The 144,179-nt window shown below is 46.3% G+C and overlaps 2 protein-coding genes across 3 annotated transcripts; one reads left to right on the forward strand and one right to left on the reverse strand.

Annotated features, from left to right (window-relative positions):
• Positions 1 to 737: 737 nt before the first annotated feature.
• SMIM45 (small integral membrane protein 45) lies at positions 738 to 12,667 on the reverse strand. Its single transcript, XM_078640559.1, has 2 exons — positions 11,860 to 12,667; positions 738 to 7,985 (listed from the first exon to the last, which is right to left on the reverse strand). The coding sequence occupies exon 2, from the start codon at positions 7,981 to 7,983 to the stop codon at positions 7,777 to 7,779; it is 207 nt and encodes a 68-aa protein (XP_078496685.1). The 5' UTR covers positions 7,984 to 7,985; positions 11,860 to 12,667; the 3' UTR covers positions 738 to 7,776.
• Positions 12,668 to 13,654: 987 nt separating this feature from the next.
• CENPM (centromere protein M) lies at positions 13,655 to 76,874 on the forward strand. 2 transcript variants are annotated; one of them, XM_078659190.1, is made up of 6 exons: positions 13,655 to 13,812; positions 60,111 to 60,190; positions 65,699 to 65,797; positions 71,360 to 71,439; positions 75,602 to 75,693; positions 76,086 to 76,874. In XM_078659190.1, exons 1-6 carry the CDS (start codon positions 13,756 to 13,758, stop codon positions 76,218 to 76,220), a joined length of 543 nt encoding a protein of 180 aa, XP_078515316.1. In that variant the 5' UTR covers positions 13,655 to 13,755; the 3' UTR covers positions 76,221 to 76,874. The 2 variants fall into 2 exon arrangements, with proteins under 2 accessions (XP_078515316.1, XP_078515317.1); XM_078659191.1 differs by having other exon boundaries at positions 13,720 to 13,812; positions 60,115 to 60,190.
• The last annotated feature ends 67,305 nt before the right edge of the window (positions 76,875 to 144,179 follow it).

Raw genomic sequence — 144,179 nt, forward strand, 5'->3', positions numbered from 1 at the left:
GAAAAGAAAGCCACCTTTTTACTACTGTTTCATCAATTTCTCACTTACTTTTGCATCCGTTTTAGTTCAGTAGGTGTGACATTTGTTTGGCGTATGAATGCATAATCCTCACACCATACAACAATCAAGGCTATTGGCTTTGCCAAGATCGTTAGGAAATTGTGACCCTTCCAGTTGTTTCTAGCTAGGAGACAAGCAGCATAAAACAGGCTTCTCTGTATGACCCGAAGTTAAAAAAAAGGTTAACATTCTTTTGGTCCTCTAAAGGTTAAATACTCACCTTACAAATTTACTCTGACAGCAGACAATTACAGTTATGTGTGCATCCTACTTAAGTAATTTGATGCATTAAAGAATGCGGTGGGTTTATCTGTTGAGTTAAAAAAACAAAAGGAGATGTCATGGGAAGTCCACAAAACTCCAAGAGTGCGAAACCTTTATGAAAGAAAAAGCCTGGTGATTAGAATAAACATACGTACGCCCACTATTAATATAAAGGTTATTCAGAAGTAACGTACCTACCATTCAAAGAAAATGTATTATTAAAAGGAGACAGATTTTTATTTAGGAAACAAAATGAAGGAGAATTACAGAAAATGTAATGCAAAAATGCAAGGCAAATGAAAGGAACATGCCAAAGCGATAGATATAGCTGTCATTGACAACACTAATGCAATAACAAATATTAGGTACACCATTAAAAAGCACAAAAATAGACAAAAGATTTTAATGCTCGTCTTTTATTGATTAAATTATGGTTTGCGCTTGACAAGTGATATATCTTTGGTGTGCAACATCACAGCAAATCAAAAGACATGCCTTCGTGAATACTTAATTAGGATCCACAATTGCTACCAACACTAATGGCTATTTCACAGAGTAGTTCTGATATGTTGCATGTTTGTTAGGTCTGATGTGCCATTCATGGCCAACATATTATATTCTACAAATACTGTAAGGGGCTTTGGTTCATCGCCATTCGGCCACTTGCTTCTTGGTCTCAAGAACCTTTAGTAATTGGCTTGTGGATCACATCTTGCTTCAGACCACAGTCTCATCTTCTTTCTATTGGCTGTTTGGGAGTGTTCTTCCGCCTTAATTGGAATGCACAGGGGGACCATTTATCCTCTGAAAAGTACGCTGGCATCTCACATTTGTTTATCTATGCATGCATTTTACACACAAAGCGGTCCTTTTTTGTTTTGCACTCCATCAGGAATTTTTACTGCTTATACCAGCTTTCAAAGACAAGTGTCAAACCTATTGGCTTTGTCCATAATTGTTTTTCATTTTCAGCCAAGGATGTCCACATTAGTTAACCTAATTAACCAAAACATCACTGAGCAATTAACGTGATTAGATGTTGCAAAAATACGTTTGATTTTACAAAGGTGGTATACCTACCTTAGTAATTTTCCCAGGCTCATAAAAGTTGCCTCTTATTGTTTAGCTAAGCACTAAAACCTAATATTGCTTTTAAAAGCTGTTTGGAAGTCACTGTAGCCTGTTTGTCCCTCTGAAATGTACAACGATATAAACTCATACTTTAACAAAAGCAGCAGTAATTAAGTCTCCCTTACCTGTTGTTTTTGGCCAAAGTGGATTGTGTTCAAGATGCATGTTCAAATTCTTTTTCCAAAAGTAAATTTGATGTATTTTATAAAAGGTATATTTATTATCCTGTTCTCTCTTGGTGCATTGCTCAATGTGGCACAAGTTAGCTTGCAATTTGCAATTTGAAGGAATCCGTCTTTTCTCTATATTAACTTGGATATTTTATATACTGTTGACCAATTAGTCTTGATTTTGTGTATAGAGAACTTTTAATCCCCTTTTTTTAAAGAAAATGTACTAGAAATTATTTTATCTCATTTTTATAAAATTAATTAAATTGAATAATTGTGCCATTTAAAGTGTATATTTGTTTTCTTTCTTTATTCATATTGCCGCCTTTCTTATTTTGCCTGGGCCTGTTACTTGTCACAAATTGTCTTACCCTGACCCAGGAATGTGATCCAATATCAGGGGGTCCCTGTTATTTACAAAGTCAGCTTGCAGCCAGATTCTGCTACAGTCCCAGTGCGGCCGAAGATGCTGAGTGTGGCTTTCATCTGTGTGCAGCCGGCTCTGGGCAAAGGTCCCTATGCCACTGAACGTCTGTGCTTCGCCTTTAGCCCTGCGTAGTGGTTCTGACTGCACTGGGTGGCTGCAGCGTTCTGACTGCACTGGGTGGCTGCAGCCAGTGCCGTCTTAACGCATGGGCTCACTGGGCATTTGCCCGGGGCCGCCACGAGCCTAGGGGCCACATGCAGATCAGAATTTAACACTAATTTTCCATTAAACATTTGTATTCCTGTAAGTGGTTGTGTAGGCAGGGCCCAGTACTCTGCTTTGCCCAGGAGGCTATAATGCTGTTAAGACAGCACCGGCTGCAGCTAAGCGCTGCAATAACCATGTGCCACCAAGATGGCAGTGTATGGCTTTTGGCTGTGCGCAGCAGGGTCTGTGGGCTGGGCAAGGCCTGCGGCCAGCCTTTGTCCCTGAAACATAGCCTCTGAGCTGCTTGTGCATGGTCTTAGGTTTAAAAGTGGGCGGCCCAGAATTTAACAGGGGTACCGAGCCTGGGCAGAGCCATGGGTCTTTCTGGGCTCCAAGAGCCCATGCACGATCTGAGCACTGAAAATATTTGGCACGCAAATAATGCAACAAATATCATGTCAAAATATGATGAAATGTCTTCAAAATGTAAACAACTACATTTCTTTAACATGTGGAAGAGTTTCACCTCAGTACATCAGATTATATCACTGTAGTGTGAGTGATAGTTTTTAAACATGAACGTAGAAACACTCATGTCCGTCACCTTGACGATAATGCCACTTGTGCACAGAGGGGAGGTAGGCATCGAAAATAATGCCAACTCAGGTTTACACACCTTTCAAATACCAACATTCTGAGCTCTAAACTTGGCAAGAAGAAAATCAAGTTACTTTTTAGCACCCAGAAAAAGCAAACTGGGGCATTTTGTGCTGTGATAAAAACAAAGTTATTAACGACTGAAAGCAGAGTAGAGCCTTAGAAAAATTAATTCCCTTTGCCTTCAAAGCCATTGAAGAGCACAGTTCACTGTAAATTATTTTAATTACAACAGTAATGGAGCTTTAACCAATTTAATTACAACAGTAATGGAGCTTTAACCTTAAACCTTGGTGATGCAGAGCTGAGTACCGGGCTAGTACAAATTACAGGGATTAAAAAAATATGCTTTTTTTCGAGTCCCCAGGGCACGATGTATACAAAAATAGAGCTTTGTAGATGACGACTCACCTAGGCCAAGGGTTTTTGTCTCAGAAGGGCACCCTGGGACTACTGCTTTTAATTATTTATTTATTTTTCAGGCTATGGGAAAGTGCTTTAGTACTCTTGATGATTGTAGTTCTTTTGTGTGAGACATGTTCTGTGTGTTTACATATTTTCAAATTGTGTATGACTAAATGTAGCACTGTTGATTTCATTGGACTGGAGATGATTTGTGTCCTGTTGAATTCATAGTCCACTGAAAAGGGTTCAAGCATTGGAAATGCTTCACTAGACGTGAGTTGTGAAGTTACACGGATGATACGTGGACAGTGGTCCGAACAAAGCCAGATAAGTGTGACCTTATCAGCCTACCTGCAGGACTACCTTGAGATTCGGAAACACCGCCTTTCAGTAATGCCATCAGCTGGCGTCTCTTTATAATTTTGGACTCCTGCACTTATGCTCTTGAAACATTTGGCACTGGCTGCCAAAATGAACAAATTCAGTTGGTCATAACACAAGGAGCTAAGACATAGCCAGACTTGAGGCACAAAGGTGCATGCAATATCTCATAGAACATCAATGGGGATCCTGATGTGTGCTTCCAGACACTGTCTTTGCAAAAGGAGGCCTCCCCATCCCTTCCTTGATATTTCTTTTAATGGTCTTGAATTGCCCCCTCTGGTTATATATTCCCTACCTACCCTTATTAATATGCATTGCATTCCTTTCCTCCTCAGCTACATTCATGTCGTAGAAATACCAAATTATGCAATTTGTGGACCGCAGGCAACCAATCCAATAGACAATTTTCACGTTGACAAAACATGTATATGATTGAATGATTTACAGTCACCTTCCCTTGTCTCCCGTGACCTCATTGCGAAGGCTGGAGTTAGAAAAGTAAACTATCCAGGATGAGATGCAGGTCATGGCAGGGTGCCTTCACAACAAAGTGGGACTAAAGGATTTTTCATTTTGAAGGTCGTTACTATAAAGATTTATGAAATTCTGCCATATATCCTATATATTCATATTCACATGGTCCTGACACAACTATACGACCTGATTACCAGTGTACCATCAATTCTCAGGCTCATTTACTGCAAGCGGGCACAGTACTAAAAGCTCTTTTGGAGGTCTGAGGACGCCCATCTATGGATCTTACTGACCCCACGTGATATATCCAATAATTTGAGGTTTATTGTTGCACACTTGACTGTGGTTCTAAATGAAAGCCTCAGATGGCACCCACAACACCATCAGACATCACTGAATGTTATTGCTATCAATGGTTGGGACATTCCTATGGATACAGAGGTCAAACTGGTGATTATGAGAGCCTTTAGGCCTCAGGTAGATCCACTCACCTGTTGGAAGTTAGACCAGCATGTGACTGGCTCTGTCAGCAGACCGTGAGGCCTGTCTAAGGTCAACCTGATATGAAACAGACTCTTCTCCCTAACCATCGACCCAATCAGTCTCTGAATTGGAGGTATAATAAAGACTACTTGCAATGCCACTCATTGATCAATACACTCCAACATCAGAAATTGTAGGCAAAAGTATGATGAAAAGATGGGCAGTTGGCTAGACCAAATCATCCAAGCAGAACATGGACTGATGGTTAAGAGTGTTTTATATGATGATGGAAGACATGACATGAGATGTCTACAAGTGTTGAATGGAGCAAAGAGGGCACTAAGGGTTCAGCATAACATCAGCTCATCAGACAATGACCAGAACCTACAGACAAGACTGGAGGTGACAAAAAGAAGACAACGATGGAACAGTCAGCTATGGGGAGAATGATATGCATGCTAAAGAAACTATAAATGTTATCCTGATAGGCTGGAACTCATTCTATAGATGGTTAAAAGAACAAGATATGGAGGTAGATTATTACAATTCTTTCCTTGGCTGGAGATGACAATAACGTACATATACTTCTGAAAACAATAATGCTTGGAAAAAATGAAAATATGAGAGATAGGTTTGGTGAAAGATGACCTAAAAGACAAGGCATATCTGAAAATGACCAGGAGGGTTGCACAAGACTGACAATCATAAATGCAAGACTCTGCTGCAGTAGAGCGGATAAGGCGGAAATGGTGCAGGATGACATCATGAATGGGATATGGCTGGAGATGATGTGAAGGATTGGACCAGAATGACAATGACCGAAAATACAATCCTTGGCTGAAGTAGATTGCAAAGGCTGAGCATGAAGCAAAATGACCACAAGAGCAATACTTCTCTGAAGATGACTTAAAGAGTTGGACATGACACATAATGATCACGAGACATGGCTGAAAATGTCTGGAAGGTGTGGACATGCTGGAAGAGAAACAGAAGGTCAAAACATGGCCGAATATCACCTGATGTATGATACATGGCAGAACACGACAAGATGGATTGGATGTGGTGAAGTGACTTCTTCAAGTTCTGCAAGGGACCCACCTCTTCAAATTGACCTTTAACTAAGCAGCATACCATCATGCTGTGTGAACCATCTTCCCTGCGTGCAATCACACCAAGACCATCTCATCATGATACACAGCTGCCTTGTCAGAAGACCAGGTGCCATTGTCATCTACCAAAACCCTGGCCTGCTCACTAAATTCCATGTCTCTCTCTCGTCAACCGTTTACCACATTGTTACAGTTTGTTAAACAGTTCTGTTCTAAACTTGTTGACCATACGATTTTCCTGTTACAATTGACCAGTTTTAACAGTAAATCAGGCAGGGCTGATCAAGTTCTAGAGCACATGCTCTTTCCAAATGCAGACTTGAAATCACGATATTGGGACATGTCTGTTGTGCCAGGTGAATTCTCCTTCACCTCTGAGAGGATGATGTGTGTGTGGTGCTGTACAACACTACATACGTAAATGAGTAGTAGAATATGATGGTAAGAGGCAGACATAGACAATGCTGATTGGCAGGGTTGGATAATGTGGAAGAGAGCCATGTGGCCATGTCAGGGCTTGGAGACGATGGGAAGGGTCAATAGGATGGATGATGACATTTAGGATGAGTCAAAGTTGAAAAAAACCAAAAGGACAATGCATAACAATAGATAACTGGAAGGGTGGGATATGGTGGAAGAGAGCCACAAAGTCCTGCCATCACAACAAGTGATAGGAATCGTTGGACGTTTCGGAAGAGATATGGCTGGACGCGACTGTATAGCAACCAGAACGGAGAATAGCTTGAAGCACGAGACACAGGTGAAGACTCCCAAAATGACATGGCATAACTGAAGGTGAGTGATTGGTTTGGGCTGGGATAATCAGCATGTTTAGAGAGGACTGAGGGGGTTAGGACTGAAGAATAATAAACATTAATAAACAGGTGTATAATCAACCTTCCACAAAGCCAATAGTTCTGATCGTGGCAAGCTGGAGCCATGGTTCATTTTTGTTTTATGTTTTAATGCAAGTACACGCCATAAAAATAGAATGATGACATAAAAAATATGTGTACGTGCCTAAATCTGGTAGCTATATGCTTGCAATACAAATGAAAAATGTTAAATAAATTGGTCATCATACATAATTTTAGGGGTACTTAGAACAGGTATAGAAATCCTTTTTAGCTTTAATGTACACCAAAGGAAAGTATGATTAGTATTGCTATGGTACTGTACCCCAGACAAATAGTTTAAAATACAAGGATGACTAATAAAAAAAGGATAAAGAGTGGAAAGAAAAGGGCATTAACTGGGTAAAGTATTGAGCCACAAGCCCAAAAAATTCACTTTTTTTAGTCGAGTGTCCGCATCAGATCAGCACAATTCTGCTACCCATGGTGCAAAAGAGACAATGGCTAAAGTCGGTTGCCCCATGCTAGATGCTGTGGTGGGCAAAAGAAACCGGATGAAGAGGGTTGACCTAAAGCCTCTTTGTGTATGTATGTGTTTTTTTATTTATGATTTTCTTTGCTGGTGAGACAGATAATGCCATCACTAAGCCAGAACAAAAAATGGCTGAAGATGGCTAATAGGTTTGATCACAGCAGAAGACAACCATAAAGGCGAGGAATGGCTGGAGATGACTGGAAGGGCTTGAACTGTAGAATGACCATAAATAAAAGACATGGTTGAACAAGACTGAAAGAGGTCACATGGCTGAAAATGATCACTAGGATGAGACACGTAAAGAGAGAGAGAGTTCAACAAGAGGAGAATCAACCAGAAGAATGAAACAAGAGAAGTCACAAGAAGATCTATTAGAGATGCTTGAGGATCAGATGTAGAAATGGATGATAAAACAAGACACCGATTAATGACCAGAAAATGTGGACATTGCTAAAGATGACAAAAGTTGGGCAAACTATTGGTACAAAATAGTTGGGCGAGGTCACCAAGGCACCGAGGGCGACCAGGATCTTCTGCTACCACCAAAGAAGTCTCTGTGCCACCGTCCATGAACATGAACCTCTGTACTACTTAGATGAGAGTGCCCATGTCCTCCTCAGGCATCGGGCACCCTAAAGGCCAAGTTGTCCCGCACCATCATAGTCTTGCGGAGATCTCGCCTCACGATGGGCCGCTGGTTGCGCCACTTGTGGGCTTCCTGAAGGCCGGGCTCAAAGTAGTAGATGCAAGCACCGAAGCCCATCAGGATAAGAATGGAGAAAATGAGGTAGAGCGGCACAAACCAGTCCAAGAAGTGAGGCATGGCTGCAGGGAGAAGACAGGCAGGGTTAGGGCCATGAAAAGAATTGGAGAGTCATAAGGTAAGTCTACCTCTATCCAGTCTGTGACACAGGGCATCGTTCGACTTCACTACAACCCTCTATAGCTAATATACCTCAGTTTAGTAATTAACTTAAGAAGGTGCTCTGCCTCACTCTATTCTTCAACCAAGTTGGCCACACTAGGTTTAACCAGACTATGTTCCACTGGTTAACCCTAACTACCCACAGTCTGTGAGCTTCGGGGTGTATCTACCTTTCACTAATTGGGAATTCATCCACAATAAAAACAAACTTTTTTAAACTAAACTAAGGGGCAACCTGAATACTTTCCTGTGTCATGTTGTATCTCCGCCATAGGCAGAGCTTTGTAAAACCCAATAAAGCTTGTTGGAAAATAATAATAATAATCTGCAATTCATGAGGTCAGTCTATATGTCATAAGGTCCCTTTACCTGTCCCCAATCTACACGCCATGGTGTCACTCGTCTTCACACCAATTTGCAATCCGAAGGGCCATTCTACCTCAATCAAGCCTACGAGCCAGGGGGGTAACTACTATAGATCAAATCACTCTTCGACCAATAGTTCCTTCTACCTGAATCCAGTCTACAACCCATGGCAGAATACACGTTTCACTTCTCTCTGCAAGACAATGGACTACTTTACCACTTTCCCATCTATGAGTCAAGGATGACTCTTCCACGTGACACTCAGTAATCCATGAGGTCACTCTACTTCAAACCAGTCCACCGACCAACAAGTAACTTAATTTACACCATCTCGTGGGGTGACCCTACCTCAATCTATAAGCCAGGTGCTTATATCCCTTCCTTTTGATCACTCTATTTCACTCCAGTCTACGAGACATGGGGTCTTCGGTCCTCACTCGTATCTACATGCCAAGAGGTCACTGAACCTCACTTGGTCTATGAGCCATGAGGTGACTCTACCTCCTGACAATCTATAATTCAAGGAGTCTCTCATCACTACAGTTTATGATTGGTCGCTATACATCATGCTAATGTACAACCTACAGCTCAGTCCTCTCCAGAAGACACTGGGTAAGTCTGTCTCAACCCAGTGTTTAAACCAAGGGGTCAATTGATTTAAACCATCCCATTGGATGACTACCTCATGCCAGTGTACAAGTCATAGGGTTAATCAAGGTAATCCAAGGATATCCTGCTACTGCACTCCCATCTACAAGAAATGGTGCCAGTCTACATCAGTCTGGATTATGAACCATGGGGTGAATCTACCTCATTATTATCAATATCCATAGGGTTACCCTACCTTGCTCTAATCCTGATGAGTTGCTCTATCTCATTCTGCTCTGTGAGCCACGCCGTTACTGTGCCTCACTGAAACATATATATCAGCATTAAATTCCCCCGGCTTCACTCTAACTCTTTGAGCCATAGTACGACTGTACCTCAATGAAGTTTATGAGCCAGATTTGGGAATTTACCCCGCATACAGCCAATTGATTCCTCAGACTTAAGAGCCGCGGTGGTCCAACGATATCACTACAACAGAGGAGGGATGTGTGATTCAACCTCAATCTAGCCTATGAGCCAAAGGGTTAGGGAAACTCACTCCAACCTGCGGTGAGGGAGGGGTCACTCAGCTTCACTGCCTACACCAAGCTAGAGAGTTACTGTACGTTAACCCATTCTAAAAGTCCTGGAGTAACTCCACCTTCCCCATACCCATAACTGCACACTGCCCCATACCCATGGACAGTACTTAATTTGTAAAAAAAAAATAAGTGCCAGGGCCCTTGTCAGGAGGCCACTGCAGCTTGCACCACCTACTGCTCCCACTAGCGCTACCGATGACAGCACTATCACTATTAACCATCACACTCATATAAAGTGTGAAAATTCAGACTTTAAATATACATTAAAATGACTAATACATATCGCTCAACTGGCAGGTATAAGTAATTTTTATGTATGTTTAATTATTAAACACCAGCTATTGTGCTCCTAAAAAAGAAAAACAAGACAAACAGTGCCACCATGTGGCAGACTGCCATAAGAGCCAGTGTTGACAATTAAGTCCTGGTGTCGAGCACCAGAAACCACTGGCTAAAATTAAGCACTGCCCATGGGATCACTCTAGCTCACTGCAAACGACATGCCATTGACTCATTTCACTCCACTCGATAAGCCAAGGGGGTCAGTGTATACCTCATTACAATTTACTGAGCATAAGGTCACTCCACAGCACCTCACCCCATTCATGGGCCCCCTCCACGTTTCCTTCAAATTGGTAGCTCTTCTGCCTCACTCTGTCTTCACTGCTACTGCAGTTTACTCTAAAAGTTTTTGTGCCTCACCCATGCGACTTGGCCAGTTCGTCACTCTAAGCTGTGATCCTTGAACTCCACTATTATGCCATTTAATTTACAAATGTTCTTGTAACACTCATCCTCACTCTAATCTCAATTGAGTCAGTATTTCACTGCAATACAGCTTTCTCAAATGTACACCTCAGACCTAACCTGCGGCAACCACATACTATTTAAGTCAATGACAGTTCTGTCTGTGAACCTCAGTCTTAACCTGCATCACCTCCTGCTATTCAAGTACCAGAAACCACAGAGTGCTCTGCAAATGCATCGAAAACAAGGCTTGCAGCATACCCTGCTGTTCAAGTGCTGAGATATTCGCGCAGGTGTAGTAATGCACCTCAGACCTTCACACCTGGCCAAAATCCCAGCATTCAGACCCACACGCAGCTGTGCCATGCACCTCAGTTTTCACCAACGGCACTCACTTGTGTTCAAGCCTAGGACTCAGGTGCAGGACTGCTAAAAAAACCTCCATCTTGTCTGCAGCGCCGCTGACTCTTCAGCAGTGAAACTGACACACAGCTCTGCATATGCACCTCAATCTGGAGATGCATTATCGTTTGCTATTCCAACACTGTTTTCCATTCACAGCATATCCAAAGCACCTCACTTCTGACAGATGGACACTCTGTTGCTCTAGCCCCTGGCACAACTCTATGAATACGCCCCAAAACTGACCTGCAGCACACCCTGCTTGTGCAGTACTGAAACACACAAACAGCTCTGTCACTGCACCTCAACCCTGACGTGGAAGACACCAGGCCTGACTTGCAGCACCCCCTGATTTGTCAGTACTCGCATCTGCACACAGCTCTGCCGATGTACCTCAGTTTTGATGTGAAGAACTTCTGCTCTTTCACTATTGGAACCCACGTGCAGATCTGTCAATGCACCTCATTTCTAACTTAAAGCATTCCAGCTGTGTCATCCTAAAACCCACACACCAAGATGTAACAAAGCACCGGGAAATTAACATGCCCCCCTACTGTACCAGTACTGACACCCACACAAGGCTCTGTCAGTGCACGGTATTCCGAACTCTCAGAACTCGCTGGCATTCGAGTGGTTGGACCCACAAACAGCTGTCCGAAGAGACCTCAAGCATGCTCTGCACCACATTCTTTACTCTGATAGTGTGAGTCACAAACAGCTCAGACAATTCAAGTCCATCATCTACAGCAGCCTCTGCTTTTCCAGTACCGAAGCTCACACACGCCTGCCCCAGTGCACCTCAGTCCTGCCCTGCAACTCCCCAACTATTTGAATACTGAAACCCACAGAAAACTCTGATGATGCACCTCAAACCTTCCCCGCAACACTCCTTGTTCTTGTTCTACCAGTTCCCCTCTACATGGACCTAAAACACTCCATGCTACAACAGCACTGGGTCTAAAAGACAAGTCTGCCAGTGCACACATCACATCCTGCTCTGGCAGTTCTGGGACACGAATGGTTATAGGTAGAAATATGCTCATGATAAGATGTTCTCAACCTGTCTTACCGCCTCAGCTGGGGGTACAACCCTGTGCCTAGCCCGCAGTAGCAAAGCGAAGAACATAGGACTTAGCAGGAGCGATTGATAGGACGTTCTGATTCCCAGAGGTGCATTGGCAGCTACAATGAATAATGAATGGATCGCCCAACAGGACCATTTGTTCGCTCTTTCATTGATTTTTGCAAAGCCGACTGAAGTGATATGCAGGCTCCGTCCAATGGTGACTTTTCCACAGGCTACGTATAATCTCTTTACAAAGATCCTTGTCTGATGGATAAGCACCTTCTGATGAAGACTGGGCCACTTGCAGAAGCGACTGATACCTTCTCTCTGATGATGACTGCGCTGTCGGCAGAAGTAATGGATTCGCTCTTTCCAATGACAATTAGATGGTGAACAGGCGCAGTGGAGACGCTCTTTCCAATAAGTGATGGACAAGCTATTGCTAAATCTTCAATATGTTTCCGTCCACCTCCTCACCTGAGCGTGACGCTGCGCCATCACCTTCAGTTGTCCTTTCTTCAGGATGCTCGAGCAGGATGGTGACCTCAAAGGGTGGCAATCAATGACCAGCCAATGTCATAGTCTGGGGCGCAGAGCCTCTTCTTCTGTGTCCCAGGTCAAGTCAAATGAAAGGCATTTATAAGACATCAAACCCCATACGTATTCAAGCACCGATACATAATACCAATTCCAGGCTACGGGACTTCCAAATGCAGTGGTGGATACTTGGTAGGTGCTAAGCCGTGCGAGATGGAAGCTCTCTCATCCAGCGGGGTCTTTCCTCGGTATGTGCTATCTCTCTGTGGTCCCACATCTCTCTTCTTCTGGCTGTGTCACACTGGAATCTGTATCCCCGTCTCTATCCTTTCTACATTCAGGACACTGAATCCCACATCTTCAGTTGCTAGGGCAACTACCGCAGCAGCAGGCTGCGCAGTCTCTATTCCCTCTCTCCCCCTCTCCCCCTCCCCCGCCTCCCAGCAGCGTTTTAGAAAGAATGTATCTTTCTGCGACAATTAGACTGCAGATGTCAACCACATGACTTCCTTCCAAAGGCTAGCGCGCACGTTTTACAAAACAAAGACGCCTGCCATTGACATGTATGCATTAGTAACTCCTTGCAGCCCTTGCACCAATCTAGAATTTTCTTTTCACATATCTGCCCATTCTGTAAATTGTGGTCTGTGTACACTTTAGCACCAATTGGTTTAATTCACTTGAAAATACTGCGGTGCCAAATGGCCCAATAGTATGTTTGACACATTTAGTCAGTCTTTGCGCTTTAGTCAATTGCATGTCGTTATTTTAGTAGACATATGTCCTTAAAAATAATGTGCATCCGATAATTTACTCTCATTGTGCCTAAAATATGTTTTCTAAGCTGCGGTTTCAGGTTCTTTTTTTACATTTACCCTACAACTTGGATGAGACCCAGGTCAACTGTCTGTCTAACCAACCAACAGGATATACTGTAAAGACTGGTCCGAGGAGACTGGGTGGTGTTCAGGAAGACTTGTACTGTTAGAACTACGACGCTTCAAAGCCTTCAGCTATGCCTGCATTTCCGTTGTTTCAAGTCCTCTGTCTGTTTCGCTGAAAATCGGCCATTTTATAGTCAGGCCCCATCACCCTCCCAGGCTTCACAATGTTCTTTAAAGAGGACAGCAGTCTTGTTTTGGCACAAGCAAACACGGATATAGATTGGGCGTTGTTGCCACAGCTGGTTTGTAAATGTCCGTGAAGGGACGAGGTACTTAACTTTCACAATTGTCACACAAGTGCCTGGAGCAGGTATGGATGCCGAATAGAGCTAACGTAAGCGCGCACCGCTATTAAAATAGAGAAGAGCGTAGAGACGTGTGGAGAAGTTCGAAAATTCAGCGGGAGCGAGTTAGAGATATGTCGACTTTGCGGCCTTTCGACAAATTACCTGCGCTGAAGGAGGCAGTGCTGCTGGTGAGGGTGCCGAGCTTGAAGTGTGATAGGGGGGGGTGGCGTTTAGTGTTAATGAGAACAGGTTCCTCGGTTATCAGGGAGGGCTAGATTCGCGACCCTATCCTTCAGTCTTTTCAGTCATATCTGAGGATTACGGGGGCAATTTTGCATTACTGCTTCGTCCTCGTCGTAGTAATTGCGTTAAAGGTGTATCCCACCATATGGTATGCGGACTCACCACTTTTTCCGGAAAATATTACCAAATTCTAGGTATATAGGCCCACATGCATCAAGCATTTTTGTAGTCGCAAACGGTGCGATTCCTTAAAATCGGCCGTTTGCGAATGCAAAAGTGCTGGTGGGGATGCATCATGCCATTTTAGAAGTCGCATCTTTTTTACGATTTCTAAAATTGCGTTAGCATATAAGAAATCGCAATTGTGCGATTTCTTAAATGCTATGCATCATTACAGAAAAATGTGTGATTTTTAAAATTGGAAGTGCAAATTACCACGAAGTTCAACTTCGTGGTAAATTGCGAAATTGTTTAAAAATGCATTTTTTAAACTGTTAAGCTACAGACACACATGTATGTAACTTATGCTGAAAAGTACATTTCATGGGTGCAGGGGGGGGTCATTTTGACCCCCCTCTCCACCCTTGAAATGCATTGATGAATTGCAATTGCACATTGTGAATTCGCAATTCCCATTCAATCCTATGGGCATTTTGGCCCATAGGAATGAATGGGAATTGTGAATTCGCATTAGAAAATTTACATTTTTTTTGCAAATCGGTAAAAATAGCGATTTTTACCAAATTGCAAAAAAACCCCAAAAATATTCATGCATAGGCTTTTGCGAATTCTAAATTGCGAATCGTTATTTTTCGCAATTTAGAACTCGCAAAAGCCGATATTGATGCATGTGGGCCACAATCCCATACCTTACCGGTAAATGAAATGGCAATGTAAACAGAGGCGTAGCTAGAGCTTGTGGTGCCCGGGGCTATCCCTCGGATTGCCGCCCCTGGCGAGGGGGGTGGGGGGTGAGGGGTGCTGGGGGAAAAAGGACCGAGAGACCTAGTAACGCCACTAATAGTTACCTCGATCATGCAAGTTACATGCACATACATTAACCTAATTCTTTATAACACTAATATTAATTGTCACTCTAACTCAAACACTAATACCAAATCAAATCAAATAAGCTTTATTCGGTTCTTTTGTTTAAAACCATAAAAGCAGGAAGTAAAAATACATACATGTATAAATGACTCAACATATCATACACATGGTAAGAAGGAACCAACTATTAAAAACCGACTAAAATCAATTTGACAATTCAGCTGAAAGAAAAGGTACGTGCAAAATAGAAAAAGAGTAGAGGGTTAGTGGTACAAGGTTCATAGAATCCCTTTTCACCAAGAATTGTTGTTCAATGGCATTTGCCTTAGGGACGGATGGGGTCGGGGGCCGGGATAGAAATCATACAAGTCCCAGATGCAAATGGGGCCATCTCCCTCTTTGGGCTGGGAAGATCGCAGATAGGGGACAATGTTCATACTCTTGAATTTAATTAAAATCAGGTCGCCCGGGATGTGTTTGGGCGACGTACCTAGCCACCCCACCCTCCTGACACTCAGGATTCCACCATCTAAAACAGATGGCAATGGTCTGTTTTGTTTTAGCCAGGAAATGGTTTTGTTTAACAGGTCTTGGTGAGTTTCAAATTTGCTCTGACTAGGTACAGGGACCCCATAGAGAACAGCCACGTAAGGGGCGGCTTCTGGAGGTAAGTTAATCCGAAGTGCGGTCCTGGGAACTCTGTGGGGTGCAGGTACGGAGTTAAAAGTAATGTTCCGACTTCTTGGACTAGGTATAGGCATAAGGGGTTCAAGAGTTTGAGCTTTCGTACTTGTCGTGGGCTTGAGCTTTTCATCGTTGCTGGGGAGAATGGGGTGAGTGGGTATAGCAGTTTTTTCGATCGAAGTATAGTTCCTTAGTATTGTATTTTCAATACTGGTCAACCTGTCTCCCAGATCGTTGATTTTTGTGACCAGGGGTGATAAAGCAGATATTAACAGTTGCTCGATCTGGGCCAGTAAGGTCAGTTGAAGTGGTGATACGGAGTCAAGTATTCTGTTCACGGCCTCAATCGGCAATAATATAGGTGGGTTGGAGGGAGATAATGAGGGGCTAGTGCATATTTTGTCGGCATTAGATGAATTCTCAGTGTCATTGTCTTTTTCCTCAACAGCATCTCTACCCACTATAGGGGGGGTAGATACGTCCTGGACGTAGTTCGTAACACACAAGGCATTCAGCTCCTCCCAAATGGACATGTTGAGAGGAAATCGGAGAAACAGTACAATGTGGGATCAATAAGAAGGATAAATAAAACAACTTGGTACCTCCTCCTTCGTTGAAGCCAAGTGGGGTGGCCCGTCCCGGCCTCCTCGTGCCTCTGAGGGCCACAGAGGGCCCGCCCTTTGCCTGGGCTTAGCCCGGCGTCCCGCTCGTGTCCCGCGGAGCAGAGCGCAGCTTTGAGGTGCCTCCTGGCGCACTTGTGTCGTCGCGATGCAGCGCCGCCGCTGAGGCTGCCGGGAAATGTAGTCCCGGGGCGGCGGCGCTGTGGGCAGGAAAGAATGACTCCTGGCGGTGGCGGCTGCAGTGGGGGCCTCCTCGCCTCCCCCCTTCAAGCAGGTATGTGTCCCCCCCCCCGCTCCGCCGAGCAGAGCGCAGCTTTGAGGTGCCTCCTGGCGCACTTGTGGCGTCGCGATGCAGCGCCGCCGCTGAGGCTGCCGGGAAATGTAGTCCCAGGGCGGCGGCGCTGTGGGCAGGAAAGAATGACTCCTGGCGGTGGCGGCTGCAGTGGGGGCCTCCTCGCCTCCCCCCTTCAAGCAGGTATGTGTCGCTCCGCCGAGCAGAGCGCAGCTTTGAGGTGCCTCCTGGCGCACTTGTGTCGTCGCGATGCAGCGCCGCCGCTGAGGCTGCCGGGAAATGTAGTCCCGGGGCGGCGGCGCTGTGGGCAGGAAAGAATGACTCGTGGCGGCTGCAGTGGGGGCCTCCTCGCCTCCCCCCTTCAAGCAGGTATGTGTCGCTCCGCCGAGCAGAGCGCAGCTTTGAGGTGCCTCCTGGCGCACTTGTGTCGTCGCGATGCAGCGCCGCCGCTGAGGCTGCCGGGAAATTTAGTCCCGGGGCGGCGGCGCTGTGGGCAGGAAAGAATGACTCGTGGCGGCTGCAGTGGGGGCCTCCTCGCCTCCCCCCTTCAAGCAGGTATGTGTCCCCCCGCTCCGCCGAGCAGAGCGCCACACACTATTACCAGCTTTGAGGCAACCCCCATCTTGTGCCTTAACTCGAGAATAGCAGATCTTGTTTCAGTGCAAGATTTGTGCATGCTGTGGTGCCTTATGTTAAAAACAAGATCTTCAAACCTTAGTTCAGTCTCTAGATGTCACCAGGTAGGTATGTGAAACTGCCCTAGTCACTGGCCTATCGAGCCTGGCTTCCCCAACATTATTATTAATCTCCGCATCAAGGCTTACGGCAAACATGGAAAGGGCAGACCACAGCTCATCAGTTAGAGAATGTCTGAGCTCGCTCACAGTAGAAAAACACTGCATACTTGGGACGGTGTGCATAACCTTCAAAGTCCTTCACCAGCCTACCTAGCATCAGCAATTACATGTCACTGGGGAAAACAGAAGCCCAGAAACAAAGAAGCACTGATGCTTGTAGCTCTGAAATTCAACATACAAAAATCGTATGGCCTTATTTAGAGATTGGTGAATGGAATACTCTGCCACACAGTGGCACATATCCTGTGCTCTGTATACAAAGGCTATAGGCAACAATGCACCTGTAATACATTTGTTTCGGAGTGTTCCATTGGCCAAACTCCAAAGTAGGCCCTTACTCCATCTCAATAACAGCACCCAGAATATGGATTTTTTTTATTTATCAACTCCATATTCATGCATCTTAACACCTACGTTTGTGACATTTAATTGCAGCTCTCTCCAGCACCTGCACCACCACATATGCAGTGTCATTTTTAAATCCAATATTGTAGCGTGAAGAACAAACTGACAACCTAACGTTCACTATAAGACAACACGTCTTTGCTAACATGGATTTATATGACTTGGATGCATTTCTCAAAATATGTATCTACAAACTGCAAAATGCTCTGACGTCATCCTGAATATTTCTTTGTAAATATGTATGTTTATTATTTGGAATCATTTCTTACATTTTTGTGTAAAAAAAAACAAACACTGTAGAGTACTTTAACGTCGTCTGCGTGTGGTATAACATTTCAAACAAAGAAATAAAAACATAGAAATTACCAGCATTCGCAGGGTTCTATACTTTATGGAATGTTCTCCGACACCACACTGTACAACCGGTGGCCATGTTTACTTTTCTGCAGTTGCAGGACAATGCCTACAATGTTCAGCTCATGGTTTGTGCACGTGGAGGGGCGCAGCTGGCACCGGCAGTACAGCTAACAGCAGGCCGGAGATACAGAGTTAGTCACATCTGAACTAGGGAATGGCAGAGTGAAAAAAGTGGGAGGGGCGCACCCCAGCTCCCACCTCCCCGCCAATCTTCCACCGCGGTTGGAAAGGCTTTGACTGCGTGATCTGCCATCTGTCCCTCTTCTCTCTCTGCTGTTCTCACCCAGGATGAAGAGCCCACTAGTTTCCCTTATGCTGCAGATCCGCACCCAGCAGCCGGCTTGCTCAGGCCTGGTTCAAGAATACTACTCCCTCACCATTCGCCTACCTTGTTTGTGAAGGAGAGGAACTTGACAGAAAAGTTGGTTGGTCTCCGATTCACTTGAACGACTTGCAGGACTGGGGTAGAGGAGAAACCAACACCTCCTCTTTCTCTGTCAGCAGAACCTCATTCCTGTCCATATACCGAGGCGTCAGACCGCCCCCCGCTCCTATCGCGCACGAGGGGCAGGGCGCCAGAAGAGGCCATGTGCCGCCGGCAGTGCGCAGGATGCATGTTCTGACCTCGGTGACCCGGTTGCGACTCGCGCATGCACCACACGCCCACCACTCTATGCTAGGTGGTGGTGCGTGCTCTGCAGGTTGCAATTGCAAGCTGGTGAGCTTGCTTGCACTTCAAACACGGCCGCTCTGTGGCCCGTTGCAGCGGCCTTAATAATTTATTTGGGGACTTGGGACACTCACTGACAAAGTGTCAGGCAGTGAGTGTCCCCAAAGAAATTATAAAGGCCGCCGCTATGGGCCACCAGTGCCGCGCGGCCACCGCCCACAAAACTGTGCCGCCTGGGGCGGTCCCCCCCCCCACCCCCCAGCTACGCCGCTGAATGTAAACTGCATTTGGGAATGCACGTAGACACCTGTAGGCTTCAGCAAAGTGAAACCAGGTTAATATAAAAAAAAACTGCAACTGCTCTTGCAGCCTGATAATGTTCATCCAGTAAAGGAATGCACCCAGCTGTCCTGTAAAAAAAAAAAACAGTAAGCTCTTCCTATTCCATCCGTTTAGATAAAACATCGAGATGCTTCAGCATCATCACTCGTCCGCCCCTACTTCCGGTCGTCCAAGGAAACTGTTCAAGAAGAAAATGAGCTTCAGGACTGTTCATCTAGATGTTTATTTTCGTTAATGGAAATGGTTTAAAGTCATCCTATGGCTAAATAGAGTGGATAGTGCAAACTATGACTGACACTTGTTTTTGAAAACTGTTGCTGCTTTATGTAGCATAGTAATAGGCACATGACCACCTAGCTTGCCACTTGCCTGTTGCCTTCAGTTCCTGCTTGTTCCAGACAGATTCAGTGACACTTCAGCTTCCTGGGTTTTCCCACTCCCTGTTCTTCCCTCCAACAGAAGTCTCACCCACTCCAGACCTACTTAATGTAGGCTGCAGTGGGACCGCGTGCATTGGGCGAGCCACTGGCGCGCTGAAGGCACGCCAAAGGTGAGCTCTTTTGCACCCGCCTGCACCTGGACTGTGCCCAGCACCACGACCCCTGGCCCTCCGGCCCCCGAAGTTACACCATCGTCAAGCTCTATACTCTTGGCCCCAGACGCCGCTACAAACACAGCCACTGTGCCGTTCTACGCTCCACAGTAGAACCTTTTACCTACACCCACTGCCACTGCACAGACATCAGCCCACCGATTAGCCCCACCCAGTACACACCACAGACACCACCTGAACAAAAACACCAACTTGAGTGCGCCCTCCTCAACTCATGCTCACTATGCGAACATTCCACTGAATTATGGGACCTAATTTCCACCCTCGCACCCTACGTTGTCTTCCTCACTGAGACCTGGATCAACCCCTCATCCACCCCAGACATTGCCACAGGGATCCCAGACGGATATAAAATCACTCACCAGGACTGCACCAACAAGGCGGGAGAAGTAACAGCCATCAGACTGCACCACCAAGGCGGGAGGAGGAACAGCCATCATCCACAAAGAGAACATGTAATGTACGAGCACCCCATGGAACATCTCAACTTCAAGCTCCACACTGACAACATGACAACCATCAGAGGCACCCTCCAAGGATTACATCCTCCTCAGTGACCTAAATTTCCAGATCGACAATCCCAATGACAAAAACTGCATACCACCTCAACAGTATGAGCAGCCTCGGATTGACCCAGATCGTCCACGACCTACACACACTGCAGAACACCCTGGACCCAATTTTCACCTCCAGCAACTGCGTCAAATACAGTCATGACACAAGACTCACGTGAACAGATCACTCCATCGTCCACTTCAGCATCTCCTGCCACCGCACAGCCCCCCTCAAGATGACCAACGCCCCCTCACTGCATGTGGAGCAAAATCTGAGACGAGCAAGGCAAACGCCCTCATTACCTCCAACCCTGCTATCGCCGACAACCTTGAACAGGGAGTGAAAAACTTAAACGCCTAAATCAGCAATTGCGCAGACATCATTGTCCACATCGAGCAACCTCCAGAAAAAATCCCCCCCAAAAGACCAGCTGGGACACCGAAGAACTCAGAACAGTGAAATAAGACAGCAAACAGTTCGAGAGGAGATGGCGCACCAGCAAGGACACCTGACGGGGTAGCCTTCAAGACCTCCCTCGACCTCTATCACCCCCTGCTGAGGGCAACAAAGAAGACATCCCTTGCCGCACACATTGAGCCAATGCCATCAACCCCAAGGAACTTTTCAACATCATTAAGGAATTCTCCAACCTGGCTGCCAGCGAAAACAGCGCACCCTCAGGGGTGGGGAATTTATTAAAATATCTACTTGTCCATGGGACAAGTTGCTTCATAAATCTACTCCTCCTGTAACAAAATCCACTTTCCCTTTGGTGCCATGTTGTTTGGCGAAAAATTATGGCAGCAATCTCATTATATAAGAGCTCCTATATAGCCTCTCTGATTATGCCAGGGCACCTACCATAGTAGTGTTTGAATACTAACAATCCCTTTATGTTGCTACGTTTCCGCAGGTCTAAATACTGGGACTGAAGGTAGTGGTAAACCATAGTTCCAGGGTTGGAATGTCCTTTTGAGTCTATGCAAACCTACTAACTTGCATGTTTTTTAAGGGTTTTCAAAAACTCGTCTCTAATCTTGTCCAATACTGACAAATGTTGGAAATTTACTCCTGACAATGGCAGACGTAAACCTTCTTCCGGAGTTGGGAATAAAGTGGTTGGAGGAAAAATAAACTTGCAAACTCTCAGGTTATCGCAAGAGCAAATCTACACATGCATATTTGCTCATGCTAAAATGCAGTTCTCAAATATTTTCTAGGAGTACTATTTCTTGCACGACTGCTGTAAATTCTCGAGAATTCACGAAAGCTATACAGCTGCCCTTACTGCAAGGATATATACCAAGGGTGCACTTTTGAGACTTTCTTTAAAAAGTGGGCCCCTAATTTGGTCTGGCGTTAACCATGACCTTTTGTGTTTATTAAAATTCTCTCTATGTATCGGCTGGCTTCACGGTGAGGGACCGCATTCCGCTCTTTCACAAGGAGCATATCGGCACACAAAGTAGTTTTGTTCAGTGCCAGTAACTAATGTGGCAGTGCATGCTTTTTTGAGACCAAAAACAATTTTTGCTTTTGCCAATGTTTGTTATAATGGTGAGGATCCGGCAGCTCTCACATCAATAGGGTTTTACAAAAACAATGCCAAAACTAGTCACACATTGCCAAAACTAAAAAGCTGACCACCATTTGAGACAGAAGAACCCAGAGCCTCTACCTTTCACCTCTGAACCCAAGGAGATCTCCGGTAATGTCCCCCTAGGCTCATCTCTCAGCCCCCACGCTCTTCAACGCATATATGACACAGCTGGCCAACATCGGCAGATCCCACAGTCTCAACATAACTTCCTAAGCGGATGATACACAACTCATCCTCTCACTCAACGACGACCCGACCACCACCAGAACTAACTTCCACAGATGCATGACGAACGTCTTGACTGGATGAAGAACTGCCTGCAGCTGAACACAGCGATACAAAAGGGGATGATGGACGGAGCGTTTGAACAAATCAAACACTCACCCCCAGTCAACTGATCTGGGTTTAATCCATCACCATTCTTTAGTTCACTCAGCCACCCCAGTTCAGACATGGCTATATGCAAATCAGTCTGACCCTGTGCCTTGTGGGAACAGTCCAGCCCGAACTGCCAAGCCATGTCTTCCCTGGACCGGACACAAGCATCCTGGGACCGGTTTCGGATTCATAATCCTCATCAGCCAGGCTATCTTGAATCCAGTGGCCAAGTGAACAAGGGACTCACGTCCGAGCATACCCTGCCACACTTAGGGCGAACAAAGCGATACACCACCCCCTTTTGTACTGCAGCTGAACACAGACGCAATGGAAGTACTGATCTTTGGCAACAGCAGCAGCACATTGAATGACTCCTGGTGGCCATGAGACCTAGGGCCCGCACCCACTCCTTCCAGTCACGCTAAAAACCTCGGATTCATCATTGACAACAAGTTCATCATGAAATTACAGATCAACACTATCTCCTCCGCCTGCTTCCATACTCTGCGCATGCTACGTTGGATCTTTAGGTGGCTACCCCAACACATGAGACGCACTGTGACACAAGCCCTCAACACCAGCTGACTAGACTACAGCAACGCCCTTAACGTAGGAATCGCTGCACACCTCCTACAGAGACTGCAGACCATACAGAATGCCGCAGTCAGACTCCTCGACTTTTCCTGCCGAACCCACGTCACACCCCATCTCAAGCAACTCTACTGGCTCCCTTGACAGACGAGATGCCAATTCAAGCTGCTGACCGATGCACACAAGACTCTACACAACCAAGGGACCCGCATACATTAATCACTACCTAAACTTCAACCGTCGAAGACTACGCTCCGCCTCACTTTCACTTGTCGATACTCCACGCATCTACTGAAGTGGAGGACTCTCCTTCTCTTACATTGCAGCAAAGACCTGGATCAGCCTCCCTACGCACCTCCAGACAATCACCTCACTTCAGGAATTCCAAAGGCCCTGAAGACCTGGCTCTTCGATTAAGCCCCTGAGACCTGCAAGCCCCTAGATACCCTATCGAGTGATTGGCCACCCTTTATAAATCTTGATTGATTCAATATTGTTGAGTTGCTCAGCTGCAGGCTTAGAACCTGTGTACTTGATTTTGAGTACCTACATGGTGTTTTAATGATATTGTGATCGCTTTGATAAATATGACCTTCACTGAAAAGTAAATGATGTGAAATGCATTTGTAATGTGTTGAACTAACTTCCTCAGCTGTATCCCTCCCAATACTGTCCAGCGGTCCATTGTTAATCAATACAAACCTGTTGCAAGCAGTGCCGGCAAAGTGCGATAACTCCCTCTTACCTAATGTACGTTCTACATCAGTAATCACCTCGCTCCTAAATTGCTTAATCCCAGGGCATTCCCATACCTAATGTAAGAAACCAGTGTCTCAAGGCACATTTAGGGCATTGCATGTGGTCCTTCTGCTCCAAGACATTTAGTCTGTGGGGACGGGGTTTAGATAGATGATATGAATGTAATAAATTGCTTATATTTAAAGCGAGTATTACACAAGATCTTGAACTTGTTCCATAGCCAGCCTCCGTTCCTTGTCCTGGAGCCTTCTACCCTAGTGCTGATTCTATAACCACAATACCGACTTCTGCCTATCTCAAAGCTTAGAATGCCCTGCAGTAATTCATGTGTCCCTAGCCATGTCTGACCCCAAGACAATAAATTCCGAATGGCCTCACCCACAACCCCATATGTGAGGAACTGGGAGCCAGGGAAAAGTTCACCATCAATGAATCTGGTGTATGCAAAGCCCTCCACGTAGCAGGCCCTTGCAGTCTCTATGCCCACCTGAAGCAGTCCCACCTGTGGAATCGCCAGGGCACTGAACACTGGATGTTGTAATCTAGCACCCAGGGCTTTCCAACACTTCATCACGAAATTTAATAGCCGTGATGGCGGATTGCCTCGCGTGATCTGTCCCAGCATCCAGGTGACACAGGTAACCCTGCGTTGTTACCTGCGTTCTTCTTCATTTGCTCCTGGACACCCAGCAGCAATCAATTGTGGTGTCCTTTTTTTAATCAATCATGCTATAGTGTATTGTTTGTTATTATGTACAACAATTGTATATAATATTTTTAATTTTGTATTGTCACATAAATTGAATTATCTTAGTTTCTTTTATATATGAATTTTATTATGTTTATTAAAAACATGTTTGCCTTTTACGTATGATTATGTATTTCTTGCACGCCTGTTCCTAGTCATTAGTAGGTACCATAACTTTTATTTGGATGGTGGCATGACTAAGTAAGTTTGTCTTCGCGGATCAACCAGGCCAACAGCCTACCCGCCCTACCTCACTCTGCATGCAAGCTTTCTAGGTATTTCCTCCAATTGAGGGACCGTAATTGCTCTGTGACTATTGCAATCTCATCCCTTTGTTTTTATAATTTAGAGTGCGCCGCTGGCTGTTAGTCTCCATTGGGGTATCGCATAGATATGTCCTTGATTTTAGTTGGAGTGTGCAAGAAGTGTTCTACCCTGGTGACAGCCCTATGGACAACTGGGCTGCACAGCCAGCCATCCAGGCAGACATGCAGATCATAGACTGGGGATTAATGTGTATTCTTTCAGGCATGCATGTCTTGCAAACACAATATCTACTAAACCCCATTGTAAGCACCATCTCTGGAACTCAACTGCTAGTTTTACTGTCTTGAGAGTCTGGGAGGGGTGGGATAGATCTATCCAGGGCTGGGTCTGCAAAGATGTTATAACTCATCCCGCCACCCCCACATGAGCATTGGCATGTCTGGTTCAAGCGCCATCACAGTGGAGCCAGTGATTCTTAAAATTGTTTGGTTAGGGTTTGCTGTGAATATACTGCCCAACATTAACTCAACTCCATTTAGACGTCCCCAGATATAGCCATACCTCACTCTCTCTATCGCTATGTTCAGACGGAAGGTCCATGAGAGTCCCTTGTCTAATCTATATCAGTGTGTCAGAGGAATATGATGAGAAGGTTGAGGTGTATTCCCATCTCCTTCTCAAAGGATCTACCTCCCCACTGATAAGGTGCGTCTCTTGTAAGAGAGCCACATGTATTTTTCTATGCTGCAGATATGAAAGGATTTATACCTTTTTGAAGCCGAACCCATGCCTTGTACGTTCCAACTAAGAAAGGTGTAAGATGCTCTTTGTGACATGATACATTCTAACCTCTCCCACTCCCCTCCTGTACAGCAGAATTGCCACTCATCACAGGCAACATAGGACCCCTCCAATGAACCTACTGCCAAGCAGCGCGGTAATGTCTAAGGAGGTAGAACACTTGCTTCGCAGGCATGGCGTGAGACTCGCAAGTGAAGAGGGCGCCATGGCAGGAACAATAGGCCAGACTCTTAGGTCAGGTGAGTGGCCCCACCAGGGGGCAGAAAACGGTAGTTGTGCTGCTTGAGTCGACCACCTTGTAAGGCTTCGTTCTGGTTATAGTTCATTGCTAGCCCGTTCACATTACACCATGGCAGCCCCAGCAATGTCTATGATCCACATGCGAGTCATGTACTGTGATGTGCAACTCAGGCAGGTATGTGCCCCTCAGGCGCCCAATGTCGCCACTGCAGCGTAGTCCACTACACCCCCCCCCCCACCCCCGGTAGGCGACAATCTGATATTAAAGGGCTATGATTGGGGAGTTATGCAGTCTTGTGCTGTTTTGCAGCCATTTGTCCTACTTTTGTAGATTGCAACTAGCTCCAAGAGGCCAGCACAGGCTCTTTGAGCAGATAAAGTTAGCCTGCGTACCCCTGCATGCCCTCTTCTGCTCCTGGGGGTCTGCTGATGCGTGTGCCACAGCCTGGGGCCTTTCAGGATACTCACCAGCAGTGTCGCCCAGCCACCAGTGGGTCTCAGAGTGGGTTCCAGTAAAGCCACGGGCAGCTTGCGCCATCCCACAGAAAGTTTCTATGACTTAGCACGCGCAGGGGAGCTATGCCACTGTAGCTGCCAGGAAGGAGGTCGCTTGTCGCAGATCAACTTACTGCCGGTACTGCTGTTGGCTGTGTCGTGGGGCCATCCTCTTTTGTGCCTCTTGGTCCACCCCAGGTCTAGCAGCAACGCTGCCCAACATGACCAGTCAGGGCCACCTGACGGGGGCAGAAGAGTTTGGTAGCGTGATGGGTGCTGCCATTTTTCTGCTCCTTGACCACCCTGGCCAGAGCCTCTAGATCAACTTGTGGGACTCGTCTGCACCCCCAGACGAGTTCTGCTCGTGGCAGGTAAGTCCCAGGTCTGCTCCTACAGCCCTCGAGCTCCCATCTGGCTCTCCTTTAGTCAACAAATCGTGGAAATTAGGGCAGCCAGTGAAGAGATAGTCTATGACGCAACTATTTTCTGCAGCAGTTAGCCACGCCCCCATGTGCAGGTGACAGTTGACTTGTGTTCATTATGTTCCACACAAGTTTTTTGGTACTGCAGAATTTCCTGCAGGGCAAAGAGTTTACTTACCACGTGGTAAGTATTGTAAGCAGCCATGAGTTATTAGATCGACTCATCTCTGCATGACAATTTCTACTTCACATAGAAGACTGTGTGCACACCAGGTACTAACCTATGTATATATGCTTTTTTTGCTTCAATAGTTGGGCTATCCTTAATTTTGTTACCGTAGTCTGCTTTTTAGCATAAAAAAAATCAAATGGGGAATGGATCATTCGTCCTGCGTAACGTGGGTTTTTTAGAATTGTTGTATACCGATTAAAAAAAACCCTCATTCAACGTACAGAGGTTGGTGGTGGCGGTATATCTTGGTTCGCTGTCTGGCTCTTAAAAACGTGACAGCATCATCATAGGGTTAGTTCTTAATCTTCCTCAACTCGGAGATGCACCCCTGGTTAGAGCAGTAGTGATAAGTGATGGAGGGGTTTTCGTGTGGTAAATGTAAAAACATTTTTTTTTTAACATTCTCGTATAGCCAGATTCAAAATTTTAATAGGTCTGGGTTCTAGGTTTTTCTAAAAATAGTCTGGTGCGTAGGGGGATTTTTTTAGGGATCTCCCGTACTTCAGTATGTCCATAAAAAGGTCGACCTGTTTCAGCCCCAGTGTTTGCCCATGCGGGTCAAGTGGGCTTTCTTCAGGACCTAGAGTGAGAAATTGTGAAAATTGTGATGGAGACCTAGTGTCTCTCTGTAAATATAGACCGTCTAATTCCATGGTCTCAGTGGATCAAGGTGTAATAACCTGATTCCATGGAGATCAAATAGTACCTAGTAGAAGGAGGAAACACATCTTATATAAAATGAGAATATCTGGTGTCTATTCTCCTAGAAATCATGCTGCCTACATTTAAGGACAGAAAAGTAACTAGAAAAAGGCAATGCTTTAGGTCCAGACAAATTCCTTGCACAGACTGTTTAGGCAAAAGATCTCTATACGTCCTCTCATAACCATTCATCTCGCTAATGGCAGAAATCGCAAGAGGGTAAGTGAGCAGGGGTGTGGAATTTATTAAAGTATCTACTTGTCCATGGTGCAGGTTGCTTCATAAATCTACTTGTCCTGTAACAAAATCCACTTGTCCCTTTGGTGCCATGTAGTGCGGCCACAAGTTATGGCAGCAATCTCATTATATAAGAGCTCTTATATAGCCTCTATTATTATGCTAGGGCATATCCCATAGTAGTGTTTGAATATTAGTAATCATTTTATGTTGCCACGTTTCCGCAGCTTCACATACTGGGACTGAAGATGGTGGTAAGCAGTAGTTCCAGGCTTGGAATGCCATATTGAGTCTGTGCAAACCTATTAACTTGCATGTGTTAGGGTATTCAACAAATCTTCTCTAATCTTTCCCATACTGAAATGAAATGAAAGCAAATTTATAACGCGCAGACTCAGCCCGTCGGGCATCAAGGCGCCTAACCAAAGAAAAAAATAGTTACTGGTAGGCTTTCTTGAAACACCAAGTTTTTAGAGCCTTTTTAAAAAGGGGCAGAGAGGATAGGGACTTTAGTTCCAATGGAAGTGCATTCCAAAGACGCGGAGCAACTATGGAAAAGGCTCTTCCTCCCCATCTGGACTTCTTAGTCCGAGGGATCACCAACAGATTATGTTGTGATGAACGTTGACATCTGCTAGGGATATAGCCAGAGAGAAGGGATCCCAGCCCATCAGATGTTCCAGCTTTCAGAGCCCTGTGCACCAGACAAATGATTTTAAAGGAGATACGATGCTCTATAGGAAGCCAGTGGAGGCTCTTTCTGGCTAGTATCGCAGTGGAGGAGCGGGGATTTTCTAATACAAATCTTGCGGCCGCGTTCTGTACTGTTTGGAGGCGCTGGATCAGTCCCTTATTGATCTCTGCATATAGTGAGTTGCAGTAATCCAATCTTGACCCGACCAGCGCAACTACTGTCTGTTTCCTAGCTTGGGGAGAAAGGTAGTGCACTATTCGTCGGAGAATTTTGATAATTCCCCAGCAAGTAGCCACCGTCCTGTTGACCTTAAGGGTCATTGCCAACGAGGTGTCAAAAATAACCCCTACATTTCTGGCTGAATGAGAGGGGACCGGGCATGTTCCCAGGGAAGGCGGCTGCCATTCATTCGACCATACATCCTGGTCCCTTCCAAAGATCAGCACCTCGGTCTTTTCGCCATTCAGCCTCAAGGAGTTGAGTATCATCCAGTCAGAGACTGATTGCATGCAACCCCTGAAGCTCGACGCAGAGGTGCTGACAGGTTGGGCCAGTGACACCATGATCTGAGTGTCGTCTGCATATGACGCTACTTCCATACCATGTGCTTTTACTAGTCTCGCTAGTGGGGCCACATAAATGTTAAATAGGGTGAGGCTTAGAGCCAACCCCTGTGGTACCCCACATTGCAATGATGTAGCAGGGGAGAGGTATTCTCCAAGCTTGACCCTCTGTTCTCTAAGATCTAAGAAAGAGGACAGAAGGCTCAAAGCAGGCCCCTCCACTCCTATCTCCCTCAAACGAGATGTTAGAATTGAGGGAGATAGGGTGTCAAATGCTGCGGTCAGATCGAGTAAAACCAGCAGCGTTGTCAGTCCCTGATCCACTTTCATTCGGATGTTATTTGTCACCATAGTAAGTGCAGACTCTGTACTATGCAGCTTCCTAAATCCATGCTGGGTCTGATCTAAGAACCCAGTAGAGTCAAGGAAAGCAGACAAGTGTGAATTCAAATGGATCTCAAGCATTTTGGCGGGGGCAGGAAGTAGAGATATGGGTCGGAAATTCTTTAAGATGGTGGGGTCTAAAGAGGGTTTCTTCAGTAGTGGCTTAACAATCGCTTTCTTCCAGGCTGACGGAAAAACCCCATGCAACAGGGCACTATTCATTACCTCCAACAATGGAGGAAGTAGTGTGTCCCTACACTCCTTCATTACTCTAAGAGGACAGGGGTCCAGAGGGGAGGAAGATTTGGTCCTATTTAGCAGAGAGTTAAGGTTGTCAAGTGTGATCAACGGAAAGTTAGATAAAGTCTTGGTAGGATCTTTACTGAAAAATTTTGGAAATTTACTCCTGAGTGGCATATGTAAACCTTCTTTCAGAGTTGGGAAAAAAGGAGTTGGAGGGAAAATGAACTTTCAAACATCCAGGTTTTCACATGAGCAAATCTACACATGCACATTTGCTCATGCTAAAATGCAGTTCACAAATATTTTGTAGAAGTACAATTTCTTGCCCTACTAATGTAAATTCTTGTGAATTCACGAAAGCCATATACCAAAGGTGCACTTTTGAAACTTTCTTTAATAATTGGGCCCCTAATTTGATCTAGCATTAAACATGACCTTTTGTGTTTATTAAAATTCTCTCTCTCTCTCTGAATCGGCTGGCTTCACTGTGAGTGACAGCATTCTGCTCTTTCACAAGGAGCATATCGGTACACAAAGTAGTTTTGTTCAGTACCAGTAACTAATGTGGCAGTATTTGCTCTTTGAGACCAAAAACAATTTTTGCGTTTGCCAACGTTTGTTATAATGGTGAGGGCCTGGCAGCTCTCACATCAATAAGGTTTTACGAAAGCCATACCAAAACAAGTTGCGCATTGCCAAAACTAAAAAGCTGACCACCAATGTCAGACCCACTGGCTTTGCCAAGGCTTGTTTATTTTTGTTTCCCATATTCTTATTGAAACTGGTTACACAAATTTTCCAATATGAATATTTTTGGGAAATACTAGCATGCATCAACAGATTTTACTAAATGATGCAGCAAAGAATGGTACCTGAAATTTTACAGTAGTTTAGCAAAATGGTATTTCCCTACTTTCATTTTTTAGGAATGTTTTATATTGAAAGCAAAGAAACATTAACCTTGCTTTCAACCTTCTGCAAATATTTGCATCTAATCAGAGAGCATTCTGTGAGCATCATGCATAGCCTCGTTTTGCTAAACTTTGAAACCGTGTGTGCACATTTTCATACTGGAAGCACTAGTGCAGTCAGAACGTACATTTACTTAGACAGACCCTCCAGGATATCGCGATTTCGCGGTTTGCCGCGAAATCGGCACTTTTGTAAAAATGCCGCGATTTTTACAAAAGTGCCTGCAAAATCGGCACTTTTGTAGAAATCGAGCGGCATTTTTACAAAAGCCGCTATATCCTGGGGGGGTCTGAAAACACATCGTCCCTGAGAACAAACAGCCTCTGTGTTCTTGGCTGGAGGCTCTGGTTTACGCACCACGTGGATACAAAACCGGCCACAAACGGCGAACCACGCGGGCAGCCTCTCCAGGCATGCCGGGGCCAGCCAGCCCTGGACACGGCCCGACAATTTTCCGAGGGGCGCAGCAGGAGGGAGCTGCCGGGCGTCATGTCATGCAAACTGCACTTGCTCTCAATCGGGTCCCATTAATTTAATGGGACCCGATTGAGAGCAAGTGCTGTTTGCTTTAAAGACCTTGTAATCAGCCCTTAAAGTACCTCAGCGTCACTTGTAGCACCGCCATTAACCCCCTCCCATCTTCCTCACACCTCCGGCCGTGACAACGCAACGACTCCCCTGCCCCCCTCGCCCAATATCAAACACCACATTTACTTTCCGCCTAGGGCGCTGCCCCGGTGAAGCGGATTTAGAAGGCGGGACACAGGGGTCAGTCAGCCTATGAGATTCTCTACCCCATTCACACAGTCAGAGATGGTCTGGGGAGGAAGAAATCCCGGCTTCTCTGTGCTGGGTACCCAGGGGTGTTGAGAATGGCAGAAAGACAGCTGCTCTGATTTAGCCAGGCATGGGTGTCTGTAATGGTAGATAGCTCTGCTGCTCTGTGTTGGTTGTGGTGGCTATGAATGGGTGCTGTGATGGCAGACATCACTGCGTTGCAGTGCTGGGCAACACCGGGTGCTCGCACTGCAGGAAGCCTGGAGTGATTTCTATCCAGTACTGTTGTTCTACACTGGATCATCGTGACCCAGTGGCATAATGCAAAATAATGGGTCCCCCTGCAAATGGATGGATGCACATAAAATGCCGCAAAATTGATGCTAAATTTCCATATTTGTGCCGCTAAATTTCCATTATTGTGCCGCTAAATTTGCTAATCCATGCTGCTATATCCTGGGGGGTCTGCTTAGAGCGCTCTCCCTAATAATAAAGGCTTTCAATTAATGAACCATAAATACAAGTTTGAACAGCATTAACACATGCACACAAATATTACCTAAACTACAGGCAGTACCCTTCCCTGATCCTTAATGTGGTACTGCAAACTGGCAGCCAAAGGGTTTGTGCTTCAGGGGGTTGGGCCTACTTGTCCCAAGGACAAAATACACATTAAAACTTGTTGCCCTTGACCCCAAACAATATGTCCTGGGCGTCGGGCTATAGGAATTCCACATCCCTGCTCAGTGAGACTTGAGTTGTTTCAGCTGCTCATTACTCCATTATGCGGTATGTTTTTTCTATTCGAAAAATTCATCAGGACTAGAGTTTCTTTAGTACTGGGCAATATTCAGAAAACTGCTCTTTTCAGCTCTTATTCTCGTATAATCGTGTGTCTTTGTTAGCTAGTTCGTGATATGGCTATGTCTTTCTCTGTGTCGCATTCGAGTGGAACTGTTGGTATTGTATTTCTGGAAATGTATCAATTAAGACTGACAAATCGGTTTCTGCGTATCTTGGTTTTCCTTGCTAACTGCCTCGGCGTTCTGGTCCTTAATGCTCTCAATGCCGGTACGCATGGCAATATTATGAATAACTCGATGTGGCGCTGAAGTCTTTTAGCATCTTCAGATCTTGCGTTTTTTTTTTGTTTTTTTTTTTACAGAGTTTTATATAGCGCGAACTTGACCCGAAGGTGTCGGGTATCAGATTGTTTTACATAGGACCTGTTGCGTTACATGAGGACACATTAATTTTTTTGTTAGGCACAGGGAGAGTAAGTGATTTGCCCAGAATCACAGGATGTTTAGTGTCGTTGCCGAGACTCGAACCCAGTTCCCCAGATACGAGGTCGACCACCCTAGCCGTTAGGCCAACTCCTCTCTTCAAGTGAATAGTCCCTCTTTGGGCAAGATTTGCATAGTGTGTACACTGTTTCTTGTAGATACTTTTAATACTCTGTGGTGTCTTTCTCATGAGAATTTCAATGTCTGCTCAAAGCTGTTGCTGCTGTACAGCCTCGAAAACCGGCAACGACAAAATTATTGATTGATAGTATAGGAGCACATGGCCTCCTGTGTCTTCTTAGTACCTGAACTAGACTCCATCTAAGACTTTTGATACTTCTGAAGTACTGGAGACCATTGTAATTGCATTGCGAGATGACGCTTGCAGTCACAGTGCACATATTTCTTCAACTGCAGTGATGGCTAAGACTAAATCCATTTAATTATCCATGGATCTCCTCTCAGTTTGTATTCGTGTGTACTGACTACAGCTGCCAGTCTGACAAGGTGGGGAGCTACATTAGATCTTGCAGTGCAGGAAAAATGGTCTGTGTACGAGGTAACAATCGTAGTTTTTGAGAAAAATCTGAAAAAAGTGCTCTGGATAAAAGTCTTTGATTTCACCTAAAAATGGCGTCAGCAAATGGTTTGCTGTGCTAAACTCGCCATCTTGTCAGCTTTCAGGACCACGTAGAGGTGAAAAAAAATTAACTAATTTTGTACCAGAGTTTTGACATTTTTACAAAGAGGTAGCCCATTCTTTCTAATTTGTTTGTGCTCTCAACTGACTTCTTGTTTCTGGTGGAAACTAGTGGGAAGCCCATGAGCGATCCAAGAAAGCTATAGATTTCTGAAAAGTACACCAAATTCCAAATTCACAAATGGGCTCATGTATAGATCCCTAAAGATTTTCCCCAGGGAAATAACTGTTGAATTAAAGAAATATTGAATATGAGTAGGAAAAACATGCATTTGTGAACACTTTCATCTAACCTTTTGTTATGAGGGCCAACTTACAGAAGCAATATACCAGAACGTCTGCTAGACCCTTTTGGTTGCAGGGATATATAGGGTTTGTAGGTTTTCCAAGAACCCTGGGTACAAAGAGCCAACAACTGATCTGCATCATACGAGTGAAATATGTGGAATGAAAAATGGGTATCGAGGAAGCCTATGTATTGGCTCCCGGTTTTATGGTATTATTTTTTTTTTAATTTCTGTCTATTTAACCATATTTATTGGCTTTTTTTCTGAATTTATTTTGTAAAACTGCATTCCATATTTATTTAAATGATAGACGCATACTCCTACTACTTTGTCTATCATGTTTTAGCTATTTAAGTTGTTAAATATTCCATCTGCTTAGCTGTTGGGCTATAACTCATGAACGACATCACAAAGTCACTTAAAAGAAGCCAATGTTCTCTATTTATCCACTTTCAAAAATAAATGATGACAGAAAATACATTCGTATTTATCTGTAAAAATCAGTAAAAACTGAAAACAGGGAGCCTTATTTACAAATCTGATTTCGTGGTACCCGTACTAGTGAATGATTTAGAGGGTATTTTTCAAAATGTCATCTTTCTTATACACTGGCTTGCATTTGAAAGGCTCAAATGCTTCAGAATCAAATTAGTAGTAACAAGTGTTCTACTAATCTATGCTCCCACAAGTTTTCCTATATATTAGTGCATCACTTTTATGGGTTGGCCTAGTGCCTGCAACAGGAAACTGGGCAAAACACAACATGGACACATCACATTTTTCGACTGAAAACAATCTCTTTTCTTCCAATGTTGGTAAAACTAGGACTGGGCGTAGTTTGCGAAGTAGCGCTACGCAAAGTGCACTACGCGTAGCACTACGCGAACTGCGTAGTACCCTGTTCGCACTGTGCAAGATGCCGTTTTCAATGATTGAACAGTGCCGGATGCTTGCCCACTGTGCAATCATTGAAAACAGCTTCTTGCACAGGGCGAGCTGTAGTTTTCTGCCGCTTGAGTAGATTTTTACTCGAACAGCAGCTTTCTCAACGCGGACTGGTAGTTTCTCATCGTGAGCATACGCGAGCACTCGCAATGAGAAACCTGACCTCCCCGCGTTAAGAATCTCGCCGGGAGGTTTATTTTCCACGCTCGTGATCGGCAATTCTATTTTGCTGATAGCGAACGAGGAAAAAGTCTTGCTGGGATGTCATTTTGCATGTTCGCGGTCGCCAACTTGACGTTGAGGACCGTGAGCAAGCAAAAAATGACCACTGCGCTATGCTATGCTACGCGTGTTTGCACTGTGCTACGTGCAGTTCGCGTAGTGTGAAGTTGCACATACTACACGAGCGTAGCATAGCTGCTTTGCCCAGGGTTAGGTAAAACCTTTAAATGTTTTCAAACTAGACAACTAGGGTATCCAGGATGGGATGACACGCCAGGTTTTTGAACCCAGAATCCCTTGCAAACCCCATACTTTGACTAAAAGAAAACACATTTTCATCACATTTCTGTGATGAAAAGTTCTGGAATCTGTGTGAAGCCACAAACTTCGTTCCACCTGGCAATCTCGCAAGTCTCCCAATAAAACTGGTATCTTACTTGCATTGGTAGGCCTAGTGCGTGCAACATGAAATAGCCCAAATCACAACACATCACATTTTTCCACTTTAGGTCAAAGCTCACCCGACAGCACAACTGTCTGGCTTTCCTACCATTTCTTGTGGGCATTGTGAAAGCGTCCCTGGGAATCCATTTCACCTATTGTTGACAATTGGCTTTGTGGTTTGTACTCACATTTGCTTGCTTTCCATGTGCTAACTTAATTTTTTTTTTTAAGGTTGTCCAGGTTAAGTTCGTCCCTTCTGTTTGCATCCCTTTTCTTACTGTATCCTTCTAAGTACCCGCTTTCTGTAAACAGGACTTTAAAACTTCTTCTTATCATCTTGTCATATTTGCTGTGCATTCAAAGACAGAGGTCAAATGTCCGGCTCTGTATTCCAAGGGAGTTTTGGGTGTACTTTTCTTTCACTGACTTCAAAGTGGGAGAATTTACATGACCGTGCATTCTGATGTGTACCTATATGAGAGGACAGGCTGGAGGATGTTATTTTTTTCTAGCACACAACAAAAATGAAATGTGCTGATATTTCAGAATTAGGAAAGCAGAAATGAATGATTTTTGTTTGTTTTATTAGTTCAGAATCACAAATTCAGAATTACAGAGTGGTGGAAAGTTTTGTGGATTCCGGAAGTCTTCATCATAGAAATGAAAGGAAAAGGCGGGATTTGAGGCAGAGTTTGAGGTTTGCAGAGCATTGTGGGTAAGAATACCCTATGGGACCCACGCAAGGTACACCACCCTAGTTGTCTAGTTTTCAAACATTTCTCTGGTTGGTAGGTTTTCATGGATGGCTTCACAGCACTTCCGCAAATACAGCAGCTACCCCTATCGCTTATCTCTCAACGTAGTGATTTAGGGCATTTTGTGTCGTTGTCTCTTGGAACACCCACATGAATGGCGTACAGTTTGTTATTGGGAGATGTAAGGCATCAAAAAGTAATAGTTACCTGGCTTCCAGGTCTAGTGACTTGAATAATCTACTTGACCTAACTGTGATGTACTTGACCCGTAAACTGGTCTCAAATTGAGTGATCCTTGGCGAATGTTTTATTTTACAGAATCACCTTTTTCTTCATCATCATCATCATAAATGAGAGCACCTTCAAATGTGTGAGCACAGCAATTCTACTGTAAAAAACAACTCTTTTGTTTGATGTAATTAACTAAATGTTTGCTACGTGTATAGTAAGAATCTAGCCCACAAGACCCTTCACTTGCCTCTAGATTCACCCATAGCATTGTCATCAGGGTGGCAGCAGGAATGTTTGAGTTCATGTTTAAAAACTTACATTTAATAAACCTTTTAAAGTATGATGTGGCAGCGCATTGTCAATTACAGGCAGCACATTTTCCATTGAAGTGGCCTCAAACATTCCCACTAGCAGTCAGTTTGCTGATAAAACTATATAGCATATGAACAATAATATATGGTGTTGGAAAATGAGGCAGTATCTGTGAGGCCTGCACAAATAAACTGACTACATTTGTCCTTCACTGGGAACCATACACCCCATTGTAGCGCTTGACTGTCAGAGGGTAGTGTTGCGGAGCAGTCTAAGGCTTACTCAAGGGAGGTGGTGTTGGCTAGTAATCACCATTTACCAGTACGCAGGAAAATACTCAATAATTGATTGTCCAGTTGGTACTTTGATTTATAAAAGGAAGAGTACATTTATTAAACACACTCACTACTCAATACTATGCAGCAATTTACAAATACATAAGCTGTTGGACTTACTTCGTGACATTGCATAACATTTCCACCCCTCCCACCGGGGAAGTGGGGTCGGTTTAGTAATACCACTCCCATGTATGCACATCATCTTGCCCCTTTAATGCAGTGGGCTGAACGTAACCTGGAGTGAGGGCCTTGCCCACTGGCACCCCCAAAAGCAGACCGCTTCGTCTCATAGCGCCAGTGCCTACAGCCTGAGGCACGAGAGACACCCCCGGGGCGACTGGGGATCCCGACGACGCTCGGGGGCAGGAGGAGTGACCGCTGAGGCGGCAGAGCGGGCAGAAGGCGATCGAGGAGCTGCGATCAAGCTCCCGCGGTGAGGAGGAGCGAGCAAGCCCCCCCCCCCCCCCCCCCCTGCGACCACAAGCCTGGATTGCCGTGCCGAGGGTCCCCCTGACTGCTGTGAGGGCCCGGAGGGGGCAACCACCAGTGTTTGGTCGCGGGGCCCAGGGAGTCAACCCGCGGACAGAGACCCCTACGGAGCCGGCCCTGGTAAGTAATCGAGGTCCCGGCTTGGGCCTAGTCGGCGACGGCGTGACGGCCACGAGCTACGCCCAGAGGTGAGGAGCGCAGCTGGGGACAAACAGAGCAGCACCCCGGGGGCGCATACCAGGCCCCCCAGCACCTAGGGACCTGGCAGAAGTTGTGTGGGCCACACGATCGGCTGCGACGGTCTGGGGCCTACTGTAGCTCATCACCGGCCGGGCTGGGGTGCTAGGAGAAGGAACGCAGGCGGCGACCCAGGGCAGCCGAGCGCGATCGGGGGGCAGCAATCGAGCCACCAGGGAGGGCCCGCGATACAAGAGCTGTTTCGGACCGAGGGGGGAATGGAGAGGATCCCCTGGCGCCATAGCACATGAGCGAAGGAGCAGAGGGCGACTAAAGAGACCCCGGAGGAGGCCCAGGGGACTCTACCGCGTTGAGGAGCTGACCTTGGGGGAAGACTGCGACCGCCCCAGAAGTGCACAAGGCGGGTCCTGAAACCACAGCCGTGGAAGCACCCCAAGGGACGCAAGACCCCTGATCACCCCACGGCGCGCTTGCCATAAGTCGGCCGGATTCACGCCGACCAACGAGTCTCGGAGGGGAGGCGGCAGGCCTCACCAGGGAGGACAAGATGGCGTCCTCCAACCGCAAGGGGAACCGCACCATAACAGACATGCTGGGCAAAGGGCCCTCTAAGGTTGACAAAAGCCCTGACAAACCGATTCAGGCACCCCTACCCAGGGGGAAAGACCGCGACGAGGGGGAGGCCCCGGCGACTAAGGCGTTCATGGAGACCCTCTTTGCCTCGCTTAAAGAAGACATCCAAACCCTCAGACAAGAAATGGCGGGGGATTATAAAGAACTGCGTCGCGATGTCGACGACCTCTGGGAGAGAGTGGCCACTAATGAGCTCGAGGGACAAGCCAGGACTAAAGAGCTGGAGCACTTGCGACAAGAAATTATCCGGCTTCACGAACAACAGACTGACCTCCAATCTCACACGGAGGACCTCGAAAATCTCTCACGACGCAACAACATCCGGGTCCGAAATGTGCCATCCAAAGAGGAGGGGGACGATATGACAGGGTACTTACAAGCCCTGTTCCGCGTAGTACTTGGCGAAGGCGAGGACTTTGAGATCCGCATTGATAGGGCCCATCGGGTGGGTCCGGCCCGCCAAGCTAGGGGTCCCCCACCGGACATCCTGGCTTTTCTGCCAGACTACCCTCTCAAGGAACGCATACTGAAAGCAGCCTGCCTCAAACAGCCTCTTCGCTTTCAAGGCCACGATGTGGAACTTTTCAAGGACCTTTCCGCTATCACCCTACAAAAGCGCCGGCCATTCAAAATGCCCACCGCCTTCCTCCGCAAGGAAGGAGTCCCGTATTCTTGGGAGCACCCCTTTCGATTGATCTTTAAGTGGAACGGGGCCCTCCACCAGCTACGATCCCTACGGGACACCTGTACTCTACTGGGCATTCCGCACGAGGATGCCCGGCCGGACGAGGAGGGGGGGGGAAGCAGACATCAGGGGCCCTGTCCAGATCCCCTCGAGTGACGAACGACTGCTGGCAGACGGTGAGAAGAGGTCGTCCCTCTAGGAAAAATCTCAAGCCGAACCCAGAAACGATGGCACAGGAAAAGGCTGCCGCGATCCACGAGGTCTCCAAAGACACTGGTGCCGACTCTTGAACGCCTGAAGTGAAGGTCATGTTCAGCTAAGTATGGCGCCACGGTATGGGGATGGGGCGGGGGGTCTCGAGCCGTTGAGCCGCCACTGCCACACAACCCGTCCATTTACCCATGTACTGCGGGCCTGGACAGACTATGCATAGGCACGAGACACTACCCAAATGTTGGAGTTTTTTGTTCCAAAGTATACTTATGTTGTTCCTAGGGGGGTGTATTGGGGGAGGGAGGGAGGGGTGTTGTGCATACTGTTTTACCTCTCACAGTAGATCCATTGAGGGGCTCGATGTGGAGTGCGTGTGGAGGGCAAGGGCAGCGAGGATTTAACACAGGCGTAGGGAGGGGAGGACGCCTTGACATCATTGGGGGCATTGGGTGGCGAGCACAGGAGGGGTCGAAGGGAGAGGGTCTGCCACAGGGGGGTACGGGGCGGAGTGCAGCTTCTATAGCGGGAACACCACGAGTTGACATACTATGCCGCTTACCATAGGGACCTGGAATGTCAAAGGGCTTAACTCCCCGCAGAAACGTCAGAAGGTCTGGAAATACATTCTGGACCATCATCTAGATATAGTGGCTCTACAGGAAACTCACCTGTTGAAAACTGAGGACCACCGTCTTAAGCATAAGAAATATCCCCTCATCTATAGGGCCTCAGCTTCCATTAAACAGAAGGGTGTAGCTCTCATCTTTAGCCCGGGCGCCCAGTTCCAACCCATTGCCACTCTAGGTGACAAAGAGGGGAGATGGCTGATGGTCAAGGGCCACCTGAGGGGTAGGATGTGCACTTTTGCAGCGCTTTATGCTCCCAATACTGGGCAGAAAATTTTCTTGACTTCACTACTGGGGAGGGTAACCGACTTTGCGGAAGGGCCCCTATTCCTCCTGGGGGATTTTAACCTGGTTTGGAATCCAACACTTGACAGCACGCACACTCGCCGTTCCGACCTGGGTACCTTCCCTGAGTCCATACAGACACGTATTGGGGACATGGGCCTCCTGGACACATGGCGAACTTTATACCCTCTCACACGAGATTACTCCTTCTATTCACATGTGCACCGGTCGTACTCACGGCTGGATTACATCTTTCTAAGTCAATCCTTACAGGGTACTCTCCAGGATGCTAAGATTCTGCCCATCTCGGTTTCTGACCACGGTCTGTACACTGTTTGTCTTTCATGGCTGGGTACTGCACCCCGACCGGCCCGTTGGTACTTCCTGAAGCCTTAACGAGGGACAAGGACTATGTTACCCAGCTAAGGGAGGCTATCACAGAATTCTTCACCCTGAACAGGCCGGACGAGACTTCTGAATATAACACGTGGGACGCTTTCAAGGCGGTTCTGCGAGGCAGATGTATTGCGCTGAACTCTGCTCTGAACAAACAAAGGGAAAGGGAAAGCTTGGAAGAGGAACTGGCGACCACTGAACGGACCCACAAGCTTGCACCCACTAGGCAGACACTTCGCGCACTCACGGCGCTCAGGGGCAAATTAAGGGCCATATATAATAATAGGGCGGAATTCACCCTTCTTAAATTGCGCAACCTGTCCTACACTCAGGGCAACAAGGTGGGGAAACACCTAGCCAGACAGCTGAAGGACAAAAGGGAGAGGGAATACATAGGGGGTATTCAAGACGGGACGGGGCAGTTAATCCATAGAGACGAAGACAAGGCGGGACTGTTTGGGTCCTTTTACAGCTCACTGTACACAGCTGACCGCCTTGACTCTGCTCACCAGCAAGCCTTCCTTAGGGATCTGCCAATCCCACAGGTCTCCCCGGAGTGTAACGAAGCTCTAATTGCTCCTATAACTCATGAGGAGGTGCAAACAGCTATTAAGGCACTGAAACCCCATAAGGCACCCGGTATTGATGGGTACACCGCGGTCTTTTATAAGACCTTTTCGACGGACATTAGTCACCACCTGGTCAGGCTCTTCAATAGGATGGCCTTAGACGGCGACAACCCTGCCTCTATGGCGGAAGCGGTAATCTCAGTAATCCCCAAGCCAGGCAAGGACGCCACTTGCTGTTCCTCTTACTGACCCATTGCCCTCTTGAACATTGATGCGAAGCTGTACTCCTCCATACTGGCCAAGCGATTGTTTGACCTCATGCCACTGATTATTCATCCAGATCAGTCTGGCTTTATACAGGGGCGCCAAACTCACGACAACACCCGGCGCATTATCCACTTGATCGAAAAGGCAAACAAGTTTAATATTCCTGCGGTCCTAGTTTGCCTGGATGCCGAAAAAGCATTCGATCGAGTGGATTGGAGTTTCCTGTGGGCCACGCTTTAGGAATTCGGCTTCTCCCCCAAATTCATAACGATGCTCCAGGCCAATTACAGACACCCAAACTCTAAGGTCTCCATTAACGGCGTGCAATCTATCTCATTCCGCCATTCCAGGGGGACCAGACAGGGCTGCCCCCTGTCCCCTCTATTGTTCGCCCTCAGCATTGAACCCCTAGCGATAAGGGAGCACCGGGGGATTGAGGGTCTTCCCTTCACCGGAGAATCCCATAAGATCTCTCTCTTCGCAGACGATGTCCTACTCTCCTTGTCTAACCCGATGGGTCCACTCCCACTCCTCCAGGAAGTACTTAGCTCCTTTGAGAAGGCGGCAGGCTTCAAGATTAATCTAGATAAGTCCTATATACTTAACCTGACCCTCTCGCACGTAGACTCCATACGACTCCGATCCCTGACGCCGTTAGCGTGGGTGCCCTCTTCCATACAATATTTAGGGGTGCAACTGACGCCGACCTTAGGGAAACTTTATGCAGCTAATTTCCCCCCATTGCTCTCCCGCATCCAAACGGACCTAACGAGTTGAAAGCCGCTTTTTCTTTCCTGGTTGGGGCGCATACATGCTGTAAAGATGATACTTCTCCCCAAATTGCTGTACCTGTTTCAGGCTCTCCCCGTAGAACTGGAAGAGGAATTTTTTAGGCGCGCGAAAACTATGATCTTGCGATTTATTTGGCAAGGAGGGCGGGCTTGTTTCTCCATTTCCATGCTTCGGCGTCCACAGAAGGAGGGGGGAGCGGGACTCCCCGATCTTAAGCTCTATTATAAGGTGGCCCAAATGCGTATCCTGGTCGAATGGGCGCAAAAGGAATCGGAGAAACACTGGCTCCACATGGACCGCAGTATAGCTGGTCGAATGATTTGGGACTTGATATGGCGCGAGAAACGGGACAGGCCCCCTAACGCATACCTCAGTACCCCAACACGCACTACTCTTAGGGTATGGGACACTGTGGCTACGAGGGAGGGATTGACGTCCTTTCCTTTGCCATTCACACCGATCCACTTCTCCACCTTATTCCCCCCCGCGCTTCTAGAGGGGCCGTTTAATGCTTGGAGGGAGGGGGGTTGCCTCACACTGACACACTTATTCCACAACTATGACCCCCTTACCTTCGAGAACTGCACAAGAGATTACGGGGTGGGGGTCCAGGAGAGATACCACCACGCACAGCTGCTACACTGGGCTCTCGACCCACGAACCAGAGAAGGTGCCACCAGACCTCTCACCGAGTTTGAGTTACTCCTCATTAAAACTAAATCCATGAACGGGGCTATTTCAGATATATACAAGCTCTTACTATCCTCAGAGGCTTCCCCTCGTCCATGATATATGGCTTGGTGGGAGGGGATGGCCCAGCGCGACATCTCTGAAGCAGACTGGACTCACCTCTGGTCAGATATTTTCAAATTCAATCGGTCCACAGCTCTGAGAGAAGCCCATTTGAAAGTAATGACAGACTGGTACTTATACCCGTCCAAGCTCGCTAGAATCTTTCCCGGCACTTCGGATCGCTGTTGGAGGGGATGTGGTCTCTTGGGGGACTTCCAACACAAATGGTGGGACTGCCCCTCCATTCGGCCGTTCTGGGAAGAGATCCTGGCGCAGGTGAAAGCTATCCTGGGGTACCCTGTCCCGATTTCCATGATTGAGGCCCTACTTGGTATTAGAGACCCTATACTAGAACATCAGTCTAGGGCTAAGAGGATTATGTGGCTCTGTCTGGGGGCTGCTAAACTAGCTGTAGCGGCAGCGTGGAAGAAAAGGGAGGAACCCGCGATGTCCCTATGGCACTCCCGCCTGTGGCACCTGATGAGCCTGGAGCGCATGTCTGACATATCCCGAGGTCCTTTGGTCTCCTTCCTCTCGAAGGGTCTACCTTCGGCGGTTTGCCCTCCCACAATTAGGGCCCTGGATCTATTCCAACTTTGAGGTACTCTATAAGGTCGAAACGCTAATGTAAAGCAACACCACCACTGGAGAGGGTGGGAAGGAGGGGATGAGGGACTGGGGGGGGGGGGGAGGGGGGTAGGTTGGGATTTATCTTTGTTTATGGGTTGACTCCTGGGCACTGCCCATTCTTGAGTTCCTAGAGCTCCTCGGGGGTATCGCCTGCTGATGGCACATGCTGGCAATTGATCGGAAGAGGGAGTGTAATGGGCGCAAGCAGCGCAGAGACACTCATGAAGTGACGTTGCTCCCGGTGCTTATTCCTCATGCTGGACACAATGACTGCATCCCTTCTACCTCGACACTGAACCCTATTATTGAGACACAGATAAGACTTGGTACGATGGGTATTGGAGGAGCTTTGACTCTATTTGTCAGTAGGTCTGAATAATGTGCTTTGCTTTCCGGAAGCCCCTGTGAGGGCATATTGGCGGATTGTGCCCTGAGTCTAAGTTTTGACAAAATGCAATAAAAACTACTTTGACAAAAAAAAATGGGCACACCTGCTCTGGTGATGTATATCCCTGACTGAGCATCTCATACTCGCCATACAGTATACACCTCTACATCTTAGGGGCTAACAATCTGGGTTGTTCTTTACCTAATGCAGCTGCAAGAACACATGTTTGGGCATCACTTAAAATGACAGTACTTATTATAGCTGATAACGGTTACAATGCATTGCAATTAAAGCCCCTAAAAGGCATCACAGTTATAATCACTGGATTAAGCATATACAACCAGACACCGAGCAGGAATGTCCAGCCACATAACCCTACTTTGCTTATGACTTCACATTACTGATGTGACTTTCAGTCCCTCAAAAGAAATAACATTAGGTACATGCACTACTGGTGCAATTGCACTGCTTCACCTCCAGGAGATTCCCTTCTCCAGACATTCCCAGCTCAGCCTTCACACCTTGGTGCAGTCCCAAACACACCCCCAGCTGAAGAACCAAAGTTCCAGCCACAGAATGCTGCTGACGCCTGGCTGAGCTATTGAGGAGTCCCCCAGAGATTTAGGGAGGGACTTCACCGCTTCGTGCTGGGGAAGACTGCGTTGCTCCTGCTGCTCCCCCCCGCACCTCTTCACCCACTTGGCGGGGACCGCCGCCATCCTGGTGCCACCACACGCGGAAAACGGGCATGTTTTTTCATGCAGGCCAGTCTGGGCTCTGCAAAGCATTATGGGGCGCTCTTCCCCCATCTCATGCATTTTAGATGAGCGGCTCCCCCGCTGCTCCAGGGAGAGCTACGCTGCCCGTGATGGTGGCCATATGCCGCACCCCGCTGCTCCAGGGAGAGCTACGCTGCCCGTGATGGCGGCCATATGCCGCATTAGCCCCTCGTTGGGGGCTGATCCCACCCAAACCCCTTCAGGTAGGTGTAGAACAGCACGCGGAGCCCACCACTGGCCGCTCCTGCCGCGTTGTTCCTTGGGGGCCTGGTCCCACCCGGGCACCCCGCACTGCAGCCTCATTGGAGAGCCGCTCGGCGAGCCCACTCCCGGCGGCTCCCTCCAGCTACACGACTGGCTAGCACCCTTGCGTGCTGCCACAGGAGCCGGCACCTCTGTTCTGGTCTGCCCGCTCTTGCGACGTAACTCACCCCCCCAGCTTCCTCCTGCTGGGTGGAAGTGGGGCGGCACTCCCCCTCCCCCTTCGCCTGGCACACCGGGCCCGGAGGTGGGATCCCGGGCCCCATGGCAGTCTTCACAGGGAGTGCGACGGCGCTCCCCGACTACCTTTTGTAGCATTTGGCCCAGAGTTGAGGTCCAGGGCCCCTTGTACAGCTTCGCGGGGAGCACGACTGAGCTGGGAATTCTTCATGGGGAGCGTGACGGCGCTCCCTGGCATCTCTTCATCCGCGAAGGGGCGCGGCGGCGCTCCCCTGCCTTACGTGTTATCTGGGGCCAGGATGGACTCTTTGCATCCCTTTTGGGCAGTTTCACAGGGAGCGCGAAGGCGCTCCCCTACTTAACTTCTTGTGGGGACAGCTCCCGGGACCTGACCCACCCCGGGGGCCCATTCAAGACCGGTGGCGAAGCCCCACACGCTTATTAGTCGGTCAGGCTAGAAGTCAAAGGTCGCCTACCTTCTGGGGGGGCATATCTCAGCCCCCAGGAGATCGATTTATCACCAGCTTGACCTCTTCCTGGTGGCCCTCCCCAGCAACTGGGAGAACTTCCTTAGCCTTCATGGCCTCCAAGAGTATGAACTCGGCAGGGAGCGATCTTCACTGGAATAAGACCTTTCTTGATGACCCATAAGCAGTACAGATATGACTTTGGACTCTGCAGAATACATCTTTTCACACAACTTATAGTGTACTTTGTTGCATGTCTGGAATTTGTAGGCCCTAGGGATGTGAAACTACCCCTTGTGTCCCCATCTTCATAGGAGAATAATGGGAGTGTTCCTTCAGTGAAAACAGTGAAGCACACTGACTTTCCCTTACATGTGTCTTCCCATTGTATAAAGCCTATTCCATGTCACCGCCCCACTCTGCATAATTCCTGCCACACCATTCCATCTGTACATGCTCCTGAGCTGCGCACTCCAGGAATCTCCCCCGCTCAGCCCCTACACGTGTTCACACGCATGTACACATGTGTCTGCATGTAACCAGTCCAGTGTCCCGTACTCCGGCTGCCGCGCAGCGGCCTACTCTCACCAGGGGGGCACCGGTAAAATCCACATGCAGTCTCTTTCATTATGAGTTCACTGTGGGTGAGTCCCAACTTATGAGGCTCTCCCACCGTAAAAGCTCAACAATTAGGTGTTCAAAAAGCGAAAAATCCAGGCGGCTCAGATGATCAGAACCACCTTCTAACACATGAAAATTGGGTTTCGGCAAAAATGTTTATCATTCTCACATCCTCAAGTTAAGTGTCCAGATTTGTTTTCATCCTATTAAAATCTTGTCCATCACACAGAATTACAAATTACATGTTCTTTCCTAACTACTGAAATTTATTTTGAAATATTTGTACAGTTAATTTACAATCTCTTTAAATGTTGTGTTAGAAATGAAAAACGGACCTCCTAAAGCCTTTCATTTCACACTGGTTGTACAGAACGATTGTCAGTCAGTTCACTTTTCAAAGACCTTCAACTTTGCAGTCAGAGAAAGAAAAGTAAACCGCAACCGCCAGCATAGAAAAAGCAGCAAATTGTAAATAGACATAAGCTGAGATGTGAGCTCTGTCTTTGAACGCAGAGCAAATATGACAAGATAAAAATATGATTTAATTTTTATTGCTCATTCACTTTGAGTGAGCAGAACATCTGTTATATTTCAGCTTGCCAGAACGGCCCATTAAGCCCTAAAAATAGGTTGCCCTGACAAAATCTGACTAGCCTTAACAAGTATGCGAGTATATTTCTTAAGGCCTGGAACTCAGGGTGGCTCCCCACAGATTGCAAGTCTTCCGTCACAGAAATCTTAAGACATTGTTTTGTTTCTTACCAAAGTTTGACGTTTGGAAGGGCCTATGGATCCCTGGACTCCCTTGGTTGTCTAGTTTGGAACTGAATGAGCATATCTACCTTTGAAACTAAGGTAAACAAGCTGGGGAATACGCCCCAAGTTCCCTAAAGTAATAAACCAAACCAATAACCTTTGGGACTCATTCACCGACACTTCTACTTTTAGTATTAGTAACTTGTATCCTAATCATTGGCATTGACAAAGGGTACAGGACACAATATCTTGAATGATGATTTTCCAATTTTGTGTATATGGACTATATACATTATGTTCTGTATCCAAATTAGTGCAGACAACACAGTGCACAGACAGTGATCTAATATGTAGGCTAACTAAAGGTCGATTCGTCGACATCCCCTCCCTAAGTTGCTTTCAAAACCTATTATGATTCGCTAGAGATACCATATATGAACAGACAAGATCTCCGCTTCAGTTTATTCCGTATAAAATCATATACAAACTTGGAATCCGTCACTGTCTTGTTCTATGTTGCTGTTTACATATTAGTTCACTGTTTGATCACTGTCTTCTGCACTAATTTTGATACATACTGAAATGTATATTGTCCTAATACTGAAAATGTGATGTCATGCAAGATAATGTCCTGTATTCTTTTTACAAAAACATTTATTATGATGCAGGTTACTAGTTGAGTTTTCACACTTTCAAAGCAAGTTGAAGTGTTGGTGAATGAGTCCCACAAAACATTTGTTTGGCTTATTACACTTACTATGGTTCTCGTGGGCTATTGCAGTGGTCCTTGTGTTGTATACTTAATTACCCTTCAATACCTTGTTTTTGCCACACAAGGTACTTATGTTCCGGCCACCGTTATGTGCAATGCTGGGCCTGTAATGCACTTGTCAATCAGCGAACACAACACCTAGCAAGTTCTGCCTTCAAATACTAGTGTTGAGCAGGCAATAAGCAAGACAATGAATTCTGCACGTACAAGTACAAAAATTATACGACTGCTTGCCTAGTGAAGTAGTGTCCCATGGAAGGTTGGTATCCATGCCCAGCCATTGAAAGGTTTACGTTATGGCTGCTCCACCTCCGTCAATTTCCCAATACTTCACTTTTGTATGGTACAACATAAAGCAAGTAGGAAACCGAGGGCTGCCAGTGATGGGCACTGGAGACTGTAAAAACGACTCTCCTGCTTCTTTCCTTGCTTAGAGCAGATCCTACACTGACAAGGTCAAGTCTTTTTAGGTGTTCCAGGAATGCGATATGCAAAACTGTGACCTTGCAGCCTTGCCATGTTCTCCAGAGCATATGAAGTGGAGGCTTCTGCTTCTGTTGTAGTAAGACTTTTAATGATGGTCAACTGAAGGCTAAGGAAAGACATGGGTCTTCCCATGGTGTTCTGGTGAAAAAACAAAATATGCATTGTATGTTGCAATCTGTATCATGTGGGTAAATATCTTGTTATATCAAGTGTGTTTATGATTCTCACTGTATGACTGAAGAACCTGGTCATTCTTACCTGCTTCGCCTATGTACTTTAATCCAGTATAAAGGTGGGCTTGTGAACTTCGGTTATTTGGCCCCAAACCATGAAGGAGTAAGCGTTCTCCTCATGAATTGTAGTGAGCCCATACACATCACGCCTTTCAGAGAACTTGACTGCGAGCAGATTGTTGGAATGCAATGCAATGCAATGCTTTTTATTTTTTATTCAATGTTTTTAAGCTTCTTACACACCAGCTCCTGGGGGAATCCTCTGCGGCAACAATGAACTGTATCACACGCTACAGTGCAAGGTTTGTACAGCTCACTACTCCTGTATAGAAGTTGTCCACATAAAGGTTAGAACCTTTGTGAAGAAGTGGCTTGATAATCTCCTGCAAATCTTTCCTTTGACTCCCAGCATGGGAGGGCAATCTACAGGGCTTAGAATAGAGTCCTTCCAGTTTACACTCTCAAGCTGTACCCATAGCCAGTAGATCTCTCACACAGCATGTACAACTCCATGCCAAGACTAGCTCTTTTGCTTTCACTGTAGCCCCGGACAGCAGCCGCCATTTGTACAGGATCAAGGACTCCACAATTGCCATCTTCTTTCCAGGAGTGTAACTCTATGGAAACCTGGCAGACAAATGTTTCATGATATGCTGAATTTTGGACAACCTGTCATGGTCTAGATGGTCCCGGGACAAAGCAGCAGAATGATTATTTAAATGCAGCATGCGCTGCAATAGCAGATATCGTACTCTGCTTATGTATGGCGTGAAGATTGGGGTTACCCAAATGGTGCAAGTAGATCAGTAGGACTACAAGCTTTATTTGTGCACTAACCCCATTTTGAAGGTATGGCCCCAAAATATATTCAACTCGAGTGAAGGGGCGGGGCCAAGCTGGTGACCAAGATGGCCACACAGCATTGAGCTCTGCCGAGCATCGGCCAAAATATTTGCTATATTGGACATTGCATCCTGTGTGCAGCGGCACAGAACACTGTCTGAACTGCTGCATATTTAAGGGATCGGAACTGGTGCCGTGATCAGATGCTGCCCCGACTTCCTTCTCAATGAGTGGCCAGCACACCGCGGGCTTCGTAGACTTCATGGAGACCGGGCCCACGTACGAGCCAGAGGACTGGGTCGTGGCAGGCTCGGTGCCGTGGCCGGAATACACGGCGCAGGGCCCTGTAGCTGGGGGTGCTCACTGGCCTAGGGTGCGGAGGGATCCCGGTGTGCAGCCCCTAACTGTGCTTCCTTGGGTCTGCCGCTCTACTCAGCCTCCCGGCTGGGCCTGCCTAATATAGAGGCCTACTTTCTGCAATGCTGGGCACATACCACACGAGAAGTGCCTGCTGCTCGGGTGGTGGCCTGATGAGGAGGTACGGTGCAACACTGCTTCTTTGCGTGGTGGTACCGAGCAGACCGCTGCCCCCGCTGTTGCCGGGCTGATCTGCGGCCCCAGCCTTTTGCCTATTGCCCCATCAGCTAAATCCAGCAGTGGTTACCCATTTATCCCTGCGCTGCTGATAATCAGACCTGGGATCATCCTTTCCACCCTCCTGCTTCCTTCCACTATCTGACGTCTGGTGACTAAATTTGACTTACGTCTGTGAGCTGTGGTGCCAGTTAGTGAACTTCTGGAGCTGCAGTGCTTGCCATTTATTCCTTATTTGAGGTTCACATTCTTACCCTTGCAGATATTTGCTGGCCTGGCGCATTTAGTCATTTTATGCAACCTTTGTGAATTGGCTCCTATTGTGCAATTGAGTCCTATTTGTTTTTGTCAAGTCTTTTTATTAAAATGTTTCAAAAGCAGATCATTACATTACATAGTGCAATTCCCATCTCCTCTCTCATGTTATACAATATGGGGCTATAAGAATGTACAGTTGCTTCGTGTCATCGAAGATGTTTACAGTCTGCTTCAAAGTAAACAGTGAAATAGCACCATTGGTTGTCTTTATACATTAACCAACTAAAATCAGAATCCACGAATCCATCCTAACTCCCCCCCCCCCCTCCCCAAAATAAACCGGGTGTACAAAGTGTCCCTGAAGAGCGTTCAGGTGAATGGGTTACATAGTGTGGTCAAAGGGCCCCCAAGAGGTATCTTCCCCACATCATCCTCCCAAGGCCCATACGCTCCCCCAGGTTCTAAAATTAGAAGAGGTGTAGCGCCCTGGTGTGTGTAGAGCACGCAAACAATGGGAGCCCCCATTATAAATACTCCACCAACGGCACCCATGTATACTCTAAGTTCCTGAAGGTGTCCGCTAGTATGCTAGCCATTCTTTCCATAGTGATAGCCTGCCATAAATGAGCATGCCATAGGGTCATGGATGGAGCCTCCTTTTGTTTCCACGCTGCTTCTACTGACATTTTGGTTGCCTCCAGACACAGTCAGAGAATGGTTCTGTCACCAACCGTTTGGCGTTTGAGAGTGTCAGTTGTAAGCCCCAACAATATCTACCCCGGATCAGATGGAATGAGGTAACAGAATATTTCCTTAATTTGTCCCAAAATCTCTGTACAAAATGTCTTGTTGGATAGTCCCCCCAGATTGTACACAAATCAGAAGTCGCTGGAAAGATCATTTTTAGTTTCGTAGGGTGCAGATAACAATCATTAAGTACTTTATAGTGGGCCTCTCACATTTCCCATTGAGTGGTTGAATTTATGTATGTCCAAATATAGCTTGTCCCATTGCTTGTTCGTAATGCTTAACCCCAAAGTGTGCTCCCTAAATAGCCTGTGCTTGGGCTGCTCAGTATGCAGTGTGGACTGTAGTATCCTATAGAGGTGAGAGATCGTGCCTTTTGTACCCTTTTCTAGCTATGCTAGTCTCTCTTTTGGTACAAGCTCTCTAGTTGCTGCTTTTGAACTCCTGTGTGAGGACCCAGTGTCGCTGCTGGGTGAAGTGGTAGTATTCGTTAGTCGTGAGGATAAACTCCCTCTGGCAATGTTTGAACGTCCCCGTTGTGGAACAGATTGGAAATCGTACGGCATCCCCCTTCCACGCATCAAAGGATACTGGTACACAAGCTTGTGGGAACTCTGGGTTGGAGTGTATGGGTGTGAAGGGCGACAGGAAGATGGTAAGGGAGGACCACCTGTGGATGCCATCCCACACCTTGAGGGTAGTCCTAGTAGGTGCGCTTAAATACACATTAGGGGGACACCCTTGATGACCATTCTGTGATCACTCGGAGTTGGGCTGCTTTGTAATATAGATTCATATCTGGTAGTGCCATGCCCCCCTTATTTTTGGGGAGCTGGAGTTGTTGAATTGATAGCCGTGCTCTTTTTCCTCCCACGATAAGACGTATCATCAGTGATTTTAATGCGACGGGAGGCCCTGAAAAAGGTATAACCATTTAGGCAATGTCCTCATTTTGATCGCCTGAATTCGACGTAGCAATGAGAGATGCATGGAAGCCTGTGAGGAGGCATGCCAGGACTGCATTACGGGAGGTGCCGGCTCACGGCGTAGACCGAATGAAGTACGCGGTCTAGCATCGCATGGGGGGGACCCAGAAGACCGTCGGACAGCAGAAAAGACGCTGTGACAGAGTCGGCGTTGTCGAGAGGCGGCCCAGAGTAGGCGAGCGAGGAATCAGGAGGGAGAGCTGATCCAACACCTAGGAGGAAGAGAAGACCCAAGAAAGAGCCGCTTATATCGCGACCCAGCCCGGCGGTTCAGCAAGGAGAGAAGGTGCCCCGGGTCCCTTTCCGACGGTCCTGGACTCGGACCGTGATTCAAGGTGGGTAACGGGGGGATCCTTCTGGGGGGTGGTTGGGAGGTATGGGGAATTGAATCACATGTGTGTGCTATCACTGTATTTTTTTTTTTTTTGGTGGGTAAGCTTACACCACGGCAGTTTCTTCCCTCCCCTTCACATCCTTCCCTCACTACCCATTTTTTTCTTTAATTGATGGTGGCGGTGACAAATAGAAAAGAACCGCGACAAAAAACGGTAACCTCTTGGTTTTGCTTTTCTCATTTTTTTTGCTGTCTGACAAATCCGGACCGTGCTTCAAGTGGGAGAGACTAGGTGCGAACAGAAGACTCCTTGCCCAAGAACCCGAATAGGAGGACTTGGAGAGACTGTGATATCTGTGATATTTTTTTATTTATTGCATACCTATGACTGTTGTGGTATTAGACCACTACCTAAAAGTTCCTTCATAAAGAAATTAGAATAAAGTGGCAATAAATCTCTTTCTCAAACTTACCATTTCCTGGTCCCTCTGCCCCACACCCCAGCAGATCCCATCTATGAAAATACACAGTCACTTGTTAAAGTGGTGAAAAATTTGCCTGAGGTCCTGGAGCATAGGTGTTATTTTTATTCCCAAGTAGACTATTTCCTTTTTAGCCTATTGGAATGGTGTGAACTCCACAAATCTTCTATTTCCCCCTGTGTTAATGTGAGGTTCATCAAGTAAGACTTACTAAGGTTAACTAGTTGACCAGCTACCCGTTCAAACTGCTGCAGCTCCTCCATTCCCTTTGCTAATAAGGATTCCGGGGTTGTGACTGACAAGAGCATATCGTCCGCAAAGAGAGAGGTCCTATGTTCGTCTCACCCAATGTGATAGTTTGCTCTTATTATTAAGGAAAGCAAGGGACCCCTATAAATATAGCTAGCTATAACATAGGGAAATAAACAAAAGTAAAGAAAGTTATAGCTAGACGAGGATATCTACCTAAATATCTATAACACAAATACCAAACTTGCTAGTGAACTAAATAGTGGTCATAAGAAAAAGGGGACACCCTATTAACACAATATGGACACTGGAGGAGGATATAGTAATGTATTTATTCATTTATTTTTAGATATAACATTTCATGTTCCATATTTTTCCTTAAGTTAACAATTTATAGTTCATATTTGATCATTTTATGAAGCAGATGTTAACAATCAATATATACAAATCCAATTAATGGACGGAGCGTTGATTCAGGCAGTGCGACAGATGTCTACTAGTTCGCTCTTATGTCAAGAAATCTGATACCAAACCCATACTTCCTCAAGTTCTGGAAGAGAAAGGGCCAATCCACTCGGTCAAAGGCCTTCTCGGCGACTAGCGCCAAGAGGAACGCTGGTATGGTTTTTTATTTACCTTTTCCACGACTTGAAAGACCTTTCGAAGGTTGTCGTGGGTTTATCTGCTGGGTATAAGCCCGGATTTGTCCAGGTGAATGAGTTCTGGCATTAGTGATTCTATCCTATTGGGTAATATTTTAGAGTAGATTTTTGCATCCAGGTTGATGAGCGCTATCGGTTGGTAGGAGCCGCATAATTGAGGGTCCTTACCTGGCTTGGGTAATACTGAAATGAGTGCCTCCCCATAGTTTGTCACCCTCCCCGACTCTGCCATAGTTATATAAGGTTACCAGTTGTGGGATTATATCAGCCCCGTAGGTTTTATAGAACTGGGCGGTTGAGCTGTCCGGACCCGGTGATTTATGTGGTTTTAGATTAGCTGTGTCACTGCCCACTTCCTCAGAGGTCATCGGAGCTCTCAAGTTGTCATTCTGTATTGCCGACACTCCGGAGTTCTACCCCTTCTATGTATCTCGCGTGTTCACTTGTTTCATAGCTTTCCACCTGATATAAATCAGGTAGAATTGGCCAAAAGCATATGCCTTGTCTGTTTCCGCAGTCACTCTGTCCAGCCCCTCCCTTGGTGTCTGTATATCTCCTATATAGTCTTTCCCTTTTTATGCTCAATAGTCTGGACAAGTGTGCTCCCACCTTCTTGCCTTTCTCATAGGTGGAGCATTTAAGTCGTATTGGGGATAGCTCTGCTCTATTGTTGTGTATGTCGATCAGTTTGCCCCTGAGGGCTGTTAACTTTCTTTGCAGGCTCAAAATGGGCTTTCTCTTACGTTTCCTTTCAGCCTCCTTAAATTCTGCCTCCAATGCCATTCTTTCTTGCGCTTAATCAATTCCGCATTAAGTGTGATGCCTTGACCTCTAAGAAATACCTTGGAGGCATCCCAGTTTGCAGCTTGGGAGGTGTCCTTGGGGTAATTTCTAAGAAAGTATCCCTTAATGGATTTGCGTAAGTCATCGAGCAGCAGGCGGTGCCGTGTAAGAGCCACTGAGAAAAACCATCTCTTATGTTTTGAGGGGGATCTATCCTAGGCCAGTGTTAGTGTGTATGGAACATGATCTGTCACAGTGATTGTGTCTATAGAGGTGGCCTGCAGTCTTACTTGCAAAGATGTAGTCGATCCTCAAATAGGGCCTCTGCATATGAGAAAAGGTGTAGTCCCTATCTGATGGGTGCATAGTGCACCATGTAACGGTGCTGAGAAATCTTTCTTCAAGGCTTTAGTGAAAGTACTAGAGCTTGCGCTTTGAGGTTGTGTGCTGTCCATGACCGCATCCCACGTTAAATTGAAATCTAGCAAGAAAATGACCCGCTCTGCGACCCCTCCCAACTGCGAAAAGCCCCTGGAAATGAATGTGAATTAATTAGTGTTGGGCTCATAGATTGAGGCGAAGGTGCAGCAACGGCCCTGCAGTTTTCCCTTGACCATGACTATCCTGCCCTCCTTATCTATTTTGCTTCTTCCAGTTGGAATCCTAAGGATCCATGAAAGAGCAGCGCTACCCCGTTCTGTTTAGTTGTGGTCGAGGAGCGATAAATAATGGGATATGCCCTATGTTTTAAACTGAGTTCCGCCACCATTTTCAAGTGTTTCCTGTAGCGCCACAACATCATGCCTCTGGTCTTGGATATTTCCATAATTTCTGATGTTTGCCAGGGGAGTTAAGCCCCTTTAAGTGCCACGTGATCAAGGGTAGCACCGTTTATGTTTATGGAGTGGGTTGTTGTATCAGCCTACCGTCTATAGATTCAGAGCTGCTTCGAGACCCCCCCTCCACCACGCCCAATCTCACCATGTCATGCCCATTGTTCACATCATACATGGCCTGTGTGAGACCTAGATCATCCGTGTACACCCATATGTAGTAAACAATTCTAGACGTATCCCCCCCCCCCCCCCCCCCCCCCGATGTGTCTTGTCTCTCCCTCCAAATTGTCAGATCCCACTTTCTTCTCACCACTCTCAGGTATTTCCAGCCACATGAGAGTTCCTGCACGACTGGACCAGGCATTTATCGATGGATTTAAAGTTCAGAAGTCAGTCAAGTCTTTCTATTTGCTTGATTATTAGCCCCCCCCCCCCCCAACCCACTTGTGGGGTAATTTCTTCTTTTGTGGTTTTGTTCTCTTCTGCTGCCATAGTCCTTCACCATTTGTCTTTCCGTTGCGCTGTTCCCTGGCTCCTCGGGGAGTGCTAGGCCCAGAAGTCCTGCTGCTTCGGAATATCTGGTACAATGGTGGTGTCTATTATGTAAGGAGAAGGCGATTCTAATGGGGTAGGGCCATCTGTAGTTTATGTGGTCCTGTCTTAGCTTATCCGTGATTGGGCGAAGTAGTTGCCAGTGCGCCAATGTCGCTGGTGACACATCGTGATACAGATCACACTTGAAGCCCTGGAAGGATATCCTCTTTTGAGCGTGCTGCTTTTAGGATTGCCTCCCTCATCTTATGGGAATGTAACTTAGCCTGGACATCTCGTGGTTACTTATGTCCTCCAGATGAGGGTGGTCCCACTCTATGCACCCTATTGACTTTTATCTTCATGCCTCCTGGACCAAGCCCCTCCCTGAGAAGCCCCAAGACAAATGCTTCAATATCTGCCCCTATCTTCTAGGTTCCGCAGGCAAACATTATCTCTCTGAGCCCTGTTATTGAGATCCTCAAATTTCAGGTTTGTGACTGCTCGTGGAGCCCTTTTTGTTGTGTTTTCCACCCCAGCCATTTTATACTCCAGTTCCTGCACCTTGAATTCAACCTCTAGAGTGCGACTGTCCACTGAGTCGACATCTTGTTGTAGTGTTAATTTGAATTTGATATCTGAGCGCAGAGCCTCTATCAAGCCCTCCAGGTCCTCCTTAATTTCTTCCCGGAGCTCTCTCAAGTAGGCTAACCGGTCCTCTTTGGTGTGCGCCATCTCTTTCTTGTCTACTTTCTGTTGGATGCCCTCTTGTCTCTGTAGGGGTACAGTAGCAGGAGACTGTTTGCGGCATTTTATGTGACATAGGGTCCGTAGTGTCCATTGAGCGCCCTCTCGGGAGCCAAATGGTGCCTTGGTTCGTGTTCTATTCTCCTCGTATGGGCAGCTGTTTTATGTCTAGGTTTACCAGTCCGTCAATGATTTTCATCCGGACTCGCGCCTATGTGTGGGTCTGTAGGCTCATCGTCTCCAGTCTGGCATCTTGAGTGCTTCCGTTGTGGTCCCTTTGTCCCTGCGTCCCTATGCCTATTGTGGATAGTCACCAAGTAAAGGTGGCTCTCTCCACAGCAAGCAACAGGTGGGTTTGCGCATGGTCTCTCCCCCTCTGCCATTCGGGGGTCCCCTGCAGGCTGTTTTCCCCTGTCAGGGTTGTTTCTCCCGCCTTGATTATGTTCCTGCAAGGGATTAGATCCCTTTAATGCCTTGTAGGGTTGACTTTTATGTAGAGCCCCTGTTGCGGTCTAGGCATCTTCTTGTGCCTGGTGCTCTACTACTCCTTTTAGGTGGCCGCCATATTGAGATCAGGCGTCTTAAGGGTTCATGTCACTGCCCTGTGTGGCCCTTGGATGCCTGCATTGCCCAGTGTGTTTTTCTTTCCCAGCCACCACTCTCCCTTTGAGCAATTACTCCGTCTTCGCCCACTCCAACGGTGCCTGCAGTGCCTCTGGTTTGTCTGCCCCTCATCTTAGGGCCAGGCACTTACTTTCACACGCTCACCCGGTGCCTCCCTTGGTCTGGTGGGTGGGTGGGGGGCGGGGACAATGAGGTGCAGAGGTCCCTCACTGATTCCTCTGATGCTTCCGCTATCAAATAGGGCTAGGCCCCCGCCCGGTGGCAACGCTTGAGAAGCTGGGAGCAGTTGTAGTGCGCCACATCTGAATGGTGCGAGAGGAGCTCTCACCTGTGCTCCCGGTGCCCGTTCAATACCAACGCCCTTCTGTCTGGCTGTCTTCCTATGCAGGGAGCGGCCCTCTAATCGATGCAGCTCCCTTCTATTGACTGCTGCCCTCCTCAATGTCTTCCCAGGGCCCCCTGGGAATGCCGCATAGCTCCATGAGTCTTAGTACTACTGTAGACTGGTTTCTCTGCGCATTTCCTAGGTTAAAAATGTGCCTTCATTTGTTCGTTTAGGCGACTTTTTTCCTGAAATTCGCCACGGAGCTTCAACTGTTTAGGCCCGCTCGGTCATCTTGGATGGCCACGCCCCTGGAGTCATATTTTTTTTAATCAACTCCATGGGTCTGCTGCATGGTGTACCTGACTATCATTAGTGCTGTTATATACTAAATTCCCCCATACTACCTTCACATCTGCTGCTTAGCTAGTTCCACCTTCTAGCTCACGCTTGACTATTCTTTGTTGCACTCTCCATTATTACAGTTGACTCTGGCACCACTGTCTTGGCAGGAACAGCGCACATAAAAACATGGGGTGCGGTGACCCTAGGCAAAAGCAGCTTACCTTCGCACCTGCCAGGACCCCACGCCACCAATGTTCGCCCTCTGATCAAGCAATGGCAGACCACCCGTCAGATGGCACGGCCCACTATTATGACTGAACTACTAGCTGGCTATTGATTCCAGATTTGACACCCTTGCAAGATGTTTTGATGCGATGTCTGAACGCCTGGTTCGCCACAATGTGAGGCTCGATGGTGCGGAGTGCAGGATCTCAGAAATCGAGGATGGGGATGCCAAGACAGTGAAGCGTCTCCTTAAGAATACCGCAGTTTAGAATGAGGACTTAGAGGCGAGGTCCAGCTGAAATAATATTTGTGTAGCTGGCATACTGTAATCCCCCAATACAGGACTGATGGATACCTTCGTGGAATATCTATTGACGGACTCTTTAATAGGAAGTCCTTAACAGATACATTTATAGTCGAGAGAGCACATCAGACACTTGGACCTTGGCCTGTTTCTGGGGCGCCACCCTGACAGATTATTGCAAGGCTTTTAATTTTTAGAGATTGTGAAACCGCCCTACGTATGGCCTGTGACCGGGGATCCCTACAATTTTAGGGATCCACTATTTTGTTATATCCTAATTATACACCAGTAGTGCAAGAGGCCTGTCACAAATGTACTGATTCTAGACTTACTCTCAAAGTTGCCACGAAAATATGGGATGCTTTATCCTGCACGTTTCCAGGTGGAACTGGACTGCCAACTCCACATCTTCAAGACCCCTGCAGATGCCAAAAGGTTTTGTAAAAAGCACTCCTGTTAAATATCCTTCAGGCGCAGCGGCTCCTGAAGACTTAGCGCCTGCTTCACCTAGGGCACACTCATAGTAGTAACCTGTCCCAAGTGTGTTTTGCCTATGTTTAAATATGGTCACCTTCTTCTCATTGTTGCTCCTCCATTGGCTCGTATTGTTGTATTATTCAATATATGGTCCTGTGCTATGCTATTTTTTTTCCTGTGTTGCTAATTTGTTCAATAATTATCATTACATGTTACTGTGCCTCCCGGGCTTTGCTCCTATGGGCGTTGACACCCCCCTAAGGTGTATACCACTATGTTTGGATCTCTATTTACTTTTTGGGCTATTTGGGTTCTCCAGCTTATGTCTTGGCTGGAGTTTGAGGAGGGTGTTTTTTTTGTTTTTTGCTTTTTGCATCATGTTTTACAGAAGCCTTTCTACTGCTGTGGTACTAATCGGGTTTACCCTTACATGCTTTCTTCATACACATTAGCATTTAACACAGGTCCTCAGTCCCTACCAGAGACCAGGTTTTCTCACTCTCCTGCATGTCCAGGAATATTAGAGGTTTGAACAATCCGCACAAGGGGAAGAAAGTCCTCGTTTTTTGTGTCGCCACTGGATCCAGGTGGCTGTTCTTTTGGAGATGCATTCCTAGCCCCACCCCTCCCCCTCCCGTCCTGACTGTAGCTACGCTGCGAAATGGTGTACGCATTGCTATTTTTCCCACTACAGTTCCTACTTGTGTGGGTGTGCATTCTGATACATAACAGTGTCCCCTTTTGGCTGATACAGACTACAGCGAATTCTGTAGGTCTATACTAGTTTGTGATGGGCGAGCTGGTAGGACGCACAGTGTTATTAATCAACGTCTATGCACCAAACACCGACTCCCTGATCCTTTTACTGATTTGTTATCACAGATTAGCCAATACCTGACTGACTACATTTTAATGGGTGGCGACCTGAATCTCACCTGTCAGCCGGAGCTTGACTCCACTGGCTCTGTAGCCATTTACAAATCTCATTCTTTATAGACCCTCACAGACCTCTTTGACACATTCCACTTGACAGATGCATGGCGCCATAAATTTCCGAAACAGCAGGAGGATACCTTCTATTCTGTCACATCATAAACTAATGGTTTATGATGTGTCAGGAAATCCTTGAGGGATTATAGGATCAGAATAGACTTGCCTTTTCTATATCCTTTTTAATGGTACATACACATGGGGGAAGAACGGGTCTGACAGAAGCTCATATATTTTCCTTTCTTCTTCGTGGCAGCTAGTCGGAACTGATGAACATCTTCAGGAGCTGTTAGTGGAGGCAATGCTGAGAGAGCCCAAGGCATTTGAGTTGAAAATGTAAGTAATGCAGCATGCTGCCATCCAATAAAATAGCTGAGATTGCTAATCCATCAGATCTGTGTATACTGGCACGTTTCAGGATCAACTGTGGTAAGTAGAGCAGGAGGCTGATGGGCTTGTATCCTAAAGGTTATGGGTTCTAATGCCAGGAGAATAGCTCAGTGGGTTAACATGCGTGCAGCTGAGATTTGTGTATGATAAATGGCTCTGGAGAAGTGTGTTTTTTTCATAAAGATGGCATCAATGAACAGTTTGCTGTGCTAAAAGTCACATCTTCCCAGCTTTCAGGAACATGCAGACCTGAAACAAAAAATTCATAAAGATGGCATTCATGAACAGTTTGCTGTGCTAAAAGTCACATCTTCCCAGCTTTCAGGAACATGCAGACCTGAATCAAAAATTACTTTTGGCATATGTGTAGATCCCTCAAGTTTTCCCAAAGAATCTAACTGTTGAAATAAAATAATCTTGAGAACAATTAGGAAAAAACTGCAACTTTTAACAGTTTTTTAATCCAACTTTTTGTCACTTTGGCTGATTTACAAAAGCTATGCACTATTTCGTTCGCTAGACTCTTTTAGTTGTGGGGATATATATGTAGGTTCTCTAAGGACCTGAGGTACCCAGATTTAACAATTGAGCTGCACGGTACAATGGTTTTCATGGTGAACGGAGTGGTGACATATATAGAGTGAAAAATGGGTATCAAGGTAACCTGTATTTCTGAAATAAGGACAAGGTATGAAGTTCAGGAGCAGTGCTTATTTGTACATCTCTTAATTTGTGGGTGCCTGAACTAGCACATGATTTAGAGGGTATTTTAAACAAGCATTGGAAATGCAATAGGTCTCGCATTAGAAAAGTTGGAGTTATTGGTCTTGTAAATGACATATTTTATTTATTTGTTGGTTTTTAAAATTGCTAAATTGATGGCTTTGTCATTTACAATGCCAATAGTTATAACTTTCGCGAATGTGACACCTATAGCATTTGGAATGCAACATGTTTTGTATTTACGTGACTTAGATGGCAGCTCTGGTCGTTAGGCCACATCTCTAGAGAGCAGGAGAGTGCAGCAGGGGAGAGAAGCACAGCAATGCAATAGGTCTCGCATTAGGAAAGTTTGAGCTATTGGTATTGTAAAGGACACATTTTTTATTTATGTGCTTGTTTTGAAAATAGCGAAATTAATAGCTGTGTTATTTACATTGCCAATAGTTTTATCTTTCGCAAATGTGACACCTATTGTAACACAATATGTGTTGTGAGGGTGAGTGAGGGTGAGGGTGAGGGGTTGAGGGTGAGGGGTTGAGGGTGAGTGAGGGTGAGGGGTTGAGGGTGGGTGAGGGTGAGTGAGGGTGAGGGGTTGAGGGTGAGGGGGTGAGTGAGGGTGAGGGGTTGAGGGTGAGTGAGGGTGAGGGTGAGTGAGGGTGAGGGGTTGAGGGTGGGTGAGGGGTTGAGGGTGAGTGAGGGTGAGTGAGGGGTTGAGGGTGAGGGGTTGAGGGTGAGTGAGGGTGAGGGGTTGAGGGTGAGTGAGGGTGAGGGGGTGAGTGAGGGTGAGGGTGAGTGAGGGTGAGGGGTTGAGGGTGAGTGAGGGTGAGGGTGAGTGAGGGTGAGTGAGGGTGAGTGAGGGTGAGTGGTTGAGGGTGAGTGAGGGTGAGGGGTTGAGGGTGAGGGGTTGAGGGTGAGTGAGGGTGAGTGAGGGTGAGGGGGTGAGTGAGGTTGAGGGTGGGTGAGGGTGAGTGAGGTTGAGGGTGAGTGAGGGCGAGTGAGGGTGAGTGAGGGGTTGAGGGTGAGGGGTTGAGGTTGAGGGTGAGTGAGGGTGAGGGGTTGAGGGTGGGTGAGGGGTTGAGGGTGAGTGAGGGTGAGGGGTTGAGGGTGAGTGAGGGTGAGGGGTTGAGGGTGAGGGTGAGTGAGGGTGAGGGTGAGTGAGGGTGAGGGTGAGGGTGAGGGTGAAGTACAGGCCCTGCACCCTCCTCAGTCTGCATGCATGCACGGAGCTTGAATTGCCGTGGCTCTGAGATTTTGGTGGCTTACTGCAAAGTTGCCAGGTTTTGCATGTATGTGCACTGAACACCAGGTTTGTAGAACTGAGCTTTGATTTAACAAACGAGTGTCTTCTGGGAGTTGTAGTTTTCGTGTGCCAATATGTAAAAAAAAAAAAGGCTAATCTCCATGCCCGATAACTATCTGTAGTAGAAAATATCAGGAGTAAGAGAGATGGTGATCGGCACAAATGAACGGCTGGTAACCTTATTTGTGGCACAGAACCGTTTGCAACCAAAAAGATTGGCTTTCTGGATAAGAAAGTAAGGTTAGCAATAGGCAAAGAAAAGAGACTGCTAGAGGCACACACAAAAGCCAGCTGCTGCTGTGTGTAGGACCACCGGTGAGCCCAGCCTGCCTTGAGCATGTAAACACACTCCATTCAGCGTCATCGGAGTGCAAAGTTCCCAGAGAAACAAGAAAGGAAACAAGACGGAGGGCATTGCTGTGGGGAGGGGGGGAGGAGAAATGCACACGGCGGGCAGGGGAGGGGGCTGAGCGGGGAGAGCGGCATGAGGGTGTGAAGCAGCCGGGGCCTTTGAAGTGAAGCTAAGCTTCACTTCAAAAGGTGTGGGAGGAATGCGGCTGAGGGAACAGACGGCGATTTGGTGATGTGCACGCGCATTTTAGGTCAATGCGCTTGCGCATTGACCTAAAAGCCACGGGCACAGCAGCAAATCGCCACAGTTAGGTAAGCTTTGTTTAAAGCCCTATAGTCTCGCTTCTCTCAATGCGCATTGATAGGTCACGAGACCTAAAAAATGATGTTATTCTTACACACTGGCTTACATTTGGATGGCACAAAGGCAGCGAAATCCAATTGCTAATAACCAATATCATGCTATTCTATGCTCCCACGTGCCTTTTGATAAAAAATGGTATTTCACTTGTGTGGGTAGGCATATAGTGCATGTGACAGGAAACTGCCCAAAACGCAACATGGATACATCAAATTTTTTCACTCAAATCTGACTTTTTTTTTTTTGCAAAGTGGGGCCCTACCTCAGCCGGCACTTAAGGCAACCTAGCAAACCTACAAATTTAAAAAAAACTAGATAACTGGGGGAATCTAGGGTGGGGTGCAGTGTGTGGCTCTCACCAGGCTGTATTACCCAGAATCCCTGGCAAAAACCTCAAACTTGTTGCCTGATAACACACATTTTCCTTAAATTTCTGTGATGGAAACTTCAGGACTCCACAAGATCCCTACCACCCAGCATAACCCCTCCCCTTATGCCGATAAAACCGCGGCCCACCTCTGTGGCTGGGCTTAGTGCCTGCGACAGGAACAGATCCAAAGTCAATGGGAGCCCTTGCAAGGGAACTCATATTGACCTTGGCTTGATCAGTTTCTATCGCGGGCATTAGGCCCAACCACACAAGTTTGGCAATGCTGGTTGTTCGGAAATTGGTGGATTCCTGCAGATTATGGAAGTTTCCATCACAGAAATGTAAAGAAAATATGTGACTTCAGGCAAAGTTTGCAGGGCATTGTGGGTTGGAAAACCTCTTGGGATTCACCCAATCAACCCCTTCTGGAATCCCCTGGTTGTCTACTTTTCAAAAATGTCTGTGGTTGGTAGATTTCCATGGGTGGCAGCCGAGCATGAGCCAAATCTCACAGCTACCCCTATTGCCAATCTCTCCACGTACCAGTTTAGGGCCTTTTGTGTCGAGGTCTCTTGGCCCACCCACACAAGGGAGGTAACATTTTTATTGGGAGCCTTGGGGGAATGCTGTGTGGTAGGAAATGTGTGGCACCCCGCAGATTCCAGAAGTTTTCCTCACAGAAATGTGAGGAAAATGTGTGTTGTTAGTCTGTTTGATATTTGCAGGGCATTGTGGGCAAGAAAGTGGTATGGGATGCAGGCAAAGCGCACCACTCGGGACCCCCAAACCCCCCACCCCACATGTCTAATTTTCCATTTATTTGGAGGTGGGGGGCATGGCCCTGCCCATGCTTGGTGGTCCCCATCCCTATACAGTGGCGTCTAGTATCAAGGCAGAGTGATGGGGTGGGGGGAAAATAAATAACTAAAACCACTTACCTGCCGCTCGCTGCGTCGCTAACTCTGTGCTCTTCTGCACTGCACAGGCTCCCAGAATCCCCTGCGGCCAGTCCTGACGCTGCTGTCCTGTTTGATAGCCGTGTCAATATTGGTCTGAGTGCTGTGAATTTGTGCTCCCATAGAGACTGGACACCTGTGCTTTGCTGTCTCCAACCTAGCAATGCAGCTGGTTTGGAGACCGCTCCAGTGCGCATGTCGGTTTGGCTGTCCTCAGACAAGTGCACTGATAGCAGTGGTGCCCATCACTCCCCCTCCAGCCGTTCATAGTCTGCCCTACCCCCAAGATTTGTTTGTGCTAATAATAAAACAATAATAAACCTGTGTTATCCTTTTTGTTTTTTTGAGTTTTACAGCTGCTGGCAGGGGGGCGATGTTTCTCTGCCATTGTGGAGTAGCCACTGCTGCCCCTAGATTAAAAAAATAAAAATAATCCCTGGCATCCAGTCGGTTTTCTGCCCCCATCTGGGGGGCAGATTTGGCTAATTGTCCCCCCCCCCCCTCTGCTCCCAGGGGGCGCAAAATGACTGTTTCGCCCATTTCTTTGGGATGGGGCATGCCTGCACCTATACTGGGCAGCCCCCACACCTGCAGTTCCAACAAATTGATAAACCCCGAGTCTAGTGGGCTTTCTGCCTCCTGGGGGGTGCAGACCGGGTTAATTGCCCCCATCTGTCTCCCGGGGAGGGAGGGGGGGAGGGGTGGTAGAAAGTCTGTATTATAAAAATAGCAAGTGGGAGCACTATCACAGCTTGGCGATCGCTCTCCTGTGGCTATCCTCAAGCAGGGATCCACTGGGCAGAGGTACCTATGGAAAGAGGAGATTGTCCTCTTTACAACTAGATCTCTACCATTGGAATCAGTGCTTGGGGGGCGGGGGGGGGGGGGGGGCTGTGATAGTACCCCCCGCCGCCCGATCACTGATTCAGTGAAAGTAAAACGAGCTCATCGGCTTGTTTTACTTTCATTCTTACTGTAATGACATGAGCATACCCTGCACGGCGATAGTCATTACAGTGGGAAAAAAATACCGAAATCAGACTGTTTGGGAAGCTCTTCCAAAGCAGCCGGATGTTGAAAAAAGTAAAGGACACCCTCTGGTGCAGTGCACAAGCGGTTCTTTTATTTACCTCCCCATTGTCTGCCAATGGCCGGCACCCACTAGCAGGTTAATGCATCTGTTGCACAGATCTGGGGGTTTGTCTCGGGCTGGTTATTCCTTCTCGTCCCAGTAACATTCCTCACTAGGTTTAATGTACACTCCTGAGATTTGTTTGTAAGAAGCCAGCCTCTGGTTCTGATGCCAGTAAAAGCCTGGTGGTTTACTTCAGTTAATGCACCTTTTGCAGGGAAAATTACTGCACCTCGCTAATCTCCATCTTTTGCTTTGCAGCCATTTGGCAAAGTCTCTACCACTTCCCCCTGAGGGCGATCATCAACGCCCGCGGATAGACTTGGTTGTCTTCCTGGTAAATCTGCAGAGCCAGCTCAGGTAAGATGAGACCATAAAGAGTGGGATTTCATAGTCTGCTCCTGGGTAACAGTGGTTGAATCCATCTGGTGGCAGAATTGCGTAAAGTAACCCATGTAGAAAATGTTTGCAGTTTTTATTTTAGGCATTTGGCACATGCTCTATTTCAATCATTTTGTATGATTGTTATTGGTTGGTTTTCACTTTTTGGGAAAAAATGTGTTTTAAGGAATATTTGGACGGAAATATCCCCTGCTTGGTGTACAGGTGTGTTCCCCTGCCCAGAGGGCCTGATTGTGTATCTGATATCTTGAGATTTTAAATGTCTTTATTTCCGTTGATTGGGACCATGAAAGACAAATATTACAAACAATGAATGTAGCAATCAAATGTATCTGTTTCATTAGTATGTCTAAAACAGCAACTCATTTGAAAATTGTAATTTTTACAGAACATGAATTCTGGCATAAAAGCCCCACACTAATATACAATACAAAAAGTTTAAAGCAAATCCTCATCCTAATTTAATTGGCGAGTAGAAATCAACATATGAGAATTGCAAAATTAATAAACCAGGCATAAAAGTACTAATGAAGCCAAAGCATCCCCTCCATATCAATGCATTTCTTTCTCATGTCCCAAGTGATGTAAGTAAATCTTTTCAGACTACATATGATTGCCTCACTAGTATGGGACCTCAACATTCTTATGGTTCCTGCACATTGGCTTGCCCAAATAGATTGACATATTGGGATTATCCATTCCTTTTGTGTATGAGTAGGCACAGAAAAAAACAATATATGGTTCTTAGACACATTGCAAGCTGGGCATGTACTAACGGATATCGAATTGAGACTTCTAGCCACAAATTCCAGACCTTTGAATTCTTCCTAGGCGTCAGATTGGTTCCGGATTGTTTTTCGTGTGCGGTAGCCTTGCATGCCGGTATGTGGCGTCTTTCGGCTCTGCTTGGCGTTGTCTGCACTGGAAGTGACGTTTTCGGTGTCTATATAGACACCACCCAGGCATGCTGACGTCAGTTATTTTCTTCCTTGCGCTTGTAAGTGCAGATCTGGGAAGAGCTACCCCTTAGTCATTTTTTGACTAGGTTTTTTTTACATATTGTTGTCTTTTTTTTTTTTTTTTTAGAATACCCTCCTGTTGTGACCGGAAATGTCATCTGAAACTGTCGTCTTCAAGCCCTGTGGCACCGGTCACTGGCAGGTGACTGTGATAGACCCTTTTCTTGTTTGCCTATGGTGCCTTCAAGCAAGAGATCATGACCCAAAGGCCTGTCCCGACTGCTGTGCTATATACACCTGAAGGCCTTGAGTGAGCGATCTATCAAGCTTCTAGCAGCTTGAGGAGATGATCGAAGTCCTGGTCAAGCGGAAGGTCCTGGTCGAGAGTAAGGTCCCGGTTACTGAGCCCAAGGTCCTTTGTCGCACATTAAGTCGTTGAGCCACTCTGGTAAGTCGCAATTGCATAAGAAGTCGAAGTGTGTTTCAACTTCACGTCAGCTGACGAGGGAGTATTGCCACTGAAGGCTTGGCCCTGTGTTGGCCCAAGTTTCCTAGAGCAGGCACGACCTCTGCCCAGCTCTGAGTTTTGAGGCCATGCACCTCATATTTGGGTGGCCGGTTCCCACTGGTGTGCCTTGGACCCAGCAGGTTCGGAAGGGACCCCTTCTGAATTCATGCTGGTGGCTCAGGCTCGAAGTGGCAGTCTGGCCCCAGGGATCCGCAAAGGAGTTTGGTGCTACCATCCTAACCTTCCCTGGTGCTGATGTCGAGGTGCACACTCCCAGCTGACCCATCCCTATCACAGAGCCGGAGGGGCATCGCCCAACGCAGGCTCCTGCTGTGACTAAAACCATGCCATCCAGGCCAGAGCCTGAACTATTCTTACAGGGTAGGAATGGGAGGGGTGGTTGGACCCTGAAGAATACCAGCCTTATGAAGACCCTATAGACTGTTGTGAGGATCTGGGTGAAGTCAGTGGACTGGACACTTCTCCAGCATTACTGCCTGGATGGCCAGGCCCATCGAGACAGGCACTTCGTCCGTTTGGTCCTGCAGAACTTCTTCGTGTGAAATTGGTCCGCAGAACCACCTCTGGGAAGATATTGCTTGGGTATCTATTATAAGTTAAGGAATATATTCTAAGTGTAGGAATCTGTGGGTTCAAGTCTTCATCAGCTGGACAGGTTACTTACCTTCGGCAACGCCTTCTCTGTTTGAGACTCTATCTGGTCACCGATTCCTTACTGATCCCCGCTATCCTCCCCACGCTGCAAACTTATTCAGGGCATTTCCCTGATGGTTCAACATCTGGCTGGCTCCCTGAACGCCAGAATGGACAAACTCAGACGAAGATGCATAGTGGATCACTAATGGCGTCTCCATTCAGAGGTGGTGTAGGGTCTCTGAGCAGTGGGGAGAGTCTTGGTTAGATCTGTTCACCAACGAGAACGCGCAATGTCAGCAGTTCTGCCCATTGGAGTTTCTAAGGCGAATCTCGCTCGGAGATGGTTTTAGTTTTGGGTGGAACACAGGCCTCCTATACGCCTTTCCGCCTAAACCACTCCTGCCCACAATTCTCAAGAAGATCCAGAACGACTAAGCCCAGGTCATTCTTTTGACCCTGTATTGGGCACGGAGGGTCTGGTAACCCGAGATGTTTGGCACTTTGGGAGGGTCTTCTGTTGCAGCAGCAGGGGAGGGTTCTTCACCCAAACCTGTCAACCCATTGACTTTTTGCGTGGAGAGTGAATAGCTACAGTTGACAGCTTTCGACCTTCCGTTCAAAGTCTTCAATGTTATTTTGGGTGTGTGCCTGCTGTTGGGGCAAATTTGTGGCATGGTGTGCCGCGAGACAAGTTGACCATCTTTCTGCTCCCCTATTTCGGGTTCTTCTGCTTGTTCGTAAGATCCGTAGGGATGGGCTTTTTGCCTGTTCGTTCCTGCAGGAAATCCTTGTGTGAAAGGGGTCCGCAGACCCACCACCAGGGAGATATTGCTTCGGTATATATTCTAAGGCAAGGAATATGCTGCTGGAAGTCTTTATCAGCTGAAGAAGTTACTTACCTTCTATAACACCTTATCTGGCAAATTCCTTTCTGACCGAACCATCCTCCTCGCTCTGCAAACTGATTTCTAGGGACAATGCTTTCCCCTTTCAGGGCCCTAGTTTTCCACACCAATTGCCAGTGTACCCTGTGGCTCAGCGCTGCTGGTGTGGAAAGTTACAATACTAACTGACGCCATTGCGATTGGGTGGTGCCTATATAGGCACCGTGAGTGCCCTTTCCGGTGTGAACGACACTATGTGGAGCGCAACAACTCCACCTACCGGTGCCCAGGGGTACTGCCAAATGGAAAATATCCAGATCCAGTCTGACAGCTGGGAATAATTTTAAGGTAAGGAATCTGAGGCTGGATAGTGTCTACCAGATAAGGCGTTACTGAAGGTACGTAACTTGTTCTTCACAGCTAAACCTTTATCACTTTTATTTATACATGTGGCTGCATCTAGCATCTAAACATTATGTTTCGGCTGGGGCCTATTCTTAAATATGAAATTTAAATTTGGGTTTAAAAATAAAGGCATTACAGTGCACAACCTGTTGTACAGGTTGCTGAGGCTACATGTAATATTTGGGGTGAACGCCAAAGGGGAGAAACTGAATGCCAAAACACTGTTTAACCACTCTCTGGTTGCTGAGAACTCAGTTTTGTCATACCAGAATTCTGTCTCTGTTGGGGTTACAGGGACTGTCTAAAACTGGATTTTAGTGCTGGATGTGGCAGGACCCTAGGATTACCACGGTACATTCTTCATGCACACCCCCAGATCTCAGATCGTTATTTGGAAGTAGACTTTTGCTATCTTGAAAACGCATAAATTGGGTAGAGTTAGCCCAGAGAACCTTTAACTTATTAGTTAGTGTCCGCACGGGTCCTTCTCACCAACTAGCTTGTGTTGGGCATAAATCTGGCACGTCCATTCACCCACTTCAGGTCACTTCTGGACCTGTAAAAGAATAGGAGAGGACCTGATCTGCTTGTTTTCTGTGCCCCTACAAGAGCCCTTAAGACTGTTCTCTCTTTGTACTCCGGACAAAGAAGTGAACTCTGTGTCATAAGGCCGACCTCCTCTTAAAGGTACAAGAAAACCAAAAGCTACACGAGGCTACCAGGGGATGGGCTCAGGGTTAGTTGCAAGAAGTCACAATGTGAGATGAGTGGTGGGTTAAGGGCTATCACTCATTTTATAAAAAGAAGCTCGAGACAAGGAGACCACTTTAGGACTAGAGCGTCGACTTGACCATAAGATCCCAGTTCTGGTGTTTTAGGTTTACTTGCCAGTCTTTGATGCTTTCCGTGTGTCTAGTCTGATTGGAGAGTGGTGGGATCTAGTAAAGCAGTAGTAATAATTTTTAAAAAACTGCTATCGAAGTACTGCGGGTTAATCCTGTAAGAATCTCTTATGATTACCCCTCAGTAAGAGGAGTAATACATGTCCGGTGTCCTACTTTTGAACTTGATTTCGCGTAAAAACCAGGTCATGGCTCCTTGTCGTTCTCATTTTAAGTGTGAACTTGAAACTTCTAATACATCGCTTTTATTTCCTTGTGAGTTTCTCTCCTGGCCATTTGTTAGTTTAGGATGGGTTGGGCTTTGGAGTGAGGCAGTGTGGAATCTTCTCTTGAGCTAGTCTCTCTCTGACATGAACAGTTTGTATAGGTGGAATTGAAGAGCTTAAACCCCATTTTCTCAGGGAGGCAAGCAGGCACATACATATATATATCTTGCTGTGTTTTGAAACCATGACCACCCACGTGTCCCTACCTCATTTTAGCACACGGTTGTGGTGACCCACTTCTGACAGGTTACACATGCTTACGTTATGATAAACTTGTCCAAGACGGTAAAAGATACAAACTTGGAAAAAGTGCAAGGGACGGTCATTCGACTCTTGTATCAAGACGAAATGTGTTCCTTGAATTCATGAACATATCAAATCAGCTCTTAAGGGGGCACCAGGGAGGAGCAGGAAGGATGGGTATGAGAGGCGGCAGACAAAAACAGAAACCAGTGCATATTCTGTACATTTGTAGTAAAATAAAAAAAGTGAAGAGGCCAAAAGTGTGTTTTGGAAGCCCCTGCCAGTGCTGATTCCGAATTCAAAGATTGTAGTTATGATTTCACCTCATGCCTTATTTCTACTACTTTACCTTTACTGTCTATCTCACTCTTGCATGTTCCTGTTCATCCCTCCTGTCTTGCTGTTTTCCACTAGTTCTTGGTTACTTTCTCCCCTTTCTTTTGTTCTGTGGCCAAGCCTGGTGAAAAATGAGTCCCAGATACCAAATGTGTTGGTGCCCACCACCTACAACCACTTACACAAACCAAGCACTGGCAATAAAGCAGGTTGAGCAGGAGGTAGTGAATGAGGCGGCAGGGTGATGCCAGGATTGGGGGAGAGAAGGGTAAAGGTGAAGCATGGACTGTTGAATGTATGTGAACTCTTGCGGGTCTCCACTGGTTCTCTCACTCTTACTGTGATCTTCTTTCTCTGCAGCTTCTCGACAGTGAAGTCTTCACTTGCCCACCTGGACAGCACCTTCTTCTTGGGCAAGGTGTGCTTTCTCGTTGTAGGAGGTGTGTATAGAGCTTCGTAGTGACGCCTGGCGAGGTAGGAGGGGTGTATAAGAGGGAACAGCCATGCAAAGGCCGGGAACAGTAGCATATTCTGGAGGCAAACTGGTATACGCAAGAGCGGGGGTACCTTCACGACCTAAAGACGTATCGGGCCCCCTCACACCTACCTACTAACCATTCTGGGTGTCCCCGAAGGGTGGGAGCACAAATGGAAACGTCTACGCTGGGATGTACTGATCAAGAGGGATGACTCGCTTGGATACTCTCTCAAACGTGGCACAGTTTAGTTTTATGTTTATACTTTTAATGTTTACTGCCAAACAATGCATCTAAAATGTTAAAAAAGACTATCAATCTAGGCTGCAAAGGTTAACAGTGCTGTCTTTCTTGCTGCTGTTTCTGTGTAATACTCGTGGTGGTCTTGCCGGAATTACTGCTGCTGTCTGCTACTGCTGTCTCTTACTCTACTGTTCCTGTTATTATTACTGCCCTTGTATGTATTCATAATGTTGCTGGAGAGTGTGTTGCTCTTGCCGTTTCGATCTGCATTGCTGTTGGATATGTCTATATTACTTCGCCTCTGTGGGTTTGTATTGCTTCTGCTGTGTCTGACTATTGGTTTTGCATGTGTCTATATTGCTACGGCTGTACATGCGTATTGCTGCTGACTCGCGTCTGTATCACTGTTGCTGCCTTTATCCATGCACTGCAGCCGTCTGTATTACTACTGCTGCTGCTCCTCCTGTCTGTAGATCAGCTGCTGTCCAGGTTTGTTCTGTATTAAGTGCTGCTCCTAATGGTTCTATTGCTGTTGCTTTCTGCATCACTGCTGCTATTGGACTTGGCAATCATCGAATCATGTCTGTGGACAGTTGCTGATTAGTTTCGAAATAACTAGTTGAAACTAACTGAGAATAAACCTGAGGTTATGTTGTGTTTCAAATACACACTGTCTTACTCATCGCTCACCCTAGAACCTTTGGCTGGCTGACTGCCAACTTCTAAGCCACTGTTCAACCTCGGATTTGTTTGGAATTCAGATGTGTGATAAATTCCATAAGCAGAGAAAGTGACGGATGATTTAGAATCCATCAGTTGCGTAGAGTAATACATTTTCTACTGGATAACTTGGGTAAACTGGTGGTAGGAGTTTTGCTAAGTTCAGAACTCCAATATGGAAACACCCTCTACTCTGGTGGGCCACACTTCAACTACAGTGGTTACAGCGCCTCCAAAATGTGGCTTTTCAGCTGATCTTTTGGTTTATGAAAGTGAGGTCATGTGTGACCTGAGGACAGCTTTACACTGGTTTCCCGGGAGTGCCAAGGTGAGCTCTAAAGTCCCCATCTGTATTGAAATGTCTACATATTTATTATGGTCTATTTGTCCATCTAATAGATAGATATAACTAGCACCATGCTAACAGGACACTGTGCTCCTTGAATGAATTTCTGCTAAATGTTTTCATTTATTGAGGGCTTTATGAATGGCTTACATGACCCGGGAGTATCAGAGTTCTGTACAGTATAGAAGAGTAATAAATGGTTACGGTTTTGAGTGCACGTACAATGGAGTCCATTTGCAATGGTTAGATACAGGAGAGACCGTTTCGAGTATAAGTACACCTATATAGTAAATTTACAATGGTCAGATGGGGAGAGAGTCGGTTCATCATCCTGTAGGGGTTCAAGGGATGGCAGCTGGTCAGTTCAATAGATCTTTCACGCAAAATTGATTTTACACTCTTGAAGGAAGTAGCGAAGGGAGTCTGTGCAGATCTCCGGGGTTAGTGAGTTCCAAATCCTTGTAGCATTTCCAGTGAATGAACGCAAGTGGGATCTCTTTCTTTGGTCTAGGCGGCTCAAGGAGTAGCATGTTTGAGCTTTGCAGAATGCGGCTGCTGCAGAACAGGCGAGTTTGCAGGCAAGAAATTTGGGGGTAACAAAGTGAAGTGCTTTGTGGGTAATGGAAGTCACTTTGAAAATTCATTGGGCTTCAATTGACAGCCACTTACTTCAGCTTGATCAGTAAGGTAGTAATGTAGTCAGTAAGGGTCCCAAGGCTAGCCTTTCAGCTTCATTGAGTGTGACCATCATAAGTGCATGGTGAGATGTTGATCTACTGGCTAGTATACTGTGACCATAGTCAAGCCTAGAAATTACAATTGCCTGTACAACATTTTGGACGGCGGCAGGATGAAAGGTTTGATTTTTATTTTGAATTTAAATTTTTTTTTTTTTTTATGAATCTTAGTGAGTATGATGTGCTTTTGGACACAATGCGGTGTACAGATGTTTAGGTTTTTGTCCAGAGTTCTCCCAAGGGGTGTTGTGGAGTCCATGATTTTGAGAGTGCATTTGAGTACATCAAGGCAGCTGAGCCAGCCTTCGATTGAGGGAACATTGTGAGGGGAGAGAAGAGGAGGAATTCAGTCTACAGCTGGTTTAGCTTGTGGGTTTTGAAAGCCACGATTGAATATTTTACAGTGTTCTATTGCTGCAGTAAATAGTCTCCAGTTGATTTGAGGTTTTTATGTCAAGCTGTGTCATCCAATAGCAGTTATTGGGTTTTGATGAGAATCAGCTCAGAACTATACCACCAGTCCCCATTTGTCACTTCAGTGTGCCATCCATTATATTAAAAATGGCAGTTTCTGTATTACACCCAGGTCTAAAACCTGGCAGGAACTTAGTGAGACAAAGTCTGCAGTTTACTGATTGCGTTGAGATAGTACTCGTTTTTCTAGTGCTTTGACCAAGAAGGGTTGTCTAGTCACCGGTCGGAAATTGTTCAGGTCTTTTGAATTGGCTCAATTTTTCCTGAGAGGGGAGTAATCTGACCAAATTTCAGGCAGTTTGGATTTGTTCCTTGTGACATGGATGAGTTGATTATTGAGGACCATGGAGGTAAGATGAGGAACGTGATCTTTGATCGGGGAGGAAGGGATCGGATCCAAGATGTGGGCAGTAGGCTTCATACTAGGGTTGTTTCAGTGATGATGAAGGGGTCTCAACTGACTTATTGGTGTAGTTTTTGTGATAGCCCTGTAGTAATTTTGGACTAGAGAGTATGTCCGTAGATTCATTAGTCGGAAACTGTTCTTCACAGCAAGACGAAGAGGAAAGAAGTCTGAGAATTCCTTGCATCTCTCTTGTGAGGAGTCCAAGACAGTCTGATTTGGGGGATTTGTTTGTTGCTAAATGTACCTGAGAATTTTAAATGTCAGTGGCAACAGAAAATTATTTGGAATACCAGCTCTCGTTGATAATTAGACGGGAACAATCAACATTTGCATTACGATGAGTTGTCAAAACATGGTTGTTTCGTTAGTTATTTGTTTTATTTTTTTTATGTGCTTTTCTGTCTTCATTTTTTTCCGCCTGAATCTGTTTACGTTCAGTTACAAAAAATGTTATTTAAAAATGAGTCACTGCTGAAGGCCGTGTCTTAATTACTAAGTATACAAAAAGAGATGGATGGAATGCTTGAATTAATCTCAACAGTTGGTAATTACTCAGGGCCGCATTATTTTGCACACATCCCATCTCATTTTGGACCCAACTATATTCAGATCAGTTCTTGACCCTGCTCCAATGGGAAAAGTCTCTCACCGAAACAGCCAGGCCAGGTCTTCCCTCAACTGAAACACTAGCAACTGTTTTTGCCCTTGTTATGGGCTACTGTGCCGGGGATAGCTGGGTTCCAGTGACAGTCTGCATGGGCCCAATGTCTAGGCATACCCGTCCCGCATAGGGCAACGCACTAAAGTATGCAAAAAGTGATGAATAGAATGCTTTCTTTAATTTGTTACTGGTAATTACTCGAGCCACATCTCAATCTATTGTTATTTTGCACACCATGCCCCCTCAGTTCAGACTTGACCCTGCGTTGTCTTAAGTAGGACACAAAACCTTGCCTGGATCGTTGCTGTTCCTGTAGTTTCGCTCCTGCTGTTTGTATCACTGATGCTGTAAGTGTTTGTATTATGTTAACCGGAGCTGGCTGAATATGTCCCTTGTTTTTTTTCTTCCTATGTCTGCTCCCTCTTCCGACCCCGTCTCCTGTCTTCCACCCTCGCCTTCCTTACCTGCCCCATCACCTTTCTTATCTCCCCTCCCCACCACTTTCTTGTCACACCCAATCCCCTCCCGTGTTTTGCTAGGTGGGCGAGTGAAGCACTGCATGGTGGAGATGTCTGCAGTGAAGGCAATGGCGGACGCTCACCTCAGCATACTACTCCTGACGGAACTGGAGGTGGGACCATTTTAAAATGTTTTTGGGGGTGAGATGGAGGCTGAGCGGGGGAGGTGGAAGAGTCGGGAGGGAGTGTGAGGGAGAGCTCCTTGCTGGGGGCTCGGGTGTCAACCTTAGCGGGAGCGAGGCGGCTCGAGTTATTTATGCGTTTTTATGTAGTGCATAGTTTTCTGTCGGAGCGCTATACAGTAGAGCGAAGTGAATGACAGAAGGAAAGAGAAGTAACATGGTAGTAGGTATCACTACTTATGTGTACAACCGTTACTCGTGGTGTGTTACAGGTTAACAAGTTACATATTGACTCAAATGCATGCATTGATGGGGGGCACCTCTGAAGGGGCGAGGTCGTTGCCATCAAACCTTGGCTCACTTTGTTCCTCTTCTCCTTTCAGTCGGAGCTGGGCTGCACCAGCACTGCCCAGCAGCTGCTCCAGATGTTGCGAGTGTGTGCCGGGCTCGTGCCGGGGGTTTCTGCCTTATATCTGGGATCGGTCCTCAAGCGCCCCAGCCCCTCTTTACCAGAATGAGTTGAGTCGTTGGCACCGCAAGGGTTCCTGTTGTACCACCATGCTCTGCGTTCCTTCCTGGAGTCTCCTTCCCATGCCCCTGCACCTCCCCGGTATCTTGTCTCAGTCAGACTTAACCTCCAGCTCCAGGAAGTAGTTGCCGCCTGCTGCCACGTGCTCCATGCGCACCACACACGAAGCCGTGCAACACTGAGACTTCGCACAATTCCTACTGTACAGTGTTCTGCGTGGAGAGCAGCTTGGGCAAAAGGAGGTGTGTGTGTGTGTGTGTGTGTGTGTGTGTGTGTGTGTGTGTGTGTGTGTGTGTGTGTGTGTGTTTGCTCTTGCGCTCATCCCTCAGGCAAACTTGGACTAGACCGACCTGTGTGAGGCTAGCAAGTTTAAATGGAGTACATGTAATGGTAAATAGAGCACATGTAATGTATAAAAGGGCTTGTTGTAATGACAACTTGTTCTTGTCTCTTTAAGAACAAGTTGTCTTTCCGGTGCGCCTGTTCTCGGGCGCTGTTTCCATTCAATGGCCACTCCACATTCTGGCGTTCTCGTATGCCTTGCTCAAACTGTTTACTTTGGCAGTTACGACGAGAGCACCAGAATGAGCGGTTGTGGGTTGTTTCTTCTCCCACGCTCATTATCCTAATAAACACTTTAAAAGTGCAACGCTTCCTGGATTTACTTACTTTCAACATTTGGCGACGATCTCTTTGTCTTCAAACAACCCACCGACTGTCTCAGACGTTTTCGAGCCGGTTTTCGGAATTGACATGGCTGTCTCCTGCTCCTCTTCGGATCTCCTGCTGTAAGCTGCGCCCCAGTTGACGTGCAACGGACCCCTGGCTGCAGGCTGTGCCTTTTTCGATGTCACGACGCCTCGCGCATGCTTAAAAGGGGTTCCTTGAAGACTTTGGGTGATTTGCATGCCCTGCTCTCCTACGTTTGCCAGAGAAGTTGGTTGCCTAGCAACCTGAGTTTACATTGCCATTTCTTCACCACAAAACACAGTTTCTTCAACTTTCTTCTACGCAGAATGTCTATTACAGGCTGGTAAGCATTGCCTGCGCTTCGGTGACAGGCACACCTTTTTATTTTATTTTTTTTCTGGAATTGCCTGCCACTCAGTGACGGGCTCACTCTCCTGCATTAAATACTGTGTCCTCAATACTTTTAAATCTGCCTGCATATCCAGTGACAGGCTCACTACCAGTTTAACTTTCTTGAATAATTCTATTTGCCTCATTTTTCTTTTTACTTGACATCTTTTACACTTATTGATTCCATCCACATGGCTTCTACGATCAGTTGCTTACTATACCTCATTTTCTTACTGCTCCAAGGAAACCAGTCATACCATGGAAACATTGGCTCAATATGTTCCAGAATTATCTTGTTGCTAATGATGTGATAGAATATGTTGCCAAAAGAAGGTTTGCTTTACTGTATGGCCCTTTAGGGTTCGAAGGACAAAGTCTTTAATAATTTACAGCATATTGAACCTCCACCAGGTGCACAAGAAGGATGGAACGTTTATTCAGAAGGATTAGCTAGATTTACCAGAAAATTTGCGGAAGAACCTAGTGTTCTTTTAGAACATTTTAACTTTATGAAAAAGCAAAAAGTGGATGAGTCTGTTGAGGATTACATTTCCGCTTTAAGACATTTAGCTTCAACTTGCAATTTTGGTGCTGTTTTAGATACATGTTTAAGAGACCAGTTTGTTTACAGTTGTTCATCAAAAAAATACAGGAAAGTTTATTGAGATGTAGGGATCCCACATTAAGTGAAACAATAGAATTGGCCAAAAGCATAGAGAGATCTATGATTTCTTCTAAGCTATGTCTAATGATTCTTTTAGCAGTTCTTTGGTTTCAGTCTTATCAGATGATCATATATCCACAATTGATACGAGGAGTAAACAAAGTAGAGTGTCATTTAAAAAACCTAACCCATTTTGTTACAGGTGTGGTTCTCTCAACCATTTGGGTAATAGTCTGAATTGTCCTGCTTCTTTCAAGCGATGCACCAAATGTGGTAAGATGGGGCATTTCATGTCAGTTTGTAAAAGCACAAGAAACACTGTCAGAATTAGCTCAATTGACCCCACTCCTGATACGTGTACACGTGATTTAACTAAAGTAGTACTTACAATTTCTGATGATAACCCTGATCAGATTAGTATCAAAGGCCCGTTCTGTTAAGCTATGGTGGCTCATAACCCCATAGAAATGATGGCAGACTCAGGTGAACCAATTACTATTATCACTTATTGGCTATTTGCAGACAAGTGGAAAGAGAGACAATTGTCTATAACCGATGTTAACCCAAAAGCTTTTGGGGATCAGGACATTGATACATTAGGGTATTTCATTGATATTCTGTCCTGTTTGGGTAGACTGATTACAACCAAGATCTATGTGGCCATTAAGGGAAAAAACATTATAGGCTGGAAAGATTTAGCAAGACTAGGCATCATTTTAGTTCCCGGTGCAGAGAATCCTATTGTTCTAGCTGAACATTCGATTAATTTCACTGAAAGTGATGTTGAAATGAATGTACTTAATGTGGTAGACAAATTTCAAAATATTTTTTTCAGAAAAAATCGGTAACATTGATCAATTTGAACATTTGATTAAGCTTAAAGAAAATGCCTCTCCAGTTGTCCACAAAGTGAGGTCGGTTCCGCTTAGTGTCAGACATGAGCTCCAACTTTTACTGGGAAAACTTTGCAAAGAAGGTGTCATTAAAGAGACAGACTCCTGTCGTTAAAGTTAAAAAAAAAGACAGGTGAGATCCGCCTCTGTGTGGACTTACGCACCCTTAATAAGAACATAATTATCGACCGTCACCCTTTCCCCTAAATACAGGACCATTTAGCCAATTTGGGGAAATTAAAGTCTTTTCTTTGTTGGATCTTAGATCCGCTTACCATCAGATACCACTTGCAGCAGAGTCAAGACCTCACTACTTTCATAAAACCTTTTGGTGCTTTCAAGTTTTTGCGCATGCCTTTTGGTCTTGCCTCTGCAGCAAGTGTGTTCCAGAAATTTATGGACACCATTCTTAAAGACATATTGGGTGTGCAAGTTTTCCAAGATGATGTCCTTATCTTTGCCGAGTGTGCAAGAGAACACAATCTTATTCTGGAAAGAGTGTTATCTGTTTTTGAGAAGGTGGGCATTACACTCAGAAAAGAGAAATGTAAGTTTATGGTGGATCAATTAGATTATCTTGGTTATTGCATTTCCAAGCAAGGTATTAGTCCCAAGATGTCCCTTATCTCTCCCATCAAAGACACTATAACTCCCTCAAGCACAGACACTCTTTGTTCATTTCTTGGATTGTGCGAGTACTATTCTTGTTTCATTCATGGATATGCTTTAATTGTTCAGCCTTTAAGGGACCTATTACGTAAGGGCAAAACTTTTGTTTGGTCTGATGAGGTACAGAAATCATTTTCTGAGATCAAAACTTTAATCACTTATGCACCCATTTTGTCACCCTTTACTGCTGGCCAGTTGTCTTGCTTAACCGTTTACGCTAGTCAATTGGGCCTAGGTGCTGTCCTGTCACAATGTGTTGGGAGTAATGAACATACCATTGCTTATGCCTCACGTTCCTTATTGCCCTCAGAAGTAAATTACAGTACCATTGAGAAAGAGGCACCTACCTGTGCCTGGGGAGTTGAAAAATTCAAGACTTATCTGTGGGGTACACAATTCAATGTTTTTACTGACCACAGGCCTCTTATTTACATGCTTAGTGGAAATGGCACCGGGAAAGCTTCGGCCAGACTAGTGTGCATTCTTTCTAGACTGCAGGAATACAATTGTTCTATTCAGTACTTGCCTGGTGGCAAAAATGGACGTGCTGATTGCCTTTCCAGAATTCCCATCAAAGATTCTTCTCTACCTGAAACAGATGAAGTAGAGTGTTGTGGCTCTCATTGAGGATACTCTTGATGGTAACTCTTTCTTTTCCTGAGAGGCATGGTTGTCCGCACTTGGTAAGGATGTCCTCCTTCAGCAAGTTATTGCTCACATCAAGCAAGGTTGGCCTCATGAGAGGAATCTTTCTCCTGGTGTTAAACCTTTTGCACAAGTTTCAGATGTTTTATCAGTTGTGAAATGCTTTTTGTTTTGTCATGACTCATTAATTCCTCCCACTAATTTTAGGTAATTGTTATTCAAGAAGAGTCATGAAGGTCACATGGGTGTTTCAGCTACCATTCGCAATTTAAAACAGTACTACTGGTGGCCTGGTCATGATTCTCAAGTTAAGACATGGATTTCTGATTGCAGCAAATGTTTAATTTCCGATAAGCATTGGAAATGATTTGAACCCAATCTACACATGGTTTCTGAACCTGATTCTCCATGGGACAATGTTGCTTTGGACTTTGCGGGCCTTTTGAACTATTTCCCAGTAACAAAAGACACCTTTTAGTCTTGATTGATTACATGTCTAGGTGGGTGTACTTTGATTTTGTTTCATCACCTGATACTAATGCTGTAGTTACATTTTGTAAAGGGGTTTTCGAAATTGGAGGTCCACCCAGAGAACTGGTGACTGACAATGGGCACACAATTTAAATCTCACCAGATGTTAAAGTTTGTTCAAGATTTGGGGAATTAAATATCTTACTGTTGCGTTATATTTCCCTTCTTCCAATGGCCTGGTAGAACGAATCACTACATTTTTGAAGGAGGAGATTCAAACTGCTCTGTCTGGTGGTTTTCGTGTGGAGGAATTTTTAAACACAAATTGTGGGCTTACCTTCAAGCCCTAGTGATGTGTGCTGCAGCAGGTAGAATGTCCTTTATAGGGTGTTAGTGTGGATTAAAATTCAGAGATGGTTTCCCAAATACCTGGTGCAAGATAAGGTATGTGCAAAAAATATATAGGCGCAAATGAAGCAGTTGAAAACAGCTTGACACTTATTAAAGGCATCCCCAAAATTCACTGTAAAATACTAGAAACTACAAGAGTACAATCAAATGTAGAGTAAAGGGGTTTGATGTCATGTGCTGTGAGCCGTGGCTATAAAGTTTCTATCAAAGTCCTCTGAATTCTTTAAATGTTCGGATACTAATAGTTAAGTATACACTTGCATGGTTCCAGAGTGCACTTCATTTTGTACATTTGATTTGTTTTGTTCATATTTGGAACAACACCTGGAAAGCACATGTCCAAATGCAATTAAATAATGCTACGAGCCTGGCCAACTAACCAGCCCAATTCCTTGGGTCTCACAGTGCTGGACTATTGCTGCAAGGCCCATGGGAGGGAGTCCAGGCCTCTAAGGTTGTGGTCTCAGTATTTTACAGTCATGGACAGTATTTTCATGTCTAAACCAGAGCAAAAAAGCAAATCAAATCTCAACAGAATTTCTTGTGCGATAGCAATATAGAGCAAAAAATCCTTACCTCATCAACTTAGTACAATCCCTCAAAGGGGAAGGGCACACAATATAAAGACAAAAGGTGTAAGCAGAGATTTTTCAAATTAGGGGGATGCCACCATGGTGGGCCTCGATTGATCTCATGGGGAGGAACTAGCCTCAGCAGTGGCTGGGATTAATTCCAGCATTCCATCACTATTTTGTATGCTTTAGTGGGTCTCCAATAGTGGGACTGGTATGTCCAGACGTGGGTCCCATCCACACTGTCACTGGAACCAAACTGTACCTGGCTGAGCCCTAACTAAAGCTTGTGTTCCAGTTCAGGGAGGACTTGGTCTGGACTGTACCTATTGGGGTAAAGACAAAACTGATTTGCATATGGATGGGTCCAAACTGAGGTGGCATGGTGTGCAAAATAACAATGGTCTGATGCCGCCCGAGTAATTACCAGTGTCTCGGGTTAATCCATGCATTCCATCCATCACTTTTTGTATACTTTTTGAGGACCGTAAAATACAGCCATATTTTGGGCATATTGGACCCATAACCCCATGAGGCCTTGGTCCCACTACACTTTTGCAGCTACATACTTCAGAGGTTCTTCTTGTCTTGGGCATTTTGGCCATGGACCAGTGCTACAAGGCCCAGGACAGCAGGTTACCTCCCTTGGGCCTCCCAGTTCTGAACCATTGCTGATAGACCTAGACGAGGAGGGCCATTTCCTGGGCTTTGCAGCAGGATCATGGCTGTTCAGTGCATGGGAGAAGGGACCAGTAGCGTACTAACGAGCCCTGATGCAAGAAAGTTATGCTGGATAGTAAAACACAGCCATAATCTGGGTGCATTGGGTCCCAAACATCCATGAGCCTTGGTGCCACTGCACTAGCTGCACCACTGATAGCTACATCCCTGAGAGGGGTTCCCTCCCATGAGCTTCACAGCCATACTCTTGTGCTGCTAAGCTCATGGGCTAGTGTCTTCTCCCCTAAGTGTCCAGCCACAGACGGCTGCACGGGCCCATGGGATGGAGGGCCTTTCCCAGTACTTGCAGCTCTAAAACATAGATACAAGTCCCTTGGAAGAAAGGCAAGTAGCACAGCAATGGTGCCATGGGCCCTGGTGTGAAGTAAAAGCGCGCCCTAACAATTGTCCACTGGCTGCACAGTAAAATTAAGTCATAATTTGGTAACTTTGGGCACTTAACACCCCTGTGGAAATGGTGTTCACTTCATGGACCATCCCACCATGATCTACAGCTGTGAGGGCCATGAAAGTGGTGGCCCATCCCCTGGGCCTCACATCCATGATCTGGTGCTGCAAGGCACAGGGGAGGAGAGTCCCCTTCCCTTGGCATTGCAACCATGGTCCCCATTCATCCCTGCAAAGGTAATGCCCTTCTCACAGGGATGCTGAAAACCCACCTAACCCCCTTAGATCAGTTCTAAACATGGCAGCCCAGCTCACTACAGATGGTAGACGGTTTGAACACATCTCTCCTACTCTCAAGAGCCTCAACTGGCTTCCAATTGAAGGAAGATGTACCTACAAGTCTGCCTGTATCATCCACAAAGCCCTTCACTCACTTACACCCGACTACTTAGAAAACAAGCTTACGAAAGCTGGGACTACCAGATCTTTGAGAAGCTCCAACGCACTTTTGCTCCTACCTCCCAATTTGAAAGAAACATCAACTATGTCTAAACATCAACTATGTCTCGCTGTTTTTCTGGAAATGCACTGAGCATATGGAATTCTCTACCGAGCGATCTTCGCTGCAACCCCTCCTTCCCTTGCTTCAAAAGAGACTTGAAACACCTCCTCCTCAACAAATACTTGCTTAGCTTACTGAACTTGGTTAATTATTATCTTGTACAGGACTAGACCCTCTATCATAGTTAGCTGTTTGTTTGCTTATGCTGCCTATTAAATCCTCTCATTGTGTTTTTATTTTCCTTGTTGTGTACTACAATCTATTGAGTCTTGCTTCATATGTTAATGCATTCCTGATTTACTGTATTCTTCACAATCCTGTAAAGTGCTCTGATACCTTTGGGTCTAGCTAGCGCATATATAAAACTTTTATAAATAATAATAGGTAACTACAGTCTTCAATGTTCATTACTCTTCATAGTATATTTGATTTCTAACCCCTTTACCACTTCCTTGAGTAAACCTGAACTGTTTGCTATTGCAAAGTTTGAGCGACTAGTTTAAAAAATGAACTCTGGCATCCATACAGAATTAAGCAGTCTTAAGCTCTGAAACACCAGTGGTAAATATCCGTATGTACCAAACATACTGTCCAGTAATTACCCACGGCCGCAGGACCTGGTGCAACTGGTACATTTTAATCACAAAACTAGAATATTTTACTTCTAATGCAAGTTTTATGATGGAAATAAAACCCATGCCCTAAGGCTGGGAATGGCCCATAACTGAGTGACAATTACCTAGAATTGGCAGCCCCTCCGCCTTACCGTCAGAATACCTAATATCCCATTTGTGGTCTAGTTGGAAATATTGGAACCAGGAGATGTTTAATCCTGGTAATCCCTTTTCTGAATGTATTGCCAGGGCCACTGGAATTATGTGATTGTGCAGTCGCAGAGTTTTTAGCATATTTATAGATTTGCTGCATTTACCACATAATACATCATCTGCTGCATAATCTACATATTTTAACAAAATAGTTTCTAGCTCAGATGGTTCAGCCGCACAGTGGTAGACCCTTTGCACAGCTTGAGTGGTCACCTTTCTGTTGCTTATTGCTATATTTCGGTGTTAAACTGGTAGTAATGATGTGCAACCAATGACTAGGAAGTGTTAACAAATGTAGAAATGACAATATAGTGAAGTAATACTTTATAAAATGTGCTGCATTACGCCACATACATTGACTTTTCTTGCTGCATAAATTTACTTAACCCTGATGCCTTATGTGGTCCTCTCCTGCTGCATAATTCCAGTGGCCTTGCTTATTGCTTGGTTGCTCCTTTTTTAGCAAGATTGGAAGTATTAAAAAACTGCTAATCCGTGCGATTTAAAAGAAAAATAGACTGAATATTACCTGGGAGGAGAGAGGTGCCCAGTCACATGGTCTATTCACCTAAATGCAGTACAGTGGTTAGCTAAATAGCTTGTAGTGCAGTCCTGTGTATTCAAAATTAACAGGCTGTTTTATCCTGGGCAAATAATACTTCCTGTAACTTGACCACTGATCTGACAACATTTCAGTCAACGTGGCATTTTGAAACCGGCTTAATGTGAGAAATAGACACCAAGGATGTACTCCCTTGCGCTGGCCCAGCTCAAGGTCTTGTTGTAACCTGAAGCCCATAATAATCCGAGCATTCATGTGGCTTCTGCCTGCCACTCTCCCTCTTAATCAGGATGTGGTGTTACGGCTCGAACTGCCAACTTTGAAACTAGGAAACCAGGTTCAAATTAGGTGTTACTTCAACAGCTTGTGAATCTGGGTAAATCACTTAATCTCCCTGTGCCCAAGAAAAAGAATGTGTCCTCGTGTAATGTAACTGGTACTCATGTAAAGTGCTCCAATACCTTCTAATCAAGTTTGCGCAATATACATTTGTTGAAAATTGGTTTCATGAACTCGATTCAACTCTTTTTGCCTCTAGGTTTTCCACCTGGTGGTTTTCTAACAGCAAAACTGGTACTTTAATGTCCTGACCAGTACAAAAATAAGCTAAATCACCTAAATCTGGTATTTTTATCACTTATCTATACTTCAAATAGCCAATATAAACGGAAACCACATTTTAATGCATTCTAGAGCAGTGTTAATGATCCCTGACTAATCATTAAAGTAAACCAAGGCAGACAAGTCGTGTTACAAATGAATGCATACAATTTTATTTAAAGTCCGATTTAGTATCTTGTCCCGCCCCTTTCAGTCTCTTAACCGCTTGGCCGCTGTGGTAATTCCGCTGCACCGCTGGGGGGGGAGGGGTGGTCCGCGCGGTGCCGCCATGCTTGTGACGGAACCACTCCGTCACAAGCCACGGGCGAGCTGTGCTTATGACGGAGTGGTTCCGTCACGACTCCGCCCACTCACGAATTCGCCCGCCCAGGTGGGGAATCAGTGCCGCGTGGGAGGAGCGGCCGTGGCATGACGAAACCACTCCGTCATGAGCACACGCCACCCGTGGCTCGTGACGGAGTGGTTCTGTCACAAGCATGGAAAGGGTTTAAAAGGAAACAAATGGCCTGTGTTTTTCGCTTGTAAAGGTGGCGACGCTATCTACATCTCAATAGTTGAAGGGGATCCTGTGCTTGCTCATCAAAACTGAAAGAGGGGGAGTTGCTGGTCATTTGAAAGGGTTAATGCGGGACAATGGGCGTCATGTAGGCAGCCTGACTGGATCCCCAATTGCAGGGAGGCAACCCTGCCAAATGTGGGCCGCCTCGCAGCAAGGCGCTGGGCTGCGAAGCACAGGGGAGAGGGGGCACCTTCCCCGGGCCTCACAGTTCTTGTCTAGTGCTGTGAGGCCCAGGAGAAATGGGCCCATCCTCCTATTCCTGGCAGCGCACGTGCTTGTGAGGTCCAGAGGTTGGGTGACCAGAGGTCCTGGGTTTGCCTGGACAGTCCCTCTTTTTCATCAGCTGTCCCAGTAGATTTCAGGACATTACACTCATGTCCCGGTTTTTAGAGGGTCGGCTGAAGACGGTGGGTGGTATTTTTTTGTTTTGCAAAGCAGGGATAGTTAGCAGCTGTTATTAGTAGGCTATTTAATTAACAGGCATGCTACTGGCTTTAAAATGGCATTTTATGTATGTTCTTACTTCTGTGCGCTGGCTTGAAGTAAAATCGTAGTCCTATTTTTGGGAAATGTCCTGGTTTTTGGCTAGAAAATTCTGGTCACCGTACCCAGAGTAGAGATGCCCTCTCCAGGGTCTCGCAGTGCTGCAGCCCTACGTCGGAGGTGGCGGTGTTTATGATTCGCCCCTGACCTGCTCAGGCCTATTTTCTGTCCCGGTCGACCCTGGCCATACAAATGCAGGTACATTTCCACCACCGTCATCAGCTGGAACAACTATGCGGCCCAGATGCAAGACCGAGAAAGGCACAGAGAGGACTAAAGATCAGAAAAGAAAGTTTTCATTTTCAGATTGCAACACTAGATGGCAGGATAGTACACACATTTCAGACCTTCAGCATCGCACCACTGTTTCTATACACGTGGGACGAAGTCAAATTGTACCAGGTATGTATTGTACAAATACAATTATATAGCACTTCTTATTCATATCTGTGGTGCTTCGGCACATTTTTGGAGAGGAAGTTAACCAAATCGCCAGGGAGTGTGGTTTCGAAGTGTTGTATTTGTTGTGATCATGTGTGGGGAGCACTGTGGCTGTTGTGTGTGCGCGACGAGAGAGGGGTCTTCTTCCCTTGTCTTGGGAGGCAGTGCCCAGCAGTGGGACAGGGGTGGTGGGAGAGTTGATGCCAACATTATCATTACTATAGTTATTATTTATAAGTTTTATATATGCGCTAGCTAGACCCAAAGGTATCGGAGCACTTTACAGGATTGTGAAGAATACAGTAAATCAGGAATGCATTAACATATGAAGCAAGACTCAATAGATTGTAGTACACAACAAGGAAAATAAAAACACAATGAGAGGATTTAATAGGCAGCATAAACAAACTAACAGCTAACTATGACAGAGGGTCTAGTCCTGTACCAGATAATAATTAACCAAGTTCAGTAAGCTAAAAGTTAATGTATTTGTTGAGAAGGAGGAGTTTCTGGTCTCTTTTGAAGCAAGGGAAGGAGGGGTTGCAGCGAAGATCACTCGGTAGAGAATTCCATATGCTCAGTGCATTTCCAGAAAAAGAGCGAGACATAGTTGATGTTTCTTTCAGATTGGGAGGTAGGAGCAAAAGTGCGTTGGAGCTTCTCAAAGATCTGGTAGTCCCAGCTTTCATAAGCTTGTTTTCTAAGTAGTCAGGTGTAAGTGAGTGAAGGGCTTTGTGGATGATACAGGCAGACTTGTAGGTACATCTTCCTTCAATTGGAAGCCAGTTGAGGCTCTTGAGAGTAGGAGAGATGTGTTCAAACCGTCTACCATCTGTAGTGAGCTGGGCTGCCATGTTTAGAACTTATCTAAGGGGGTTAGGTGAGTTTTCAATATCCCTGTGAGAAGGGCATTACCTTTGCAGGGATGACTGGGGACCATGGTTGCAATGCCAAGGGAAGGGGACTCTGCTCCCCTGTGCCTTGCAGCACCAGATCGTGGATGTGAGGCCCAGGGGATGGGCCAACACTTTCATGGCCCTCACAGCTGTAGATCATGGTGGGATGGTCCATGGAAGTGAACACCATTTCCTTGAGCTTGCAGTACTACACCTTTGTTGCACGGGCCATGGAAAACGGCTCCCCGATTCTGGGTCCTCTTTCCCGACCCTCTCAGCACTAGACCATGGTTGCGAGGCCTAGGGTAGTGGAGGTCTCCATCCTATGCCTTGTTCCAATAATGTAGTATTGCTAGGCCTTGGAGAGAAACACTCTCCCCTGGGCCTCGCAGCTATGCTTATGTGCTGTGAGGCCTAGGGGTTAGTGGGCTCTCTCCCCTAATCCTTTTGGCACTACACCATGTCTGAGAGACTAGTGTGGGCCTCTCCCCTATCCCCAATGGAAACTGACTCACCGCTCTGTACTATAGTTCTGAGCACGGGTCCATGTCAGAGGCATAGCCATCAGTAGTGCAGCAAGTGCAATGGGGTTGTATGACATTTCAACGCGGCTTTTACCACGCGTGCCATTACAACGACTTGCGCTGGATAGTGGAATAGTTTAATTTTCTATTCCAACTCCAGCCCACGTTACAGTAGGGAAGGTGTTGGAATAGAAAATTAAACTATTCCCTATCCAACAGCGCAAGTCGTAATGACTTGCGTTGTAATAGCAGTGTTGTAATGGTAGTGCGTGGTAATGCCCGCGTTGTAAAGGCTGTTCACCGTGCAATGGCACTAAGCTCAGGGGTGTTAAGTGCCCAAAGTTACCAAATTATGACTTTATTTTACTGTGCAGCCAGTGGACAATTGTTAGGGGGCGCTTTTACTTCACACCAGGGCCCATGGCACCATTGCTGTGCTACTTGCCTCTCTTCCAAGGGACTTGTATCTATGTTCCAAAGCTGTAAGTACTGGGAAAGGCCCTCCATCCCATGGGCCCGTGCAGCCGTCTGTGGCTGGACACTTAGGGGAGAAGACACTAGCCCATGAGCTTAGCAGCACAAGAGTATGGCTGTGAAGCTCATGGGAGGGAACCCCTCTCAGGGATGTAGCCATCAGTCGTGCAGCGGCACCAAGACTCTTGGATGTCTGGGACCCAATGTACCCAGATTATGGCTGTGTTTTATTATCCAGCATAATTTTTTTGCATCAGGGCTCATTAGTACGCTACTGGTCCCTTCTCCCATGCACCGCTCAGCCATGATCCAGAGCTGCAAAGCCCAGGAAATGGCCCTCCTCGCCTAGGTCTATCAGCAATGGTCCATAACTGGGAGGCCCAAGGGAGGTAACCTGCTCTCCTGGGCCTTGTAGCACTGGTCCATGGCCAAAATGCCCAAGACAAGAGGAACCTCTGAAGCATGTAGCTGCAAAGGTACAGCAAGTGTAGTGGGACCAAGGCCTCATGGGGTTATGGGTCCAATATGCCCAAAATATGGCTGTATTTTACTGTCCTCAAAAAGTATACAAACAGTGATGGAAGGAATGCATGGATTAATCTCAGACACTGGTAATTACTCGGGCGGCATCCCAGTCCATTGTTATTTTCCACACCGTGCCACCTCAGTTTGGACCCAGCCATATGCAAATCAGTTTTGTCTCTACCCCAATGGGAACAGTCCAGACCAATCTGCCAGACCAGGTCCTCCCTGAACTGGAACACAAGCTTTAGTAGGGGACTAACATATATAGGGGAAGTAACAGTACCAGCTTAGCCGAAAGAGTAGTGGTGTGCGGTGTCGGTATGTACACTAAAATAAATGTGAAAAAAAGATATAAACGAGCAAGACTAGTGGGGACCTAAGCAGTAGGAGTGTACTTTTTTTTTTTAAACAATTTTTATTGATAATAAAAGTGAACAATGGACATTTTCAAGGTATACATTGTACTTATCAACCGTGCATAGTGAATATGAAGACATGTGGTGGACACATTATATTATCGCAAGGGAACAATAATATTATAATCAGTACATCAAATCAGCATAAGCTTTCCAATCCTGGATAATCCCGTCTCTCTTCCCTAACCATCTGAATCAGTATCACGTTCCAACTGGGGTGGTTCACAAATATATCCTCTATACTCATTCCAGGCACCCCAAATTTTTTCCCCACTTTCGCGGACATTTCCGATTAAAATATACCGCCTTTTCGGCAACCACCGCAGAGTCCAAATCCGCACTCCAGTCTCTGAGCGCCAGTGTCACAGGGGATCCCCAGGCCTTGGCCACATTCCGTTTAGCGTACGTAATACCCAACGTTGCCCAATCCTGCAGGGGATTGCTTAGGTCATTCGGCTCCCAAATGTTCAGCAGGCAACGACGCGGCTCAGGGAGCAGCGAAACATGAACCACTTGAGATATAGTTCGCATTATCTTGGACCAGTAACTAGCAAGCAAAGGGCATTCCCAGATAGTATGATAGAACGTCCCCGCCTCCCCGCAGTCTCTCAAATAATACTGGTGTGTAGCTCTTCCTATCCTATGTAGTGTGACCCTAGTGTAATATACTCGGTGTAAGACTTTCAATTGTATCAGTCTGAGCCGTGATGATACAGCAACCTCCAGAGGCGAGGAGAGGGCGGTCTGCCAGTCTGATTCGTCGAAGTCCCCTAGTTCTGTAGTCCAGGCGGTTTTAAGTCTGTCCATGGGGTCAGGCATATTATTGATTAACTTACGGTAGACCAATGAGGTCGCCTTGTTAAGCATATGCTCCGTTAGCAGTCTATCCTCCAAAGGAGTGGATTCTGGTAGGTTTCCCTCCGCCGGGAGCACCGACTGAAAGGAATGGGTGATGCAAGTAGCGGAAATGTTCCGCCTCCACCAAAGTAAATTGGGCCGCTAGTTGGTCAAAGTGAGGATTTTACCTCGCCTATAAATGTCTCCTATCGTCGAAATTCCTATGCGGTCCCAGGCCTCAAATCCCTTACTATTACAGAGACGGCCGAGGCGGCGCGATGCCCAAAGTGGTGTCATCTGCGTGATCGTGTTCTGACACTTGAGACGAGCCGATGCCATGTGCCAGAGCTTCACCGTGTGAGCTGTGGGGCCTATCAGGGCCGCCATACCCCAGGGATCATGGAGCGCTGTCATCACTCCTCCAACCCCTAGGTCATATCTGTCCGCCTTGAACGCGGGCTTCGTCTGCGGGGCGTGGAGCCAGTGATTTATGATCTTTAGTTGTGATGCCCAATAGTACAACTGGACATCCGGGAGCGCGAGGCCTCCGTCAAACCATCCTCGTACCAACTTTAGTCGGGAAATGCGTGCCGGTTTGTCCCCCCAAAGTAGGCCTGAAACTAATGCGTTTATGGACTGAAAGTATTTCGGAGGCACAAGAAATGGAGTATTTTCCAGGATATAAAGAAATCGTGGTAATGTCATCATTTTAAATAACCAGAACAACTCACTTACTGTCAAATATCAATTCATGTTTGCATTATGAAACAAAAGTTCATCTAATGATTGCAAATGTAAAACAAAATAGAAATTTCGTAATTCAATGTTCTGCAAATATTTACACAGACTGATAAGTCTATAGTCAATGAAAAACACTGTTGCATGTAACATAAAACACATTTACAACTGCTTCTTTTTTTAGGCCCAATGCATTTCGGGAGGAATTCCCTTCTTCGGGGGCACTAATGAAAAAATATATAGAACAACATGTTACATTGTGTACACTTACTGATCATATTACATATTTTGTAAGGTAACTTACGATCTATGCCCAATCATTATAATGGCCAAAGCGCCAAAACACCTCATGTGCCTACTCATGGTCAAATGTCCACCTTACTCACCAGTGCTGAATGCGTTTAAAACAACACCCATGCAAAATGTGACATCACCCAAGTAAGAAATAGAAAATCAAGAGTAAATAAAAGGGTGTGTTCATTCCAAAGTATTAAATTCTTTTTGTGCACAAAACTAGAATGAGAATCACCCAAAATCAAAATCTCTCACACCATGAGTGTGGCCAGTGCATTCACTATCGCACTCACGTCACGATTGCAGCTGTCTGAAACTTTAAGATGCAACTATTTTGGGAAGTCTGAAGGCGATGAATAAATTCTGCCAAGCTTAAGATGTCAATATATCACTAAATGCCTGAAATGATAAACAATACGTGTAATGACATAAATACTCTAGTGTTTAATGTGCTGACAGTAGTCTAATCACAATCAGTGATATATACCATGTTTATGGAGGGACGGGCACTCACCATCTAACCAACGGGTGCATGTCAGTAACAACTTGAAAGTGCCGAGCAGAAATCTCTATCCAAGAAAACAATACTGCTAGGGATTAGCTCTGTAGAAAATAAGAAACAGCGCCCACTCAGTAATCATGCAGGACGCCTAAACTCTGCGGTAAAATGGTAACCACACTGGAGTTATTTTACCTTGTTAAAAGGCTTCTCACAGTACCGATAACACGCCAAAGATCGATACTAGCAGTCTCCTGTCGCGCTGATTGTGACTGCAAAAAGTGTAGAGAAACGTTCACTGCAACCTTCTACGATATACATAAACGGTTCTGTTAGCAAGTTATGAAGGCTGAAAATGTTCTGTACCTGTTGGTCAGGTTCTCTCTGCTGAAATATGCCGTGCGCCAAAAGCCGGTACCGGTTGTGTCTAAACACGCTGTTCTGCCCTTTACGTACACTCTCAAAGTGTTTGTTTGGAGATCGAAAGAGGACTAAACTCAGTGGCCATTTTGTAGTGGTGAATAGAGGGAGAGACGGCAATCGCAAGTAAAAAACTTAAAACTATGTGGTGCTCTTCCCTGATGCAGGTGACTTTGCTAATTAATCCTGTGCAGCATATACTGGTTCCCATAAGAAATGTCAATGAAGGTGGAGAATTCATATAATGAACTGATTTCGCTACTACACTACTTGCAATCTGAAAACGCGAACACAATTATCAATAAGTAAAGTGAGATTTCCCAAACAATAAATTAAAGATAATGATGATAATAACTATGAATATAATGGTGCTCAACAAATGAATAAACTGAGAACGAAAAAACAGGAAAAGAAGAGAAGAACCCTTGGAATTTGACACACTTGTAAGCGCATTTACATCACTAAAGACAATGTCTAATAAACATGTTCAAAAGCCAATGAACACTAAGATTCAAGTATACAACGAAAAACACTGATGATCAATGATGTTATATCAAACGAACAGCCACTCAAAGAAAACATAATAATTCCATTCTGTCATTTAAACCTCCCGGGGTCAAAGTCCCAAGATACTTTATCCACCATGCTTCCCTTTGAGCTAACTGATTGTGGGGGTCTGCTTGATTACTGAGTGGGCGCTGTTTCTTATTTTCTACAGAGCTAATCCCTAGCAGTATTGTTTTCTTGGATAGAGATTTCTGCTCGGCACTTTCAGGTTGTTACTGACATGCACCCGTTGGTTAGATGGTGAGTGCCCGTCCCTCCATAAACATGGTATATATCACTGAATGTGATTAGACTACTGTCAGCACATCAAACACTAGAGTATTTATGTCATTACACATATTGTTTATCATTTCAGGCATTTAGTGATATATTGACATCTTAAGCTTGGCAGAATTTATTCATCGCCTTCAGACTTCCCAAAATAGTTGCATCTTAAAGTTTCAGACAGCTGCAATCGTGACGTGAGTGTGATAGTGAATGCACTGGCCACACTCATGGTGTGAGAGATTTTGATTTTGGGTGATTCTCATTCTAGTTTTGTGCACATAAAAAATGTAATACTTTGGAATGAACACACCCTTTTATTTACTCTTGATTTTCTATTTCTTACTTGGGTGATGTCACATTTTGCATGGGTGTTGTTTTAAACGCATTCAGCACTGGTGAGTAAGGTGGACATTTGACCATGAGTAGGCACATGAGGTGTTTTGGCGCTTTGGCCATTATAATGATTGGGCATAGATCGTTAGTTACCTTACAAAATATGTAATATGATCAGTAAGTGTACACAATGTAACATGTTGTTCTATATATTTTTTCATTAGTGCCCCCCGAAGAAGGGAGTTCCTCCCGAAATGCATTGGGCCTCAAAAAAGAAGCAGTTGTAAATGTGTTTTATGTTACATGCAACAGTGTTTATCATTGACTATAGACTTATCAGTCTGTGTAAATATTTGCAGAACATTGAATTACGAAATTACTATTTAGTTTTACATTTGCAATCATTAGATGAACTTTTGTTTCATAATGCAAACATGAATTGATATATGACAGTAAGTGAGTTGTTCTGTTTATTATTTCTTGAATACTAGCAGCAATGAAGACCAAAATTTGTTTAGAATCTAGTACGATACTTTATTTCAGGCAGTGCAGCTGGTATACCAGTGGTTCTCCACTAGCAGATGAACATTCATTGGGGCTGGCTGCCCATTGTCCAGGGAGCACGCAATCTGTTGATTAATTAGAATTAGCAATTGTTTCACTAGTAAATTAAAAGGGTGTGCACCTCCTGACAACATTGTATCATTTTAAATAAGGCAGCTTTTCCTAACAGGGTCAGCGGAAGGGTGTGCCAATGCCTCGCATCCGTGCGGAATCGCTCAAGTGGTGGCAGCAAATTACGGTGATAGAAAATCTCCTGATTCGGTGTCACCCATACCCCCAAATACTTAAAGGGTCCGTCAGTAACCCTCAGAGGACAGTCGTTTGGGAGGATCGGCGTGGGCCCTTTGAGGACGAACATTACCGACTTGTGCCAATTGATGGTGTATCCCGAGGCCCTCCCAAAAATCTTACAAATGTCAAGGAGAACCAGGAGTGAACGCCTGGGAAGAGTCAAATAGAGAAGAATATCCTCAGCATACAACGATATGCGGTCCTCCCAGGATTCAGTCCAGTTGAGACCTTTTATCATGGGGTCCCACCGTATCCATGCTGCCAACGGTTCCAGAATTAATGCAAAAAGCAGAGGCGACAGGGGGCATCCCTGACGCGTACCACGACCCAGCCGGAAATCCCTGGAAATATGGCCATTGGCTACAACATGCGCAAGTGGATTCGTATACAGGAGTTTGACCCAAGCACAAAACCTCGGCCCAAAGCCCAGATGCCGCAACACCGCGAATAGATACGGCCACTCGACCATGTCGAAGGCCATTCGCGCGTCTAAGGACAAGATCACTGCCGGTTCCGATAAAGCTGGGATCTGCGCCATGACCGCATGAACTTGTCTTAGATTTAGAGCAGTGCTCCTGTTTGGCATGAATCTGGATTGATCCGGATGCACCAGGGTCTCCAAATGTGGGGTTAGGCGCACAGCGATCATTTTGGCCAGTATTTTTGCTTCCGCATTCAATAGCGAAATAGGGCGGTATGATGTACATTCGTCCGGGGGTTTACCAGGTTTTGGTATGGCTATGATCGTTGCCGTCCGCTGATCTTTGGGCAATTCCCCCTCGGCCAAGCTATCTTCAAACATTCGCAACAGATGCGGGGCCACGTGATCCGAGACGCGCTTATATAGTTCTATCGGGACTCCATTCGGCCCGCAGCCTTGCCTGACTGCAAAGAATGTATAGCACCCACGACCTCATCCGTAGTGAAGTCTGACTCCAGAAGTTCAGCGTCCGCTTCCGAAATAGAGGGCATTTGGATACCTTTAATATAGGTCTGCGCCTCCTCAGAAGACATACTCAAAGGGGAAGTGTAAACCGCTTCATAATAATTAGCCAAAGTGTTTACGATATCCGTGGGGGAAGTGTGCACCGCGCCATCGGTGGAGTGAAGTTGTGCTATTGTCCTCTTGGCCTTGTCTTTCTTTTCGAGCCATGCCAGAAGTCTCCCTGCCTTATCACCAACCTCGTATATAATATGTTGAGTGCGCATAAGCCTTTGTCTGACCTGCACTCGCTGATACTCCGTGCATTCCGCCTGTTTGAGGCATAATTGACGCTTAGCTCCCTCAGTGGGATCCTGATCGTGTTTGGTCTGTAAAGTGTCTAGATCGCGCTCTAGTGTTGCCAGGTCTTCCTGCACAGTCCGCTTGTGACCTGTTATCGAGGCTATCGCCTGGCCTCTTAGCACCGTTTTGTATGCTTCCCATAGGACCCTAGGTGAGTCCACGGAGGTGACATTCTCTTGGAAGTAACATTTCGTAGCCGTGACTAGGTCCCTTCTGATTTTAGAAATCTGTAAATAATGGGGCGAGATCGGGAAAATACACCTCCGAGTTTTTACATGAGAGGTGTATACCATGGAAAGTGGGGAATGATCCGAAATGCCCCTCGAGCCTATTTTTACTTCTAGTATGTGGGGCAAGCTGTCCGCAGAAACAAAGAAATGGTCAATACGAGAAAAACTATTGTGTACCCCTAAATAGAAGGTGTAGCCACAATCCCGGGGTGCTTGAACCTCCACCCGTCCGTAAGACCCATAACTTCTACATAACCTTTCAGCCGCGCCTTGGTCATCCCTGTCATCCTGCTGAGGTGGCGGTCAAGACCCTCCTCGAGAACTGCATTGAAGTCCCCGCCCAGTATGAGCTCGCCCACTGGGAGTGTTAGCAAAAATGCACTGAGGGCGGGGAGAGCAACTGAGTGTAAGGCAGGGGGAATGTATACCGAAACCACGTTGAATCTCCTCCCTTCCCATTAGCAGGAGATAGCTGCAAATTGCCCTTGTGCATCTTTCCACACCTGTTGTACTATCACAGGAAAAATCTTGCGCATCAGGATTCCCACCCCCTGGAACCGGAGGAAAACTCAGAGTGTATCACCATTGTGTACCCCCATCGATTCAAAGCCTTACATGTCTACCCCACCAGATGCGTTTCTTGAAGTAGTACCAGTGCTGGTGCTGCTCTACGTACATATTGCAACACCAAACCCCTCTTAATTTTGTCCCCCAAACCGCGCACATTCCAGGTAAACAAGGTCAGGGGGAGTACCGAAGCCACAATTGGGGCAGTGTCATATGTTATCACATCATCCAAGACCTCGTCCGCCATCATAGTCAAAACATACTCGAAAGCTCAGCAGCATTCCACCCATGTGTTCACTTGTATCCTTGAAGTACAGCACAAAACTAAAGCACAAAACTAGGTACAACCGACCCTTCCCCCCGCAAACTTTCAATCTGAATTTGTACATATTCACTATGGTCAGTGCCACCAATATCCTTTCCCATCCCACCCCTGAAACATCCCACTGACTCCCCTCCACCCCCTCCCTGCTCCCCTGCCTGTGGACTGTGAATTGCCCACCCCCCAACCCGGCAGAGTGCCTATGCGTCCCCCGAAAATTGCCAAAACGCGTCTGGGTAAAACAATTAACCACATTACGTACCCGGAATCCCTAAAGTCAGATACCTACTCCCAATGGCACCCTTTGCAAACAGCCCACCCCCCCTCCCTATTACTTGCAAGTGTTCATCAGGGTCAATCCTTCTGTAGGTCTCCTGAGTCTCTCACTCCTGTTCCGAGAGGCCGCTTGCCCCCAGGTCGTCCCCCATCGCTGTGGACTCCGGTCTATCTCCAGACCCCCGCTCCGGTGCACCATGACGTCCATTGGGTTTGTCTCCGACCTTAGTCCATCCTTCCAGCCAGTCCCAGGTTGCCTCAGGTGAGTCCAAAAACCATGATTTACCGTCCCTTTTGACTCTTAGTTTCGCTGGAAAAAGCATTGCGTACTTAATGTCTCTGCCTCTCAGGTCTTGTTTCACTGCCTGGAAGCTGCGTCGTTGTGCTTGGACCCGAGCCGTGAAGTCCGGAAAAAAGGAGACCTCGTAATTGTCGATCTTTAATGGGGGGCCCGCTCTGGCAGTCTGTAAAATATTGTCGCGGTCCCGAAAATTGAAGACTCTGGCGATAATTGGTCTAGGAGGGGCCCCGACTTTAGGCCTCCCGCCCGGCACCCTATGGGCTCGTTCTATGGAGAAATATGCAGACAGCGCCTTAGGTTTCAAGTGTTTCGTGATTAGCTCCTCCACATAAAGATCAGCCGCTGGCCCCTCCGTTTTCTCAGGGATCCCAAGAATCCTGACGTTATTTCGACGGGCCCTCCCTTCGTAATCATCGAGCTGCTGTGCCATACGAGCCTGTCTCTTTTCCATGTCTGACATTTGGTGCTGGAGCTCGGAAGTGTCTTCCTGAAGTGCCGACGTCACCACCTTGAGTTTACGCACTTTTTCCTTCGTCTGCTTAAAATCGGCACGAAGTAATGAAACTTCTGTAGTCACCGAGTCCATAGACGTGCGCATTTCCCCGATGGCTGCCAGGACATCGTGGAGCGTGGGTTCCTTAGGCTGGGGAGACGACCCTTTTGCGCCATCTTTGAGGAGTGTACTTTTGAAGGCAGGGCTGGGTTGCCAGCTGCACAAAGACTCCTCCTCATGAATGAGGGAGGACAGAAGTTGAATCACGCGTTTGAACCCGAACCGAATCTCTGCAACCTCTTAAAAGGTTGTTTTTCCCTCATCCTGCTGGGATGCAAGAGGCTTATGCTTTGGGTCAGGGTTTGTGCTCCAAACCCCTGTAGTGCTGCCAACTCAAGTTAAGTCATTGCTTGCAGCCAAGCTAGACCTGCGCACTCAAGGATGAGAGAAGAAGCAGGTGCTGGGTTCCTGCAGCCCTGTTATACTTCTGTTTTCACTGACTCAGGCGAGCGCAGCCTTTTTCCCTACATCCCAGAGACATTTGTTCTTTCTAGTTGTACACGAGTAGTCACTATTGCCTTCTAGAATTTCTTCAGATGCTACTTCCAGTTTCACTATTAATAGAAATGAGATTTCTGTGTAAAAAGATATGGTGAACGGAGACTTAACTTGCTTCCTTTTTTTTGTTTTTTGTTGCAAGAATAGCAGCATGAGGAGTATTCCACTCTTACTTTTTCAGATGATTTCAAGGTCTACAGAGGCACAAGGAGGAGTTGTCTCAGTAATGCCAATAGTTAAAGTAAGGGCCACAATAGTGGGGTGAAGGGATGAGCCAGACCAGGAGAAGAAGCTAAGGGTGGGGGTGTCAGAGCTAATTTCTGTGCCAGCATTTCCACAGGAGCAGAAGAATGTTCCCAATTCCCACCTGTTTTTACATGCTAGGAAAAATCAATCACATTGCTGTTTTTCCACAGGGGAGAAAGGGATAGGGATAGGGATGAAAGAAAGACTACCTCTGAAGTCTTTAATGCTGCCTTTGGATGTTCACTCTGCACTCCTGTGTCTGATGGAAATTTCACAGAATCGAATAGGGATGTGGCAAGCTACCTAATACATCGAAGGTGTTTGCCTCTCTCTTATAATAGGTTAATGTAAGTCTTGGATTTCTTGGGAGACACTTACAGGTAATATTCTTCAGAAAATACACATTAACTTTAGAAACTGTAAGTTGATAGTCTGAAAATCGAAAGAAAGAAAGGAGGAACCCAACTCAAGGCTCCACAAGGAATTTCAAGAATTCTTTTTGATGAAGCTAGAGACTCTTAAGTCTCGTATTTCAATCTTGAATTCTGATCAATACTACAACACACAAAATGCACCAGCTAATTGTTCTGCAACACTCCTTTGAATAACTCCTGTGATCAAGAGGTCTGAGGAGAATTTGGTGACTGACAAAATGAGTGTTTCAAGTTTGAGTTTATTTGATTTAGTTCTCAACTGAGAACAACAAATATTTAAAACATAAAATTACCTTTAAAATAATAACATTTAATTCTAGTAAAAAGTTAAAAAAGATGTAAACATATTGTAACACACAAATTCATTAGACGGTGCCTTACAAAGAGAGAGCAGGTTCTGAACCAAGTTAATTTTACATTTTGTTCGAATTAGTTGTATAAACCTCTTTCTAGTTCCTACAACATTCAGATTTGGACAAGCGAATAACACATGTTCCAAGTCTTGCACCCCACCATTACACAGATCACAGGAACTACTAGCTTTTACTTTTGGGGACCACTTAAAGGTGAATGATTTTAAAGGAAGTATCCCAAGACGGAGTAGTATAATGCTTCGCCTGACTCCATGCTTTAAATTAAAATGAATATACTGCTGCATTTTCTTATATACAATAGTTTCAGCATATGTTTTATACAATGACAATTTGGAACTGTGTTGGATGTCAAGATCGAAGCTTAGCCGTGTTGTTAAGTGTTTTAAAAAAAAAAGCTTCAAATGGGCGGGAGTCCAAGATTGCAGCAGATCAATATTAACATTTGATATTTTAAAAGTGATATACATATTCCTACAAAAGACATATTTAACAGGGTTAAGACTGATTTGTCTATGGCTGGGTCTGACGTGGGGTGGCGAAGTGAGCTAAAGAACGTTGAGGAATTCAACCCAGATCTGTGACTGGGGTGAGTGTCAGAAAGGTTTCAGTGCTCCGTCCATCATCTCCTTGTGTTTTCTTTGTTCGCCCTAAGTTGGCAGGGTATGCACGGACATGCTCCCTTTGCCACTGGATTCCAGCTAGCCTGGCTGTTGAGGGGTGTTACCCTGAAAACGGTCCCAGGATGCTTGTTTACGGACATGGGAAGACCTGGCTTGGCAGTTCGGGCTGGACTGTTCCCAGAAGGAACATGGTCAAGACTTATTTGCATATGGCTGGGTCTGACCTGGGGTGGCGGAGTGAGCTTAAGTTTGTAGAGAAAGGTTCACAAGGGCACTCCGTGTTTATGTATTTTTTCTCATAGTTTATCCTTATTTTGAAGTATTAGCGTGCAGCCCGACCGTGGTATGCCCCGGAACCACGTAATTGAAAATACTGAAGGAAGGTTGAAGCATGCATTGACTCCAACACTCGGACGCACTGCACTTAAGTGAGCTTAAGAACAATGATGGATGCAACCCAGATCTGTGACTGGAGATGAGTGTCTGAAAAGTTTCAGCGCTCCATCAATCATCTCCTTGTGTTTGCTTAGTGTGAGCTGATGTTCTGCAGCTATCCACCGTCTTCCTACAGGCTTCCTAATGAGGCTTTCTAATTCCCCTCAACCCCTTGAGTTGCTCACTTTGCTTCATGCTGCACCGGGAGAGTCTTGCAGTTTCAGCTTATGTTTCCTGGGTGCTGCCATAGGTGTTTCCTTTTGCTTCCAACTCCTTACTGATGTATTGTTTTTGCTACCACTGTTATTGCAATTGCTATGTGTTGTCATGCTTCTGCATTGACCAAAAAGCTAAATTCCAAGGTGGATGAGATGGTCGGAAGCATTAAGGCACTATGCCTTTTGATTTTTTCTTTTTGCCTGCAGTCTTCCTTGCAGGTCCTGTTACTATCACAGAACTAACCAAGGGGTTTGTAGATCCGAGATACCAGGACAGCCAGTAATACAAAGATCAGGTACCAAATGTATTCATAGTTCTTGTCAGTTATTAGCTTTGTGCAAAGTGGTGTAACGCTTTCAGCAAAAGTCCAGGAGCATGTCACAGCGTGCACTTTGTTTAGCTGATCTTTATACACGTTCACAGATTACATATAGTTAGCAGGAATGTTTAAAGAAAAATGCTCACGCGCTAAATCATACCTATAGTGGAGATAAGAGTAAAGAAAGACTAGCTCTTGTACACTTCAGCACCTCCCAGCAATTTCTGGAGACCGTTCCAACCTCTCCTGTCCCTGGACTTATCTACTTTAAACAATCAAAAACAGTAATTCATTAACGAGCAGCCCTTTCCTGGCCACGTTTGCACAACTGCACTAAGAGCTGCCCAGAGACACACACACCTACAGCCACGTTTATTAGTTCTCTTTCAAATCCCCCACCCCGAACCAGAGGACTAGATGCTCTTCATAGCACACCCCTTCATATTTATTGTCATTAGTCTATTTACTTGTCATGTTCTTTGAAGCCTTTGATACACGAGGGCCATTTCTGATGGATATTTCTAACTGCAGATTTCTCACCTTGCAAATACCCCCTAGCACTGTTCTGTATTTAGTTTGGATTTTTTTTTTCCACCGCAATTTCTTCACGTACTAGGTGGCATTGTGCTGCACTGTGTCAGGTCAGTCCTCCCATGGAAGTGACATGGAGGTCACAATGTAACCCCCACATCTGCATGTCTGTCAATGCCTTTCCTTTTGCACCTTCTGACACCTATCTGATTTCTGTCACCTGACAAAATTATCCAAAGTGCAAGCGACATGTCTCCACCTAGAATGACAGATCTGATAGAGACTTCTAGCCACAGATTCATTACCTTGGAATATTCCCCAGGTGTCCGACTGGATCTGGAATTTTTTTTAGCAATTTCTTTGCGCAATGGTAGGTGGTAGTGTTCTGCACCACGTGAGTTTGTTGGCATTGTCTGCACCGTAAGTGGCATGTAAAGTGCATGTACAGGCGCCCCCCCAGCATCCTGACCTCAGTTCCCTCATTTTTGCGTCAAACCCTGCAAGGATATACACATGTCTGTGATGGACGCTTACGAGGTCTGTCTCTGGTGTCTAGGCTCGTTGTGTGACTCGAAGTCACATGACAAATATGCTCGAATGAATCTGAAGACCACCCAAGATGACAAAGCCAAGCTCTATGTCTACAAGCACTGAAAGAAACGTCTGAAAGCTCAGTCTAAAACATAGATGCGTTCTTGGTCCCGAGTCCGTTCCAGGGAGAGGTTGTCATTCCACTCCAAATCCTCCGGTAAATCCAAGGGTTAAAAACACAAGAGGTCCAAGCATGGCGCCCCTTCTTCCTACTGCTCTCGTCAGAAGTTGCGCAGACATCAGGGTACCTCCACGTCTCAGTCAGCCACCATGGCACCGGTCCCCTCTCTAGTCCTAGCCCAGCCAGAGTTACTGGGTCCATCAGTGCTGCTGTAGTTGATACAAGCCTTAAAGGAGGCAGTGTTGTGGAGTTTTGGGGCTCTTCAGGAGCTCTTTTGCTTGCCTTTGGGCCCCATGGATGTAAGGAGGCCTCCAATCCAGTTACCACATGTGAATGCGTCCCAGACGCTGACTGTGCCTTTTGATTCCTCTCTGGGGTGTGTCCACACTCTGGGGTCGATGCCCGCTCCAAGTCCACTTGCAGCACTGAAAGCCATGCCGGTTCTCCTTGCATCGACTGTGTCAGAGGAAGAACCCAAAGTCTGTTTGAAAAGGGAAGTAAATCCACAGCAACCTTGATTGGAGTGGTGTCTGCCTCCACCTCCTGTGTAACCCCATTCTGATATGCTTCCGCTACCTCAAAGATTTTCTTACACGGAACCACATGAGAACAATTACGGCGATGATTCATTGCAAATATGACTATGACAACCTATTTCTGGACCTCCAAGAGACAGTGAACTTGACAATTCACTTGACAGTGCCCTCAGTTCTTCACCTGGCCCCACTTTGAAGGACCCTGCATCATTTGCTATGGTGATCAGAAGGGAGTCAGAGGTTATTGACCCCTTGCTTCCCTCAGTGGAGATAAAAATAAATGTACTAACTGAGGTTCTCCAGCAAAGGCAAGTTACTTAGGAACCATTGAAATCGAAGTTACCCTCTGGAGGGTTACTCACACCTATTATGGGCATGGTGAGTGGCATTGTGCCCGTAGTCCCTTTGTGCCAACCTCCCACAAATAATTTGGGATGACCAAGACAACAAGTATGTGATTCAGTTAGGCTTGGGCACTACTAACTGGGTAAGGCAGTTGGTACCAGCGTGGTGCTTTCGCTGCCACACATGGATAAGATCTAGTGGTGTCCAACAATCATTCATAACATGGCATTTGATGGCACCCATCTCTTTGGAGATAAAGCTGACTGCGTTGGAGTGTTTCAAAGAAAGCAAAGCAACAGAGACTTCTCTTGGCCTTACACTGCTGAAACTGCAGTTCTTCAACAATAGAGCCTTTTATGAGGCTTTGAAAGAGGTATACTGCAGAAGCCACTACAAATGTTGCCTCAGCAACAGAAGACCTTCCATTCCTTTTGAGGTAGAGGTTACAAGAAGTCCATGCTCTCTTTAGAGTTTTTCCAACATTGTGCTGAAATCACACCTGAATCTTTTACAGAGGCTCCCTTTTATTGGCGCTATCCTGGACATGTTGCTGTTTCGAGCTTTCCTTCCACCTCAATGATCCCAGGATATTCAGGCTGTGATCATGACCCGGCCAGACTGGGAAGCCACAGCAGACCTGGCAATTTTGTAACCTGGCAATTTTGCAGCGCTGCAAAATCGTCCCCCAGTAACAAAAAACTGCCCCCACATCTGCAAAACAGGCCCCCACCCTTCCAGCTTTCTGGGAAACTGCCTGATGCTCGCTATGACCAGTCCGGCCCTACACCATGATATTTCAACCCTTGACTTGGGTCACAATAAGAGCAGGTCTGAGGCTTCTTGGCCTCCTGCATCCTATAAGTGGACCACACCAGGTGACACATGAAGGCTCTGCAGTTGGATCTGAAGTCTCAGTGGGCTCCTCACCAAGGGTACCTCAGATTCCATTGAGGTGTCAGAGGAATCTTCGAAAGACCTGCAGTAGTGGTTACTGGACCGGGGGCAGACCCTTCTCCCTACTCCCCCATAGCGAACTGTAATGATGGGTGCATTCTTGCTGGCATGGGGAGGCTATCTGGAAGAGGTGGAGATCATGGGACTGTGGTCTCAAGCGTAAACACGCATCCACATCAATTTGTAGTTCGCATGGCTCTAAAGACTTTCCTCCTGTCCTTCAAGGCGGAACGGGTGTAGGTTCCTATAGGCAACACCACCGCCATGTGGTAATTCTGCAAGAAGGATGGGTGAGATCATTAGTCCTGTGTCAAGAGCAGGCGATCTGGAATGACGGGGTCCAAGGCACGACTCTGAATTGGGCTAGGACAGTGGTATCCAGAACATCTGGTCCCGAGCATCTGTCCTCCGTTCCAGCTGCCTCTTCTGGAGGATATTCTGTTACAAAAGCAGGGCAGGTTGTTGCACCTGAGCCTGTATAACTTGCATCTCCATGTTTGGAGATTGAACTGCGAAAATTGACTGTTTTTGACCACTCTTCTGAAGTAGTCAGTGTCACTTTGCTGGCCAGGCATCCCTCCACAAAAATAATCTGTGTGGGACATTTTGAGAAGTTTGTTGATGGGTAGTGTTCTTTTAGGCATATCCAGCCCCTGTAAGGGCAGCTATTTGACCTCCTTTTGGTTATCCCTTGCCACTGCCACAGTTGAGGGTTATTTTTCAGGTTTTTACGGTTATCTGATTAGACTGTTGTGTTTTCTAAAATGACTGACCCACGTGTTTTTGCCGAAACCTTTTTGATGCACCATTGGAAGCTGAATTTGGATCTCACATTTCTTGCGTGTACTCAATTGTAGCCAGTACACAGTTGTTCTCCAAGGTAAGGATACTAATCCTGAAGACCGTGTTCCTCGTAGCAATCACGTTAGCTTGTTGCGTGAGTGACCTATCATCAATCTCTGCTCATCAACAGTACACCATCTTCTTTCTGGATAAGCTAGTGCTAAGCACTATGGTGGTGTTCCTCCCAAAAGCTGTTACACCTTTCAACATTGGACAGTCTTTCACTCTTCTGGTGTTCTTTGTCCCTCCTCCTCCTTCATCCAAGGAGAAAAAAGAGACCATCGCCGAGACACAGAGAGCATTCTCATCTTCTATATTGATCACATCAGGGACCAGTGAGTAAATGATCAGCTCTTCATTGGGTTCGCCTGAACAAAGAAGGATAGAGCAGTGCAAAAACAGACCATTTCTGAATGGATTGTCCTTTTTGTACAAATCTGCTATGGATTGGCCATGAAACCGCTTTCGGAAGACCTGGGATTCATTGCACCAGAGCCAAGTTTGCCACTACTGTGCTGGCATGTAGAGAGCTGTTCTTGGGCATCTGCCAGGCTACTGGTTTGGCTTCGGTCCAAACGTTCACAAAGCACTACTGCTTGGATAGCCAGCTCTGGTCAAGGGGTGACTTGTGTGACTCTCACCAGGTTCTGTTACCCAGAATCCCTTGCAAAACTCACTCAAACTTTGTCAAAAAACACATTGTCCTCACATTTCTGTGATGGAAAGTTCTGGAACCTACGGGGAGGTACAGGGTATGAGTGTTTGATTGGTTCAGATGCTCCGTCCATCACCACCCCCTTTTGTACCGCTTACGAAATACATGACAACATCATACATTCAACAGTGCGAGTGGTTCGTCAACCCTGGCAATTGTGGGGGGTTCGCAAATATGACCCCTGTATTCATTCCAGCTGGACCAAATACCAACCCATTTCTGTGGACAGCCCCTGGCAACGTAAACCGTCTATTCATGGAGCATGCACCAGTCCATGTCTGTTTTCCATGAACCAATCTTTGGAGGCCCCACCGCCCCCCACAGTCTAGCAATATTCCGTTTTGCAATGACAAAATCCAGCGTGGCCCAGGTTCTACCCCGAGGCGACAAATCAGTAGGCTCCCATATATTCAACAGTCACCTTTTCGCCTCCACCCATAGCTCCACCTCCCGCATGCACTGGTGTATTTGCTGCCAGTAGACCTGTAGCAGTGGACACTCCCATACAATGTGAAAAAATGTCCCTATCTCACCCCAGCCCCTCCGACACAGCCCGTCAGAACTACGACCCCTGAGTTGCAATCTCGTCCCCGAGATGTAGACTTGGTGGAGTATTTTCAATTGAATCAGACAAAGTCTAGCTGATATGGCCGCTTCCTTAGGGGACGCTAGCGCACTTCTCCACTCTTCCTCGTCTATTTCCAACCCGTCCGACTCCCACTTTCTTTTAAGGGTGTGCAGTAAGTCAGGGGAATTGTTAATACTTTTTTTGTACGTGAGGGAAAGGGCGTGGTCGGGCAGGTGGCCATCCAGTAATCTGTCCTCCAGGGGGGAGGAGGCTGGGGGGATGGTTCCTGGGGGGATGTTGAATTGGAGGGAGTGCCGGACCTGTAGGCAGCGGTAGTATTCTTTTTGCGGGAGCTCGTATGTCTGCTGGAGGGAGGCTAAAGGCACAACCCCCCCCTGGGCCCCAGAGATCTTGAATATGAGAGATCCCAATCAAGTCCCAGTTATGGCACCCCTTAGTGTGATTTAGGTTACCCAGTCACTCGGAAGCCCAGAGCGGGGTGGCCATGGTAAGAGTGTCAGCCCAACCCAGTTACTTGTGCACCATGTGCCAGATTTGCACGGAGTGTTTGGTGGGCCCGCTAAGCGGGAACCTGCAAGGCCTAGAATATAGCACAGCCTCGTAGTTCCCCCCCCTGGCAAAAGCTAACGGTCCATTCCGTACCCTGGGTCGTTACCATCACAGTACATGTCCTGGTTGATGGCCGCGAGGTGCGCAGCCCTATAATATTTGCGGATATTGGGGAGCGCTATGCCCCCATCAAACCAGCCAAGCATCAGCTTCTGAAGGGAGATACGGGGCGCCCCGGCCCACAGTAGCTCTCTGAGCGAGGCTTCAAGTGATGCAAAGTATGACTGGGGCACCAAATCGGGGTGATTCTGTAAGGCATATAAGAATCTCGGCAGTCCCATCATTTTAAAGAGCGACGCCCTGCCCAGCAGGGACAGCGGGAGTTTTCGCCACGAGGCCGAGTCCTTCTTGAACCGCTGCAAAGGCGGCAGGAGATTCCTCTCGTATCGAATGTTCGCAGTCTTGGATATAAAACCCCCCAGGTATTTAAACCCATCTGTAGCTATCCTGATCGGGCAATCACGGGGCACCACCGGGGGGCCGCCGTGGAGGACATATAATACGGACTTGCCCCAATTTATACTTCTAGCCGGAGTTTCTTCCGAAACTAGTGAAGATGTCCATGGCCACCATAAGTGGCTTGCGGGGGCTAGCGAGGTATAGAAGGATGTCGTCTGCGTAGAGCGAAATCCTGTCTCCCAACCGTCCGCCCAGCGGAGCCCTTTTATAGAAAGGTCTTGTCGGATCCAGGCAGCTAGTGGCTCTAAGGACAATGCAAAAACAGAGGCTAGAGGGGACACCCTTGTCGCGTCCCCCTCTCCAAATCAAAGACCTCGGACAGCTTGTTGTTGACAGTAACCTGGGCCAGTGGCTCAGAGTAAAGGAGGCGAACCCAGCCTATCATATATGGCCATTCCAGAGTATCAAACGCCATGGCGGCATCCAGTGAGACCAACACTGTGTCTTCCCGAATGGCGTGGCAGCGCCCCAACACGCCATGGATCCGACGGAGATCAAGAGCCGTGTTGCGATGTGTCATAAAGCCCGACTGGTCCGAATGAACCATCGTCGGCAGGACTGGCCGGAGCCTGTTAGCGAGGACCTTAGCCAGGATCTTGGGTTCTGCATTGAGCAAAGATATAAGCCTATAGGAGGCACACGAGTCTTTAGGTTTGCCTTCCTTTGGGATAGCAATGATGGTGGCTATCCGTTGATCTCTAGGTAACAGTCCCTGCTCCCTGCTTTCCTCAAACATCCGTTTAAGATAGGGGCTGAGGCCGTCAGATTTGAGCATATAAAATTCGACCGGGAGTCCTTTGGGTCCCATGGCCTTTCCAGAGCGGAGGTCACAAATGGCCCTACCGAGCTCCTCTATAGAGAGCGGAGCCTCCAGAGTTTCCCCCTCCGTTTCCGAGAGATCAGGCATTCGGATGTCGGCTAACAAGTCGACGAGTCCTCTTAAGACCGGTCTGACCCTCTACTATACACCTTTCGGTAGTGGCGCTCAAACTCCTTAACCACCTCGCGGGGTTCGGTGATGACTGTTCCCGTCTCGGTCCGAAGTTCCGCTACCACCTTCTGTGACTGCTGCTTTTTATGCAGCCATGCTCAAAGCTTGCCTGCCTTCCCTATCCCTAAGAGTAGTTCTGGCTGCATCAGTGGCCATCGCCTTATACTCAGCCCGTTTGAGGTGCAGCTGGTGGGTTACCGCCGGATCTCTCCCAGCAAGCACAGCCGCCTCCAAGTCATGCAAATCTCCCTCCATTTTGATCATTTGCGCCCCTCGCTCCTTGCGACGGCCCGCAATCACTGACAGGGCCTCCCCTCTCAATACCGTTTTGAACGCCTCCCATAATACCACCGAGGAGTCCACTGTACCATCATTGTCCTCAAAGTAACGGTCGATCGGTACCGTAAAGGCCTTACGTGTGTCTGTGTTCCAAAGATACCAGGCATTAATCGGAGCTATACTGCCCTCTCGCTTGTCTCCGATAGTAAGATGGATCAATAGAGGGGAATGGTCTGAGATACCCCGCGCCAAGTGGGTAGCCTCCTGAACAACCATGCCATACTGCAAAGGCGTAAAGATATAGTCTAGACGGGGGAAAGAGCGGTGTGGACCTGAAAAAAAGGTGTATTGCCTATCAGTAGGATGCTTGAAGCGCCAGAGGTCGGTGAGGCCGAATGCGTCAATGAAATCAGCTAACCATGCCTGGCTGGAGGGTATGTCCCTTGGAGGATGCCTGTCACAGTGTCCTGAGACCACAGCATTAAAATCGCCCCCCACATAGAGCTGACCATCCGGAAGGGAGAGGAGCAATTTCCCCAAGGCCTGGAAAGACTGAGTCTGAAGCCCAGGCGGGATGTAGCTGGTAACTAGGTTCACCCTACGACCCTCCCATCTACCTGAGACGGCAGCATGTCGACCCAATGGATCTGTATCGGTGTGGTCTATGACTAAGGGAAGGCCCCGACGTATCATAATTACCAACCCCACGGGAGCCAGAAGTAAAGCCTGCATGGATCACAAGGGAATAACCAAATCTGCTAAGCGCATGACAAGTGTTACCAAGAAGATGGGCCTCCTGCAGGAGTACAACGTCCGGCATATGTCTTTTAAGGAATTGCAGCACTATGGTTCTCTTAAGTTTTTCCCCCAGCCCGTTGATGTTCCAACTCAAAATCCTAAGGCTTTTATCCCACTTCATAGTGGTAGACATTTCGAACTGCGCTCAAAGCCCCGATGCTCCTGGTACCTGTCACGGTCAGGTCGTAGACCAGTGTGAAAGCTATACAACTACATCTCCCAGAATGCCTGCAGGTTGGTCCTACTTCCCTTTCTTTCTTTCTGCCTATCTAAACCTACTCCTGCCCTTCCTCGGTGCTTGTCACCTGAGTACTTCCTGGATATTCCCTGAGAAGAGCTTTTCTGGTTATCGTTGCCCAGGTTGCAGTGGTTGTGATCGAGACTATTTTCAAACGCCGCGCTGAATCGCGCACGCGTTTGTTTTCTCCCTCTGTGGATTACCGACATCAGTGCCAGCGCCGGAGCGCGCTCGCTGCATCCGCCGCTCCTTGTTGTATGCTTCAATCCTTCCCGGAATCCTCGTGCAGTAACAAAGGATTTGCCTCTTCCCGCATTAACCGAGTCTAGTCTCAATTGGGCTAGTATTTGGTGGTTTAGCGGAAACTTAAAGAGAATATAACAACATTGTTTGGATCGCTGTTTTCTGATGCAAGAAGCCGCGATCGTCTTTATTGTTGGTTAACACGGATTGGATGTTATCCAAACAACTGAGTCAACGTTCTTATGGGTAGCTAAGTACATTTTGAATTCGTTTCTGTTCCTGATTCCTATGAAAAAGGTCGTACTAATGAACCTTGGATTGATCTGTGACATTTGAAATACCTACAGACTATATTGATTTCTTTTCTTTATTTTTTCTCTTTTGTACTGTTTTTGCTTGGAGCATTTGTGGCAGTATATCTTTGTAAGTGCATAGGTGAATGTTTGTGGCGTCTTTAGTATATCCTGTTGCACGGGTAGGGTGGGGTCACAATCACTATTTGTTTATTTGTGTTATATGCAGGAACTCAGGGGCACGTAGAGCAGTGAAGACTACAACTTCCCATACACGCCGATTCATTGATTTGCTGCAACAACTTTATTGTTTCTTTTGTCCCTTTTTACCCTTTCCCCGGCTATGTTATGATCTGTGGAGTTACTTCAGATAGACTCGCAGATGTTACCAGAGTAAGGGGATTGGTATCCTAGCATCGCTCCTGTTCTATCCGGCTATTGAGGTTAGTGAGACCTTCACTTTATGACAGTACCACACTGTAATACAATTACTTCAATCAGCTGTGACAACACCAAACAATTCCAACCCGCCCCAACTCTCTCACCCCAACCCCAACCGCCCAGCCCAAACATCCCCCAGGTCCTCCCGCCAGCTCCCCCCCCTCAACTCCCAGTCCCCCCACTCCCCCCTTCCCCAGCCGCCCCCCCAACCTCCCTCCCTGCTGCCCTGCTCCGTAGGTTCAGAACTACCCACATCCCCAATTAGCAGGGTGCCTTTCGACCGAACCAGAAAGGAGAAAAAAAAAACTAGCAGAGAACAACCCCTGCTCTCCCTTCTATCAGTACCTTCCCTGTACGGTGCGTGAACTAGCCCCAGCTCAAGCCGCCGCCCCCTCCCCTTCCCTCCCCCCCATTCCTACTAGTTGTAAAAAGTGATACAGTATCATAGCACTACCCTACCACTCCCTATAGAAGTAAAGATATTAAACAAGGGGCAGTTTTGCGACATGGGTCTCCAATAGCAGCCCTCAAGGGGCCCGTGCGGCAAAGGATCAGCAACGGGAGGAGGAGACCATACCACCAGCTGCAAGTCCACAACGACGCTCCTCAAATAGTCAGGGAGCAAGTGCCCTCCCCCTCCCCCGTAAGGATGCAATAGAAAAGCACACCCGTCCCATCCCCAGGCCCCACAGCCCAAAGTACTTTACGGTTCAGAGAAGTCCTCGGCATACGTCCGTTCCTGTTCAGTGCTCCGCCGTCTCTCGCGACGTCCCCCATCGAGGACTAGCAGATCTCGACCTCCAGGAGCGCTGGCTCTGTGCATCGACTTCCAGCCTATCGACCTTGGACGCCGGGGACCCGGCCTGAGTGTCTCTCCAGTTCTCGCCACCCGCCCGGTCACGAGCTCGAGAAAACTCCCGATCAATCCAGTCCTGTACATCCGCCGGGGAAGTGAAGAACAAAGACTTGCCACCAAAGATAACCTTCAACTTGGCCGGGAAGAACATCATGTACTTGACCCCTCGTTCTCGCAACGCTGCCTTGACTCCCGTGAATGCGCGCTGCTCCTTTTGTACCTGAAGAGTAAAGTCCGGAAAAAAACGGATAGTGGCATTCTCATATTGTAGGTCCCCAGCCTGTCTCGCCGTCTGCAGGATTGCGTCTCTGTCCCTGTAGTTTAAGATTTTTGCAATTATCGTCCAGGGCAGAGCCTCTGGCTTAGGTTTAGGGATTGGTGCCCGATGGGTGCGCTCGATGGAGAAAAAGATGGACAGCCATTTAGGTTTGAGGCGAGTGAGGATCAGCTCTTCCAAAAATAGTTCAACACTGGGCCCCTCAAGGTCCTCCGGAACTCCCACCACACGAATGTTGCTCCTGCGGGCCCTCCCTTCCTGATCCTCCGGCCGCAGGGACATCTGGCGATGTTGATGTACCAGGTCATTGACGCGTTGTTCCAATGCTTTCGTCGAGGTTTGGAGTTCTCGGATCCCAGCTTCATTAGATTTAGCCTTCTCAGAGGTTTTGTTCAGATCTGCTCTCAGGAGGTTGACCTCTATGGAGACCTTGTCGATCTTGGTTTCAAGGGTGGCCCCAAGTGTCTGAATGGTGGCCATAATGGAGGCCAGAGAGGGTTCCCACTTGGTGGGCGTCCCCCCAGTCGCACCCTCGGTCTGAGGCGTTGTCTTCTGGACCGTATATTTATCCAGCATGTTGGACTGGGAGGTCGTGGACTGTTTGGGCCTCATGTTGGAGGAGTCCGGTCACTTCGGCCAAGGGAGGCGCCCCGCAGACACTGCGCCACACTATTCAAACCTCAGGGCCACTAGATCACCTCCAGGCGTTTCCGCGTCAGCCTCAACAATATCCCCCGTCCAGGTCCCAGGGCAGTAGGCGTCAGCCGGGAGGGCCCCAAAAGACAGACCAGGCAGTGTTTCCGAAAGCGTCCAGTGCCCTCACCGCTGTAGCTCCTCAGTCGCCAGGGGTGGGCCCCTAAACATACAGTGGGGCGCAGCGTAATCCCAAGCCGCTCCAGGCACAGGGTGGGTCACCGAGCATGTCCCCAATAAAAATCAGCAGGACAAACCGGGTGTGAGGAGGCCTCCGGGACTCAAACGGGTAGTTAAACACTGTTTAGGCCCATACATCGGCCACCCAGGAAGAAGCAGTCAGGGCGCAATGGTGAGCAGTGGAGCGTCCTCACACAGGCCCTCTACGAAACACGGCCACCACAGCCCGATTTAAAATGGCAGCCCGGGCCTCTGCCTAAACAGGGTGTGCTCCGGAAAGCCGATCGCCGGGATGCCCCACGACCGTCTGGAAAGCAGCAGGGGGGGCCTCCGAGAGTCATGAGGAGGGCCCCCGACCAACATTCACAAGTCCCAGGGCGGCAGGTCTATTGTGGCGCCTCAAGTTCCTCCCGGACGATGAGCCCCGCCTAGGCCCCAAAGCCAGGCACTCTGGTGATTCCGCGGCCGCACGGAGGCGACCTTAAATGCAGGCAGGCCCACGGCGTATGGTCCCGAGGTCGCAGCGCCGCTCCAGAGACTCGCAGCAGGACCGGACCAGGATCGCTGCCCTCCGCTCCCCCGTAGCAGAGCAGCAGTGTGCGGGGAGTGCGGCAGCAATACCAATGTGCGGATTTTACCGGGATGAAGGGCTGCGGCTACGGGGCTAAGCGGCCATCTTCGTTGGCGCCTGGCCAACATTAAATGCACTGTTAATAATTAAAGGTTAAAAACCTGAGCCAATGACTCACAGCTTGTGAGCTGTAAAGCCATGTCAAGGCACCATCCTCTTTACAGGCCATTCACACACCATTTATAAATGACACACACATTCACCACGCCAGCGTGGGCCCAGCACATTATAACCCTCACATCAACAGACAATGGAGAGACCATGTACACCCTGACAGAGAGAGACAGAAAAAACAAATATTACTTCGCAACTAACTATTCCTTAAGTACACATACATACTGATTGGATTTGGCATGAGGGTGAGTGAAGATTCAGGGCGTAAAATTTTATTAACATGAGATTTCACAAAAAGGAAATGCACTGTTAAAAATGAAAAGGTGAAAAACCTGAACCAATTACCCGTGGCAAGGCACCAACCTCTTTACAGGCCATTCACACACTTTTCATACGTGACACACATAAGACCATTTACGCTAACAGCCACAGGCCCAGTACATTGTAACATTCACATCAACAGACAGTGCCATTCAAGGGCCCATCACTTTCATACTCCCACATGACTGACACAGCAATCACACCAGCTGGTGATTGATGTAAAGTGGGCAGTGATGTTTGGCTAGCAGTGTGTGTAATGACCAACAGCAAGTCACTACTCACACCCCCAAGCCAAACGCCAGTCCACGCACACCACAAACCAAGCCCCAGTCCACCCACACCACCAGCCAAGCCCCAGTCCACGCACACCACCAGCCAAGCCCCAATCCATGCCCACTGCCTGCCAAGCACCAGTCCACACCCACTGCCAGCCCAGCGCCAGCCCATGCACACTGCCAGCCAAGCACCAGTCCTCACACACTGCCAGGCAACGCACACTGTCAGCCAAGCCCCAGTCTATGCACACAGCCAGCCAAGCACCATTCCATGCACACCACCAGCCAAGCCCCAGTCCATGTACACTGCCAGCCAAGCCCCAGTCCATGTACACCCCCAGCCAAACGCTAGTCCATGCACACCGCCATCACATTTTTTTTTAACAAAACAGTAAACACAAGCCAATTGGAAGTAGATACCAAACTATAACTACAAACACAACAGCTGTAACTAAATACATCACACTAATGCCAACCGTGAAACTGAACAAAAACTATAAAGCAATACAGACCAGGCAGTTCACTTTTGCACTCAAGGTTGCTTCCAAAAATTCTTCTGTGTGTGATACAATCTGAAACATGTGGGAACACACTGCCCAGGATGAGAAGGACAATCAGCACAGTGCATGCGACTCTCTTTCTGCATACCTTTTCGCAAACAGGCTCTATATCTCTTACAGGGATTGTTTTTTTGATGGCATGGGAGGACTGTAATCCGTAAAGTGAAGATATTTCAATATAGCCACATCCTCCACCACTCCAACTCAAGAATACTTGCCTGTTCCATTACAGCAAGGCTGCCTACCACAGACTCCTGAAACTGAACAAAAGCCATACTTGACTTTGGAGAAAAATCCGTGAACAAAAGCCATAAAAGTTGCTAAGTTGACGAGATGTATGGCCAACGTCTTATACCAAATATAAGCCTTGCGAACAAAAGTGTAAGGTTCCAATCTCTGATCTACACCACCCATGTGCTTAGTGTAGTCTACATTGCACACGGGTTTGCGCTCTTCAGCAACCTGACCCCAAACAATCACAGGCGAAGTACTTTCATCATGGATGGTAGTCCGCATGTAGACATCCCTCCTGCCCACAAATTTCACAGCTAGCAGTTCTTCACTTTGCAAGGCACTGCACTGACCCCTCTCAAGTTTTTTACAAACAAGCTCTTTGAGGTAACCGTTATGGTTAGAGTGGATTGTGCCACAAGCAAGAGTGTCCACTTTGAACAATTCCCTAAACAATTGCACAGCAGTATAGAAGTTATCTAAGTACAAACGGTGACCTTTGTTAAAACGTCCTCTACCTAGTTCCCCCCACAGTTTTCTCACTAACTGCAAAAGTGGACAGACAATTACGGGGGTCAATAATGGAATCCCTACCAGTTTACACCTGGATATTACCCCGGACCTACCCTGTCTTAATCTCTGACAACATATACATCTTAATTTCATAACATACCCTCTTGCTAGGAATGTACTGCCTAAAAACCAAACTGCCCTTGAACAGGACCAAAGACTCATGAAAAGCTATTTCTTTCCCTGGACCGTAGCGCTCTGAAAATTGATGTACAAAGTCAGGCCTAATCTTAAAAAGAAGTTTACAATCAGGTTGATCTTGTGGCAACGCTGAAGCATTATCAACAAAATGCACCCAAAGCAAAAGTAAATCACGACTCATAATTGCAGGAAATATGGCCGTTGCCATCAAGGAACTGGTAGACAAATATAAAGACAGAGACCGCTTCCTTATCAAACCCATCATAAAAAATAAACCCCAAAACTTTTTCATCTCATCCAGATTTGTGGAAGTCCAGCAGGTGGCTCTAGAGCGGGGCCTATGTCTGGCACTGTTGTCCTCAAATACTGTTCAACATACAAATTAGTCTGCTCAACAATCTCAGCCAAAAATACATTGTCCATAAATAACTGAAAAAAATGTATAGGCAAAAAATTCTCACAATTCACTGTACACCGTGTAAGACCACTAAAGGCAGGCAACACCTGCAGGACCATGCTTGGATCAGCAAAGACTGCAAAAAACACAGTTGATGGACAGAATGTAGAACAATGTCATACATTCACCCCAGTACAAGGATCTGGGCCTAAATCCATCGTTTTTTTGCACTCCACACCACCCTGGGTTAGACACTGGCTATATGCAAATCAGCTCTGACCCTGTGCCTCATGGGAACAGTCCAGTCCGAACTACCAAGCCATGTCTTTCCCAGACCGGAATCAAGCATCCAAGGACCGGTTTCTGGCTATCAGCCTTCATTCAGCCTGGATAGCTTGACTCCAGTAGTGTGGAGAGCCTGGGACTCACGTCTGAGCATACCCAGCCCACTCGGGGTGAAAATTGCAAAAAACACAGTTGATGGACAGAATGTAGAACAATGTCATACATTCACCCCAGTGCAAGGATCTGGGCCTAAATCCATCGGTTTTTTTGCACTCCACACCACCCTGGGTTAGACACTGGCTATATGCAAATCAGCTCTGACCCTGTGCCTCATGGGAACAGTCCAGTCCGAACTACCAAGCCATGTCTTTCCCAGACCGGAATCAAGCATCCAAGGACCGGTTTCTGGCTATCAGCCTTCATTCAGCCTGGATAGCTTGACTCCAGTGGTGTGGAGAGCCTGGGACTCACGTCTGAGCATACCCAGCCCACTCGGGGTGAAAATTGCAAAAAACACAGTTGATGGACAGAATGTAGAACAATGTCATACATTCACCCCAGTACAAGGATCTGGGCCTAAATCCATCGTTTTTTTGCACTCCACACCACCCTGGGTTAGACACTGGCTATATGCAAATCAGCTCTGACCCTGTGCCTCGTGGGAACAGTCCAGTCCGAACTACCAAGCCATGTCTTTCCCAGACCGGAATCAAGCATCCAAGGACCGGTTTCTGGCTATCAGCCTTCATTCAGCCTGGATAGCTTGACTTCAGCAAAGACCAGCACTTCCAATGGGAAGCCTTGCAAGGCTGTAATCCAGATGCCTCTTGCTGCACCCTCAACACATCAGTGCTCTCTGCTAAAACAGGCACTTCATCTGCACTGAGACTAGCTTCCTCTGCAATAAAAGTAGCTTCATCGTCAGATGATTCCTTGTGGACAGAAAATTCACCAAACATATGCAACTACACAAACTGGAGATCAACCACTGCTGAAACCACAAACAGGAATCACATCAATGGAATCAAAAGCCTTGCACTAGAATAAAAAAGAGAAATAAAACATTACAATCACATATGCAATTAGTGTGCCAGTCTACACACAATCCACCTGCCAAGCTGGAGGGCAGATGGCCCTAAAATATGGCCAAAACATTCACTCTCAAAATGGGAGCAACATTTGCCCAAGGGGCCGCTCCCCATAAACAACATCTTAGTGAAACAAATATCCCTGGTGTCTAGTGTCTTCTGCCCCCTTAGGGGAAGGAGGGCCTAAAAGCATAAGCCCGATTTGCCTCCAAGGGGGGCAGAAACTGCCAAAATTATCACCCCCTAAAGGGGATTGACCTTTGCCCAAGGAGCCCCTCCCCACAGCAAAAATATTGCCAAAAAGTTAAATCCCTGGTGTCCAGTGGCTTCTGCCCTCCCCCCCCCCCCTCCCACCCATGGGAGCAGATGGACCTAAAAGCATCTGCCAAAATAACCACCCACTAAAGTGGCGCGAACCTTGCCCAAGGGCCACTCCCCAACAACAAGAACATGTTCAATCTAACATCCCTGGTGTCTAGTGGCTTCTGCCCCCCTTTGGGGCAGGTGGGCCTAAAAGCATAAGGCGGCTCTGCTCCCAAGGAGGGCAGAAACTGCCCAAGCAATCTCCCCCTAAAGGGGAGCAACCCATGCCCAAGTGACCACTCCCCACAACAAATATATTGCCCAACAAAAATAAAATTCCTGGTGTCCAGTGGCTTCTGGCACCCTTGGGAGCTGATGGCTGAAAAGCATGAGGCCAATCTGCCCTTCAGGGAGGCAGAAATGGCCAAAATGAACATCCCCTAAAGGGGAGCGATCCTTGCCCAAGGGGCCGCTCCCCAACAACACCAATAATATATTCATCTATCTCTGGTGTCTAGTGGCTTCTGCCCCCCTTGTGGGCTTGAAAGTAGAAGGCTGATCTGCTCCCAAGTGGGGCAGAAAGGGCCTCCTAGAGGCCTCTCCCTAACATTTGAGTAATTGACAAAAAAAAACCTTGTTTCTAGTGGGCATTCCTGCTGCGCCAGCGCTCCCCCCTATGGGTGGATGCCAAGGCGTCCAGGAGTCGTCCTAGGCACACGCCCACTGTGGCGTCAGACGGCTCTCGGCCGTCTGACGCATGCAACGGATATAGCACTGTTAATTGCTTCTTTTGAGAGGTGATGCATTTATTCCTGCACCTAGAAATAAAAGTAATTAACCCAGCCCAGCAGGGTGAGAAAAGGCCTGGGCTCTGATCCTGAGCTGAGTCAGAGAACTATGACATTCTTGGATGACTTGTAAGATGTACAGATTTGCTTTTGGACTCAACAGAATTGTTCTTTTTACATTTGTTACAGTGTACATCGGTGTGACTCTGGAGTCTCTAACCCAAAAAGAACGAGAGCTTCACCTTAAGGCAGCCTTTCCCATAGGAGTATAATGAGTGTCCCTACTGTCAAACAGTAAAGCATACAGACTATCCCTTACTTATGTACCACCGCATTATAAGGCCTATAGTGGTCACTACCCAACTCTACATAGTCCCTTCAGCTCGAGCCTACCTGTGCCCAGTTCTTGGGCTGCGCACAACAGGAGTCTCCCACATACAGCCCTCACATATGTACACGCATGTGCTCAGGTGCAACCAGCCTAGTGTCCCTTACCCTGGTTGTGTCGCAGCCAGCTAACACAATTTAATTTTAGAGAAAGTTTTGACTGTGTTCAGGGATGTTGGCATCACTCGCTGAAAGGATAAATGTCAATTTAAAACTCAACAACTGAATTAATGGGGTAATTCCCTCATTGCCAGGGTATTCGATCAACATGTTATTGATTCAAGCAATTCAGGATGCTCCTGCCCTCAGAGGCAAAGATAATTTTAGCTCTTTCTTGGGTTTTAGCGAATATTCATGTTTTATCCAGGGTTATGCATTTGTAGTGCAGACGATATACTTCAAAAAGGTGAAATATTTTTTCTGGTCAAATCTAGTCAATGAGGAATTTCTAAAAGTCACAAATTTTATTATTTCGGCGCCTGGTTTTTCACCTTCCGTTTCTGGAAATAAATGTATTTTAACTGTGGATGGTAGCCAGATTGTTCTTGGTGCTGTGTTGTTGCAGTGGATAAAAGACAAAGAGCAAACCATTGCTTTAGTTTCTCATTCCATGGAACAACTAGAGCTCAATTACAGTGTGACTGAAAGAGAACCATTAGTTTGCTGTTGGGCTATTGAAAAGTTTAGAACCCTTTTATGCGGCTCCCATTTCGATTCATCGGATAATCTGTTCTTGGCTTATCGGTGTGTTTTCGTGTCCTGATGTCTGTAACTCGTCACCCTGACCTAATGTTGTTACAGCCCAGAAGGAGAAGTCAAACACTGCTGCATTTCACAGTCCACTGTTACCAGAAGGCCCAATACAGTGTGTGATTCGTGTCCTGGCTTGCTTTATAGCCAAAGGCACAGCACATACTCATACTGTGACATTTAGGTTCAACTGTAGAATAAGAAAAGCAAACCTGCAAGTCCTAGAAAACGCCAAGTTCCTCTCTTTGAGTGGCCTGCTCAACCTGTTTTGAAATCCTCTATATGGTGATGATGTTACGCTCCAGAGACATGTGCATGTAGCACTTTGCATTCAAACTTGGAGCATGTTTGCAGGAAATACAGTTTCTCCATTAATTTGTCTGGCATTGCGCCTAGAAATTGCCATGTTTGTTTTCCATGCAGTGATAAGGTATTGTTAACTTTCTAATCAGTCAGACGTGGTAAACGTGCTGTAATCTGGTGAACGCCCCTATATTGATTTTGCATACGGTGTAAATGAGCCTCTAGTATGGACAGGACTAGCAGCCTTGCAGAACTGGTGGTCACATTTTCGCAAGTCAATTCATGTCCTTGGTAGGCGCTAACTAATACCATAACATATTTGCATATTAAAAACAAGATCTCAAAATGTAAGTATTGAGTTTTTAACTTTCAGCAAACCTTGTTTGGTTAGTTTGTATCAGAACTTCGTGGCACTCTTTCTGGCGACCTGAAACCTGTATGTTTTTCTTACCACAAGAGTGCCTTCTCTCCCATAAACCTCAATAGATGGGTGTGGGAGAGAGGGGGGGCAGGGGAAGGGTGCTGCTGTTGGTATGTCTTGTCTATTATTACTTGTGCAGTGGCACAGTAAACACCTACTATAGCAGGAGAAAGAAACGTTTGCCTCGCCCTATGCAGCTTCTAAGACAGGTACCAGAATAGGCAGGTCACACACTGTTACCAACACTGCTGATCAGCGGGCTTGTGTTTTCTAAACAAAATAATGATAATCTGAATAGTTGACGAGAAACCGTACAATAATGCTGGTGACCATTTTGCCACAAGTTGTTCAATAGACAACGATTGCATGAATGTCGGAAGGTGCAATTAATTGCTTGCAAAATCTGCCACTTTACTGAGAAACCCCAGCGTTTTTTAGGTCAGTGCATGCGCTGCTGCGAGACATACAGTAGTGGAGTATGGCTCTGAAGGCCTGCCGACTCTCCGCCCATATTTTGACTTGGCTTGTGTCATAGTCCTTCGTAAACACTGGCTTCCCAGTCGTTACTAGGTTTGTTAGTCCCTCCTTGGTACCGCGTTGTCTGCATTTGTTACCTCCCGTAACGACTGGACCTTTTACTGGTGTTGTTACATGGTCTGCTTTATAAGTCGGTGAGCACTATTTTCTTTAATGCTCTTCCCCTATTCCACCCATGAAATTGCAGCACCCTCCCGCTTTTATTTTAAAGTAATGTATTTATTCAAATTACAGCGTGGTCCGCTTTAACTATAGCGGCCATGCTTATTTAATTATTCAATATACGGCATGGTCAAATTTCGCTTTTGCGGCTGCGCCTATTTAATATACGGCGCGGTCCGCTGTCACCTTAGCGGCCGCCCTTATTTAATTATTTTATTACCAGTGCAAGCCACTTTCACTTTTGCAGGTGTGCTACAGAAGTTTTTAGAAAGCATTTTTTTTTTCACTTTGGGTGAAAGCACCATAGGCGCTTTCACTTTAATGTTGGCCGCACCCCTGTATATAGACGCTGTACACTGTAACCTGAATATGCGAGCAGCGTCTAAAAAAAGGGGCGCAGCCACAATTAAACTGCTCTCGCATTTGCAAGAGTTTGAGCTCTTGGCATTAAAAATAACAATGCCTTTTATATATGTGTTGCTTTTAAAAACAAATCAATAAAAGGCATTGTCATTTACAATGTCAATAGCTTAAACGCTCGCAAATGTGAGACCTATTGCATTAAAAATGCATGCTTTAATTCACTCAGCAACTGTAGGGTCACGTGCCTCATTCACAAGACCCTTTTTAAACGGATGCACGTCGGACGCTAAGCCTGGTATGCACAATGGAGGTCATGTCCTTCTCTTCTCGGGTACTTGGGAGTGAGGGACATGTTGATACCTGTGTGCCAGCCTTGTGGCTGCATGATGCCAAAACTATGATGGTCAGGCCAAGAGAATATCTTATGTGACCCCGTCATGAATGCTCTTTTTATATGCTGAAGCACTAATTATGGAGGCAACGCATAGCAGAGATGGTAATTATTCGAGGAAGGGGTATCCTGAGTCGATAATAAAGACACTTTTTTTAAAACGCAGTAGCCTGACCATGTACTTTTCACCAGCCTGCTTGTGCCACATGTCACGCTGTCTCAACACTCACTTCCTCCTGTCTCCGAATACAGCGGCGTCTGATTTTCTTTATATTATAGGTTGGAAGGCTTGGGTACCAGTGTAGTATAATAATAAGGAATAATAATTTAGCAGCTGTTTTACATCTTCACCAAGGGCAAGATTTGAACCCCAATGTCACCTCTATGTATGCCTTGTAGCCCCTAAGGCAGGGTGTATGGTATTTAGTGGGACGTGTAGAACTTTAATGTTAACATGGCCTTACCATGACCACCACCCAAAAACTATTTTTCATTGTGACCGGTCTAGGAAAAAGTTACAATTCCTTATTAAAAAAAAAAATCTGATTTCACCCTTGAATTGGATTTGAGTAACTATTAAAAACACTTGTTTCATTATGTTTTTAGCTAGTACCATTCCCGAGATACAGTATTAGCATTTAATATTGCGTCCCAGTGTTTCACTATGGGCTAACCAACCTTCTTACAGGGAAAATAGTTTTTATTGCTAGTCACTGCATTTTTAAATACCATGCACCCTTCCTTGTGGACTACAAGGCCTTCATAGGACTGACTTATTAATATTTCAAAGGTAAGTTTTGACCTCTCAAAAAGCTTTATTTTGCAGTTTTTGCACTGTTACAGTCAGGATACAATGGTAGGCCTGAATCCATGTTTGCACTGCCACTGTAGTGGATGGCACAAGTGCTGCAGCCCACTAGTGGCATTTAACTTCCAAGCCCTTGGTACTCTTCGTACCAAATACTATGAACTTATAGGCAAGTGAACTATGTCAATTCGGAGTATTCCAATTCAGCCATGCTTAAAGGGGGAACACAGCCACTTTTTCTACTGATTAGCAGGGTTAAAGTGCACAGAGTTCTAAAGTCAGCAAAAATATAGGGTGCAGCAAAAGGTGAACATTTTCTACAATGCCCAAATCCCAAAACAGACGTCATTAAACAAAGAAAATGTGTAGGACATTTGTTGTTGGTGATAGAGATGCAGGACTGGTAAAGAGAACTACATGTATTCCCTACACCGGATGGCCCCTTTAATGAAAAGACTCGCATGCTAGATGTGGCGCTCACGAGGCACAACACATAAGCCAAAACCCTGCCTTATCTTTTCACAAGGTCATGTCTATTGAAAACACACGCCAGGTGCAGTCTGTACTAACCTTAACTTTCCATTCATTTCCCTCAGTCAGCAGCGATGCTGTTAGTCATTTCTTGCTCAAATAATGAAACCTGTCAGCAGGGTAGTCCGAGTATTCAACTTAAGGATTCGAGTTCATGTGGTTTGCCACGTAGGCTGCACCCAGAGAGATGACGTGTGAATTCTGCAGGAAGTGTGCTAACACCGGGCCAGGATCATTGCAAAAATGCACTGGGTCAAATGATGCAAGAATCAAGGGTGACATTTAAAAGTATTCAGTTTCGCCTTTTTACCCAGAACGTGCACGTTAGTTTATGAAAATCTGCCAGCAAAATTTGAGTCGGAAATCTGAAAGAAAAATTAATAAATAGCACTCAAAACTGAAATCTTAACCAAAATGTATGAAAATGCACGTTTCTCATAATAATGGTGATAAGCACACTCGCAATAAGCAGTGTTTAATTATTCCTGCTCAGTGGGGTTATCAGCTGCTATGGGCCTAGTTTCAAGTGCCTGGTAGCGTGGGCCTCCTAGATTTTACCCAGGATGGGCAAATAAACAAGCTGATTAACTACCTGTTTCGAGATTGTTTTTAGATTGCTATGTGTGACATTTTCATAATTTCAGTGTAATTATGGGTGACATTTGAACGACTCTGAGTGACAGTTCCTCGCGAGCAGATTCAAGCAATGAAGACGAGGGACCACACTGAAATGCGTTACGTCTGAGGCATGGTACTTGGCAGGGCTGCATCATGGAACAGAAAGACAGACCAGTATTTCCATCTTGGGACACTTTGTCTGCCTTGATATTTCATCTGTCTAGCGAATCAACATGCAGTGCACTTTATTGCTGTTAGATGACTTGTTGGTATTGAGTTACTGCTTATTATTTAAAGGCTGAGCCTAATCCCATCAACATAGGCCTGTTTCTTATATTCTATACTTGTGCAAGCAGTTGTAGCCGTACGTTTGACATTAAATAATTATCATGAAAAATGATTGCTTTTTAGGTCCAGTCTGGGCAGCGCATGCGCTGCTCTGCGAGGTATGCTGTATTCAGGTAGGGACTTGAAGTGCCACCGGACCATATTTTTCATTGGCTTGTGTCATTGTCCACTGTAAACTGTGGCTGTTCATTGGTCATTAGGCTTAGTAGTCCCTCCTTAGTACCGCTTTGTCTCATTTTGTAACCTCACATTGCGACACTCCCTGTTACAAGTGTTGTTACCCGGTAGGCTTTAATTGCAGCCTCCAAGCACTATTTTTTCAAATAGCAACAGGTCTCGCATTTGCAAGAGTTTCTTTTATTTATCTCTTTTTTTTTGTTTTTTGTTTTTTGTTTTATTTCGGGTTAAAAAAAACAAAAAGATATACAATGACAAATCACACATTATAATAATAAAACATATCCCTTTCATAGGTACTGCTAGACCATTTGCATAAGTAAAAAAAATTCACAATTTAAATACAAGACCTTTTATCTCTTTTTTTAACAGAATACATATAGTTAAAAATAGTCAAACTTATTAAATATATAAAAAAATATTTGAGGAGTTCATAATCAAATGACATTGTTGATAACAAAAGACTATGGATGAATATCCAGTGTCCGTTGAGTACAACTTCCTGGTGGGAGTCTAATTAAAAAGTGCAAATGCTTTAGGTGCAGCATATGCTTGGCATGACATTCGACTTATTCTCTTATTAATATATAAAGTGCAAATGCAAAATTAATATATTGACGTCATTCCAAGTATAGTACACTAACATTTCAGTCCTTCATTTGCTCTTATTATACCTGCATCAAACAAGTATTCACTGACGCTAAAAACAACCTTTTGTGAAGTGTCAGTTTTCAATATTCTTTCTGCCTCAAAGCAAGACCTAATGCCCAAATTTCAACAAATTGGTTTGATCCATTTCTTCCTGGATTTAACATAAACAGGGCAGAAAAATAGTATGTGTAGGTCATTTTCTCTTGTGCCCGATTGGCATAATACACAGCACTCAATTTGTCCTCCCCTTGTTTACAGACCCATTTTGATGTGTTCGAATTAATTTGCAAGATACCATATTGAATTCTCATATATAATGATTTTGCTAGCTGTGGTCGCCCTTCGTCCAAGAATGGCTCAAAACTCGGAGTTGGTTTCATAAGAAGAAACTGTGTTGTTAATGTGCCAATCACTGAGCAATGAGACACACTATTTTGGCTATAAGCCCAGAAGGTAATTTTTAATATTTTCCTAGAAGCCGTAGTCAATTTAGAAGGCTCCTCCCAAAAGTGCTTCAACCCTAATTTATGGAACCAACAATGAACGTCCTTGAGCCACTGTAACCCTAAACCATAGTGGAACCTTAGAATTTCCTCCAGCCCTTCTTTATAATGGGCAAGTTCTACTGTGGACCATAGTTGCACCCAATACAATAATGCCCTTAAAATAGTTTGGTGATCTATACCTTTAATATTTAGGTCCATAACAATCGGGATTAGAGGTGTACGCATTGGAAGGCATAATAATTTCCTTAAAAATGTGTTTTCTCCCACCGCGCAGGTATTCTTAAATGAGGGCCCCCATAATTCTGCCCCGTAAAGGGATGCTGATTGTGCCCTATATTTATATACCTCAAGGGCAGGGGATATCGCCTTGGAGATACTGCTCTCATGTTTTTTTACTATCGGTAGAGAGTTTTGAAGTAAGATGGTCCTACTTTTCTCTAATTGCGGTTTCCAAATCATTTTAGTGTCCAAGGTTATACCTAAATAGTTAAAATTATGCACATATTCCAGCTTCTGGTTCTTAACAGTTAAGATATTTTTAAAGGACTTATATGGGTTGACTTCCCTATATATTGTTTTGCTGTTGTTTATTTCTAGGCCCTTAGTATCACAGTATACACCAAAAGTATCTTAAACATTGTAAACCTTTTTGAGTTTGGGAAATTAAAATGGTGTTATCTGCAAATAAAAGGGCAGGTGCTGGCAACCCCCCTAGCTTGGGAGAATCAGGTTCGCAGCCCAATAAATACTCTGGAATATCATTTACATACAATGAAAATAGGGTGGGTGACAGCACACATCACTTCCTTATGCCCCTATTAACTCTAATTGGCACTGTAAGCTCACCCCTTGTACCTTGGCGTAATTATCCTCATGCAATCTTATTATTTGCAGGAGTATTTCCCCTGGTACCCCTTGATCCTTTAGGGATTTCCAAAGTCAAAGTAGGTTTCTAGGGCTGAGGTCAAAGCAACCTTTAGGTCAACAAAGGAAATGTACAGCTGTCCCTTCTTAAAAACTGTATATTTCCAGCTTATGCACAGAAATCTAAAGACCTGGTCAATTGTGCTAGTCTTGGCTCTGAAGCCAGCCTGATACTTCGATAAAAAGCAATTCTCCTCAATCCATTCATTTAATGTTGCTAAAATTTGTCGAGCATAATTTTTTTGTAAAACTTCTAATACACTAATCGGTAGATAGTGCGAGGTGTCTTGGTGGTTACTTTTTTAAAAATAGTAGTATTTCAGCCCCTTTCCGTGATTCAGGTATTGATGCACCTGCGGCGACTGAATTACAAAGAAAATTGATATAAGGGCCCCAAACAATTTTATCATGCCTTAATAGATCCCCTGGTATCTTGTCTGGCCCTGGTGCTTCGCCCGGTTTTACTGCATCAATTGCTACCAGAGTATCTTTCAAACTAAAATAAAGAGGGGCTATACTTGGGATTATACACAATCTTGCAGATTGAATGTTATATCACTCATAGAGGTTGAATAAAGACGGGAAAAATGGTTGACCCAAGTATTGGCATCTAAAAGAAGATCCTTACTACATCTTCCATCTTTATTACCTTTGGATATCAATCACCAAAAGCCAGCATGGTCTTTGGTTTTAGCCGCACAAATGATTTCAGTCCAGATATTATATCCCAGGTTTTCTTAGTTTCTACTAGTAATCTCTTATATTTTTTTCCTTTTCTCCCTTAGGGCCACGACATTTTTCTTGGTGATTACCTTTTTTAAAAATAGTAGTATTTCAGGCCCTTTCCGTGATTCCGGTATTGATGCACCTGCAGCGACTGAATTACAAAGAAAATTGATATAAGGGCCCCAAACAATTTTATCATGCCTTAATAGATCCCCTGGTATCTTGTCTGGGCCTGGTGCTTTCCCCGGTTTTACTGCATCAATTGCTACCAGAGTATCTTTCAAACTAAAATAAAGAGGGGCTATACTTGGGATTATACACAATCTTGCAGATTGAATGTTATATCACTCATAGAGGTTGAATAAAGACGGGAAAAAATGGTTGACCCAAGTATTGGCATCTAAAAGAAGATCCTTACTACATCTTCCAGCTTTATTACCTTTGGATATCAATCGCCAAAAGCCAGCATGGTCTTTGGTTTTAGCCGCACAAATCAATTCAGTCCAGATATTATATCCCAGGTTTTCTTAGTTTCTACTAGTAATCTCTTATATTTTTTTCCTTTTCTCCCTTAGGGCCACGACATTTTTTGTTTTCGAGCCCAGAAAAAGTTATTTTTTTGCCTCACAGCACTCTTTATTGTAGATAGGGTTGTCTAAATTACTTGTATCAATTTTCCCCCTTTTACATTCTTTCGGAATCCTACTCAAAATAGGTTTTAGTGCATCTACCAATGCTTAATGTATATTCAGTATTGGAAACTCTGCTGTAGGCATATCACCATGTGGAGAAATAATGTCTACAAAAATGTCATAGATCTGCTTCATGGCCTCATCATTTCCCCCTATCGATGCCATTTTAAGGCTCTACGACTATTGCTTACTAATGGCTCATTAGCAATGGTGTTAATATCTCCATTATTCAAAGGTGTTGGTTGAAACAAGTGGTCCGCTAATGTCAAATGTAAGGGATATGATCACTATCAGTTCTATCTTCAACCACCAAGTCATGTAAAATTGGCCAAAGGCCAATAGATACCAATATGTAGTCAATACTACTTTTACAATTACCCCTATTAAATGTGGCGGCATTCGGCTATTAGAAGGTAATCGGCCATTACAAGCTCTGAGTCCATGCCCTGATACCAATCTTGTCAGTTTTGCAACGGCAACTCTACAGGGTACTACCGGGCTACTTTCCAAAAGAGGGATATTATTTGCCATATCCTCCTCTTCAAAGATGTTTTCAAATCCCACAACCGGTTCGAATTTACGATTAAAGTCGCCCCCCCCACAATCACCATTGCCCTTGGATCCATTGAACGTAAGAACTGATCTAACTGGTCTATCACCTTGGATTCCTTACTAGCTGGACTAGGTCTGCTATAAATATTTATTATATATATATATTTCTGTTTGACCGCATAATACGGACTGAGGGCAAACATCTGGAGATTGATCATACCAAGGCCGAATCGGTGTAAATGTTTATGTATTAGTACTGCATTAGAGTGGTCAGTATTGTAGCCTGGAGAGTTGTACCAATGTAAGACGTTTGCGCTCAGGAGACGGGAGGGTTAGGGGTGGGATAGTTGGGGTGGGAGTGGGAGGGTGCAGATATTCTCCTTCAGTCATTTGTATGTGTATAGATGTTCTCTAATGAGCTGCCTGCGGGTAGCTGGGTAATGTTACACGCTGAACGGCCATAATGCAGTTATAGAGACTATATGGACCCGAACCGTTGGTGGGAGACTACTGCTGTATTACCTGTTGTTGGGTGAAAATAGAAAACCGTGATTGCTAAATGTATGATGAACATCAGTGAACTTACCTTATATGTATAATCACGAATAAAGAAATAAAAAATAAAAAAATATATATTTAATTTATTTATTTTTATTTATTTTGAAAGTTTTATATAGCGCGGACAAGATCTTTGCAGATATCAGAGCGCTTTACAAAGAGGGGTACATGAGGGAGCATAATCAGACAGATATATCAATAGATCAAACAGTATATGTAGGTGGCTGCAAAGCCAATCATGTGAGTAATAAGATAACAATACAAATAAGCAAAGGGGTCAAACATGTAGTACAGATCGGTGCATAGTCTTACCAGAGTTCGAGATAATAGTTCAAGTGTATTTAGCCATGAGGATAGCTATATATATATTTCTGTTTTATCCTGTGTACGAACCTATTTATCTGTTTTAAAAACAACACATAAATAAAAGGCATTGTCATTTACAATGCTAATAGCTGAAACTCTCGTAAATGCAAGACCTATTGATTTGCTAATGCTTGTTACCTTTGACATTACTACATTTTGTAAAATTATGTTGCTGTCTTTTATTGGTATTTATTACTACTACTGGCTTTTGGAAAACAAAATGCAGCCTGTGAGAAGTTGGCCTGATATGCAGTGCTCACTATTCTAGTGATCACTATGTATCAGTCCAAACAACCCTTATTAATGATTGGTTGTAAGTCAACCTTATAGACCAGCTATCCTAGTAGCATGGATACGAGCAGTCTAAGACTAAGACTCTAGAGGGCGTGTTAAGCCAGCTGTTTTACCATCACATTACCCCTTGAACACCAAGTGAAAGGACACCACACAAGTTGTTATGAAAATAAACAGATATTTATTTATAACAAGACTACCCTGGCTCTTTATGAGACAGGGAGCTAAGCACACAACAAAACTCTTATAAAAATACTTCAAGTTGCACAATTTACACAAATGCCAGAGGGGCACGAAAAACCATATACTATGAAAGTGGAATGCGAATTACTAGCAGGTAAGTAACTATTCTCAGAGGCTTTGGGATCGCTAGGACTGGACTACTGAACCTTTAGATTACTAGCAGGAGGCCTAGGGAACTCGGGTGCAGAGTGTGCACTCTCACGCGGGATGCGGGACAAAGTCTATGGAAGCTAGAATTTACAAAGTCACTGTTCTCGGGCGAACCCGACTAGCTGGGACGAAAACGGGAGTGGATCCGAATACTTAGAGTGTTGGACTATGCTGGAGCACCGGAGTACTCAGTTTACCTAGCCCAGGGGCTGCGGCTGCATAGGGTTCAAGTTGCGTCGGAAACCCTCGTTGACGGACCAGGAGCCTGAAGAAGAAGTTGCTGGCAGGCGGCCAGTGAAGAAAAGTTCGAAGAGATCCAAGCCTGGATCAGGGAAGAAGAAGACCTGAAAGCAGAGGGGACCAAGTTCTGAATCACTAGCCAGTGATTAAGTGGGCACCAGGATGGCACCGGGCGAAGTCACCGCAGTCAGGTGAGTGGGCGCTGCTGGGCTCTGCAGTCTCTCGGACCAGGAGGCGTTGTCGGCGACCAGGATGGAGGTGCGAGCTGTCCCACGAAGGTTCTTGCTGTCGACGTCGCTGGACCCAGGATTGGGGCAACAAGTCTTGGTAAATACAAGGCCCACGCGGTGGACCTTAAATGGCGTCTTGAGTGGACCAGGAGGGTCCAGGGTGCTCCTCTGTTGGAGGGGAGCAAGGGCTAGTCTGGAGCAACCAGACCAGCAGTAGTTGTCGTCGTGGAGCGTCGTGAGAGGGCCACTAGCCAACGGGCAAGCGACCTGGACAACGCGGTTGGCAGCAAAGAGCAGAAGGGCCCCACGCAGATCTCGTGGATGCAGGGGGGCTGAACTTCGGTGCTGGAGCTGCTCAGGGTCGGGGCTTCTCTTACCCCAAAGCACTCAGTCGAGGGTCACTCGGGAGTCGTGCTGGACTAGCGTCGTGCAGTTCTGAAGATGGCCGGTCCCTCGAGGTCTCGTCACACCCACGGATCACAGCTGGGCTGATGATGTAGGTTGAGGTCAGAGGTGCCAGGGAAGCCGGTTCTCGTCGTGCTGGAGCAGTCTTGATCCGAAGGAGAGACTGGCAACAAACCGAGATGCTGGGTTGGTGCCTGCTGCTGCAGGGTGACTACTCCTTAGTCACAAGGGAGAATCTTGGGAAGAAGTCTTGAGTTCCTTTCGTGGAAAGTAGTTTCAGGATTCAAAGATGATCTGATTTGGAAGGGGGCCAGTTCCTACCTTTATCCTGCAAAAAGGGGCTGGCACGCAACTAAGTCCTGCCCTATGGGTGGGACTAGGAGGGGGGTGGTTACACCCCTCTCCTTTGGTGGGCTTTCCCCAGATCAGGGGCTGGAGTGCCCCTGGAACTGGTTCCAGCCGGCCTATGCACAGTGAGCACCGGGGTGCCACTTGCAGTCACCTTCCTCTAAAGCCCTGCCTACCTAGGATACACAAAATCCTGTCTGGGACGGTGCTGGCACCGCCCCTGGCAGGAAACCCTTTGTCCTTGCCTCCTGGGCTGGGAGGACTCCCAGCAGCAGGAGGGCAGACTTGTGTCTCGGTGGCAGCATCCATTTTGTTGAGCTAAGGCTCTGTCTGACTTTAACCGGGGTTACAGGTTACATACATGTCGTGTCCCTCTAGAAGGGTGGAATGCTAACCCCGTCGCCAGAATTGGCGAGGGGTTAGTATTCCAATTCGTATGACACCTTACTCGACATGTTTTGATAAAGCGATACCAGAGTTGGCATATAACCGCGAGGATTATAATGCACTTAAGAGTATATGGTATGCGATATCATGGAAACGGCTAAGGGATGGATCCCGAAAGCCGCAGACAGGCTCAGCTCATGCCAGAGCACTATCTCACACGATTCCAAGCACTCTGCCTTCAGGATTGTCAAGGCCTGCCATAGGAGTGACTGATAGGAGATCTGTGTGTCCATTTTTAGGGTTAGATATAGGTATACTATATCTAAAGCAAAGGGTGATTACACCACCTTGCCCCAGCTGTCAAGCAGCCTTTTGTGTCAGATTTGGATGGCCAGCCAGGGGTGGCATAATACATGCTGCAGCCCCTGGTAGGCCCTGGGTACACCTATGCCCTGGGTACCTAAGGTACACTGTACAGGGACTGATAAGGTGACTCAGTATCCAATTAGATATGTACCTAAGGTACATGGAATCCATTTTACAGAGAGAGCAGTAGGCCTGGGGTCCTGAATAGCAGGGCCCCAGGTCAACTAAGTCAGAAAACCAGCAAAACACCAGGCAAAAAGTTGGGGGCAACCATAGTCAGGGATCTACCTTCCTACACAGCCTTTAACTTGACCTCCAGTGCTTGGGGCAAGTGGCACTAAACTGAGATCGGCCTTTAACTTGACCTTCAGTGCTTGGGGCAAGTGGCACTAAACTGAGATCGGCACCGGGTAATATGGCTAAGTAGGTTTAAGTCCCTGCTGCAAGGATCGGTGTGAAAATGGCAGGGCCCATGAATGGATATGGTCTCGGGTCTTAATTTTTTTCTAATGTAGATTGTGTGGGGTGGCATGCTGTTCTTTATAGTGCTGCAAAGCTCCAGAGATTCTGAGACCTCGAGCACTGTAGAAAAACTCATTTTTTAGGTCTCGCTGGTACTGCATCCGAAGGATGCGTCCAGCTGGAGACTTCATGTTGCCGGTCTCGGGGGAAGGAGGGACAAGAGGGTGCCACGCGCTTCTCTTTTGCTGGATTTCACTGCGTGCACGCGCACCCACATTCACGCATGCGCACATGCACAGCCACACGCAGACACACGCATACACAGGCACCCCCCCGCCGCACCTACACACGCACTAGCGCACCTACACGCAAACACAGAGACCCCCCCACACACACACCAGCGCACCTACACTCACGCACGCACACATACAAAGACCCCCCTCCCCCCGCCGCCGCCGCCATCGCACACATACACACACACAAGCGCACCCCCTCCCCCCTAGAACTAAGCCACACTTACCGCCATTCGGGACTTCTGTAGCCGGGGCTCTCCCTCGGGCATGGGAGCCCCGCTTTCAGGCACTCCGTGGGCGCGTGCGCGGGACTTCCGAAGACGGAAGTCCCGCCCGCCCAAAGGAACTCAAAGGCTCAAACGCGCATGCGCAGTGACGAGACATGTATTACCGACTGACCTACAGAAGAACGAATAATGAAACATCTAGGATGTCCGGGCTTTCCTGGTCTTCTACATATCGGTTTCCTAACGAAAGGCGATGTGTAGCGAATTCCCCAGTGCGCCAGCAGGAACCGAGGCAGCATGGGTGAGTGCATAAGCGTGAGGGTGGATTGCATTGGAATGGATAGATCATATTTGTTGTGGATACTTGCGTGGTGTTGGGAAGCGAGTGGTGAAGGTGGGTGGCCCGTTCGTTCTTCGCGTGTGTTATTTTTGCATTTCAATTTAATTTTGACCAGATTCTAACATTTTCAGAGGACGTTGGATTCATTTTACACATACGAGTGTCTACAGGAAGGAGCAGGAAAGCATTTTAATTCTGGGACAGGAACGCCGAGTTGCAATGTTTCCTGCTGCCGTCTATGTCGTAGTCGACCCAGCCAGCCCCCGTGTTTCTAGACTCAGCACTCCCGTCACCAAGGCTCCCCCTCCCTCCTCTCCTAGGGGGCTCGTTCCACGGTTACCTTCCTTCGAGCACAGGACCCTGGCGCCGAGCTCAGCTCCGGTGCGTCCATGCTCCTGAGCCCCGCACCTCGGGCCTGCGCCCGTCAGGTGTCAGTGGCTGCATGTTAACCACGCAGAGGAAGCGGTCACCGCCCCCTCCGGAGCGCGCGCGCCCACCCACACAGCGGTGAGGCCCCGCAGCCACTCCATGTGACATAGCTATGCGATGAGTCACCGGCTGTTTACAGCCTTCTGCAGCTCACATTCCCACAGACTCGGCGGGCACGCCCTCCCCGTGCACTGCCCAGGAACCCCAGACTGCGCCTCTGGAGGGGAGGGAGATGGGTGGGGAGAGGGACGAAAGTGCCAGAGGCAGGCAGGCTGGCGAAACTTTGGGAATTCGGATTACAGAAACGGTTCAAATACAAGGTTTATTTTAAATTACATAGCCCACAATGTGCCCAGATGCAAAGCGCCAAAGGTATTCAAGGACTGCCTGTCGTGTGCCCCTATTATCTGTTTTTACGCTCGCGCTAACGCAGCCCCCAATTTCTAGTTCGCTGATTTTGCCCCTCATCACACATAAAGGTGATCAATGCAACCCTTTGTGAATATACTTTTACACGATGACAGTCTGTAATGGGTGGTAAAGCCAAACGTCCACTATTACAAGTGGACAAAAACTTCGTACTCCTGCCAATCACAAGACATTTCCCAAACGCTCCAGCATCATCTTCAATTAAATTATCTGTATTCCATTGTTTATTTCCCTCTGTTTATTTTCTCTCAAAATTGGACAGACGTTCCCTGCACTAGACATCTACCTCCCTTATAATAATTTTACACAAGTGTCCTTGTGTACCGTAACTGTTGCTCCTGTAAAGCGCGTCAATTCCTTTGGGTCGATTTTTGCATAAATCTGCAAAAATAAAAAAAGAATCTTCAAAGCATCTCGCAAAACAACCCTTTTTAGGTCTCGCTGGTACTGCATCCGAAGGATGCGTCCAGCTGGAGACTTCATGTTGCCGGTCTCGGGGGAAGGAGGGACAAGAGGGTGCCACGCGCTTCTCTTTTGCTGGATTTCACTGCGTGCACGCGCACCCACATTCACGCATGCGCACATGCACAGCCACACGCATACACAGACACACGCATACACAGGCACCCCCCCCCCCCCCGCCGCCGCACCTACACACACTAGCGCACCAACATGCACACACAGAGACCCCCCCACACACACACCAGCGCACCTACACTCATGCACGCATGCACACATACAAAGACCCCCCTCCCCCCGCTGCCGCCGCCATCGCACACATACACACACACACACAAGCGCACACCCCTCCCCCCTAGAACTAAGCCACACTTACCGCCATTCGGGACTTCTGTAGCCGGGGCTCTCCCTCGGGCATGGGAGCCCCGCTTTCAGGCACTCCGTGGGCGCGTGCGCGGGACTTCCGAAGACGGAAGTCCCGCCCGCCCAAAGGAACTCAAAGGCTCAAACGCGCATGCGCAGTGACGAGACATGTATTACCGACTGACCTACAGAAGAACGAATAATGAAACATCTAGGATGTCCGGGCTTTCCTGGTCTTCTACATATCGGTTTCCTAACGAAAGGAGATGTGTAGCGAATTCCCCAGTGCGCCAGCAGGAACCGAGGCAGCATGGGTGAGTGCATAAGCGTGAGGGTGGATTGCATTGGAATGGATAGATCATATTTGTTGTGAATACTTGCGTGGTGTTGGGAAGCGAGTGGTGAAGGTGGGTGGGCCGTTGTTTCTTCGCGTGTGTTATTTTTGCATTGCAATTTAATTTTGACCAGATTCTAACATTTTCAGAGGACGTTGGATTCATTTTTGAAACGCGTTAACGATGTTGATTTGCATTGTGTGTTTGTTTTAGGGTCTTCGAGCGAAAGAAATTAATAAAAAGCTGCTGCTATTTTAGCTTGGAAGGTCCCGATGCCAATCTGTGCTAAAGCCGCGTTCAGTAGCACTTTGCCCGGTCAGATTACCCTTTTTAAGGTATTTGGTGCAGACAGGCGGAGGCTGTTCTGTGACCTTAACATGCAAATATGCATCAGAAAGGCAGTGGGAGATGGCTGAAGAAATCAAGTCTGCTTTTAAATGACAGCAACGAATGCCGATCATTTTACTCCGAAATCCCTGAACGCGCGCCAACTTCCAAACATTCCACCGCCAACTGGTGGTCGGAAATATGATGCCTCGGGGCTAAAATGGAACCGAGATTCGGAGTACATCGGATTTCATTAAAACCAGAGGGCTATTGCCACGTAACGGTTTTGTGTGTAGCCAACACGCTTCGGGGCCGGTATGCCGCTTCATAAGCAGAGCTTTAACTGGTCTGCTTGGCCGCCTCAGGGCTGTGCACGTTCCCTCTGCTTTACGTTCCTTTTTAGACGGGAGGCGCTTTCGTGGGCCACCGTTTCCCCGTGTCCTTCTGCAAGCTCATAAATGTTCATGAAGGAGGGACCTCTGAATTTGTTTTACTTCCCCAGTCCTCTGGAATAAGTTGTTACTAAGAGGGGGCGTGTGGGTACCACCAAAGGGGCGTGTGATACCACCAAAGGGGCGTGTGAGTATAAGGGACTTGTGAGTACAGCCAGAGGGGCATGTGAGTACAATGGGGATACGGGCGTGTGAGTATAAGGGGCATGTGTGTACAGCCGGAGAGGTGTGTGAGTATCCCAGGGGTGCATGTGAGTACAACTGGCATAGGTGTGTGTGAGTACATGGGCTGAAATGACTACAGCCGGAGGGGCGTGTGAGTAAAAGGGGCATGCCATGCCAGTACAGAGGCTGCCCAGCAGAGATGTGCAGAGAAACACACACACACATACATACATACATACATACACACATACATACACACACATACATACACACACACATACGTACATACAAACACACACAAACAAACCCAAACACATAAACACACGCATACACACATACATATATGCACACGCACGCATGCACACAAAGTCACTGAAAAAAAGGACAAATTAACACTAGGTATCAATTACATTAAACAATGTTCCATGTGTAGCGCTTAACACAAAAACAAATGAATAGCCCCTGACAACTATCCAACACTGCCAGCTCTTTCCTGTATACCCGAGCATATTGTATAATGCTATTAAAACAGAGACTTTTTAGGTCGATCCTGAGCAGCGCATGTGCTGCTCTTCGAAGCACGCTGTATTCAGGTATGGACTTGCTAAGATAAGCTTGCATTTTTGTCCTATCGCTGAAGGTTGGTAGGTTGGGGAAGAAGTGTCTGGGGCGTCCTTTAAACAAGCATTTGCAATGCAATAGGTCTCACTTTTGCGAAAGTTTAAGCTATTAGCATAGAATGAAAATGCCTTTTATTTATGTTTTAAAAGCAAAAACATAAATAAAAGGCATTGCCATTTACAATGCCAATAGCTCTAACTTTAATAATGCGAGACCTATTGCATTGCAAATGCTTGTTTTTAATTACCACAAATCACCAGTGCTTAATTTGAGCCTGTGGATGTTGGTGGGGGCACTGGCACTTATTTTTCCTGATAAGACATTTCCCGAGTGCAAGAGAGAGAAAAAACACACAAAGGGTAAAGAAAAAGAAAGAGAAAGATGGCAAATCCGGCACAAAACTAAAGGAGGAACCCACAACAGTGAACTAAAGGGGCTGTCTTGTAATGGATTAATGAGGTCTCAGGTGGATTGAAGACTATGCAAGTTGCAATTGGGTGGACGTGCGCGGAATAATAGTCTAAAAGATAGCAAGTTATTTTTACTTAAGTTCCTTTATTTTGTATGTGGTTTAAAAAACAGAGCTTTAAATTCCAGCCACTGCGTTTCGTTCTCCATCGGAGATCTTCAACAGGGCTTACAAATATAACAGCACCAATCGGTGCGTAGCCTGAGGATATCTGTACGATTTGGTAACCGGGACTAAGAAAAGTCGATTTCAGTGTGCGGCCACAAAACATTTCTGCCACCCCAAGATGATCGTTTGAACAATGGCACCACCTATTCAGCCTAGGAAATATTTCTTAAAATTGTATTAGCCCTGTCCTAGGAACATTATCTGGATTCAGGGGGTCCTTGTTTTATTTATAAGCTTACCGATGTTACAGTTCTGTGATATTTGTTAACTCTGCACTGCCCATGGCCGCCCTCCATATGCATGTGCGTGGCTGGGACGGTGAGCAATGCCAGCGGTGGTAGTGGGTAGGCTGACCTAGTGCGGGTTATTTCTGGCAGTACTTGGACCCTGCGGCTGTGTCTTGAATATGCGCGGCTGCAGGAGAGGCAGCAGCCCGTTTTAGGGGCCACCTAGCGTAGCAGCGCATGCGCTGCTCGCTCTGGGAGTTCTATTGTCGTCGAGTTGATTTCGGAAGTGGAGTGGAAGCTCCGCCCATGCTTTTGATTGGCGCGCGTCATCCTTTATGGTAAACTCTGGCCTTCGATTGAAAGTGAGGCTTTTTGGTGACCGCCCTGTCTTCTTTATGCCCTGCCCACCCAGACTGGATTGTTTGCTTGCGGCTTGTGACTGTCTCCTTTAATTAGTGGGTGAGCACTTATTTTTACATTCACGCAATGGCAACAGCTTGTACTTTTTTGTGTACGTGTATGCACTTTTATTTCCTGTATGTTTCCTTTTAATCAGTATTTAGTATGCTCATAATTCTCTATGTGTGTCCAATATCGGAGTTTTCTTGTGAACACTGGTCTCTGTATGTATGAGCTCTCTGTGTTTTTGTGTGCTTTATCTGTGCTCGTCTTCCATATGTGTCTGCCCACCATAGATACATTTGCTAGTATTTTTTTCTCTGCGCACGTGAGTTTCCTGCTTACTTTCGTGGGTGGATTTTTTGTGCCTATGGCCGCTCCTGTCTGTTTTTCTGCGTGTAATTTTCTGTTGAGTGTGTTTACAGTGCGATTGTGCGCGTGCGTGAGCAGACGGCTGCAGCAGTTCTATACCGCTTGATTCATACTAATGAATGAAAGGGAATGAGAGGCCCCGAGGAGACACCACCGAGCGTGACTGGTTTGGAGATGCACACGGGTGCCGCGCGTGATGAAGCCAGCTGGATCTGCCCGTGCTATCAGAGGCTGGCAATACTGATTACTAACAAAACTCACAATAAGGAAACCGGATGGTTTAACTATTATTCTCAAGAAAATTTTCTCAAGAACATTTTGTGTGGGGGGTTAGGGGGATGAACAATTAATCTGGTAAAGACGAGAACCCTCACTCACCCAAAGGTGACATGCTTCATCATTGGGTTCCCTCTTGCACACTGTGCCTGCAAGGTGCACAGTGTGGGCTACAACTCTCCCACAGGAGAGGAGCGTGAGGTGTTTTAAGTCATCCAATGTTTGTGGTGAATGAGGGGCAGAGTGCAAAATTAATAATAAGTGAATCAATACTAACTCCTGGTGGACAAAATCAAATTTTAATGAGGGCCCCAGTGGTTAGGATTAAAAAGACGAAGTGAAAAAGGGTATGGATGTTCCCCTTTAAGTTCTGGTCAACATGTTTCTGCTTATTGACCATCAGGTTCGTAGCATTCTTCAGGACCTACTCAATGTCACTCTGCGCAAAATGTGAAAAGTTATTCATTTTCAAAAAGGCCATACTTCAATAAATGGCATCCATCGGTGGTACCAACCACAGTCTGGTCCACCGTCTGTGTAAAAACACAATCATATAAATGCTCAAGATATGTGTAGGCATAACTCTATATATCCAACTTCCCCGATTGTGTATCACACATAAAAATCACCAGTGTAAATACCATTTCCCAGCACACATGATTGAACTATATTAAATCTCAAAACTCACTCTAGATTTTCTCACCAAATTGGTACCTTGTGTTTATCTCCTCCTTCTGGAGGTCTTTTGACACTAGGTCTCTACAATCAGATGGTTAAGAAAAATAGTACATAGTTAAAAAACTTAATTGTAAACTAAAGAGACTCTACAACTGTACTCCCCAGTCTAGTAGTTGGCCAGCATTCTCATGTCACTTCCAATTCTCACTGATGTATGATGTAGAATGACATCTATCCTGAACCAGTTATTCCTTCCAGTGTATTAGTGTGTTATGACTACACTGTGATCTTACGTTATAGATAGCCTACTACGTTATTGTTAGCACCGAGTTATGCAAATATCTACTCGGGAGAGGCCGTCTGAACAAAAGGGCACACCTAGTAATGGACCCGGTGCGTGATTCCATTTATTGCGACTGTCCAAACTCGTGTTTAGTGGGTTCCTTGCATAATACACCTTCTCTATCTCACTGTCATTATATTGTTGATTAGGGGTTATTTTCACAGAAAATCCAATAAAAATTACACATGTGCCTGCTAAAAGACAAATGTTTCTCACATTAAATTTACAGAATTTCTACATCGTATGGTGGTATTCCTGTTAGTCTCCGCCCCAACATTATGTTTCCTAAAACTTTTCCCGACTTTTCAGCTTGTGATGCCGGGACAGCCAGTGTAATTTCACAGGTCGCCGCCTGGGGCAGTACTAAGCCCAGGCGACACCACCTATGCACCGATCCACAGCTAATGAAGGCATGAAACCATCAGCCGCCTGCTGCGCCGTAGCATTAACAAGCATTTGCAATGCAACCGGTCTCGCATTTACACAAGTTTGAGCTATTGGCATTGTAAATGACCATGCCTTTTAGTTATGTTTGTGTTTTTGAAACATAAATAGAACTTATTGTCATTTACAATGTCAATAGCTTAAACTCGCGTAAATGCGAGACCTATTGCATTGCAAATGCTTGTTTTATTACTGATATCACAAATCTGTGTCATCGTATGCCCATTGGACTTCAAGGTGTGAGTTAAATTTCTTCATTTGTCATGTTTTCCCTCTTTGAACTGATTTCTTATAAGCATGAGCTTTGGTTACTGTGTGTAAAACAAGATTTGTACAAAGTATGGTTCCGTGCACAGGGTGAACATTGCCACTGCGCTCTTAAAGGGCAACATTTCTTATTGATTTATTTATATAATTTGTAAAGCGCATGAATCACCACTGATGGGGTATCTCCACGCTGAGGACGTATACAGGTAAGGCACTGGGTGTTAAAAAAGTGAAGTTTTGAGTTTTTTTCTAAAGCTCAGATAATTAGTGCAGAGGCGTATGTCCAAGGGTAGTTGGTTCCAGAGTTGGGGGGCTAGATGGGAGAACGATTTGCCTCCCAATCTGGTTTGCTTGATGCGTGGGATGATAAGAAGGCCTTTCCCATTTGAACGAAGGTTACGTGATGGAGTGTGTCTGACAAGTTTGTCTTCCAGATATGTAGGACCCAGCTGGTTTAGGCCTTTAAACACCATAGAGCAGATTTTAAATTGGATTATTTTGCATATGGGTAACCAGTGAAGTTTGCGTAGCAGGGGAAGTGAGGGAACTCGATAGGGTGCACTGGATACCAGGCGGGCAGCTGTGTTCTGCCCCACCCGTAAACTGTTCAGGGCGGATTCTTTGGCAGAGATCAGCAAAGCATTACTGAAATCCAGGCAACTAAGTACTAAAGCGTGTACCAGAGTTTTACGTGTGGAAGCAGGATTTGTATTAAAATAAAATCCTGCTTTTTGAACATGATGTAATGTAGAATGTCTGCTTGGAAGTGTGTGCAAATCGTTCTATGGCGTATTTCTGCCTCTGCAGAGTGCCTTTGACCACGGAGGGTGGTAGTCATAACTTGACAATGACAGCAGGCCCCACGCACATCATGTCCGTGAGCAGAGGTCCACTAGGGGCTTACTATAGCACGCATTGCTCTGCAGCCCCGAGGAGGGACCTTCCAGTTCTTTAGCCGTGGATGAACCTTTGCTGAGGGCAGATCACCTTATAGATGCCCCACTGGATGGAGCCTGGTCTTCGCGCAATTAGTAACTACTATTCTGAACTCAGGCACACTTACTTCTTTTGAGGGCATCAATGACTCCTCACGCCGCATGAGTCTGGCTCAGTCGAGACCTGAGCACTTGGTCACTGTCTCAAGAATAGCTGGTGGGTTGAGTCTGGTTGCGGGATACCACGTGCGCGCACTGCAGCAGCGAGCTCTTTCCGCATATTGCCAGCGGCAGGGCAGCAGTGTGTGCCAGCGGGTACACAAGCCGCCAGTTGGGTTGTACCCGTCCCTGGGAGCCCACCACATGGTGCAAGGGACGAGCTATGCTGCCTTTGCTCCAGCAGCCCTTAGTGCAGACAGCATTCCATGAAAACGTTTAGAAATGCCACCCGCTCCCGCTAAAGTTGCGTACAGTTTCTCAGTGGACATTGGACAGGCACTAAGACGTCCTGACGCCAGTGAACGCTAATGCCACGCGCGTGTCCTAAGTGTTACATTGTAACACTGTGCAACTTTTGAAGCTATGCCAGAGCCCCCAAGTCTGCCAGAAACAGCACGCCCAGCGCACTGCCACTGCAGCTTGTATGGTACATTATTATATAGCAGCGCTCTAACGAGTGAAGCCCTCTGGTGAAGAGGCGCTATAATGCGTGACTTTGCATTTCAGTGCGGTGATGTGGATCACCACACTGAAATGCTTTAGTCTAACGCCTGATGAGTGGTACTTGGCAGGGCTGCTGTTTTTAGTTGGACGCCTACCAGACCGCAGCTGTCTGGTTTGTTGAAGACATCTTGGGGACGTTCAGAAAGCTTCCCTGGGAATGCATTCCGCTGGTTGCTTGCCACTGGCTTTGTGGTATGCAACTCACATATTCTGGCTGTATTGTTTAGGCTGACCAGGATGAGTTTCTCCCTCCCAAAAAGCACAGCCTTATAACACCAACATGAGTTCTCCTTTCTGTAAACAGGCCTGTAAATCATGCCCTTATCTTGTCACATTTGTTATGTTTTCAAAGACAGAGGTAAAATATCAGGCTCTGTCTTCTGAAGCAACTTGGTGTTTTCTTTTCTCTGACTTTAAAGTGAGAGTATTTATGTGGCAATCTTTCGGGAAGGGGGGATAGGAAATGCAACATTTAAATGAAATGTCAAGTATTTTCAGTATAAATCAGAATTAGGAAGGCATAAACAAAGCACTTCTAAAGTGTGTTGGAAACAAATATTTTAATATGATCAAATCAATACACTAAGGGATGCCATTTCCACACATTATTGTTTGTGCACTGTATAGGTTTATTTGTAAAACTGTGTTTGAGCAAATGTAATGGTTATTTCAATTTAAAATGTGTTGTCTGCAATGGCAGTGCGCTACCGCACCATGCATCCTCCACTCAACTCCACTGCACTCTACGCTGCCCCACTCCATCCCACTGCACTCTACGCTGCAGAGTGCACTCTACACCACTGCACTCTGGACTCCTTCACTCTACTCTGCACCACTCCACTCTATGTCAATGCACTCTACATCACTGCACTCTTTGCCACTGCACTCTATACCACTCTAGTCTAGGCCACTCTAATTTACTCTGCACAACTCCATTCTACATCACTCCACACCAATTTGTAACGCTGAACTCTACGCCACTGCACTTTATGTCAATACACTCTACGTCAAGGTAATTTACTCTGTAACACTCAACTCGCCGCTCCTGCACTCTACGCCAATCCACTGTACACCACTCTAATCTGCTCTGCACCAGTGCACTCTACACCACTCTACTCTAAGCCACTGCACTCTACCCTGCACCACTCCACTCTACGCCACTTCACTCTACTCTGAAATAATCTAGACTGTCCCATTCCACTCTGCGTCACTGCACTCACACATCTGCACTCTACACAAATACACTCTACACCACTGCACTCTACGACACTGCCTCTACTCTGCAGGGCCGGACAGGCCATAGCGGGCACCGGGCAATCCCCCGGTGCGCCGCACGGGTGGGGGGCCGATTTTGGGCCCCTGGGGGCCGTTTGGCAGCAAAACCGGCCCTGTAACAAAATCGTCCGACAACCAGCCCTGGCAAAGAGCTCGGCTGCATCCACAGGGGGGAGGAGGGGGCCGGCCGAGCACTTTGCCAGGGCCGGTTTTTGTTCTCAGTCCGGCCCTGTTACTCTGCTCCTCTGTGCTCTATGCCAATGCACTCTACACCACTTGACTCTGACACTCAACTCTGCATCACTGCACTCTCTACCACTGAACTCTGTCACTCTACTCTTCACTACTGCACTCTATGCCAATGCACTTTTTGCAACTCTACTCTGCACCACTGCACTCTAGGCCTCTGCGCTCTGCATAACTCCACTCTACACCACTGCGTTCTACGCCACTCCACTCTACATCGTTCTCTGCCACTGTACTCTAAGCCACTCTACACTATGCCACTGCACTCTATGCCACTCTACTCTGTACCACTGCACTCTACTATCCACCGGTCTAATCTACGTTACTGCATTCTACGACGCTGCATTGTACGCTGCTGAATTCTATACTGCTGAACTCTAATCCACTATACTCTGCAACACTCTATGCCAGTGCACTCTACATCAGTCCACTCTATGCTGCTCCACGCCACTGCACTCTACTCTGCAGCACCCTACTCTATGCCACTGCACTCTACTCTGCACCACTCTACTCCATTGCGCTCTACGCTAAT

The sequence above is a fragment of the Lissotriton helveticus genome, chromosome 1_1 (assembly GCF_964261635.1).
Source record: "Lissotriton helveticus chromosome 1_1, aLisHel1.1, whole genome shotgun sequence".
Taxonomy (NCBI): domain Eukaryota; kingdom Metazoa; phylum Chordata; class Amphibia; order Caudata; family Salamandridae; genus Lissotriton; species Lissotriton helveticus.

Coding starts and splice junctions, on each gene's coding strand:
- SMIM45 (XM_078640559.1), bottom strand. CDS start 7,983: ATGCCTCACTTCTTGGACTGGTTTGTGCCGCTCTACCTCATTTTCTCC.
- CENPM (XM_078659190.1), top strand. CDS start 13,756: ATGTCGACTTTGCGGCCTTTCGACAAATTACCTGCGCTGAAGGAGGCA. Junction 13,813..60,110: donor TGAAGGAGGCAGTGCTGCTG/GTGAGGGTGCCG, acceptor TCTTCGTGGCAG/CTAGTCGGAACTGATGAACA. Junction 75,694..76,085: donor TACTCCTGACGGAACTGGAG/GTGGGACCATTT, acceptor TTCTCCTTTCAG/TCGGAGCTGGGCTGCACCAG.